Genomic DNA, 113,855 nt, shown 5'->3' with positions numbered 1-113,855 from the left:
GGCCCACGCGGGGTTTTTAGCCTTCCATTTCTTGTTCTAATATGTATTATAAATATCTCTCAATCTTCTTAAGAAGTGTGTCTCGCTAGTGAGGGATCATTACTTACTATTCTGTTAACCTCCGAGATTCCCTTCCTCGGTTGAAAACAATATCATGTCGAAGAATTTTTAACAGTTTGTTACTGTTTTAATTTCTTAACGAACTGTTTAGATTTCCTATACATAATTCATTCTGAATCAACTGTCCATGTTGATTTTCTTCTACTTACCAGGCGTGGAAAACCAATATTCAATATGCCTACGATTTGCCGTATAGTAGGACTGGAAACTCCTATAAAGAAGTCATAAATAAGTACCTACCGAAAATAAACATAAAATAAACTATCAAAAAGTATCAAAACAAAAAAAATAAGTATCAAAACCACTCAGTCCAACTTCCCGGTTAATTTACTATACCACGTGCTTTAAAATCAAAGATTGAATTTGATTTACACCTCATTCCTTTATTTTACGATAAACATTGAAAACAAAATATAGAATAATACTTAAATAAATAAAATAAAATATTTTATTTACTCGAGATCGAAGTGGTTTTTATCACAAAATCTCTGCAGCGGTGATGGATCTCGAACTTTGATTTGACGGATGACATTTGACATTGCCATATGAAAATCTCATATTTTTGAGATTATTAGGTTTATGCCATGAGATTCCGGTATAAGTTATAACTATAATATGCAAAAAATGATATAAAAATATATGCCAATTACTAAGCTTGCGAATGGACGGAAGGCATTATAATATTGATAGGCACATAAAATGGCTGACAGTCATTCCAATCACGTCCATCTAGTAGTAGATGTAGTAGGCAAATTGTAACCGATAGTGTGATGAACTCGTACAGCCTCGACTTGCCAATAATGTCTGGAGCCGGCATATCGAATCGACCCCGCAGATAATACTACAGAGTACAGACGATCAGATGTAAATAATAATATTATTTCATGTTATGTTATGTATGAGATATACACACAATCCACAGACATCACCATTTTTCCCTATAATACATAATGACTTCATTGTTATTAGTGACGTACAGCAGTGTTGGTAGTCTAAAATTCTTTAGAGTTTTAACTTTAAGCGTTATCATTATAGTTTACTGGATAACTGGCGAAAGATAATTACAAGAAATAAATGTCCCTACTTTAAAATTATTTTGGTATTTGGAATCCATTAATTAATACTTTAGAAAGTACCACTACTACTCTTTTAACACTCTAACGACTAACGTTGGTAACACTCGTAATTTTCTTGAGCGAGCGCGTTTTGTTCTGTCTGCTACCGGCCGCCATACTCAAACAAAAAGATTGAGATGAAAAGATAAATTTACTTATATCGCAACTGGTTAAAAGTGTTGTAACTTGCTAAATGAGTTCTAAATCAGATGTAAATAGGAGGGTTCTCGCCATTCAGGCGAAAAAGAAACGTCATAAATTAGGCAAAAAGAAAAACCGAGAGGAGGAGCACGGCGCTGGTGTACAAGGAAACGGGCTGCGCAATCAAACTCAGAATCGTCTCGAACCGACACATAGTTCTTCCAATGAAACTATCGAAGAAGATGACGACGAGCAGTACGCAAGTGATGATGAGGAACAGGAAGACAGTGCAGACTATTGCAAGGGTGGTTATCATCCTGTCAAAATCGGAGACTTATTCCTTAACCGATACCACGTCACTCGAAAGCTAGGATGGGGTCATTTTTCTACTGTGTGGCTGTGTTGGGATCTTGTGGATAAGCGGTTCGTTGCCTTAAAAGTGGTCAAATCCGCGCCGCATTTTACCGAGACTGCCCTAGATGAAATTAAAATACTTAAAGCTGTCCGAGACAGTGACCCTTCTGATCCCAAAAGGAATAAAACTGTTCAATTATTAAATGATTTTAAAATTACTGGTGTTAATGGCACACATGTGTGTATGGTGTTTGAAGTTCTAGGTCATCACCTTTTAAAGTTGATTTTAAAGTCTAATTATCGAGGTATACCTCGAGAAAATGTAAAAACCATAATACATCAAGTTTTAGAAGGCTTAGATTATCTTCATACTAAATGTAAGATAATTCACACTGATATAAAGCCTGAAAATGTTTTAGTGTGTGTTGACGAAACATACATACGAAAGTTAGCAGCAGAAGCTACTGAGTTACATTCCTTGGGTCTCAGATTACCTCATTCTCTGATTAGCACGGCACCAAAGGAATTTCAAGAGCAGGTAGTTACAGGTAAAATGAGTAGGAATAAAAAGAAAAAGTTAAAGAAAAAAGCAAAACGGCAATCAATGCTATTAAAGAAGCAAATGGAACAAATAGAAGAGATCGAGGAGCAAAAGAAAGGTTCCAATAATAGTGAGTCAGCTCCAATGTCTCAGGACAATGATGATTCACCTCAAACATTCGAGGATGTTAGTGTTCTTGAGACTAGATCTGAAAATGAGTCTACTGTTAATGGTTGTAATGACCTACAAAGAGCAGATGAAGAAGCTTTTGACACTGATGCTGAAGCTGTTCAGGTTAGAAGCAAACAGTATGGTTGTGGTGATGATGCAGGAACACCAATGTCAGAAGGTGAACTGACTGATACCCCTCCGTCTTTTAATATCACAAACAAGACGTCTGATGAAAAAAGACCAGACCCAGCCTTTGAAATTTGTGATGTTGAAGTAAAAATTGCTGATCTAGGTAATGCCTGTTGGGTTCACCGACATTTTACAGAAGACATTCAAACTAGACAGTATCGTTCTTTAGAAGTCCTGTTAAGTGCTGGTTATGGAACATCTGCTGACATTTGGAGTACAGCTTGCATGGCATTTGAATTAGCAACGGGAGACTACTTATTTGAACCCCACTCTGGAGAGGGCTATAGTCGTGATGAAGATCATCTAGCTCACATAATAGAACTTTTAGGAGACATCCCTAAACGAATAGCAGCTTCTGGAAAATACTCAAAGATATTTTTCAACAAAAAAGGAGAGTTGAGAAATATAACAGGTTTGAAGCCATGGGGATTAGTCTCTGTCCTAACTGAAAAGTATGAATGGAGTCAGAATGATGCTGAGGAGTTTGCAGATTTCTTGAAACCTATGTTAGACTTTGATCCTAATCGCCGAGCTACTGCCTATGAATGTCTTCAACACCCATGGTTAAAGCCAACCCCACAGGAACAAAATGAATCTGAGGATAACTGAGCTGCTCTCTCTTGGATGTATGAATAATTTTAGTATTCATGAAATCAGTAGTGATGACACACTTAGTATTTAAATGTTTTCTGTTCTAATCAAAAGTTTATTTATAAATCTGTCTGTGAATGGTTTTGTTTGTACTTGTATTGTTAGCTGTCCTTGATTCCATACAATGATGTACAATATAAATGCTGATAAAGAGATTAATATTAGTGGCACTGTATATAATACCTGCTGCTCAAATATAGTGCATTATACAAGATGAGCATTATTGGCATTCAGATAACACCAATAAATAATTGTACAGATAGCTGTAGTAAAAATTGTGATGTATGATGATAGACAATATAGGTATTATCACATTAACCTTTAGTAAATTATTAGTTGATTTAGTAATGCACTAAAGCCACCTGTAATGTGAGAATGTCTAATGTCATGCATGTATACTGTAGCCATTTGGATAGATATTTCACATAGTTTAAGTTTGTCTTAATCACTATCACAAAAATCTCATGTATTAGAGAGTAAAGCGTTATTTGTAATACCACAATTCCGAGACTGCCTTTTTATATTTGAATGACACAAGTCGCTTAAAGAAATTTACAATGTTTGGAGATGAGAGGCAACGTGATACAGTGACCTTAACCAGTTGATATATTATTTAACATAGAACCCAGTTTACATGACCATAATTTGTATTAATTATATCTGCAAATTTACATGAATAAAATTGTAAAACGAGCTTGTTATTATGTCTTTAATTTATTTTTATCCTGACTATAGCAGACTTCTTTTATGAAATTATCATTTGTTTACTAACTTAGATAAAATATTATTCTTATTTATTTTCTATATGTGGAACAGGAAATCGTTGGCGTTATTGTGCCCTTGCCAAAGCAGTCCACACATGATATTGTATAATGCAAACAATAATGTTATATGAGCTGCCATGTTACGGTAACCTGAGCACATTCAATTAAAGGTTCAATGCAAAAAGAAAAAGTGCTTAACATGTTTGAGTGTGTAAAATACTAAATCTAGATATAGATCATACATTCTACATAAAAAACAAACAAGTAAAGGAATGTAATATTTTGCAAGAGTTACTTGGAGAACCTACCAAAAATAAAATATGTCAAAGAGACTGATGTCGATGTTTACAAGTTTTGAAATATGGGAATACTTGAAACTACTACTAATTAGTCATTTTCTAATAGGATAAAATTTTAAATGTGTTTATTTCAGCGACATCTCGTTAATGAACGTCGCATTTAATATATAAGGTTAACGACTTATTTTTGTTACAATTATATTAATTTAAAAACCTTTGAAATAACAGTCAAGTGATAATTATATTTCAAATTTCACGTAATAAAATAAAATAAATATTATTTCCGTGCTTTAAAACTTTCGTTAATACATTTTGAATAAAAAAGACATCTCGCATAGATGGCGTTAGCTATATCATCGGGAACACTTGGTACCAGGGCACAATTTTTACAATAAGAATTTATTTTAAGAAGAAAGTGTTGAAACATATGCCTATTGCAGTAGTTTGTTATATCGTCGACATTTGTTTTATAGTGAACGTTGGCCATATTTTTCTTTGGTTGGCCATTATATGTATTATTAATTTAACCATATTTTTATGTGATTAATTCTACAATTAAGCTACTTATCACAAATAGATTCCAACTAAAGTAGGAAACGTTACATTCTAATTTATATAGTAGGTACCTTCTTTTATTTAAAATATGTATGTAGTCTGTACTCCACAAGTAAGTGATAAATTTAGTTCCATATAAGAGTTTTTATTTTATCTATTTAAAAAAAAATAACACAGTTATATAGAGGACTTTTTTTATTATTATCAGGCCCAAACATGCAAAAAAACGGTAAGGAGCTATAGTATCTACGAATCATTGTCATGAAATGGGTAGGTAATAAGTTCTGTTTCATGATTTGGGTCTCGTATAGCCCCAATTAAAATACTATTATTATCACCTTGCAAACAGGGAAATAGTAAGTAATTATTTCAGTTTATTCTCGTCATGACAAACAATGATAGTCCTATTCGAACCTAGTCAAGGTCCGTCGCTAGTGTATGAAATATTTTGATGATTTTGGCAACAAGAATACTTTGTGAGCATCATGACGCATGCGCGACACTGCAAGCGACCTTCTTGCGTCCTTACTGCCAGTCGCCGCGAAAATCTTTGACGTCTCACATGTAGGTACGTAAATAACACTTTCTCTTTCGTTACGCACTAAACTCTGTGGGTGATTTGTGATGTAAACTGATTTTTTTAAGTGGCGGGAATGAAAAAGGTAAGTGAAAGATTTTAAACAGTTTTTCTGGTTTCGTTGGAAAAGACATACATATTTTATTTTTAATGTATTAATTAATAAAATAATCCATCTCAATTTCACCAATCATTCTATTACTAAAATTATTTTTTGATATTGTAGTAATTTATAAGTCTGAGCGTATTTAACGTCCGTTTTTGACCTTGGCCTTTGGCATAGGTCACTGTCCTATTACGTGAACTGTAGATAGTATTCATTCATAAATTCCCATGCGTTGTGCTTCGATTTCCATACCTATGTTACGTTACATGCTATTAATTATGAGCGTCACAAAAAATATTGTTACAATCAAGGACTAAAAGAAAACGTCAAATTTAATAATATTTACTTTAAAATTTATTCACCTATTATACTGAGGAGAGATATTTCATACTCATAAAACCTGTTTTTGCGTTGTTTCATTTGTGTATAAATTGGCTTTGGGCTAATAACAATATCCTCGATGAAACTTATACAGGTTCAATTCATTTAGGAAAGAGAGAATTTAATAAGATATTTAGAAGATATGAAGGCAGAAATGTTTGCTGGTTTGTTTATACTAATCTCAGGAACTATTTGATTCTATTAAAAAAATCAAATATCAAATATTTATTCCAATAAACCACCTAAAATGGCACTTTTGAACGTTAAATAAAATATAAAGATGATTCTAGTTGCCTCTTCCAAAAGGTAGTTTCGTCTGGAGTAGAATGAATTGTATATTTGTATACAATATAATAATGTAATGTAGTCTTTTTGTGTTCGATAGTTCAGTTATTCTGAGGAAGTCTATATAACTAAAATATAGTCTATAGGAGCGACGTATTGCTGAAAAATATTATAAAATGTTCATATTTTCTTAAGAGTTTCCCCTGCGGTGACAGTAACGCAGAAACAACGGAAATGTTCGTCTTTGAAAGTTTTTTAATAATCCATGAAAGTATCTTTGCATTTCTCACCACAAATATTTGATTTTGAACGTTGAAAAGTATATTTGAAATCATTTTTATGAATATTTTAAGTATACGTTTCAAAGCATGTCTCAAATGAATGCTTTACTTCTTAAATCCCTTGGCTTTACAACGGTCACTTTCGTAGACCCTAACGCTTCTGTTCCGAGGATGTGTAAGTACATAATATAATAAAATTTCCACTGAAATTTATGAAATGTCATCCAGGTACTTAAGTATAAAGCATGCTGTGTTTAAATAAATACACGTTACATTACACGGTACATTTAGATCGATTAATTATAAAAATCCTCACAATAATTTAGGCATGTCATATAAATTTTCTTAAAATTATATAATAAGAAAATTATCATAATGTTAGTTAAGTTGTTAATATGTAAAGTTAGTTTTGTTTACATTTTAATGTTTTTTTGGTTCCAGAACTTTTATTGAAAAGTCCCAGTGGCAAACCTTTTTTTAAAACAAACGTTATTAAGTACATACTCGTTCCTAGTTTAATATTAAAAATAATTATTTTAAACTTCGCGTATTGCGTGTCAAAGAATATTTACGTGATCTGGCACTTTTCTTAGTATTCGCGGAAAATTATAATAACTAGGTGAAACAAGTACCTACTCACAGGGTTTCCTTAACCATTGGTTATTAATAAACCAATGGGGAGATCTGTGCTCCGGTTCGCTTAGATAAAAAGTGAACGCATAATTACGCTTATGATTTGTCTAAAACCTTATGCTTTTAATGCCGAATTATTGGTTGGTTAAAAAGTATGTTACAATAAACTTACTTTTTAACTAACCAAACCAAAAAACCCCGTGGGGCTGCAACCTCTTAGGTATGGCTCTGAGATTTGTGTATCTGTCTCGTTGTTTCTTTTTCTAATAGGCAAGTAGTTACCCTTCTGGGACACAACTCACGTTTTCGATGTGTTCTTTCAATGTACGAGCGAGTGTACAATGCATGTGCATTGTACATTTTATATACTCATATATAAGCCTCAAATAAATACCTATATTTTTGTTCAGTAGTCCTACAGCTAAATGTATAACATGATATGTACGAAAACAAACAATGAATTCTTCTTATATATATTTAGAAGATAATGGAAATTAAAGATATATAATAAAAATCCCTTATAATAATGATGTCTGTATCACTCGATGGCTGAAGAACACAGGCGTACATTACAGTTTTATTGGAGAATAGTTTCAAGTGTGATTTATGCCGCCATAAACTATATCATTTTACTTTCAATTGTCTGTTCAGTTCACGATTATTCTTCGGATAGCAAAGTGTTCTTTCTAATGGGACTGAATACTTTTTACATTGGTTTTAAATTAATAATGAACAATTTATTATGTTATACGAATCAATTAGTGTTTGTTACATACTACGCTGGTCATCAATAATAATGCTTTAAAAATACGAGGATCAGTGTTGCATGACTACCAGCTGTACACCTATTGACTTTCTTTCTTTCTCTGTGCGCATTTAACTGACAATGATCATGAAACTGATACAGAAATCTAAAGCCCAGACGGCAAACCTAAAAAGGTTTTAGCGCAAGTGACTTTTTTTTTCTCTATGTCTATTGGTGAAATGATTGAGTTTATTCGTTACAAGTATACCAAAAACAAACCTACGTCTTTATAATATTACTATACGTATACGTACGTATATTACGGTACGTAGTATACGATACCAAAGATGATATCGAGAGTCTCCGTCTTTTTCTCCTCAGCAAGCGTACCATGTCACTTCACGTCGTCAGTAAATAGTTTACCATGATATATCTTCACATATTCCTTACGAACATTAATATTCGATGCTTTAATAATGATACTACTATCAAATTTGAAATATATCGAAATTTTCCTTTCATCATATAAATAATAATAGATAATCGTAGACACTGCTTTAAAGCTAATTGAAACATAAATGAATCATCGCGTGCTTGTCAGATAATGCATCTTACAGTACGTTCCATAGGAAGTGTTCTGTCTGGCACGGAGTTCGTTAAATATAGGGACCATGCCAAAAATGTCGCCTGATCTGGTCATGCATTTCAGCTATGCTTCGACGAGCCAAGAACACGATATTTACAAACGTATAGGTGTGTCTTCACGTAAAATTTCTAAAACGTAATAAACTAACCCCACTGATGGAAGTACCAACGCGTTTTTTACCGTCTTAACTCAGTATGAAGTTACCAACTAAAATAGAATAATTACAAGACGATAGAACTTCTTTTCCGGTGTATATAATATAATAATCTTGTTATTTATAGGTGTAATACATTGTACTTGCCAACGCTGTACATTTTGCTCACTGTCTTTCTTAGTTTTATAAGTGTTGGGACTACTTTAATCCGCAACTCAGACATTATGCCCCGAGAGTATAGCCAGACGCAAGCACTCTTCGGCATTATAAGCATTTCATTTCATAGTATTAATTACATTTCGTAAATTTATTCTTTTGTTATAAGTGAGTGGATATGGGTGAAGCATCCCGCTGACACAATAACCGTAAACATACATCATAATTAAACAACCATCAAACGAACTTAAAGCTGTGTACACACCGAAGCCGCTTGGCGCTGGCTTGATCCTGCTGACCCAAGAACCTTGAAGAAACAAGAGTAGCTTCGACACGAGCGTTTTCCCATTTGCGACAACATACTTCATAAGGGGGAATTAAGCTACTTCTGTAAAATGACTTCAGAAGTTAGTATCTACTTTAAAAAAAAAATCTGTCAAAATCAAACACATCAAATATTTTTCCGATTTCTTTTTTTATAAATTTCAGGAAAAAAACCTACTTGAATTGGCCCTGTCGTCTTCGAGTTTTGCAATTAGCAACAGTATTAAAAAAAAACAAGTAACAAAAGTTATAAGGCGGCCTTATCGCTTACAAGCGAGTTCTTTCAGGCAAGAGATATTTAGACTTTCTTTAGAATATGTGATTCGCTACGGTCTGTGCCAAGACTAATAAAAAAGAGAATCGAATTCCTATCAGTTTAATGTGAAATCCTTTTTTATTTATAATATGAAAATGAATGAAAAAGACCTTAATTCTGTGTTTTTTTATTCGAATAATTTTAATTCCTAATTTAAGTACTTTCCAATATTAAACCAATTACTAACCAAACTATTTTTCTTCAATATCCCCTCTCTGTTTAGATTAAGCTCATCGATCGAGCCTTAGCCAAATCGACAATTTGTTTAAAGCTCTGTGCAAAGATCAGCAAAAACATTAGTACTTAATTAAAAATAAAAGAAAATGCCATAACTTATCAACAAAGTATACGCAACACATTACTGAGTTATTGACATAAATTCTATTGATAATTCGTTGTCAATGTAAATAAACTCTTGAGGGTTTAATATAGTGAACGGAATTTTCCTTTACTCTTTATTTTGTTATGAAAATAGATATTGACGCTACAATTGTGCTGTGTAGATATAAAATTTTGTAATAAAGCAACTACCAAATGCTATTGACAACAGAAAAAACAATAATTATTTAAAAAGTCTTTCAACAAAATGCCCTAAAAGACGGGTTAGAAATGCAATCAGGGTATATATAAGTATCGACTTAGCCAACGAAGAATCGATGGTTGTCAAAATGTAAGTCTTCGGTTAGAATAAAATTTTGACATTTGACTATCGTTTGACGTTCGACTTCACCGAGCAAGCGAATTTGCTTTCGAAAAGCACTATTCCTATGTTTTATTTTTGATATAATATTTTTTTATATAAGAATAAATCTTTCGATCAAGATATCGTTTTTAGCTATAATACAAGATAATACAAGAAATTGGAAAGTAGTCTTGCGAAAAGTTTCGAAACTTTATTTAAAGTTTTAAGTCGCGAGAATTGTTTACGCGGAGTAAATTACATAATAATTAAGACATGCATTCAACGTTATTCTTTAATACATTTTAAGACTTATTTAGGTTAATAGCTTTAATAAAATCCACATTAAGCTTGTTAGAAGATGCGCCAAAAACCACAGAGCAGTAGTCGTTTTAAGTGTCTTCCTAAGTTATCATTAATTAACCTATATTAAAAGAATTTATTTAATTAAATTTAACTTTGTATTTATAATTAATAAAAATTAGCAGGAGACAGTTCACTATTAAATTGGTATAAACGACATTTCATCATAACAGATTATTATTTAAATGAAAATAATAAAAACAAGTTTGTGTGAGCAATATATATTTCGTGAAAATGATTTGGATATGGCGCCTTTAGTTTTTCCAAATTATGCTTTTTTCCTCTTCATGTTTGTTAGGTGCTTGTCGCAAAAAATCGTGGATTTTATATTATATAGCAATGTATGTGCTAAGTGTTGGCAAGCCTTTGTATATTTAATTATAGATTATCTGTTATGATTTTAAAATAAAACATCATTTCACGAATCATGTAAATAATGAAATAAGTAAGTGTTAAATAATTTTTATTTAAATAAAAGTGACTTTCTGTTGACGCACCGTTCACCGTTGCAATATGACATCTATTTTAATTATTATGTGTTCCTCTCATTTCTTCTCATTTGACGTATTTTTGGAACAGGAGCGATCGAGGGGGCCTCTTCACCTGATGTTAAGTACCTAATACCGCCGCCCATAGACACTTACATCTCCAGAGAGCACGCAAATGCGTTACCGGCCTTATAAAGTTACTTTACAATAATAATAAAACCCGTTTAATCTCCAACCGTGACAAAAAAGAATACAGCTTATATTTTTGACATTGTATACATTATTTTATTTATCTTGTTATATATCCTATATCTGAGCTAAATATGAGTACCGTCGATCGAAACCCCTTCGCGGGTGAAGGCCTCCTTCAGCTTTTCCCAACTGACTTTGTCCATGGCTTTCTTTCTCCATTCGCTTCCTGTTAACGCTTAAATTTACTTACTGCATATCTCTAGTTGACTTTAACTAGATGACTTTCCAAATTCCCCGTAGACGACGCCATAGTTCTTACTAGTCGTAAATCATTTAATTGTTTACGCATATTGAAATGAGATACATCATTATCTATGTGTGCAAGGTGTGGTTGACCACAGAGCTTGAATTGCACTCTGTCATACTGCCTTTAAGAACACAAGTATCTTTCTTAATCAAACCAAAAATTACGCCAATATTGTCGCTATTGGTTACAAGTTTTATAAGCCGCTTCATAAGGACGGGAACCTCAGACTTGATTTATACGTAACCGTGGAGTTATGAAAGTAGCCAAACATTAGTTAAGTTACACATATATTTTAGTTAATAACTAGCGACCCGCCCCGGCTTCGCACGGGTGCAATGCTGATACTAAATAGACAGAAAATCTGTGAACGTTGTATATAAAAATGTGGGTAATCCATAAGAGATAGACATATACCATCATGGACTTTTCTGTAGACCTTTTCAATGTGTACAATACTTAGTACATTATTTTGATAAAACTCGTAGGGTTCAGCCTGCGTTTGCAATGTAAGCGGAAAAAATTATTTACGACATCACATTAGAAACCTCAAAAATAACAGTACTTCTCTACTATTTAATGGATACATATAAACTTTCCTCTTGAATCACTCTATCTATTAAAAAAACCGCATCAAAATCCGTTGCGTAGTTTCAAAGATTCTGGCATACAAAGGGACATAGAGACAGAGAAAGCGACTTTGTTTTATAATATGTAGTGATTAGGAGCGCAAATTAAATGTAAGCAATCATCGAAAAATTTTTTTTATATGATAGGGAGGCAAACGAGTTTGCGGGACGCCCAGAAGGGCAGTCATCGCAGCCCACACCCATTTTAGTGGCTGCGTTGCCGTTGTTGAAGGAGTACGTTCTAATTTTGAATTTAAATTCAAGCCAAAATGAGACCCATAGTTTTTCTCTCACTCATAAATTGTAACATAAGTTTCTATTTCCGATTATGTCGTATTATCTTTATATTTTTTATAAGAAACAAAAGTGTCTCTGAGATTAAAGAACCCTTAAAGCCAAGTTAGTTTTTTGTTAGCGTCGCAACCCCACTAGGTTAACATCTAGCTTCAAACAAGGAGTTTAATTAATTTATTTGAACATCATAACAACTGCCTTCGAATTTACCACGAATCATGATAAATAAAAACTTTCCAGAAGATAATGCCCGCATAAAGTTCACGGCAAAAATATTTATGAGACAGGAGGCTAATGGGCAGGAGTGTCACTATACGTGGACGCGACACCACGGGGTTGCAAGTGCATTCTCGGCCTTTAAGGCCCCCTAAGTCGTAACGGAAATACTTGGAATGGCACCTTCCATAAGGTGGTATGTGGCAAGAAGTTCCTTATAAAGTGATCTGTCGTGGAACGCCAGATGCGAAGGTATAACGGGTTAGATTTTTCGACCTCGGCGACCGTAGTTTTAGATATATCATGTTTTAAAGTCACTTACAACACTTGCAAAACACAATGTAGCCTACCCATTGTGTTTTGCAATATTCAATATTTTGCATTATTAATATGCTATATTTGCTTTAAAATTGCTTTTTTATTTTGTCTAACATGCTAATCGGAACTGCACAAAAATATTCTTGGGTAAAATAAGAAATATACATATTTGATTTACAATTAAGAATAAAGTTGTTTGTGTCGTCTGTGCCAACAGTAAAACCGAGCGTAAACTTTCAAAGTCAATTTTGTCATTTACACAGCATAGCGCTGCAAATTCAGAGCGCAATACGCAGTAAATATAGAGAATTCGCAATAAAGTCAAAATCAATAGTCATGTGTTTCATAGTTATGAGGATTTGACTTTTCTGAAAATATATATGTTTTATTTTTAACAGATTTCCATGTGTGGAAAGAATGTAAATAAATTTGTTGTCCTATTTTTTATATAGAACTCTCAATGCCAGAGGGCTCGAGAGTGCGTTGCCGGGCTTTTAAAAATTAGTACGCTCTTTTCTTGAAGAACCCTAAGTTGAATTAGTTCGGAAATAATCGCTGAAATGGTATAAAAAAATAGACGCAAATATATACTTCTTATTTTTTGAGGTCGTTCAAAAAGATTAACGCCAACAGGAGGTCGGCATAATAAAGGTAAATAAACTATGGTAACCTGTAGAATAATAAATTCAATTACTTGACACATCGCTTTTTATTTATTCTAAAAGCGCTTTCCGCTTTAATACGCATAGATTGTGATATGGTGAGAAAGGTACACAATGATCGAAGCATTTGCACGTACATTCAACATTTAATTTAGACAAAAAATGCAAAGTAAGCAAGTAATATGTCAACTACAAGATTATTAGGTACTTATTTTGTACTGACTCAAGTTATCTACTTGGTTCTTAGATATGGGAATGATATAACTTCACCTTTTGTCACGTGACCATTTTCATACAAAATCGTTTGCGGGTAGTGGGTCACGCTTGTCATAGAGTGATTTTGTCTAACCCGAGTCTTTGTTTTATACCATAAATATTGTCGAACGGAAATGGACAGTAAGCTATGTGACAGTATGAAAAATAAATCGTTGTTGAGAGTAATTTATAGAAAAACGATATGGAGTAAAGTAACTTATAAAAAATGATTATTTTATCAAAAAAGTCAGACAATTGACACAAAACGTGTAGCATGTTTATAAGGGACTTCGCCTTCGACTTCTGATCCTAATACTTACTTGGAGTTTAATATGGAATTAGTCGGAGACTGCTTAATGACTGCGAATGCGTTGCCGACCTTTTAAGAATTGGTACGCCCTTTTCTAAAGGAACATAAGTCAAAATTTATATATAGCTTATTACAGTAGATAGTATATCATTAAGTAAATGTATTTATATAAGTAGACGACCATTATGGTTATTTTTACACTATAAGTTAGATATGTTTCTTTTGTGTAGTTTTTATTATTACTCAGCTACCGTCCACCTACATTTAAACCTAACTAACGCCATCTACATTCCAATAAATGCAGTTTCTTTAATACTCATGCACGCAACAAAATATCGTGTGCCAATTTTTCTCACAACGCCCCTTCTATATATAGATAAAGGACATTGTTTTATAGACTACATCGTGGTACATTTCCACGCGAATACTGTTAACCCTTGTGCGATAAGAGAAAGCTCGGCCAGGCATAAATTGAACAAGATAATTGCTAAATAGGTCTAGATTGTTTTCTTAGTGTATTTTGAGTACTGAAACTTCAAGTCGTATCTTTTGATTTAATTGGTATTTCTGAGTGTTTCAGACAATTATGGACCTTAAAGTTATTGTTTTCAGGTCGAAATTAGAAGCGTAGTACAATTAGTCGTCATTCGTTTGGTATAGAATTGTATAGAATTGTAAGACATAGAAGTCTGAGCTCTTGATTAAATAAACATTATAGTGAACTCTGGCTCGCAGTTTCTTGAAATTTGATACCCCAATGCATTAGGGAGATTACGGAAATTCCGTATGCTAAATTTGAAAGTTTCACACACACACACATATTTCATTTTGTTAACAACAAAGAACGTAAATGTGTGTGTGTTTGTTCCACTGATTCTACAAATGAAATCTTATTTCCCGGTTTGAAAACTACTAGACTTTGAGTGAAATAATAAGAGCGCAGTTGCAACCTTGGTTTGGGTCTCAAATTTCTGTATACGTTTCGTGATCATTTATTTATCTTTAAATATGTAGTTCTTCTGTGCCTGACACACACCGTTTTTGGGTCTATAGCTAGGGTCTAGCTTGCCTTTTTTCTCACAATGTTTAGGCAAGTGTTGAATACGCACATATACTGAAGAAAAAGTGGCGAATCGAACGTGCAACTCAGGGATGGGAGTTCCACGCTGTAGACCAACACTTATCTCAAAGACGAGTAAACCAACCCTTAACCCTAATTCAATAATAACGAGATATTTTTATTATTGACATAGACATAGGCAAAACATTTTTTACCAACAAAACACACACTCAGAAACATACAAAACAACAATAATAATAAAAAATATAATAATAATAAAAAATGCTAAAAGGTTTTATTTTGACAACTTATAGTCTTCTTACGTTATAATAAATAATAATAATGCATTTTTAAAACAGAGATATTAACATTTTCTGAACAAGGAATTCTATTATATTTCCATAGTTCGTTGATAAAGTTCATACGACAGACAAGATTGCGTCCCTTCCTCCCTCATTCCAGTCGGGAACGTCCTCCCGCGCATTCAACTCCTGCGCATTGCGTTTGGCGGCTACTGTCATTTGTTTTGTTTTAAACAGTATCAAGTGTCGTGTAGTGTTTGGTATGATATGGACTTGCGGGTAAGTTTATTTTAATATAAAAAAAACTGTACGTCGCAATGTAGAACTTAGAGATGTTATCTAATTGTCACACTCTAAATTTAATTTTCTCCATTAGATATGAAAAACGAAACGTAAAAATGGACTATTAAAAATAAATAAAGGCGTGACGTCACAATCATTCCAATCATGCACTGTCAACGTAAGACCATCAAAACAAGACAATTATATCAAAGTGTATTGAGAAAAATCAGAGAAAAATATGGAGGACCTTATAATACTAGACCTTTAAAAAAACTAACTTAAATTTTTACTACTAATACTACTACAACTAATACTCATATTGAAACAAATCCAAATTCGGGAGTTATACTGCGTTAGTAAGTAAGTCTCGACTCTTACCATCCAAAACTAGTGTCAAGTAAATGTCCGATAATTTTAGGGTTTTTTTTTATTTAGCGACCTTTGCGAACACTAAAACATTAGTTATAATTTACATAAAGAAGGATATTGTCTTCTCTTAACATAAAATTATTTATTTATTAGAGGTGGAAAATACATCTTGCTAAGCTAATTTTAGTAAGTATGTGATCACTTTAAATAGCAATTTAAATAAGTAAATGAATATGGGACGAAAATGATCGGTGGCTCTAACAATAAGTATATAATAATATTGTAATAGAAATTTATTCCATAGAAATATGAGTGTGTGCGCAGAGCATTCATAAAACATGCTTCGCACACTTGTGCACTGCAAAAGTACATGACCAGTTTCTACTCGTCTAGATTCACTGTGGTCGAGTAGGCCTAGCTATTTATATAATATATGATATAATATATATATATATAAATAAATATATATATATATATAACTTAGATTAGTGAGCGCTTACCAAAACTTATAAATGTTGGTCTTAAACTTACAAGTAGCTTCAGTAAGCGACTCTCAACTCTCTCTATACTTTCTTTCTATGTGAGCATTTACGTTTGCTCGCACGGTTAAAGAAAACATTGTGAGGAAACCGGCTTGCCTTAGACTTAAAAAATCGCCGGTGTGTCAGGAATCGGAGGCTATTACCTACTTAACTATTAGGTTGACAAATTATTATGAAACAGATTCAGACATCTGAGGCATAGACCCAACACGGTTTTAGCGCCACATTATTAAAATATATGTTACTAGTGACCCGCCCCAGCTTCGCACGGGTGCAATGCTGATGAAAAGCAGGTTTTTATTATGTATTGTTATTTCCGTCGCTGGAAAGCTCCGATAATATACAGGTTCGATCGCTGCAAAATAAGCTGTAATGGGCTGTATAGATCTATATTAAATGAACAATGTATTCAAGGTATTTAATTGGTTAAGGATTAATGCTGTATTGGTTAAAATCGCTTCGAAAATTAGCCATTATTTGTCGTAAAAAGTAAATGACAAAAAAAAGTTATTGTGGGTTATCCATAAGAGATAGACATAATATACCATCACGGACTTTTCTGTAGACCTCTTCAATGTGTACAATACTTAGTACATTATTTTGACTTAACAGAAATAATTAAATATCAATAGTTGAATGTCATAAATAAATCCGCACTATCAGAGTCACGTGTATTGGAAATGTATACAAGAACATATCAAGGAATATAGACGTTACACCCATTTACGAAAAGCAATAACAAACTATCATGTTATTTCACTTTGATTACAAACAAAAATAAACTTTAGATATGCGTTAATTACATTATTATTTAACTTTTATTTGTTATGAAAAATACTATTATTAACTTGGAATGTGGGTGTGAAAGTATGATTGAAAGCCAGGCCAAATCTGCAGAAACATAGATGAATTAGCGTCTTATAAGCTGAAAGGAAACTTTGAAATAATAAATTCTCACATACTAACATAAATACGCATCTTTCGAAAATCTATATCCATATAAAATAATATCGGATTACGCCAAACTGTCTTGACTTTGCATACCCCAAAGGCACGTTTTAGAAGAGAGTCGAAGTATTATCTACTGGGTGGGCTTTGCTACTCTGCTTAATCAGAGGATTATGAGTATATATATATGTAGTAGTATTGCAGAACTGCTTGAACTGGAACTATCTCTAAAGTTCCAGTTCACGCAGTTCTGAAATTCTCGCCGCGACTGTCTGTCGACTTTCGTCGCAACGCATTCTTTCTTCGTCGGTACTACGAAACAAATTAAAATAATGATTTTACAAAACGTATAGTACCATAACTATTTATTATGTAACATTATCATCTCTGGAGATTAATAATTCTTGGTACTAAAGATGTAAAACCAGATAATGATAGGATTTGTAAACTGGTCGAGTTGTAACTTACACTGTATTGAAGATAATTGTAGCTTCTAGGGACATTGTGAATAGGATCAAAATATGAAGAAAATATGGTTATATTATTATCAGAGAAGAGGAGAGGGGTAATCTCTCAGGTGCAAGTGTGACACAGAAAATGTGTTGATAGTTCTTGAAACTAGATTTAGGTTTTATTCTAGGATACGGGCCTGTGTGCCCATGAGTGGAAGTATCACTTAATATCAGGTGAGGCTTTAGCCATTTGCACTCTTTTTTATAAAATAATTAAAACTCTTAATGGACTGTGACAAATGTCAGAAATTAGTATTACACAAATCTGTGAAGAAAATCTTTAATTGTTTTAAGTAAATGGAGCGTATAGGTCTATAATTATATTTTTATAACACAAAATATTAATCAATCTTATTTCTATAAATATATTTGAAACCTAATTACGTCTAGTGAGTAATATACTGACATTACCGTGTTTGCTTTATGTTTTGAACTTATCGTTATCAAAGAGTTAGGTATTTGACCTGTCTTGTGATCTCATTTATTTTTATTAATATAATAATTATTAATTTAATTTACAATAGTTTTAATTATAAACACATTAGTAGGGCTAGTTTTATAATCTGCTATAAGCTGTGGTAAAAGTTTGACAGATATACAGCTTTTTATCATTTAATCCATTTTTGACAATTGACTTCAAAGGTTTGACAGCTTATGGATCTTTTCATATGACTACAACGAGTAAGTAAAAACTTTCATATAAAATAACAAAGATATATTATATCCGCTTTACTCAGTAATTAGGTCAATTAAAGTTAGGTACTTCCATCGACCTTTATATGTTTACTTCAAGAATAACTAATTAGTATCTGGTACACACGGTAATATTGAAACTGAGGTTATCATGCTAATAAAATACATGATTATACTATGTGACACGTTCAAAATTAAAAACAACATCTTAAACCTTTATTTAGTATTTTCTTGGAGACATGAGCAATACCCGAGGCCAGATAGTGGCAGAGGAACTGTCAACGAAGAAAGTATTTTTCTGTTTATTTAAAAAAATGATGTTTATCTGTAAAGAAAAAAATGTGCACAGAGTGTTGCACGATTCTGTATTGGATACGTTGACAGACTTTTAAGAATTTCTCAAGTCCATTTCATGGCAATGTAGGGAGTCTCCACTTACGAAACCATAAATAATTTATTCATTATTATAATAAATGTTCTGTTTATTTCGGAAACAAATAGACGATGCAGTACTGTTATATGTATATAAAAGCATTCAACATCCCAGTTCCTATTTAGTCTCGTCTAAGACGGAAGAGATAAGATGTAAGTAATAATAATTAACTAATAAGTATCACGCAATAGTAGATCAATACAAATAAATAAATTAATAAACGTGTTATTCGTTGTTATTCTCATAAATCCAATTCTGTGTTAGCGAGTACGAATTAAATTATTTAACATCTATCACTGTTATCATTTTAACTTGTATAATATTAAAATCTATGTTAGAAATGCATTAGAATTCAATATTGGAATCTCGATTTTTGTTGTATAATAACAATAAAACCAAATCACGAAGGCGGCCAAAAGATTTAGTACCTCCTACCAGGTAATAATTACTCATTACGAATAATCATCTATATCATGTGAAAGCCAACAGAATAATAAATTAAAAAATTATTTAGTTCAAAGAAATGCCCGTTATAAGTCTTAACTATAAATTGTATATTTTCACCCCGTGGCGACAACCTAGGACCATAAACTACGGATGAGTTCTATGTTTGAAAGTCATGGGCAGTTTGAATGCCTAGCTTTTAGTCTGTCATATAAATTATAGTACCTGGATTACCTGGAGTACCATTTTTTTATAAATTGTGTTTTTTGGAAATTATATTTAAGTACGAATAACATATACTAATAATGATGATGAAACAAATGTTAAATTTTTATTTGACTGACATCTTTAAACGAGCAATTCTATGTTTAATTTGATAAAACACGAATCACATGACATTTTCTAGTAATGATTCCTAGCTAGATCGATATATCGCCGAACCTGAACCACCCGTATACTAAATTTCATGAAAATCGTTGGAGCCGATTCCGAGATTCTAATTATATCAATATTGTTTAAATATATATTTTTTTTAATTTTGCAATTTTTAATTTTTTTTGTTCTTCTTTTAAATGTAACTTTGTCTTTTAATGCTTGTTTTCTGTTTTTTATTTAATCTGTGTAATCTGTTTTGGCTTTGTGTATTGTATTTGTAAGTAATAAATAAATAAATATATATATATATATATATATATACAAGAATTACTCGTTTAAAGATATAAGATAACGTGAAATGATTAGGAATTCGTTATTAACTGCTTGTATTTGAGTTACAAAACAACCCACTCGCTCCCTAAGCTGTCAATCTAAATCAATAGACAAATAACTTACGGCAATTTGTAGAGATTTAGTAACCGTCCTTCGTATTAGTGCTCATGCGCACGGACTATTTGTTAGTTACAACAGCAATAACCGCATTGTACGTAATTTCCTCTGCGAATCTGCGGTTTTGAGGAAACAGAAATCAAATTTGTTCATTCATGTTTGTTATGTATTTCCTCAAACCAACTTTCAATCAACTAATTGAAAAAAAAATTTTTTTTAATAAATTTAATTACTAATCCATAGAATAATTTTTTTATCGTATAGTCTTAAAATTTAAGTCCATATTTTTACGCCATAATCAAACCACACTTCAATTAAGTAATTATGATATCATGAGATTTATAAAGATAAAACCATGCGCATGGACATGAATGCGATTTAGAATATTATTATTTTTTTTAGTTTAGGTTTTTGTCGTCATATTCAGTTATTACGATTCTCCAGTCGTTATCTCACAGAACTCATTAATAATAATATGACTTACTTATAATGCCATAAAATAAATTAAATGGCGCCGCAAACTTTTCACTCATTTATGATATACTTCATACTCATTTCTCAATTTAATACTGACACATGCTGTCGACTGTTTAAGGCGAGCCGTTTTCCTCATGTTTCCATTCATTAAAAGCAGATAGACATAAAGTCCATTGATGCACAGCCAGTGATCGAACCTTCGACACTGCTGTATAAAATGGTATATAGTTAATCGTATTCATGCACACATAGACACACGAGATATAATGGAGGCACCCTAGCAAAGTGTATCGAAAAGTAAGTCAGCCGACTTCATATCATTATATTAACGTGAACCTGTCTTAAAATTTCCTAAGACAATTCGTAGCTCCAAATACCAAAGTAATCTCTTGATATATATGCTAGACTTGGTTGTTATATGTCGTCCTCTGACGTTGGTTTTGTGGTCACGCTGACCGCGTCCTAATGCTATAGTGTTTCGCATCACATGCCTTTGTAGGCGAGCCCTCCATTTATAAAACAATACTTTTATAAATACATTGCATGTGGGTGTAAGTAATGTGCCAAAGACGCAATTCTTTAATGGACACGCCTTCATTAATCAACGTAAAGAAAGGTTATGCAATTGCAGTTTGTGATATAAATATGTTTTTGCGAAAGTTATCGATTTGTAAACAAGTGACAACTGAATGTCGAATTCAAAACAATTGACGAATCAACAAATGTCTTAATTAACATCAACAAATATTTGCCTGTGAAATTATTATTTTTTTCGATTGAAATAATGACTGAATTCTAGTATGTAATAGTTATTTAAAAGGCTTTTTAATTTAAAGTGCGAAATTGAATTGATTGGATTGTAAGCGTAGGTAAAACTTTCTCTATGTCGTTAGTATTCATTTACTCAATTCAAATTTTCTAATATTTATATTCCACTCGTGTCATTGAAGGTCAGAACGATGCGCGAGCGCCGCCCGCCCTCGGTAAACAAGACCGTTACCAGGTCATTGAACCCTGCCAATTATTATTGAGTCAAACTATATATGGCACTGAAAATTAAATAACATATTCAGACTGTTGTCAGAAATGTTATGAAATCTCGTGAGTATTTCTTATCTGAAATATTCGAATATTAATATAAAAATACGAATATTTTAATTGTGAATACACATCGCAGAATATCCTTAAAATGATGGAAAGGCAAGGAAACATACCGTCACACAATACAGCCGAATAAGGAATGTATTACTTAGTTAAATATATTAAATAATTTTTAATTGATTTTTCCTTTCTAAGTTTCGTAGACGTTTGACCTTTTTGTACATATTATACATACCATCTATATCTTTAGTATTTTATTTGTTATAGATCATTTAAAATATTAATTGTATTGAATAAATATTGTTTTTTAAATTGTTTACATTTCTGCGTGTAATTAACTGATATTAGCTAGAGAAAACATTACGAAGCATCCACTGTAAGGAATTCTATATTGTGTAGGCAATTCTTAAAACGATGAAATAATTTGGAACCTCTATTTAAATCAAATGTATTTTAATAGACGTGGCAGTCTGCCAAACACCAAATGCATCTCAGCTTGTGTGACGTCTTCAGATGTTTACATTAATTTATAAGAAATGTTGAAATAAATTTTATTTAACCTAAATATACGTTCAAAAGTTATTGGACATATTGATTCTAATTACTTGCCAGCTGTTTTCTAAAAAAGAACTGTCATATATGGGTTGTAGGGCAGTTTGATTATTCCGATTAAAACATTTGAGTAATCTATGCATATCAAATATATAGAAAGACTGTGTGTAGGTTCGTTTTATTAACCGACTACAGAAAAGCCCAAGACGGTATACCACCAATTTGGCGTGTAATTTCTTTTTATGTTCCACCACCATACTATAGCTCATCTGGGGCCGTTCAAGTTTGACCGTTCAACTTTTGATTTTCTTATTTGGTGATTACGTCAATTTATTTTAATTATTATTTTTGATAGAAATTCATACGAAATATGCATTTACACCTAAGCAGCAAAGGCGGTCTCGGAGATAAGCACACATAATAAAGCAGTACTTAACTGTGTACCAACGCTTTAGGAGATTATTAACATCCATAATTTCCATACAATACAGCCCTTGAATTGCCAGACAACGCAATCTCTCTCGGTGTCGCTTACCGTTGCCCAACGTTGTATCCAGTAACAATTTGACTGGTTCTACATATAATGCAACGTCTAGTTTTCAAGTGACAGCTTCACGGGGGGGCTTATGACTACTGAATAAATTGGAATCGTGTTGCTTGAGAAACGAAACAACTTTTCTTTTTTACTAGAACATAATTGCAATTCGTGCAGAATTATTTTGCTCACAGCAGCAGGTGAAGCTGTCCGTCACTGAGCTTTAGGCTTATGACATGACATTTGGCAGCCTTTGACAATATTGTACTCTTACCTGTAGAAACCTACACATTAGGAATGATGTCTCAGATAATAAAGATAAATAAAAATATCACGAAGCCAAGCCCTTCATTGTGACATGAGTATGTTTGATTCATTACTATTTTTGTTCTTGTAAGTTTACATGCCTACTCGGAACTTGTCTATATATCACAGCCAACTAGCTTAGTTAGCCATTTAATTAACAGCCTAGCCGTTTAACTAGCGGTCTGTAAGATGTTCAGCCAGTTGATCAAACAGCTAGGCAAATTACTTGGATTGATGACGTTTCATTACTTACCTACCTTGTTGACTGTTAATTTAAATTTAATTCCACGTTCTGCTACTCTCAAACTCGCAACGAAACTATTCAATAATGTGAATTGACAAGGATTTTAATTTGAAAAGAATAATTTTTGTTATTTTTTAAAGAATATTTTAAGATGAAATATATATATATGTATATCTTTTTTATTTCAGCCAAATAATGACTCTATCGTACTAATGGCCTAAGCATTAGCCATCCAGTTTATTAAATGTTGTAACAAACACTACGGTTGGATGTTGCAGACCGTTAGTTAAACGGCGCTGTTTAGTTAAAAGGCTAGGCTATTAATTCAACGGCTGATTGAACTAGTTGGCTGTGACATATATAACCAAATACTTATAGGCTACCGAACAAGCGACTAACGCCCGATTAATTTATTATTAATTTTACAATCACTTATTAAATCGATGCCTCGTACCATATTCGATAAGTATATAATATACCCGATAAACCGCCAGTATTTAGAAGGATTATTGTGCAATAATGGTTCGTTATCAGCACTTGTTCTACGGTGTCTGGTTCAATTTATTTTTGGTTCATTGAAAGGTTCGGTATTTCAATATGATATTACTTGTCTGTTGCCAGACACAGGTCTATTTTCAGTTATCGTGAGTCATTACAAAATTATACATATTATAGTCCTGATTTATAGTTATTATTTAAATCTGAACTATAAACCTCTACTACACTAATACATAAAGGGTACTCACACAGCGTTGAGTTAGTGGCTTCAGCCTGCAAATCTCATCAATGAGGTCGTAGGATCCATCTCCCGGCCAATGATCTGTCTTTCTTTCTCTTTTTCGAAAAATGATATAAAATTTTACAGAAATTGGTTAAATAAAAGATGAAATTTGTCTTTTATTAACATAGCTTTTACACATTTAAAGAAAACACTTTTTTACCGGATTGAAGCTACGTATTATTGTAAACTTGTCACCGTGACCACGCACGCTGTAAAGCACGCGAAACGTCAGATTAATTTAAAATAATGTTAAATAATTATAAGTTTACAATAATACATAGCATCAATCCGGTAAAAAAGTGTTACCTTTAGATGAAGTTTAACAAAAGGCTTTTATTATAATAGACATGAATACAAATAATACAATTATTTCACTTAACCTCATTACTACTATGATTATTATAGAATTTCATTAATTGTATTAGAGTTATTACTATCATCGTTATTATATATTATGGTTATTAATGGCTTCGAATCTCTTCGATTCAACCGTGGTAGGGACAAGAAAAAGATGGCGCGTAGACGAAAAATGTGACGGTAATTTTTTTCCAACGCCAATATAGAAGTTTCACTACAAAAAGAATACATTCCTTGGATTATTTAGAATGGTCACTCTATTTCTTACTCTGTATAGCCTACAATTGTATTTTGTAACAGGAACTGGTATTTAACAAGCTGTACTGGCGACTGCACATTCCGTAGATTAAGTCTCGCTATTCAAATGTTTTCTGTATTCCAACTGTATCAGGATCATTATAATAATAACTATTTATACTATAGTTATAAGTGTATAGTAGTATAGTTTTTTGTATATATTTCTTTATAGTTATAGTGCAATTTATTATTTTTTCATCTATACTAATATTTTTGAGGTAAAATGTGTGAGGATGTAGTGGGTAATCTTTGGATCTATTGAGGCAATTTTGAATTATTTTACCATTAGAAGGGTACTTGGGAATGTCATTTAAAAACTCAAAATAGCTTTTGTGGTAGCGTAGCCGCGAGCTGAGCTGTAAAGGCCCTTAAGCGAGAAAAAATAAAAATAAAAGTGCGTGCGTACAAAGTATGTGGACTTACTTTGAAACAGAAGAAGTGTGTGAAGTGAAACTTCTTTATAAATTAATTATACAAATACATCAACCAAAAGCGTGTATTTTTTCGATCTCCCTTCCTGACTCTCTCTCACTCTCTCTCAATCAGTCTCAATTGCTCTCTTCCTTTTCATCGAAAAAACGCTGCACATCTTCGTGACGTTCTGTAAAAAAATATGTTCGTGGTAGAGTGCTGTAGACTATGTTGGTGAAAAGACGGTCAAACGCTGACTTAACAACAAGAGATACATATATGTTCGTTATATTCTAAAGAAGTTCAGCCTATAAAAAGGACAGCGTTTGTCTTAGTTTTATAATTTATACAAGTACACCATTGAGTGAGACCATGAGTTTGAGAAATATGAATCTGTTTCTCAAACTCAAAAAGTATTGCAAGGAACGAATCATGGTTTTCACCAGATCTAGAATGATCCTTGAAAAACATTTAGGTATATAATTTCAAGGTTTACGGGTCACGGTTGCCCTTGCAAAGCCCGGGCTAGCTATTTATAAAGAGGAATGTAAATATACTTGTCCACCCGTGACCATGCTTACTTTTACAGTATGACGCTATGAGACGATTTATATTTTTTAATTATTAATTTTATTTAATTATTAATTTTGGAAGGATATTTTTTTTATAACCGTTTTAATATTATTAAACTGAAATATCAGATCCCGATTCTGTAGCGTTTGTACAAACATCAACAATTTATATTTATACGAATACTATAGGTTAAAAAAAATACTATAGGTATACTATACGATGTATACTAGGCGAGTACTTTACGAATACTATACGATTACGATGTTCATTCGAGCGTTTAGTTTCAAAAATGTTGTTTTTACCCAATTAAATCTATTAAATTGTACCTACTACGAGTATTCGTGTTAAGAATGCTGTTCTAGTGTAAAGAAGTCGTCGGCTTATCGACTTTCTACAGCCAAGATTTTGAATCTTATGATTTATTTGACAGAACATATAATTTTATAGGCAGTTTTAACCTTCAATTTTACCTTCAATTTATTTTTATAGCTTCTACTATTTTAATCGGGTGAAACGACTATTAACATTACATATTACTATATGTGGCTCATATAATTAAAACGATTTTCATTGCATCTGTCAGTAATACATGAATTGACTACTTTTTGTGAGATTGTGTCACTACTACTTTTTTTCTTCGTTAATTGTTATAAAGCTATGTATTGGATGGATGTTATAGATTGATGTTAAGACGTATTATTGTATATTTTAACCCACAAATTTATCTGAGATATATATTAATGGGCAAAAAGTGTTCAAATTTACGTAATAGATTTTATTCTATGTATAATTTCAAGATTCACAAGTGATACCGCCCTTGAACACTTGCAAGTGCGTTACCGGCTTTTAAATAATTGGTATGCTCTTCTCTTGATGGACCCTGAGTCGAATTTGCTCTGAAATAGGTAACTGGGTTATTAGCTCTTTCCACATAATGGTGGTTCGGACACCAACAGCGGACGTCAAAGTGATACGGGTGAAATTATTCCTGTATGTACCGAAAATTGCGAACCATCCGTACTAAGCTTCTGTCTACTTTATCCTATTATTATATAAAGTGAGTCACAGAGTGAGTAACAGAGTGACACTTATATCATAATTTATTATTTATGACCACATTCTGTATAGTAACCTATATCTTTATCCCGAAATAGAACGTTTATATATATATAATATATATTTATTTACTTTTAAATTAAATACTTACATATACAGTCAGACATATACATTAATTTTAAGCTATGGTATTACCATCAAACATAATCCTTAACTAATATTAACCTATCAAAGCCGAATACAACGGTTATATATCCGTAAAACAAGTTTGGTCCTAGAGGAATTCTATGGATACTTGTCTTAATCCCACGTAGAAATGCGCGGGCGCACCCGACGCATTTATCACTGTGAATGCATGTCGAACTTCGTCTAGCTTAATCTAATTTAAGATCTTGGACGTAACAAATTGAAATTTATGACTCGCTTTCGGATGTCTTTGATTTTTGGTCGGTATTATTCTACCGTTTACATTATACATATAATGAAAAGTTAAAAGAAGCTAATATATTGTAAAAACTTATTTTTTTATAAGAAAACACTGATCTGTAACACAAAAAAAAGTATTTAGTGTTCTAGCCTCCCCCTGAGCGATGTTGCATGACATGGCAACCCGAATTAGGGAAAACAATATTTATACATATTCTGAAGTTGTGAGTAATGAGGTACTGCCAGATTTGCGAATCGTATTACTTAAAAATTAACAAATATAGTTAGTACCTACCTCACCAATACAATCTTTATAAATATACTTTAAAGGAATTACTTCAATCACGCTTGATTAGGAATACGATAAGCACAGCGTTTACATAAACACACGGGAACAATGGTTAAATCTTCGACCAATTTTGGCTTGTCGTGTACAATAGGTTTAATCATTTACACACCCAAACCCCTGAGTGTGCCTTCTTGGGATATGTGTTTTGTTCTCATTTGACACAACTTTTGCACCTGTGCTTTTTTACCGACTCCAAAAACGTCAAAGGCGCATAGATGCGTTTGTGAGTAACTTCTTTCCGCTTCGCCATAAATACTTTGTCCCAGACTTGAGGAAGATAATGTCATGATACAATTAAATTTTACAGTTTAGGCCCTTTCAACCCAGAATATATAAAATATTATATAAATATCTGCAGTGAAATAGCGAACCATTTATCATATTATTATTATAATTACGACATCAAACTACGGGCAATATTTTAAAAGATTTTTTTATTTGATAAATCAGACAATTTATTCTTCCGCACTGACACTGCACTGCAATGAATAATTTTTAATTTAATAATTAAATAAGTTCATATTAATTTTAAACTGTACGTTTTGTACATTTAATTATTATTTTTAAACTGCCATTTCTACGGACATTTAGGACATTGTTGTTAACCATTTTCAAACGAATGGAAATAATGTGTACCCGGGGTTTAAATATAGAATCTATAAGATAGACAGAATGTTAATTGTGTTAATTATTATAATAGATTTATTTCTACATTAAATTAAATGCAAAGATAATAATTATACAGTCTGCAGAAGAAAGTCTATCTTAATATTCTTATCTATGAAGTGTAAACAAATATTATCTGACATATGACATTATTATTGAAACATTAAATATTTGAAAAATGTTTTTAGAATAATAAAAATGAAAAAAAGCTTTCATAGATTTAAATTTAATTTTATACGTTAAATTATTTTAAATGTATAACGGTAATATTCAATAATGGTGATTAAATCAAAACAATTTTTTTTTTAACACCACTTAATTTACAAGAAACTTATGATAAATTACTATTTACTATTTGAAAATTAGAATTAGTTATTGAACACCTCAATTAAAAGAGACATTATTTAATAAACATGTTTTAGGTTTTATTGACATAACAACTAATTAAGTATTTCGTTGCCAGCTTCTCAATGGTGTACCGAAGCGCCTTCGATCACGCATCTGCGCGTGCGCATCACGCTATATTCGCGTGATATTTATTTTAAAGGTCTATATCGACAGGATCGGCTTTATCTGCTATTGACCATGCAAAAGTAATTAAGGGTATAAAAGTGACGATTAGATGTCAAAATGTAGCCTGCACATTACATAGATATTTTATAGAATAGACGACTTGGACTCTGGCAACTTTCCGCGCCCCGGCCGCTCATTCGATAGATGCGCGTGCGACGGGTGGCCGCGCTTACAACCCGCAATAGACAATTACGGCCGGACTGTGTTTAAATTTAATAAAATTTAAAGGGGGTCTCGTGTTTGTGAATGGGACAGTGCTTGTGACTGAATTGTGCTAGTGAAAAAATCACCAATATTTAATATGTCATTGGAGCATCAAATACCTCTGATGAAAAAGGTAAAATTAAAATATTAAATGTTGGCTACCGTTAATTAATGTTCGCTATATTTTCACTGTAGAACAAAAATGTAGTTCTATTGTTGTCATCTTCAAGGTGACATTTAATATTCTTACATTCACAAAGTATGTCTAGGACGTAATGTTAATATCTTTTGACTTTCTTCGAAGGTTTCAATTCAAGTGTTTATTCACCGGTAAAGATGAGTTTTATGAAGCATTCTGCATATTTCTTGTATTTTAACAATTGTACATTAAAAGTATTATGAAAGGAATAACGTAATTAACTTTTTTATTTTATCGAAGTCAAAAAGTGATGGTATTTGTAAATCTTATTTACGAAAATGTTAAATTCATTGAATGTTCTGTACAAATAAGGTAAAAATCTCGGCACAATATACTTTTTTGATAGCAATTATTTTGGTGGAACTATACTTTTCGGATTGTTGGTTTGCAGTAAAAACCGTAATATATATGTTTTTTTTAAATATTACTGGCTGATATAAACGTTGGCCACGATATAGCCTTGTATGCTTGCAACGTGTCTCACAATTATTATTAGTTTACAGGTTTTTGTATGCAAAAATGCAGTCACAGGTTCACTCGTCTCGTCACAAATAGGTTTTGAGAAACACGCTATGAAGGATAAATTGTTTTCTTAATCAATTAGGAAACTGTTTTTTTAATCGTAAATAAGGCGTATGAGCTTTAATAATAATTATTTTTCAATATTAGACAAATAAGGTAGTCAGTACTTCAGTATTCAGTCCTTTTACACTGTTATTAAAAATGTATAATACCGCAGAATTCGGGAAATGAAACAAAATGAGTTGGTTGTCCAACGATAAATATGATTTACGGGAAAAGTGTAGTACTTTATCCTTATACTGTACTAAATCTAACCAATGGCTTTTCCATACAAGTTCAAAAACACGATTTTAATAATTATAAATTTTGATTGCCTATATGCAGTCAAGACTCCGTTGAAGTTTTCATTCGCTTATTGTATACAATTCATGCATTGTACCTAGCTACTTCTAGCTTTCTGTAATATTATTTATTCTTATTCTTATTTTTTTCGCTAAACGTAACCGATAATATAGATTCAACGAAGCACTAAAATACATAAAACAACCGTTGCATACATTCTTAAATAATATTAAAATATTCAAATTTATGTATAGTCTATGAAGTATGTAATCATCTTGATAAATAACTCAACAACTGGGATAGAACGGGTGCAATCATGTTTTATGTTCAACGAACCTTTCATTATAGGTACCTGCGTTAGTAAATAAGATTATGGAAGCTAAATTTATGTACACATTTGAATATAGATTAAAAATTATTTCTCTCTATTTATGAGACATCTACAAGAAAATAAATAGATATTATTAATGGTGTTCTATGTTATCTGTATAGCAGAAAATTCTAAATGTGTCTGAAATAATTTAGAAATGCGATATATGTTAATTAACGAAATGTTATAACTATAAACATAGCGGCAATTAGCAGACTGCTATCACAGTTCAAACATCATAATTTAATCAAGTGATGAACTAAAAATACACGATTGTCATTGACCTCACATTGAATTCTTGATATATATTCTATGAAGGTCGATTTGGCTTAAAAATAAAACGTAAAATTTATAAAGAAATATCTTTGAATTACCAACACTTTTGTCACACTTGCCAAGAGGAAAATCTGATACTATAAATAAAATAACATAAGCATTAAGTACCTATATTATTTTTTCGTATTTCGTATTGAAAGTTTGGGCCAATAGGAGCAAATTTTCTTAAGGAAGTCAGGTCCTTGCTGCTTTAAGCTTGGAGGTAAAAACAGGGGGGTAAAAATCTGTAAAAAACGCTGTCTACCCTTGGTTAATACCATTTAGACAACAAAGAGAATCAATAAGGCTAAAATCCAGGTTTGCATTATCTCTCTGCATTATCACAGAGGGTAGATTTAAAAATGTAAAAAAAATCTCATCTATGTCATAAATTATAAAAAAAACCTTTAACTAAATAATGTTAATAGTTGCAATGGGCCCAATCACATGATTATAACAAAATTGGTACAGTTCGTTGAAGTCCGCGAATCTGAGGAAAAGTATTATCGTTAATTAATGTGAATATTTGTAGTATGTAAATTAATAACATTAAAAAAACGGACTGCTTTCGGAATATCAGTGGTCTGGGTCTCTGACTCATTTACATTAATGTTAAAATAAATATAAACAACTTAATTATATAGCACACTTTTGCCGATATTCTTGTAGCTAAGAAAACGTAGCGATGGTGGCGAAATATTTTTCTGCGGTCGTTCGCAGGGTTTTTAAACGAATACTGCAGGTTTGCCAAGCGTACATTTCATATATATATTTTTACATTATAAAGATATCTTTTCTCCTACATGTCCGTCGTTTTCATTTTGACACGTTTTCAAAATATCAGTCGTAACAGACAAAGAAAATTATATAGTATATATAGCTTTTTATTTTTAAGGGGGGTGTCGCAGCAACTGATAACGCAGCACCACCATGGTTGCAAACGTGGGCTTTAATATTCTTTATCGTATATTAAAAAGGCTGCCTCGGCTCCCTAACAGACTAGAGTCGTGCGGAAACAGGTACTCTTAATAAGTATGTACCTAAAATAAAAAACAGAAAAAAATAACCTTTATTCGAGTACATAAAGTTACACTAAGTCCAAGTCATTTATGTTATCACTAATACTCGACCTCGAATTCATTGCAAAAAATTTGCAATTTTTTGCCGCTATCCTTTTTATATCTTCCCAAGTTTTTGGTGGGCATCCTCTCTTTTTTCTTCCCACTGGGCCCTCTAATTTGTGATATGGTGTGTCTTTTTGACCCAAGTACTATCTCAAATGCGGCTAATGTGGCCATCCCATTTCCATTTTAACTTTTTTGTATTTATTACAATGACTTTTATTTTTGTATCTGTACTTTTAATAAGTGTTTGTTTCCGACTATACAAGCCAAGGATTTCGTGTAGTATTTTTCCCATGAAAAATAATATTAATGATGCACGCTGGCAAATGTTATTTTGCCATATAATTTTTTTACAGTACTTATGTGTAAAAAAGGGTTGGTAGGTTAGGATTATATATTAATATTTGAGTTCATATGTATTTTTAGAATCAATTTTTATTCATTCGATTTTTTTTTCTATCGATTGTCCCATATACGGTCAATTTGTTTCACAGGAGTACGATTAAAAACACTGACACAAGATTTTTTTTATTTAAATGAAATTGAATTACATTTTAAGTAAAGTAACAGAACCACTAGTATTTTCAAAAATATCTGGATTTATGTAGGCAATTATCAAAGGGTGACACTGGTTGATTAAAATGTTCCAATTTAATTTGTTATCTAAAGGCGACGACAAACGAAATGCCAGATTGTGTTCAACCTTAAAATTTGTGTCCTCAAAACTGTAATAATATTAACATTACAATAACAAGCAATCATTTTCACCCGATTGAAATGCAACAAAATGGCTTTTTGAGTTTGTAGACTAACAAATGTGGCTTGGTAGAAGTTAACATAAAGTCTTATTGATGTTTTTAAGTATTGTCTATGACAACCTAGTTATATGTTACATCTTAGCAATATGTTACATCAACGTCTGGTATAGACAAGTAGACATTTGACGTAATAGACAACGGATATCAGACGTAAAATGGAACGTTAAAAATCAAACTAGCAAACACAATTTTATTACATAATTTCGCGGCTAATTGCAGACATCTGCCATTTTCCTGTACATAATTTTGAAATGGTCTATATTTCCTTTTATAATATTCATAAATTATATGTATGTATTATTAATTTAAAAAAAATCTTTTTTTTAACAGGTTTAAACACCAACATAACAAAAACCCGAAAAATTATTTTTACTGAATAAATAATAGAATGAAATAATTCGTCTATTTAAGAGTCAGATTTTATTTGCTTTAGTTGTGCAAATATAGATTATACTTCCCTTAAATCAGAGATTTTTTCCATGATTTTGTTATCTATAGAAAAAATACTTTTAGCTTCATTCAAATCGGCCTAGTAACAGAAATTCTTGGCGGGAAATCAGTGCACCAAATGTCACCTTATAGAAAGCATCCATAGTTTTCTTGTACCGGTTTGCAAGAGCCTACAAAACCAACCTATATAGTACTAATTGGCCTTATAATGTGTAAAGTGATTTCTTCGATCATGAAGATTAATTATCGACTAGTTTATCGGGAAATCTATGAGTTGAAAGTACGCATAATTTCCTGATACTTGAAGAATGTCGTTATATTAGCATTATTTATTTTCACTACTTCTTGTTTATTAAGAAATAATAGTCAAATTTTGTTGACTTTATAATTGTAATGTTATATAACAATTAGAGTTCTTGGTTCTATGAAGGAGTGGATGAATGAAGCATTTATTTCAAGCAACCAACTTCTTACACCCAATAGTAACTAATCTTATAAATTTAGATATTTTGATAATAATTTAATATAATTATTTTGCTAATAATCATTTCAATCTTGCTCAATGTTTGCTTATCTTCCGACATAGGCCACCTTCAAATGTTTCCACTGTAATCTCCTATGCCGGTTTACCTTGGTTTCTTTTGTTATGTTTTGTATTCCATTCTACAGTATCTGTTCATTTACCTATAGTATCTCCTAACGTTTGGCCTGTCCTTGGTTTATTTAGCCACTAATACATTCGTAAGATTTTTTATAGCAGAGCACACAAATATATAATAGGGAAAAATGATAAGAGTAAATTTTACGATGCGCACGCATACCGTCACAATAAACCGACACTCTGAAGTTAGATATAGTCAACATTTTAGTTTTTTGTGATATTTAAATAACTTTTATTAAACTAGATAATACGTTATAATAAAGCTTTCAATAAAGTGTAGTTTTTTCTACAAACGTACAATAAACTTTTTACTAAGATTTTTATCTTGTTACGCCAAAGAAGTACAACTTCTAACGCTTGTATATAATAACATACATTTTTTTTTACTACTCTTATTATATTGTCTTATTTTTCATTTGTATTCCTATTTACCTTTCAACAAACAATGTCCTTTCGTGACTTACAACTACTGTTTTAAAAGCGGCGAGTTTTATTTTGAATATATTAAAAATAGTATGTCTCGAGTTTTCGATGTCAACAACCGTAAGGAATTTAAATAACAAATGACTTCCAAATATTCCAGGCATAATTATAAACGCCTCAAAATCGCGTACTTTACCAAATTTTACTTAATATCGAATACTTGCTATATGCTATATTTAAAGAAATAATTATTTTAATATAACTGATCTATGAGTGAAAAATTAGTAATAAGTATAATATTTATGGCGTATAGTTTATATAAAAAAAAATCAGTAGCGCAAAAACGTGTTTAGGTATGGGCCTAAGACTTTCTATATCTGTTCCAAGATGATTTGCCAATATCAAAGTAAGTAGGTGATCAATCACCTGTGCTTGACACACGCCGTCGCCTTTTTGGGTCTAAGGCAAGCTTCCTTCACCGTTAGAGTGAATGTTAAATTCGCACATAGGTAGACAGTTTGCGCATTTGCCGAGGATCGAACCTTCGACCTTAGTGATAAGCGTCGCACTCCGAAGTTACTAGGAAAAAACTGCGTAACTTAAAAATAACTTAAAGGAAAAAATTCAGTAGCACCTGTCAAACGATATATCGTTTTAGAACAATAGCTTCAAATGTAATATTTGCACACCTGCACAGCTGTAGGTAAATGTATGACTTTACTTTAGAACAGAATGGCTTGTGTCAGATTCGACCGGCTGAACATTTATTTTATTAGATTAAAAAAGATGTCATAATATTATGGCATGCCGTAGTATTCTTATTGTAAAAATATGTCGAGAAGTTTTGGAGTTTATTTGTTTAAAATATATCATCTTAATAGTATCGAGGGTTCTCACATTTTTAAAGTAAAAGAGGCAGCAACAAGGTCACGTTTTTATATTTTGAGTAAGATAAGATTAATGAATTTAGGTGTCAAAGTCAATGTCAAGGATTTTAAGATATTGAAAAGTGCTAATCCGAAATTAAGTTTTTAGTATTAAGATTTCAATTAGACAGTTCGCTTATCTGTCACGTACCGGCATCGTGCCATACCAAAGACAATTCATTTGTATTTGGAACTAGCAGAACTTAGATAACGGTCTAATTCATACGTATAAAGCCTATATAGTTGTATTATACGTTTAATTGCTCATATTTAACAAAACGTTTATGAGAAGAAAGGTTAAAGAAAATTTAAAGACGATTACGATGACTATTGACTTAAAAGCACTGTTTGTACTTACACTTTCTAGACTCTTTCACTTTTAATATTTTTTTATCATGAAAGTTGTATTAATTCCCATTGGTGTTCGTTATTCAGATGGAATGAAGGACGCACTAACAATGACAATATTAAAATTTTAACAGCAAATCATAACAAAAGCCGTTCACAGTTTTTTCATATAAATCTATTTTTTAGAAGTACGCGTTTTCAACTGCTGTGAGTTTATGTCAACGCCTGGTCATACATAAGTAATTCGTCTTACGATATTTCTTAAAAATAGATCAACGACGCATATAACAGCTCATGGGGAAACGTAATGAATTCCCACGTGTTTGGCAAAGTTGTTCTTAGCAAATTTGGTTTTACGGATATTTATCGTTCAACGACTTTTAATTGCGAAATATTTTTGCGAGCTACTTCTACTCATTTAATGCAAAGTGGCAGGTAGAAGTATACATGTCCGCAGACGCACGTCTTGGTACTCAAACTTAGAAACGCGGCATTCAAAATTAAAGCCAAAATGATCGTTACCTTTCGAAAAGAGATGGCACTATTATGGCTCTGACTACTACTGTTTTCCTTTTGAATTACCTACCAAAAACTTCTTACGTCTTTTTCATACCATAACTTACATAATGTTTTCTTACAAGAGCAATAATATGGCATACATCTGAGTCCGCAACCGCTACCGACCGGCTTCCCTCGGGGACCATTTGAGCCAATATTTCTTGTATACTGCTCACTAACAAAGGGTGTTAATTAAAGATGATCTTCAGTTGAGGAAGTAAAACAAAATTTCGTGAATAAATTGTATTTACAAAGCGGTTTGTTCAAACAAGAGCTATTTGTTTAAAGTCGTCGAAAATGTTGTTTAAAACAGGGGCAAACTTGCAGGAGTCTCATCTGATGTTAAGTGATACCATCGCCCATGGACACTTAATACCAGACGACTTGCGAGTGCGTTGCCGGCCACATGATATTACAATTCTTTTTTTCTTAATAACGCAAGCAATCGCGTCTGTCTCTATTAAAGTTTTAGTATAGTAACTTAAAAATATAGTAAAATATATGAGCGCGGCAGTTCTAGGGTTCCCATGTAAGAACCCTAGAACTGCCTAATGTGCTTCTAGATTTAGACTAATTTAGAAAGGCTGGTTTCGGTCCAATAAATATGTTAAGCAATTATAACTCTTAAACTATGTAATTGGATATTATGATCTGAGATATTGGCAAATGTAATGCAATAAGGGTCACATTAGCAGAATCGCCGGGTGTGTCGGTCATTATACTATTGAATGAATTTAAAACATCAATTGTTTCAGAATTGAATAATTCATTGATAAGATATTTTCGTGTTTCAGTTTTTTAAATTCATTCGATGTGTTTGTAGTAATCAATCGTCAATAACTGTAATAGGTAATAACTATTTAAACAGTGCAATTTCAGTGGAAGATCAAATTACTAGAAATATATAAAAATATCCAGTGAAATAAATTTCATAAAAAAAGATACTTATTTTTTAGTTACGTTGGATAGGTAGGATGAAACTAAAAGAGTAATTTATTTTTCTGTTATAACATTCCAATAAGATTATCTATATTTTATATCGGCACTTATTGGATATCTATCAAAACATAAAGATTATATACTAGTACAACACGATTACAACATTAATGAAAGTGCAAACATTGAAACAACGGAAATGTCAATTGTCAATGATTCGTGTCAATATTTTTAACCTTCCAACGAAAGATTAATTAGCTAAGGGTCTTAGTCTGTGTTCAATTGTTTTTAATTTATGTATTGACAAAGAAATTGAAAATGAAAACTCAATGTGAATGAAATAATCATAATATTATTACGTATCTCAATTTGCCATAGAGAACGAACATGCTGAGCAAAAGTTGCCATTTTGTCTTGAGAACGGACATATTGTTTCACGTTTACAATAAATTAAACAACATAACATTATAATGTTATTACAATTTAATGTTATGTTGCAGAATTTTGTTTATAAAATGACGAATACAAAATAATTATTCAAATGAACTTCAAAACGTAATTTGAACTTAGTTATCTGATTTAATTTGAATAAAACATATTCCTAAATCTTAATAAACGACTCTGAGTGTGGCTGATATCTGGCTATAAGAAGTATTATTTTGTAGTTATAAAATAATTCCATTAATAAAATTTTGTCACGTCACACTATTGTGGATGACGACAGTGGAAAATAAGTTTACAAAACATTCTTCTAATTACTTAATAGAAATTTCGCAAAATGTGTTATCTTACTTTCTTATCTAAGTTCAAAGAACTCTTATCAAAATTGTGTTATGTGACATTCTACATTCTAAATACTTAGACTTAACAATGGATTTGTTATCATTAATTATTATTAGTAATCATAATATTAAAGCTACCTAGTTTATAAAAAAACAATCAAATAAATCTCTTTGATAGTAATGAACATCTTTTGCTTTTTAAAATGAATCTTGTTAACCTAAATTACCGCTACAAAACGACTCACGCCTCGGTGCGAATGAACATAATATGGATATAGTCTGTAGTTGAGGATTGACAACGCATACATTGTCACATAGACTTGACATGTTAAATCTGATTAGCACTTTCCCGCGCTTTGGGCTAGAAAGCTATTTTCCACAGACAAACGTTAAAGAGACGAAAAAAAGACGACGTTAACACAAATAAATATATTGTTGATTTTTTCAAATTTATTATTCATTCAAAATAATGTTTTTTTTTCTTTAATTTTATATCATAGAAATTTAGTAGGAATATCCCGGAATTATCTTACGAATTTTCAGACTTCCCACGTCAGTGCAAAGGTATGGGATTATTGAATCATGCCATTGACGCCATTGGGTATCCATAATTTATGTTTATTTTGCTTTTAAACGTGAGTGAAAAACAAGTTTATGTTATCACGAGAAAATGAGAGTATAAACACACTTATCAGAGTATTTATGCATTTTGACCTTATCTTGTATAATATGAGTGCCCTAGAAAAATTCATATTTACTTTCATAATTATATATTTTACCAGAAACGTCCATTGATACGTCATTTGATTAACTCCTTTAGCTTGCACATGATTATGAGAGATTTACTCGTAAGATGGCATTACTTAATTGAAAATGGAATGGTGTAATTGCTTTCATTTGCCTTAATCTGTAAATTAGAAATGTTTAATAAGTGGTTAGCTTACGTTTATAGAATGTTAGTGTAGCAATAAATAAATAGATCTTAGTCTGTAATCTTTTAATATGTACAAAATTTTACGCGTATAGTTATTTCGTAAGATATAAGTAGTACCTTCATTGCAGCTTTTCTCTTTTCTTTCTTTTCTCTCAAACATTACACATGAGCACAATGAGATGCTTATTTATGAGATGTTATGAGATGTTTATTTGGTACCCGTAGACCGAGTCTCTTCATTTTATCCAGATTATGAACTCGACCCGTAAGTATTTTACGTATTTAAATACATAAATGGCGCTTAGGTAGAAATATAAGAAACCGAAAGAAAATCTCACCATAAACTACTGAAAATTTCCATCCAGCCATTGTATGAACAATGACAACAAGACAGGACAATGGTTTTCCGTGTGCCATTCATCGTTTCATTAAACATAATATATTAATTAGGTAACACAAGTATATTATGTATGTATTAGGGTAAATATTAAAAAAAGACAAGACTACACAAAAAGTGTACTTAGGTACTTTTCACACACAATTAAGTTTTATATGAAAAGATTAAATGGTGTCTTGAAAATTTTGCCACATAAAATGCATAACGAGTGCTCAACTCGTGTTACATTTAAATTTCGAATGGCCTTATTGTGTTCTAGAAGTTCAATGAACTCAATATGAGTATTCCCCTTAAAGATATAAAATAATATCGGTGACAGTAATCCTGTGATAGTAATCCTGTTAGGATAAGATAAATGATTAGTGTTTGAAAACATAGATGTTATACAACACTAGAACAGAATGTGTTTTTAATTATGTTTTTCATAGTTACAAAAGTACGTAGTTTTATATATTCTTATATTATTTTATTTCTTCTGGAAAAATTCAGGAGTTCAGACACATTTTTTTTTAATTCTTCGCGATTTTAACGGATTTAATAGTGCTTATCCGAAGCTGGATATATTCGGTAGTGGGCTAAACGGTTTTAGAAAAAGCATTGTTAAGTGCCTATCTCGAATCTAATTTGCTGTTGTGCTGATAAATTTTTTTCTGCTTTATCAAATTGGTAATTTTATTGGTATGTTTATTGTGTGCTTATTTTATCTTGTTATATATATTTTAATTGTATTATTAATTTTTTTTGTAACAATTATGTTTACATAAATTGTCATCCATTTTAGATGGAAGATATGTTATAGACGGTTTGTAAATATGCCGGTGATTTAGTACTATGTAATATGTGGTTAACTATGATAAATAAATAAAACATAAAATTGGTACGGTCCTGATGCCAAAAGAAGTTAAAAAGGTTAAGAACCAATAAACTAATAAATATTATAGCAGTTATAATTCCAATAGTTTTCGCATTTTTTAATTGTTTCAAGTAAATATAACATTATTTTCTTTGTAAACCCGTCAATATTATGGCGTCGGAGAAGGAAATTCCAATTTTAAATTAAAATATGTTCTATTGTTTTTATCGGTATCTTGACTTCGGTAACAGGCGAGTGCGATACAGTTCTAATTTTATACTTCTTATTCACACACACAAAACACTCATTTACTAATTCCTAGTAACTTTACCATTGCATAGATAATAAATAATGACACTTTGAAGCAAAGGTATTTCAGACAATTTTTGTTGAGTGGATGAAACGAATCTATGTCATCTTTTCAATTAAAGCTTATTGGTGATCACGGCCACGTTCTCAATGACATCATATGTGCAATATTTTATAAGTTGGGTGCATTGAGGCCTAACAATCAGGGATGCTATATTTTTTTTTATTGCGTTACAATAATGGCAATTCAAAATGACTTTTCTAAATTTCATTAACTAAGTTTTATATTAATATAAAAGTCCGTCCGTTATATTTGTTACTATTATACATTTTAAGGTAACTTGTTACTACCCGCACAGTTGACAGCCCTAACTGTCAATCACAGTCTATCAATCAATCATAATTTCCAGCAAAAAATATTATTAATTTAAAACTGCATAACTAACGCCTGTTTTACAAAGAGTAGGTATGTAGCTCCCAAAAAGACTACAAATTTATGTAGTATATCACCAGTATATAAAGTCTTATTATAAAAATTAAAACATCTAATAAATACTTCGTATAATAAAAAAAATAGTAACTAAAACTAAATAGAAAGTGAGTTCTAAAATATTTATTTGAGGATAACCTTACTACCCATATAAATATTTCAAACGTTCAATTCATATAAGTACTTTGTAAATAATTATATTGTTCAATAATATCAGTAGTGGAACTGAAATAGATTGAGGTAGGTCAGTATCCGAATGAACCGGAAACCTACGTATAGATACCAAATTACATTCATAATTGTTTTATAACTCGAGCACAGTTCTTTAATCAACGGTCAATGACTCAACCTGTAAATTTGTAGATTTTGTGGCAATAAAAAAAATTCTCTCTAGTCTCTAACAATAATGTATTATGGATATAATGCATGGGTCTATGGGTTCCAAGCAATGATTTGAGGCGGAAGTTACAGCTTTTGAATATACCGCGTGCACACTTGGTTAGCGAGCATTACGTGTAATAAATAGGATTTCTGTCTAGGTAGGCCTGATTGTTGTACTCTAGTTACAGTGGCGTAACTACAACATCTGGGGCCCGTGGCAAATTCTTTTGATGGGGCCCTATGAGTAAAAATCGTCACTTTTTACTCAGTTTGACGATAACGTTTTTTAGACTTCAACAAAACGAACTTTTAAAGCATAAACGGCATATGTCCTGCACATCTAGAAGGGTTTAATGTTTTTAATGTTATTGAAGTAGAAGGCTCAATTTAATAGATATTGATTTATTAGAAAACTTAATAAAATATTATATCTTCTTACTTTACCCAAAAAAAAAAATTGTTAAACTGTTTCAAAAAAAATGGCTTTGCTTTTTTGACAGTATGTAAAATTACTGGTTACGTATACATCTCTAAAAATAAATCGACATCTTTTTGTTTAGTTTGGTTGAAATGCTTAACGATTAACATGAACTTTTATTATGTTCTTTAGTTGTCTCACTTTGGATTATAAAAATATGCCCTCTTGGGCAGGGGCCCTATTGGAGCCCGAGGAATTTTCCCAGCCCTGCCACCCTATTGATACGCCACTGGCTGGCTAAGTTCACAAGAGCTGCTTGTGCATAATTAGTTAAACTTCTAGGTTTATACATGTTTTAATGTAATAATAATTACAGATTGTTATGGGTTTTTGAACTATAAAATAAAACAAAATAAACACATTTTGAAATATTTATGACAAACCTTAAGCTAAGTAAATACTAACCTGCATTAACTAATTAACTAAACTTATAAACTAAAATTAACATTAACTAATAGGTTATGGGCGCCAGGAGGATTTTTATTCTTGGGTCATCCCACCAAAACCCGCTGTATTGTACAGGAGTGTTCACAACACAGTGACACTATCTTCATCCAAACATTTGTTTTATGAATATTAAATTTGAGGGCATTTCATAAAGCTAAAAAAACAAACCAAAAAAAAAAAACATTTCAAATACTAAAACAAAATTAAGCCACAAGATAATAATAATAAAAAAAACACATACCCCTCAACACAGTAATAACACTAGAACCAAAATTTTATATAACACCAAAATGTTAATATTAAGTGTGTCACCGACACGTCCAATTATCGGCAAACACCAACCGTGTCTTTCCTCTCGTTCCTACCCTCTTACTATCACAAGATATATCCCTGTTCGTATTGTTGTGTAGTTCTATCGTATAAGTAATAGGTTTAGGTTTAAAGACTGTATATCTCAAAAAAGACAAAAATGTTACACTTACATGACATCACATTACATCTAAATAAACGCAATAAAATAGCCTTCCATGCAATAAACTTAAAGTAAATGTAACCATAGAAATATGAATTAAAAGTAATTATAAGAGAATAATTTTGTCTTACTTAATTTTAACTTAGCTTCGATTTGATTGATATTTGTGGGTAGTTTATTATACAGCTGTGCACCTTCGTTCGTAAACATTTATTGCCGTAGTTCGTACGTATTTTAGCTAATGCAAAATAACTCGTTCGACGCATACTTCTGGTATTAATTGTGAAGATATAATTATTGTGAATCAACATAGAACATTAACTTAAGAGTAATAAGTAAATTAAGTCTAACCTTACATATCTGAGATATTTAACATAAGAAAGTCTCCAATAACACTATTAACATCTCAGCATAGAAAAAAAACAATATAATAAATTTCAAAATTCAACCGAATGCCAAAATTTACGAAACTAAAATTACCAAGCAACAATTTTTTTCACCACACAGACGGATCTGTTTCTGTTTTATCACAGTAGCTATCTATCAACAGATGAATGCACAGCTGATGGGGTTTGTACTACGATTATGAAAAACTACATTTTTTTTTATTTGCCACAGAACAGTATATAGTAGTAAACTAAAAACTGAAATACTTATATTAATATCGGACGGATATCATTGGACCTCGATGTTATTTCAGTACCGCTGCCTACTGTCAGTGACGTCCTACATTACGATTTTATTTTGGCACTACACATCATTCACGTGACTTCGATTTATTATCTGATGCATGCGTATGCGAGATTACAATTAGAATTTTAGAATTACTAAGGCTGGCGCTGATGGTCGACATATATGAACTTCTAGGAAGCGTTTTTGAATGACGCGTAGCTGTCAGCATTCAGCGCGCACGGTGGTCAGGGCTGATAGCTGCGCGTGCGGTCGGCGTGACACTAAAACCAACCCTAGTAATTCTAAAATTCTAATTGTAATCTGGCATACGGCCATAGTAATTCAAATATAAATTCCATTTTTAAATAGTCAAAATATTATTCAGAAATATGAGAGCACCTAAAATGATAAATGCCGGAAAATTATCTAAACTGGCGAATTTAATTATCTAATTATACGGGAGTTAAAAAAAATACATTACTGTTACTAACGTCAATAAACGTTAAATAAATTTAATACGTAAAAACTTATTATTTTAATATAACTACTTAGGGTGAACAAATTTTGGTACAATAAAGCGTCGATTTTTTCAACTTGGAATCTATCATAGTTATGAAGTTATATCAAACTTGTAACAAAAGTTGTATTGTTATGCAATAGAAGGCAGTTCGCTCTACTGATGTTACTAATGTTAGTATTGTGTTTGTTCCGTCGCCCATGGACTTTTAAGAAACACTCTTAACAATTCCTAATCATAACTTACCCATGGATGTTATTGGATTAATACATACTCTATTAACACGTGGCCGTAAATAGAAGTCAAACAAGAACAAATCAAAATATATTTACAGTAAATAAAGGGAGAAGAACAGCAAGAGGAAATGGAATAAATCTCTCCGCCATTCTTTTAAATTGCCATATTTTTGGATTACAAGGAAATTGTAAGAAACAGCATAACGCCATGATTCTCTAACATGACATGACGTATAGAACTTAGCACATGTACGTTTAATATTATTCTAAACTGTTAATATATTTATAGAGTATAAATAACTAATGAATAATTACCGTGATAGATGACTTGTTGGCACTTGCGTCGCCTTGTGAGGTACAAAACTTGATATCAATGAGTTTATAATGTCGCTTCTATAAGACTCCTTAGCATTAACTTTCCCTTCAACGAGAGGTCATTTTGGTGAATTTAATTATATGGAGCAGGTAAAATTATATTCTTGATACCATATTTGACCAACCATTGACAAGGTCAAGTTCATCTTAAGGCCATTAAACATCAATAAACTACGCGTTGCTTACAACAAATAGTATGAAACATTATCTAACGTCACACATCAAAACTTATTCAAGGTAATTAAATTAAATAAATTTACAAATACCTATCAATGACGTTTAACATTACCAGACAGGCTTACGCGTTTACTGATAATTTTTACAATTGTTATCACCTCCATATTTTTTATTTCTATCTCCGTGCTGATCATAGCGAACCATTTTATTTTATCTTATCGAGGCCGTTCACACTTGACATTCAACTTTTGTGTCATGATAGTCACGATCGAATAGTCACACGATTGTATAATATGCAGACGTGCAGTTTGCATTTTGCCCTGCATTTTATCTAATAAACAAGGAGTTTGTTTATTATTAGACATCTCGTCACTATATTTGCAATGTTATCTAATAAGAAATTTGTTTATTTCAGACGCAGATGAATGGTGATCACGCCAGCTCTCAGTGCGGTCTGACGTCGCTGCTGCCCATGTCTTGTCGTGGTCGGGCCGCAGCGTTCGCGCGAGACTTACAATCCAGACTCCGGAACCTCGGTACTCCTCAAGATGCGGAATGCGAGAATTCTTGGCTCAACAGAGAGAATGGCGTACACCGGCCGTCCACGTCGTCACAGCGAGACCTAGATACCTTCTACGATTTTGAGCTCGAATGTGAAAGCCCGTCCAGCCCCGTCGAAGAGTACTCAGCACCATTTACGGAACGATTCCCTGAAGACTCAGAGCTCCCTTTCTACGATATCGACTCCGACGAACTTAAAGAACAGAAAAAGTTTGTACTGAAGCACCCTGATAATGGGAAAAATGGATTTAAATTCACAACAGCTTTTTTCACAGAATCTCCTATTAAATCGCAACCAGTCCCAAAAGAAAACGGACACCTTGAAAAACCATTATTTTCGGCAATTACATTTGAAGGGTGTGCCAGGCAAAATAGTTTTGATGAAGTAGACTGTGTAGTGCCAACTTTGTGTAATTTGGAAAATGGCAGGATACTTCCACATATAAGTTCCACGATCGACAGTGATTCTGAGTTTGAGTCTGCAAAGAGCGAGCCTTCAGATGTAATCGAAGATTATACAGATTTAGATAAACGCTCAGATGATAACAGCGAAGCTCTAGAAAATATCTCTCTCGACGCTGAACTACCGGAAGAAGATGAAACAAAGGTTGAGCAGGAATCAGTCAATTGTGAATCGAAGGTGGAGAATGGTAATCACGAGGCCAACCAAATTTTAGAAACTGACTGTTTATCAGCAACTGAAAACGAACAAAAACACTCAAATGAAGAAAATAAACTCGAAGAGGAAGGAGAAGATGATAGGCCACAGCGAGTGAGACGATGCTCGTCTTTGAAAACGGGTAAAACTCCGCCGGGGACGCCAGGCAGGAAAAAAATTGTACGATTCGCAGACGTTCTAGGTCTCGATTTAGCTGATGTGAAAACATTTATGGATGAGATCCCTGTAATTCCTAAGTCTGCTTATGATGATCTGACCGGGTGTGATGTCCAAAACTCCCCTCCTGCTCGCCCCACTCCAAGACTTGGTGCTCTGACGCTAGTTCCTCTTTTCCGACTTCCCAACGATTTAACAGACAAGCTCGAAAAACAAAATATTTGTCTTGAAAGTGCAAGAGTCTCGGATGGCGTTCACATTACGATTTGTGGCTCTGTGCGTGTTAGGAATTTAGACTTTCACAAGACAGTTCACATACGATACACGATGAATCGATGGAAAACTTATACAGATTTACAAGCAATTTACGTGCAAGGCTCGTGTGATGGCTATTCTGATCGTTTTCAGTTTGTACTCTATGCTCCCTGTATATCGTCAGGACAAAGACTGGAAATTGCTGCTAGATTTCAGTGCAAAGGTCAACAGTTTTGGGATAACAACTGCGGAGCAAACTACTGTTTCGACTGCTTGGCTCTGGGTGCAATGTTGACTGCATCATCACCTCCTGGCGTCCTTCACCCTACCGTAGACTGGCATCCTTCTTTCTACTGACGCGCTGATAACGGAATTTGCGAATAAGAGCGTAAATGCGTCGACAGCGTCGTGAGAGAAGCGATGCCTGTCCTGGCTCGACTTAGAGTGCGCAGGCGGCTCGCAGGGACGCCCGTTGCTAGTCACATTCCTGTGCCTACTTCCACTAACAGTTCCTACGTGAGAGAACTTGGCGTCCTACGTTATCGAGGCTCCAGATGTAAAGCAATATTGTGATATTCTATAGACTAGGTGTAGATTATATTGAAACGAGTGTTCAACTCGTACGGAGTGCCATTTGCAATAATTACTGATTTTGAAGATTTTTCTCATTTTAATTTTGATAGATTTACGTCCGCGGGACAATAAAACGCAATTATAAGTAAACCCTATAGAAGAGTAGAGAAAGCTCGCGAGCTGCCCTCACGTATGTAATGATGTTTGTATATAGGCTGAGAGATGATGAATATATTGATTTTTTTATAATGTTTTAATGATACTATTAGCCCTACGAATAATTACTGTCAGCGAAGCCTCACACAGATAGACTTTCATGTTAATTCTTAGATATTTAAATATTTTAAAGTAAGCACGAAACTAGCGAATGTCTCGATGTGCAGACATTTTAGATTATTCTTGTAATAAAATATTATATATCAATACAGATCAATTAAATACTGTTTTCTATTTTTATATAAACAAATATATCAAAATCTCCATGACAATTTATGTATTAATTATATGGACTTATTAAGAATTGTATTTGTTTGTTAAAATTGAGATTCTATTTATCGAGAGACTATTAGGAATTATGAAATTAAATTATTATTATTTTTAAGAAATTATCGATATTTATATAACTGTTTTCTTTCTTGTACCTGAATTCTATGTGGCCATTAATTTTTACGGTTTGGAATAAAATTAATTTGCCGTTGTACTGATTAATAATTATAATGATTGTAATAAAATTATTGACAATTGTTTCATCGATAAACAATCCTAATAAACGAATGTGCATAATACTTGTTGTTTTAATTATATCCATGAATTATAAATGAGGTTTTTAAATTATTTATTCCAATAGCCGGCTCTCTGAACTTGGATTTCTGTTTTCGTATTTTTTTTATCGGCTGGAAGTTTATTTACCTTCCGTCCAAGGCACATAAATTTAAGGGTATTTAAGGGTTTTCTATATAAATTATTATTCATTTGGCACAAAGTAAACTACATTTGTATAATGCTGGGATTCAAATCCACGCTTGAGAGTCGCGCTAATCACTGCCAAAACTGCTTAAATTCGAAAATATGCTTATTTGTCTTTCACGTTTCACAACCAAATAGTTGTAATATATAATATAGTTCATATAACTTCATCACTGTTTGGTGAAATATCGATGTCAAATTATTGCAGAAATTTTATTTTGGGTTATATGACAGGACAGCTTCGGTATGAAGAGCGACCCCTATCGGCCGTTTAGGCTTGAGACCAGAGACTCATGGAGAGTTCTGACTGAGGATATTTATAGGGATGTTTCTCCTTATTTTTATTATTTATTTCAAATTCAACTGTCAATGTCTATGTACATTAGCGAGAGCGCTATGTAGAGCTGAGGGCGAGGCTTTTTTTCTTGCGGAGTGTGGACCGAAGTAACTTATTTCACTTTTAAGTGCTGAAAAAGACCTTTGCAGCTGCGGGTGGTCTCTATTTTGGTATCTTTTTTTTCGAGTTATTGACAGATTTTTTTGTACTGTCGATTCTTTATCTAATTTAAATACTAAAATCTCCTATCTGCTTGTAGATCCAATTCATTTAGTGTTTTGTCTCGATCTAGTTGAAATATGCAGGGGGTGATGAATAGGATCTAGCGACAACGCAATTTCAGCGCGCCCCCCCTAGATTATCGTGCCCTAGGCTGCAGCCTAGTTAGCCCTGCGAGACTATAATAGTTTTGTTTACGACAGGCCTCAAGGTATTTTAGCTTTAAAAGAAAACAATTTCTCCAAATATCTTTATTATTGCAACATTTTTGTAGTCTTAAGACTAATAAACGTTATCACAATCAATCGAAGGGCCAAGAAATAAATATAAAATAAAGTAAAATTAGTTAAAAATAGTTTACATTAATTAAAATATTACTATGTACAAGTTTTAATTAAGTATTCCGAAATAAATATTTACACATACATTTAAAGCGAAACGATGATTGTACAAAATTAAATCGAAACAGGTGCCAGTCTTCAACGAATATTTTACGTAAAGATAAAACCAATTAAAAAACGTTTGCTAATGGTACTCGAAAACACAAATGTATTTATGAATAAACTAAAGTTACATTTCTTACCATCAATCAATTAAAAAATATACGTATAAAAAGTTACATTAAAAAAATATTTAGCAATTAACTTGTTTGCTTCCAAAAGATCGCAGGCGCTAAAATTGTGTTCAAATTTGACTACATTAATTCTTTATCCCTCACAATTTTGGGTCTTAATATTATTTGTTAAACGAAAAGAACTGTAAATTAATATTATCTACGGGAAGTAGTGAACGGAAAAAGCGTGCCACACTTCTGTAAGATGCTGTTAGATGCCTTTTCTCTGTACTATACTGAAGGAATAACAAGTAATCAGAAAAAAGGGATATTATAATAAATTGGAATTGTTCACTATTGTATAGATTGGAAATAATTTAGTATTCTGGATTTACATACATACAACTAGATACATTGTGAATCTATTTCATTTTCTTTTATGTGAAAAGTAACACAACATCTGCACATAATACCAGTTATCTTCATTTGTTTTATGATTAATTACATTCCATTGTATCCAGCTTTATTGTGCTTAAAATTTCAGCATCAGATTTCTGTATCTGATTCATGATTTCTCAATCTGATTTGGCGGCTGTTAATTTGTCCTTAGTTATGGGATCATCAGGATTCGTTAGGACATTTCGAGGGCTCCTACGGGCCTCTTTTGTGGGGAAGGGGTAATAATTGATGTTTTTATGCACCGATGACTTGGGGTGCCTTACCAAAGTGGCGTGTGGACACCATCATTGTCAGGGTAGGCAGTCACGTCGTGGTGGTATTTTGTTATTACACTGTTTTATTATCTAACTTTGACTTACAACTGCACTCTTTAATTGTTCATGGATACCCGAATAGTGTTATATAGGTTCACTGTTTAATTTCGTAGTTTCACTGCATTACACAATTAATAATTCGTTTAGATAAGCTATACTTTACTAGCCTATTCCCTATATTTACAATAAATAAAAATACATGAACATCGGGTTACATATAGATATAAGTAAAAATAACAGTTTACAGATAAAAAATAACACGAAGTACTAAAATTAATAACGACTCCGAGTACTGATTCTATAACTAGGATATATTTATAATCTATCATACGTAAGTCTCCTCCTGTCACTTGGGGTTGAGGGCAAAGTAATGGCGGGATCTCGTAAAGCCTTCAGCTGCATGTGAAGCCTTTGCTTACAGAACTCATAGAATTCGATCTCTCGCGTGAAGTTCGCGCGTACGATGTTCTTCACTTCCTCGGAAACGGGCGGTTTAAATGCGTTTCGGTTGATCCGGTTGAATGTGTTTAGCTCCTCTGAAAAAAATGATTCGAAATTTGAAACTGTTTTTTTTGCTAGTTGACTATCTACAATAACCGCCATCGAATTTAAGTCGGGAATAGACAATTTTTTTTTAATATTGGAGTTTTTAAACATTGCCAGGCCTTTGTGCCTTAATACTGTTTGGTGATTAGTATAAGTTATAAAAGATTACCAACGTGGGAGTAAGTTCATTGTTAACCAAAATACTGATTTGAATATTTCGTTATTCTTATTTAGTCATTATTATTTAGAAAAAAATAAATATTTAACTGTCGCTTTACCACCATCATATATAACCTACATGGCGACTGAAATTTTTGCATTACGACATAACTTTTTTGGTTTAACTTACCCCAATACATTCTTAACGCTCCTCTGAAGAATCGAGGCACGTATCGTTCAAAGGCCAGCAGAGTTGAGTTCATATCTTCCAGAACTCCCACCACCGCGTACTGTTGTTCTACAACGCGTTTCGCACGTTGCAATGCTTCTGCTGTGTTGAAAGGCCTGAAAAAACATAGTAACCATCATCCAGTTACAACTTTCTTCTGATTTTATACATTTAAAAATAAACTTGTGTAAAAAAAATATCGTAACTTGTTTAGATATGTGCGAAGTTTCTTATCGACTCTTTTCGATAGAACAAAAAATAAAAAATAAACCAGTGAGCAGATTTCTGTATCTTTTTCATTTGATAGTCTAATATGAAAGTAGGTGATTAGTCTCCTGTGCCTGACACACGCCGTCGACTTTTTGGGTCTCAGGCGAAGTCCTCACGATTCCTTTACCGTTCGAGCGAAAGTTAAATGCGCACATAGACAGAAAGTCCATTGGTGCACAGCCGGGGATCATCGAACCTAGGACCTCAAGGATAAGCGTCGTACCGAGCTCCACAAGCCCAACAAGCTAAATACTTTGAATGAATTTCTCGATAGAACACCAAAGGTAATAAAAATGTTATAAAAAAATCCGATCTTGAGCGCTGTCATACTTTAACGGTTCAGACTTCAACAATAGTTTGACAGCTAATGAAACTTGATGTAACTTAATTAACGGGACTACGTTGTATATGTCATTTGATCCTTGCTATAATATAATATTCAACTATTATGACTGAACAAAAATTGACAAATTTTTCTAACTTTTTTTTATAGAACAGGGGGCAAACGGGCTGGCTCTTAGCAGTATGACTTACGTGCACTGAGGCTCATGGCCACAGAAGAACAGAGTCTGTCTTCGGTGATCTCCAATCCCTTCATGTGTCTCTCCTTCCATATATCTGCACTCCCGGTCACCACTCAGTACGCACGTTTCGAAATCCTGAAAATCAATTAAATTATTAATAAAAAAAATTCTTATTAATAAATATGACAGCTTCAACTCTTTCTTAGCTAATAAGAATATTTTATATTCTTGTGTAATTTTTTATTGCTTCCTTTATTGAAAAATTATATAAATTTTATGCAAAATCTTAGTCTTGCTTTTACGATTATTATATTTATTGATTTATTTATATGTAGTCTCACAGTTTACATATTATAAGAGTAAACACTTAGACAATATAGAAAGCCAAAACAGATAAAGGAAAAAAATAAGAAAAACACGTCTCAGAGTTTTGCTATTAATTTTTATATTTATATATCAGTCAAAAGTGTAATAATATAGCCTTCTTTTATTCCTTTCCGAGATTCAAATTCCGTTAAAGGCTGTATATTTGACATTTGACAAAACGGCGGGAAAACATCTCACGATAGTCTATTAAAATCATTTAAACATTATCTATGCAAAAAATCACACGCAACGCAGATTAATATTTTCGTTTCGGCATGATAATTAAAACATCACTTTTTGCCGCTCAAAACTAATTTATTTTTTATGTCGCGTGGACCGATGTCCTGTCTAAACACGTGTCAAATATCTCATTTAACAATGGACACATTATCTGGTATGTTGCTTTTGTCTTCCTCGACAATATTCCAAAAAAATTATTTAAGAAGATAGTCTGAAGATTAAAACAAAATTTTGTTTCTATAATTTCTGTACTCTCTTCAATATAAGTTTTGTATTGTGTAAACCATATCAAAAGGACGCATTACATACGAATGTTAGCCACGCGAATACACACATTAATACTAATTAATAACCGAATGAATTTATTTATTTCACTGCATAATTATAAAAGATAAATGTCGTTTCGTTCACTTATGACTTTCAGTTTTCCGATCTCGTAGAATTTTTAAAGTTATACACATACATTATAATACAAAGGTCAAGATTATATGGATTAAAGTATCTATTTCCTTAATAAAATCATAGACAAAACCATGGATAATAAATTTTTATTTTGTTGATAGTTCAGTGCTTAATAGTTTAGTCAAGATGACTTAAAATTCAAATATTTAAAATTTGTGACACAATGTACTGTCACTATCATGCAAATTAAGTTTTCGACTGCTGTTAAGTCATCTTGTCTAAGCCTTAGACACTGGTTTGGGGTACACACAGTATGACTTCCGTATGTCAAATCCAATACCTTTAACGAGTGAATGTTTTCCGTTGACCTTCTAATAATTAATCAGAGTACAGTTATCCTATTAACTATAGACTAGCGTACTTTTAGCAGGATAATAATTATAATTGAATTGAGATAGGAGATCAAACGATCAATACATCTATTCGATCTCCTAATTGACAAGATAACAAACTATTGTCACTGATACAGTAAAAACATAGATAAAAAATACGCTTTATCATTTTAGTAGTCTGTGGAAAATCCAAATTCAAATTTTATTCTTAGATCATATAAACAAAACATTTAAAAAGAATAATAATTGAATCGTAATTCAGATATAGACTATACTATATATAGACTATAGATATACTCTTCGAATGAGTGCGCGTTTGATTACCATTCAACATTTCGTAGACCTTCTTTTATGAACTATCAAAGTATTCATAGTTGAACACATTTTGAAATCAATTCGGAGTCGACATTCATTACAATAATTGTGTCTAATTTCGTACTAATAATGTTTAATTAATGTTTTATTCCTTAAACTAAATGTGCAAATTAAATAAGTGCATCGGGTAGACTCATCTGATGTTAACTGATAATCGCCGCCCATGTAAACTCTCAATTCCAGAAAAATCGAGAGTGCGCAGCCGGCCTTTTAAGAATTGGCTTGATCTTTTCTTAAATAACCCTAGGTCGTTTTGCTTTGAATTAACCTCGACTGACAGCTTAACTTAGAATAGCTAAATATGAACAAATTGAAAAAAAAAGGTCAATATTTTTAGACGAAGACTTTACTGGTATGTTGAATTATTTAGAAAAGTGAAAAACGTAATCAATCAATCATGATTATAATATCATAACAAAATTAATGATATCCAAACAAATCGTTTAAGTTATGATGGATCATATGAAAAACTGCGAATCGATCGATCTTGCCAACACACGGCCAATAAAACTTAATTTGTCTACAATCAAAATACACACTTTTTGTTAAGAGCAAAAACTGAAGCAGGTTTGTAATAAAAAAATGTAGTTAATTTCATATAAGAGTATGATAGTATGTATTGATTATGTAATATAAAAAATAAAAATATAATATAACTAGAACACTTACTACAAGACTATAAAATTCAAATGACAGTTTAACATATAAATAATGGCTAACAAATTCCTTTTTTATTTGCACAATTGCAGATTTATAATAGTGCCGGCGTCTGAGAACTATTCTTGCTATTATTAAAGTTAATATACTTGTATAATATTCTCAGCGGCAAAAGACCTCAACATTAAAATATTTTTTACTTTTACTTCGCACATTCCTTAATCATTAAACTTGAAGTAAGCTCTGACAGCCTTAATTTCCAAAGGAATGTCGAGTTTTTGCTATCTTCTATCTTTGATTACAATGTAGTGCGCAGAGTGTAGCTTATACTAACGCCTGTTTCAAAATCTTATAACCTGTGGTTAAAAGAATAGCCTGCGCTTCCTTCGACCTAAAGGTAGGATCGACCGACTATACTAACTACTGAGGCGCCTGATGGTACAAGGCTGAGAAGGTGTTTCCTTAGCGGTGGCAATAACTGTGTTAGAGCCTTTGTGGGTATGTCGTCTTTCTGATTTGTAGCTGAAGCTTGTAGGTGTTACACAAACCAAATCACAGATTGTACTATATGTCTTAAACGTATTTATATATGCTAGTAAGCCCTTTGCCAAAATAAAAATATATGGAATGCTTTTAATTTTACATTTACTGCCAGTTCTCAAATCAAGGGCGTAGAACGCAAGAGAAGAAATGGTAATAAATTCTGTGCTGCTCTTTTTAATATCCAAGTGTTTTGTTTTACACAATGTTTGTAAGGAGCTGTAACCAATACACCACACGACATCTTGAGTAATTAATAGTTAGTTAATAATAATAAATTAAATTGAAAACAAAGATTTGTTCTCTATCAGCAGGAGGCATGGTGCAAAGCACGTACTTGCATTCTCGTACAACACGCAAATACATAGTCGAAATAATAAACATCATACATGAATATAAGTCCGAGTAGCACCCGTTCAGGAGTATGACTCATGGCCAGGCATCAGCCCCCTTGCCATGTTTTAGGGAGACCGACGACGCATGGACGACGGTTTAGGGTCGAGACTTACCGCTAAATGTGATTCCCGTAAGTCAATTCTGATAGCAGGTCACACACACATGAACACTAACCAAACAAAAATACAAGTAATACTTTTATGTTATGCTTACCTTCTTAAGCCAAGCTGGATCGGGCAGGGGCAGGTCAGGGAAAGCTCGTTTCCTCTCGACATAGTACCACGGCGCTCTCACATAGTAGTACCAAGATATAACTCGTTCTATTGGATCACGGACCACATTCACATAAATTGGCGAAGGATAGCCAAACCTGGAAATAGAAATTATCTTATGTTAATGATTAGTTTTTCAATAGACAATACAATGATTCTTACTTAGTAATTAATTATTGTTAAAGTATACAGCGGATTCGATTTTAGGTGCAACAGAGTTTGTGAGAAGCAGAAGGCTGACCTTCTAGTGGGCATTCAAAATTGTATTGTTAAAAAGAAAAAAAATCTAAATTAAATATTGTACGAATATTATTCGTGTCTTTTGTGCTAGCACTATATTCTCTGAATGTATCAATGAGTGACGATATTTCTCCTACATATATATTATATATAAATATGTAATGTTAGTATTAGAACTTTATTTAACATACTCATAAAGTAAATATTGCGATATTCAAGTATATAATCAAAAAGCATTTCCGCAATTTTAAAATTAGATCAAAACAATTGAATTATTCAGAGCGAAATTACGCGAAACATCAATGAATGCAAATCGGTTTAAAATACATGCCGATGATTAATGATCCTAACAGATAGGTTCCTCTAACAAAACACAGACTACATGCCAAATTGTTTCATTGTAATCAATATATGACGTGAATGGCGATATGTTGTTATGAAGATTATTTAAATGTATTATGTATGTAGTATTACGATGATAACTTCATATAAAGCTAATATAATTATAAAATTGACTAAGATTTTATAATTATATAAAAAAGTCGAAGAAGAGCGATTGAGACCGATTGAGAGAGAGCGAGACATGGAGATAGATAATAAATTACTCTATTATATCAATTCGACTTAGTGTCCTTCAAGAAAAGAGCGTACAAATTCTTAAAAGGCCGGCAACGCACTCGCGAGCCCTCTAGCATCGAGAGTGTCCATGGGCGACGGTATCACTTAACATCAGGTGAGCCTCCTGCCTGTTTGCCCCCTGTTCTATAAAAAAAAATTTTCTCAGATTTTTTATTTATATATATGATCATTAGCACGTATTCTGCATGTAAACAATGAAACGTAATTATAGATATACAAATACATGGAATGGTCATATATTGGTACATGATCATCTATTATGGCTTTTACCTTAGTAATAATTTATATGCAAAGGAGATATCATTTCTGACATTTGTACTTTGTACGCACGCACTTTTTTCTCATGTATTTGACGTACCGTGTAAAGTTTGTGTAGCAAACATGTTTGATGTAGGAAGCTGGCGGCGTATGGGCAGATACTATGCTAGCCAGGATCTGCTGGTCAGCTGGGGCCAGACGAATGGTTTCTACACGTTGTACTGCATCTCGATGAAAGCCTTTAAATATGATAATAAAACTAAAACATTGAAGAGAAAATAGAAACAAATCACACGGTCTTTACTAAACAGTTTCCACCAGCCACACCTGGGATGGAAAATTATTATATATTTACATTATACACCACTGTTAGCCTAGTGGTTTCACTATGTGACTCACATCCCTTAGAGAGAAAGGTTCGATTCCCGGCTATGCACCAATAGACAATCTTATCAAACCGGAATATGTTAGACCTAAAAAATCGACGGCGAGTTGAGTATGAGAAAATCAAGTAACACACACAGAAATTTGAGGCCCAGACCTAAAAGACGGTATTGTTTTTATACAATTCTAGATTAAAGTACATATTAATTAAATTTTCTACAATTTTAACAGCACACTTCAGATATCACCATTTTTACAGCCTAATTCACATGCTTTTTTTTACATTTAAACACGTTTTTTTTCAAATCATCTTTCCCCTCTGCACTGTGCCACTCTTTGCCATGTATCACATGCTGTTTCTTTAATGCCATCTATCCACCTGCTAACTTGTCTTCCTTATTTTCGTTTGACTTTTCTGTTCCTCTTGCCCCGCCCATTTCCACTTATTTATTTATTTTTATTGTAAAATCTCAAACCTTAGTTGTTATTCTTCCCTATCAACTCACCGTTAAATAAGATGTTATAAATAGAGGAAATTAGTTTTTCGTATGAAGAATCCATAGAACGTAATTTTTTTTAAAGCTGTAAATGAGACATTGTGTTTAGTAGAAATCAAACGAAACTCTGTCTCGTATTGTATTTATTAGCTATTGTTGTACTTTAATGCCAATTTATGACCCGGAAAATTGTTTTAACTGCGTGAGAATTATATTAGAAAATCTTGTAACACGCGTCCATTTGCTTACCCAACCCAATTTATTTCTATGGATTATTAGCGATACGCTGTAACCCAATAAGGATTTGAAAGAAAGAAAGAAAGAAATAACTTTATTAGACACAAAATACAATAATTGTTACTATAAAGTAGAGTGCTCTGGCCCCCACACTAGGATTCCCTGTGTTGTGGGCAGCCAGTCTCTTCCTTTTACATCTAACTTAATTAATTATACTTAATTAATTAATTTTACTTAATAAATTTATGCCTATTCTATTTTTTTACGATAAGAATGTTTTCTGTGTTAGTATATGACAGCTTAATAAGATATTTTTTGAGTTTTTTAGTGAAAGTATGAAGTGTGATTTTTGAAAAGTTAGTAATAATTTTATTTTTAATAAGGTGGTTAAAGATGAATGGACCTCGGAAGGAGAAAAAGCGTTGAGCGAAGAAAGTGCGTTTTTTAGGATGCTTATATAATGGTTTGCGTTTGGTTAGATTTGGTGTAGGGGGTGATTGTTTCCAAAAAAGCCTGCATATTGCCATTAAATAAAGTTGTCTTACAGTTTGCATAAAAATCGTCGGAATCTAAGACGTTTTTTTACGAACAAGTAAGTAAAAATACGTAGTAAAAAACAACGTAGTTTCTTCATAACCATATAAGAATAATGTCATCAAATTGTCAGTTTTTTGACCTTAAGACAAAGTCATTAGTATTGTTCCGCTGAGAACATGTTATATAAGCATTACACACTTCTCGCATCGTTGCCTTTACAAAATATTGAACAATAGAAAAACCTTCAAGAAACAAACGATAATATATAAAATATCATTCATAATTTACGAGAGGGAACGTTATAACCTATAACTGACTTTGAAATAATTATCCAGTCTCGCTATAGCCCTATATAATTCTTGGCCTCAGATTACATCGATTTTTTTGGCCATATTTGCATTTGATGCAAAGATGTTCCACCACTGTACGATAGAGAATCCATTGACGCAAGCCGAGTATTGAAACTGCAACCTCAGGCATGAGGTCCCACACCAAAAAGAAACAAGGAAAATAATACTTTAAAATATTGTAATATACATTAATATTATGTAAGGAGTGAGTTACAGAAAAACAGGTAATCAATCCTAGGTAGAAATTCCTTAAATATATATCCTGTGAAAGCAATTCTTCGATAACAATAAAGTTTTATACAAATACTAAATGTAACTCACCGAATTGATTACGAATAGCCAATCTTCGCAGGAGTTCCATAAACGTCTGACTTCCGACCTTGGGCACACGGTTAAAGAACAAGAGCTCCACATCAGATCTTGCTGTGTTATTCAACTCCCATGGATCGGGAAGAATTTCTTCGGTCAACTCTTGAAGCACCTCCTCAGAACGTATGATCTCCGATTCGAGGGTTCTTTGCGGTTTTGAGCGTTCCTGTACCGAGAGAAAATTTCTCTATTACATCTTATAACTCGGTATATATAAAAAAAATCCTTTGTAAGGGCGATTTTACGTAAAATAATTATAAATTTATAATACAAAGCTTCAATCCCTTGAAAAACTGTTTTCTTTAAAAGCCTACAATTATTATTATTTATAATTATTTTTACTCTCAAACATCACACATACAATTGGATCAGTCAGATTCTGATAAAGGTATGTTAAAGAAATAAATATAATGAATAATACATGAGTGAAGCTTTTTAAAACAATAATCTTATATTAAAAAAACTTTCTTTTGTAAATTTCTTATTATATTCCAATTTTAGTGGTTTTATCATATCATATTTTTTTAACTTTTTTAATGTACTTTATGGAAATCTCAATAGGCAAAATATAGAAAGATATCTGAACGGTTTTAATAAGGTTTAATATCCATAAACCGTAAGCTCGTTAATATGTTATTTAGATCGCTATTATCATAAAATGACTCACAACGCCGGTGTTCCTGCGCAATGCCTCCAAAGCCTCTTTATATTCCTGCGCCGACGCATACGCTGAGCGGTCGGTCTCGATTTCTGTAAGCCAGACAATGTAAATTATAATAACTTACGATACATTTTATATAAGTAACTCGCGTGTACCAACAACTTTTGTATAGACTTTTCGTCCCAAAAAAACCAGTGGAAACTCTGCAACCGTTTCGTGATTTTTTTTTTAATAGGTAAGTAGGTGGTCAGCTTTCTGTGCCTGACACACGCTATTTTGGTATAAGGCATGCCGCTTTCCACCCGATGTGTTCCTTTACCGTATGAGCGAGTGTTAAGTTTACACCGAGACAGTAAGTAAATTGATGCACAGCCGGGATTCGAACCTAAGACCTCAGATATATAAGAGTCGTACGCTAAAGCCAACAGTTTAGCAAAAAACCATTTGATCTTCTTTCTTACCATAAATTACAATGGTTGTATGTGACAATACAAAATCTCAGCTACTAAACTATAATGGCCAGAACCACACATTAAATACGACTCTTAAACTGAAATTATTAAAATCTCGTATAAAATATTTCCATAATCACTAAACAATAAGTTATATAATAAGTTACTGTGTACTGCGGTATATTTAATGCGGAATGAAGTGTTTCTATTACTTCCTGAAAAATAATTATTACTGAAACAGATACAGATATATATGTGCCGATGTGTTACGAATTCTAAACGATATTTCTGAGTAAATAATAGCTCTTCGGATAAAGGTGAATACACTCATAGCCATTAAAGCTACTCATAATGCATTACTTAAGATTTGAAATTAGATGCGTAATTTATGGATTACAAACCAATAATTTGCTATACAAAGTCGAGGAAATTTTGAATTAAATCATTTAAAATTGCTCTTAGTTCAGAGATAATGGATGCTTTGTTGAGCGATTAAGGATTTTTTGTATCTTCATATGAGTAATTTTTAAATTTAGAATATTTTGCATTAAGCCTGGTTTTCTATGACTCCAAATGAGTGATTTTTATATTTAAAATATTTTACATCAAGAGTGGCTTTAACTTCAAATAAGTAACTTTTAAATTTGGCTCATTTTGCAGTCATCGTGTTTGAACAAGTATTGTGCGTTATGCCAATATTAAAATGTTTAAACGGCATAAGATTTTTTTATTAATTTTAATAATTTATTAACTTTTGGATTTTTTTAAATAACTTATTAACTTTTGGATTAGAATTTAGGTAGACTTGATACCTAAACCAATCGGTTACGGAGTAACTATGATAAAACACGTCATAGTTCGAGGAACTCCTTTTTTCATAATTTCCTCTGAAATGATCAAAAGCAAGGAAACTGCACGTACGATTCAAGCGAGACAGCCAATTAGAAACACTTTTTTATTAAGTCATTCAATTTCATTTTCTTGTCTCCTAACCAGCAAAAAAGTCGCACGACAACTATCCACGACTGTAGGCTGATGACTCTCGAACTAATCGGTTAGTCCGATTATGTGAATCCTAAATTATTTTCATTAATGATTTGGGGTCTGTTTCACAATGTATGGATAAAGTACAAAATAGCTATGCAACACATAAATTATTTGGAAGATAAAAGTTCCGAATAAGAAACTTCGCGTTTCACGACTGTCAGATAGCGCTATTCGTGAAACCCGAAGTTACAACAATAGTATTTATCCTACCAATAAGTAATAAATAGCTTATTTGGAACTTATCCGGACATTGTGAAAGACCCTTAGACTGATAATAACGCTTTTACATATAAAATGTGAATTTAAGCAATTTCAATTTATTGGTGACAATATTGTTAGATTTTGCAATATAAAAGATATTTAATGTTCAGAAAGAGACAGGCTTATGACAGAGATATGTTAAGCCAAAATTTTTAATAGTGCTGCGAGATGGAAACTTATCCGACTATATTCTTTAAGGCTTGAACAGTGCTCAAATCGGTCAACTAGCCCTAGTTTAAATTAAATTGTTGGAAGAACTGTCGCTCATATGCATTTGAAAAATATATATATTGTGGGTTGAAGCCTACTGTATCGATTGATAAAATCCAAAAAGATAAAAGCAATACCAATTTCCCAAAAAAAAAATTACCATCGAACCGTAAATTAGACATAAATTACAAATTCGCTCCAAAACGGTTTATGCGATTTATTTTAATCTTACACGTATTATTAGATATAGCATATATTATTATTTTCATAAAAAAAAATTTGTATTAATTCGTTTCCTGGGCATGGAAAGTAATAAAAGGTAAATAAACTCAAGCGCAATGGGCTTCCCTCCGCAATTTCACACCCGCGAGCCCTGCATGCGGCTTGTCTTCAGTCCACCTCAACGCTTTGCGACGGGAGGACTACGCTTGTGTGTCGAAGCCAATAATAATTAAATATTTGCGTATTTTAGTTTTTACCCGCGGATTTTTTTAGAAATGCCAAAATATAAAAAGAAATATCAAGTGAGGCGAGGACATGAACTTCGGAAATTATTGTATGTTATAAGTATATGTATATAAGTACCTACCCAAACAAAACTCAAATTTAGAGTTGTCAAGTTTCAAGTGCAACTTGTACAACCAAGTAAAATAAGTTGCTGAACCTGATACCTGATGGAATCTGAAAGTGGGTACTGGATCTCGAGGATGGTAAGCAGTAGACATACCGTCATTGAGCTCGTTGTAATCAGCTCAGCGAGACGATACTAGAAATGTGACTAAATGAACCTGATGATGGACTCCGAAGGTGGGTACTGGGTCTCGAGGATGGCAAGCAGTAAACATACCGTCATTGAGCTCGTTGTAATCAGCTCAGCGAGACGATACTAGAAATGTGACTAAATGAACCTGATGATGGACTCCGAAGGTGGGTACTGGGTCTCGAGGATGGCAAGCAGTAAACATACCGTCATTGAGCTCGTTGTAATCAGCTCAGCGAGACGATACTAGAAATGTGACTATATGAACCTGATGATGGACTCCGAAGGTGGGTACAGAGTCTCGAGGATGATAAGCATTAGACATACCATCATTGAGCTCGTTGTAATCAGCTTAGCGAAACGATACTAGAAATGTGACTATATGAACCTGATGATGGACTCCGAAGGTGGATACTGAGTCTCGAGGATGGTAAACAGTAGACATACCGTCATTGAGCTCGTTGTAATCAGCTCAGCGAGACGATACAAGAAATTTGACTATATGAACCTGATGATGAACTCCGAAGGTGGGTACTGGATCTCGAGGATGGTAAGCAGTAGATATACCGTCATTGAGCTCGTTGTAATCAGCTTAGCGAAACGATACTAGAAATGTGACTATATGAACCTGATGATGGACTCCGAAGGTGGATACTGAGTCTCGAGGATGGTAAACAGTAGACATACCGTCATTGAGCTCGTTGTAATCAGCTCAGCGAGACGATACAAGAAATTTTACTATATGAACCTGATAATGGTCTCCGAAGGTGGGGACCGGATCTCGAGGATCGTAAGCAGTAGACATGCCGTCATTGAGCTCGTTGTAATCAGCTCAGCGAGACGATACTAGAAATGTGTTATATGAACCTGATGGTGGACTCCGAAGGTGGGTACTAGGTCTGATTGACTCTGATTTCATTTTCGGGCTTAGATATTATAACATGCTGCACTCGTAGGTTTCAGAACCAAGAAAAATATTTAAAATTTCAACTGGAAGACGAATCGTTGAAATTGATTATTTTTTCAATAAACTCAAAGAAATATAGTGGTATTATAGTAAATATTACCTAATATTAATTTAATATTAAATATTAATAAGTTCATATAGTCACATTTCTAGTATCGTCTCGCTGAGCTGATTACAACGAGCTCAATGATGGTATGTCTACTGCTTACCATCCTCGAGATCCAGTACCCACCTTCGGAGTCCATTATCAGGTTCATATAACACATTTCTAGTATCGTCTCGCTAAGCTGATTACAACGAGCTCAATGACGGTATGTCTGCTGCTTACCATCCTCGAGATCCAGTACCCACCTTCGGAGTCCATTATCAGGTTCATATAACACATTTCTAGTATTGGCTCGCTAAGCTGATTACAACGAGCTCAATGACGGTATGTCTGCTGCTTACCATCCTCGAGACCCAGTACCCACCTTCGGAGTCTATCATCAGCTTCATATAGTCACATTTCTAGTATCGTCTCGCTGAGCTGATTACAACGAGCTCAATGACGGTATGTCTACTGCTAACCATCCTCGAGATCCAGTACCCACCTTCGGAGTCCATCATCAGGTTCATATACTCACATTTCTAGTATCGTTTCGCTGAGCTGATTACAACGAGCTCAATGACGGTATGTCTGCTGCTTACCATCCTCGAGATCCACTACTCACCTTCGGAGTCCATCATCAGGTTCATATAGTCACATTTCTTGTATCGTCTCGCTGAGCTGATTACAACGAGCTCAATGACGGCATGTCTACTGCTTACGATCCTCGAGATCCGGTCCCCACCTTCGGAGACCATTATCAGGTTCATATAGTCAAATTTCTTGTATCGTCTCGCTGAGCTGATTACAACGAGCTCAATGACGGTATGTCTGCTGCTTACCATCCTCGAGATCCACTACTCACCTTCGGAGTCCATCATCAGGTTCATATAGTCACATTTCTAGTATCGTTTCGCTGAGCTGATTACAACGAGCTGAATGACGGTATGTCTACTGCTTACCATCCTCGAGATCCAGTACCAACCATCAGAGTCCATCGTCAGCTGATGATGATGACTCGGTTTCGGTGTTTTAGCAATACTGACATTAAAAAGTTTTAACCTCAGAACGAATTAAACATGTAAAAAAATCATGTATGTACTAGTTAAATAATTGGCAGCCACCATTTTTTCTAGACCAATATTTATTTATAAATTTTTATATTTAGCTAATAATTGGTTTCGTATTCACGTAGTTTTGTTAGACTATTCACTATTTTGTTAGACTAGATGGCGTTAGTAAATTATTGTTTGTAGTAGAGGTCAAATCCTCAAAGTCATCGGCGTATGTTAGAGTCTTAAATATTTACAAGCAAGACATGCGTCATACATACATCTCGTATGCTATGGACGCAGTGGCTCACTGATTTTTTATTCGAATATTCTGCTTTATAGCAAAAGAATCAAGAAGCAATATAGAACGTTTTACAAAATCCTTATTTGACTCTTACGAATTTGGAATCATCATTCAAAACTAAATTCTATTGTAATCTTTATTAAAGTCAACATACTTTATAAGTAAGGTATAATATTACGCTGGGTCATCTAGTTGAGATGAGGTTATCAATCACAATTTTACGATCCATGACATCGCAAATCCATGTATCACGAGTTTCGAAGGTACTCAACGTTCGTATCATAACGGTGTTGCCATCAATAAATTTCTCCAATGCACGTTGTAAATCTCGATTTAGTTCCGTGTGTCGAGAACTCGTGGGGACGTGAAAATTATCTTTCTATAATCGATAATATTTCAAATAATATTAACGAACATAGTTCTTCAGTTACTAGCAAGTGAATATATGTGTTTTACTTTGTAAAGAAATAATTACTTTTATAGATTCTTAATTATTTGTCATGAGTCAAAACTGACGTCTTATTTAATTGTAATATTGGCTTATCTGTGGAAAACGTGAGTTTTGGCTTGTCGCTTGAATTTTTACAAAAATATTTTTTTTTGCTAGAATATTTTCGATATCGATTTGATTAATTATTAAGATTAAAATAATTACATGTTGTTTCTATAATTACTAGGTGATTGAGTAGTTATTCATTACTAAACCTGTCTTTATGTATATTTAGTTTTTCTTTAATTATTACTTTTTTAAAGTTCTGATTAAATGTATAATAATTTCATGAGAGTTTCATTCATCACAATATTTTTGTAATAATATAGGACCAGAGTTACTATGTAACTACCAATACTCTAATAATACCTAACTGCCAATACGGTCGGCGATGCCGATGCAGGTGAGTTTCTGTTCCTAGCGATACCATGCTTCGCGCTATGGATATTCAGAAATTATAGAATTCTTGAACAAAGACGTCAGGTACGGTGTCCTGGTCGCCATTGGAAGTTACAGGGTAGTAGGTGTTCGAAGACCACTTCAAACTTCTACCTAAATTCTACTGAAACATATTGTAAAATATTTGCCCCCCTATGTAACATTTATAATTTTTATTATTAAAAAATTACTTACTTAAATTGTAGGGCTTAGGAAGAAATCACTAGAAAGTTAAGCAACACAGTTAATTGTCAAACCATATAATGTACAGCTGGAATTCAAATTCAGAATAAGTTTAATAAATTTTGGAATAACCCCCTTAACAATGAAATTGCCCTTGGTGGGCGTGGGGGCGTTGGTAAATACTGGTATTCAGCAAGGTTCAGTGTCAAAATACAGCGCTAATTATGTCAAAAATGTATTTTGTCATTAGCCGTGTCTCGCAAGCTCTTAAGTACTTTCAAAGTCAAAAGGGTGTATTTGCGCAATTCATTGCTACACGAGATTATTTGCGTGTAGTAAAACCGTTACAAATGCCTTGTCTATAATTAGGACAACAAGTTACAACTGAAATTACGATTGATGACTTAGAATAAAGCGAGGCCAAATAAAAAACCCGAAACACATATTGAGTGCGAACATAATAAGGTATTCGGAAGTTCGCAAAAACTACATCTTCATTTCGTATTGCGGCTGAGAAAATAAATATAATTTATTTTAACAGTCATGGAAATAACGTGGTTTTGATATGGAATCATTTCTTGTTCATGGTAGATTACTACATTTATCCCACCACAAATCAATATCAAACTAATATAATTATAACGATATAGAGAAATAAAACACGTCTAGAGTAGTGCCTAAAGAGTCTTATGAAATAAACATATTATTGCATTATCGCAATAAAAGTGAACAAGTCGCTGTACCTATCACTTATCACTTAATAGTTACTAAGCAGTTAATTAACTGCTTAGTAATTACTAAGGGACACATAATACTTATCGTGAAATTTAAGAACGAGACTTAACGCTAAGTCTAACTCTTCTGACTGAATTTCACCTTTAGAGTCCCCCAAAATCAAAGAATCTCTTAAAACCCTAATTCCCGCTAACATTATACACAGAGTACATAGACAAACAATCTGTAGAAATGAAGAGAACAAGTTCTTTGTTTGAAATAAATATAGCATTAAGAAATCATAGAATGCTCTATTATTTATACTCCAGTCGCCAAGACACATCAGACTTCAGACATAGACCAAAGATACCCATATAACTCAACTAATCCGCCTTGAGACACAACTGTTTACTTACAATAGTAAACATCAATACAGACCATTTTTGCCCCGCATTTGCTATATGATTCATTATCTAATTACACTATGTATTATGAATAGAATTTGTTCTCTTACAGTATCCGGCATTCGAAACTGTGCCATGAACAATGGGCATGCTGTTACTTCAATAGAGTCTCATGTAAACTATGAAGTAAAGATAATTCTCAGAGTTCATTATCTGTGGTTTATTTGACATGTGTATTAATTTTTGTTTCTTTTTGTGTATTTAAATTGTAAGTAGTTAAATGTTATAAATATACATTTTTAAAATTATTTTTATACGTGTTCTTTACTAAAATCTAAAACGAAAACCAAATTTGGCACACATTAAACAGAATATAAGATTTTAGAGGATTAACAGATTTCTGACGCTATCTATTGGTTGTTAATCTCGGCTTCATGGAACCAATTTCCTATGTTGTAAAATCCAAACACTAACTAGATTCGGTATTATTAATAAGCGTGTGGCTAATATTATTTGAAAAAAAAAAATACTGCGTCTGCTACATAATTTTTATCCACAGACAATTTTGGCAAATAAATATTATTTTGGCGATTGATGGAAAGTTAACATACATAATTATGATATTAGTACTGTACATATATATATATTTACTTTTAAGGAATTTTGATTATTCAATACTAACATGAAACTGTGTGTATTTTATGAATAAATACCTGACGAAGGGTCAGACAAAATATAGCGGGTGTAATGATATTAATAAGCCTGTCACGCATATATAATTTACTTAAAATATTCTATTCATTATTTCGCTTGCGTGATACATCCTAATGATGAACATTCGTTAGTTAATGATAACAATTTGGGAACGCGAGCCGAAAAATATAACCGTTTAGAACCACGCCCCGAATGTCTTCATTATTTTTTTGGTGCAATAAAAACAGATTTTTCAAAAGTTTATTGTATTTATGTTTTCGCGTATGTTATTTAAAAATTCAAAATCGTTCTTCATGCTTTGTTTTTGATTATTTACCATTTAACTGTAATAAATGATTCACTGTATTAAAAAAAAGTTATGTTGCAACATAAGATCATCAAGGTATCACTTGTTCCACGTCATTAAATTTGAACCTTGAAAAATAGGAAACCATAGCAATCCTGCAAAGACTTACGAATAAATCTCAGGATTATAATAATTATATATATTTATTTATTTATTTAGTACTCCTACAGCTAACATAAATTATATATAATTACAAACAAATACACTGAGAATATAGCCAAAGATGGAATACATGATACATTTTACAACAAACAGATTTATAAAAGGGAATAAACAAACAAAAAGTATTTAATACATTTAACTAATTGTGATTTAATTTATTTAACTAAGCCTATATTTTTATTTTATAAGTGTTTATTTGTTTATATGAATCAAGATCCTTTATACATCATTATTATGAACTTAACAATGTGATAAGTGAGACTATAAAATATATTTTATGCAATATATTTAGAAATAGACACTTTTTACTTGAGAACACTCAATAACACTTGGAGTTTTAATAAAAGGATTATTTTTTGCTGTCAGCGTGTACGCATCAGTAGTTCGACCAGTATATTAACATAACATCGCAGGCCCGTATATGGGAACCGCGAGATACCTAGGGACAATGTAAAAACCATTTCAATTTGTACATTCTTAGTGTGCTTGCAGTTTTTGTAGCAGAACAACTTGCAACGGTTCCGGTACCGAACGTACGGACTGCGATTGGTTTTTTTGACAATTCATTTGTTTATGACGAGTTAACGAAATGCAAACATTTCCGCATACTTCCTCTATCAGTCAGAAAGAGATAGCAGATATTTAATAGATTTAGCTACACGTACAGTTGACTGTTCTAAGTTACTAAGTAAGGTTTGTCCCCGTGTATATAGGACATATAAATAGTAGGACGCTAAAATGTGCACCTATTATATATACATACGAGAAAAGCTTTATGGTTAGGGCGGCGGGTAAATTAAGCAATTTAACTGTTGATTTGACAATTTAACTGGATCGCCTCAAGTGTGGTGTCAGCAAGTAGAGCTCTGACATCTGAGTTCAGTCGAATAAATAGTGTTTCATAAGTTTTATACGTGTCAACGGTGTAGAGCGGACAGGAAGAACTGGCAAGAAACTTTCCGCCACACTTTTTAATCGCCGAGTTTTGTGTGATATATATTTAATTTTATTCACATCTCCGCTTACCATTTATGGGTATAATAATTGATTAATCATAATAATAGAATTTACAATAATAATCAATAAAAACTAGATCAGAGTATTATATACGTGAAAAATATTTCTGTCATATTTTAATAAAAGTAAAAATTAATTACCCTTATTTTCATGTAAGTGTGACATTACATAGAAAAATACAAAAGTGTTCATTAGTTAATAATTATAACGAAAATAAACGATAAAAGCATTAACTATACAGATGGTTGGTCTGAAATAGTTATCCTAGTCAAGCTATATACGCCTAGCATGGGAGGTGGAAAAGAGGGCGAGGGCGAGGACGCTACTCTCGATAACATTGTGAGAGTAGCAATTACAAGCTCGAACAGTAACGGCAGGTGGGAAATCCTCAAAAGATTCTGCGAAGGCTTCATGCGTCATAAAGAAGAGGCGGAGAAGGCCAGGGAAGTCGATTCCGCAACCCATCCGCGCCTCCGTAAGAGACCACAGCTTCGCCTTTGCACTGTGGAACTCCGTGTGTCCGCAGTCGCTTCAGCGGGGGAACAGAGATTCATGCGCTTCATGCTAAAAGAAGGGATGCTGACGTGTCCCTGCAAGCATTGCACCCGGCCTCCCCCAGCTTCATTAAACAGGGCGAATTGGCCGATGCGAATGGCCTTTGCTGAGTCAAGGTCGACATCATTCGTGGCCGCAGAGGACCGTGTGTTTTAACGGCTGATGCGGACAAGGCTAAGATGTTACCGTGTCCTGCCTCGGGCGATTGTTGGTGGCGCCGTGGGGTTTTAGTGGGTATGCACAGTGGCGAGTCCCACATCACCCTTCACGCCGCGATCAATGCCGCGGGAGGGTCATGTCCCCACAAAAAAAAAAGTTAGCTGTATACAATTCATATTAACACAATTAAAATAAAGCAGTGCGTGTTATATAACGTATCATATAATTTCTCAGAAGAGGGACCGACACAGCAAGTCAGGATGTTGACACAAGTTTTTTAAGCTTCAATTAAGTTGGATATAAGCTTCTAATGAGTTGGCATTTATAGCACGATGATTTATCTAGCTTAATAGACTTACTTCTGAAAAAAGTTTCTACAACATCAAAGTTGTTGTCATGTTTACCTATATAAGATTGTCTATGTTACAATAATAAATAATTTGTGATTTTCGGCAATCCTATTCAGTGAGGGACATAATGTCAGAGTAATTTTATTTATGGGATATTCAGATTTATGTTACTTAAAGTAGCATTGAAGAGACTATAGGAATTTAGCGATATTTGAAATCGACAATTTTTTTGGTAAGTGCAAACCCTAAATTTATCCTCTTTTTTTTTAAATATAGGGAGCAAATGTGCCTACGGGACTCGCAAAAGCGTAAACATCACAGCATGATAAGCATTTTGAGTGGGTGCGTTGCCGACCTGTGAGGGAGAAGTACACTAAACTAGATCCATTACTAGCCCCCATTGCATCCCATCCCATATTTACCAAGCTATGTTAGCTTTGAGCAAAAACTAAATTCTTTTATGTGAATATATTTTTTCTAGCTTGCAGCGTATTAGTTGAACGACTGTCTTCACATTAGAAAACAATATCAAATCAAATCATTTATTCCAGACCACCTAAAATGGCACTTGTAAACGTTAAATAAAATATTAAGATAATTCTAGTTGCCCCTTTAATAAGGTCGTATGGAGAAGGATGGGCAAGAAACTCCACACTTACTCTTTTAAAATAGAATTTACCTAATAAAATTTCAATTATAATTTATTCACAATTTTAAATACGTACAATACAGTGTTCAGTTAACAACCTCAAATAAAAAAAATATTAAACTATTTGTTGAATTGTACTGTAAAAATTATTAATTTCTGAGAACTTAATGTCTTTGTAATTTTGGGGTAAGATTTAATGGCAACATCCTGGCATCGCATGACTGTACTTAGAAATTCTAGGGCGCGGTAATGACATTTAAGACTCGTGACTTCAGAGTTCCTGACTCTATGGAACAGCCTTTCTCAAGAAAAAGATTACGTTTAATAAGACTCTATGCTAATAAGAGCTTGATAGGAAAATTAAAAAAAAATTGAATACAATTTTCACGACGAAAAACCCTGTACGTACTATACGTATATTCAGGGTCATAAATATATTTTTTATCAATATTAGCACCGTTGCACATTGTCGGCGGGTGTATTATGTTTATTATCTACTTATTGTACTTCTAGTAAAGTCTATTTTACATATTTGGTGATTTTAATTTATATTAAGAAATTAATTTCAGCAGTTCTCAATAAACGCGGGCGATATGTGGTTAAAGAAGTTGGATTAAAAAAATTATTGTAAATTTTAAATTAATCGGAAAATGATAGAATTAATTCCGAAAACGATTTATTTGCCGATTGTTAAATTATTTTCAACTGAGACGGTAAAACGTATACTCTAAGGGCCTGTTTCACAATGTATGGATAAAGTACCAAATAGCTTTGCAACTCATAAATTATTCGAAAGTTAAAAGTTCCGAATAATGAAACGTGAAACGCAAAAATACTGTTTATCCTACCAATACGTAATAAATAGCTTATTTTGAACTTATCCAGACATTGTGAAACAGGCCCTAAGTCTTAGTAAATGTCCTAAGGCCCATAAAGGAGTCACGACTGGACTACGACAGGTTCGGTCAATGACCCGTAGACAATGGGAACAAGGAAGAACAGATTTTGTTATAACAAGGTACTTAATTGGTGGTGGTTTATCTTAGACGGTAAGTTATTACTTGAAATTAAAACACTAATAAAAGTCTCTGGACTGCAATACCTACTGTGTGAATTAAAACTCTGTGGCAGTTTATTGCCAGTTCTTCTCTTCCGTTCTACACCCTTGATTTGAGAACTGGCAGTAAATGTAAAATTAGAAGCATTTAATGTTTATATCTTTTTTTGACGTTCATAAGTGTAATTATGTTCATAAGAATAAATTATTTTTGAATTTTGAATACAAAAATTTAATTCAACAAAATAAATATCATACACTACAAATAATCTAATATAATTATTAATAAATAGTTGTATGGAAAAGCTCTCTGCTTAGAAAGTTTCTATGCTTTCGAAGTATCGATAGGCAATCTCGTTTGCCGTGAAATCATTGCTCTATGGTTAGCTATTATCCCAAATCTTATACAGTTAGTAATCGAGACTTTCTAGAGAGTTAGGTTATGGTATACCATTTAGAATTTCGTTTGCATGGTTACTTTAATTTGTCAAAAAAATATATAATTGAAAGAATCAAATTTCAATTTTGTACCAAGGTATTTCTGGTTTCAAAGATGAAAAGCCAAGCCCGAGCTGGTTCGACAACTCCTATGCTAAAAGTGCGGAGAACCAACCATTACAGGAAACGAAAAAAATAATGCGTTAATGTTCGTTAAAATATTATTGTGCTTATGTCCATAGTTTGGATGGTAAAACTTATTTATTATAAACATAAGTCTTCATTGAATTATACCAGTTAAATGGCATAAGAGTCTAAGAATACGTATAAATAGATTTTTTGACATACGAGGCTATCATTCTACTGTGACGATACGTAACTATAACGCACGCAAAAACGCTCACATAAAAAGATGAAAGTACTTTTTCGCGCTATATTCATACCCACAAGGCATTTAGCATTTATACATTGGTAAGTGCGGAATCATCGAGTAAGGAAATGCGCAAAATGAGCGCGCACGTGCCCTCTAGCGGTAGTCACAGCACGGCACAAATGCGGTGTGTTTGAACAATGGAACTTTATTTACCAGATTGGATAAGATTCTGATTGAGTGAAGATATAGCGCCCTTCTTGAACTTCAATGTCATAATATAGGTCAGGAAAATGGTCACGTGACAAAGCGTGAGCTAATCTCATTCCTACATAAATTCGTTAGTGGGTCTCGCCTGTCAAAAAGTGATATTGTCTTGAGCCCGTGAATACAGATTATAAACGAAGTTTATTGTTGCTGTGTGAACACAGAACGTTATTTGTGTAGTATTTCACGCGTTCCTTTACTGTAGGTACACCGTATACGGAATTTGAGAAATTTTCTCATAAGCAAAATATAAAATGTGTCAAAAACAGCACCTGAATAGGAAATAAATATTGTTGTCAATTTAAAAAATTAAATATCTACACGTATATACTTGACGAAATATTTATGATGATGATGACAGAATTTTTAAACAGAATATTAAGATAATAATATAACAAGTTTAGCAACTTAGAAAACAGTTTATATAATCGCACATATCCTTTTCTTTATTGATCATGATTACATGGACCTAAGTTACATCAGACATATGCAAATTAGTTTTCCTAGGTTATGTATATTATCATAGATTAAGGCAGAACCTCTGGCATTATCCCAGTATTATCTTTCAATTTCAATCTGAAAATTCCTATTACAATAGCTGATTTACATTTTCGAGACTGTCTATTTCGATTTACTTTTACTTTTTTTCTTTTTTGGCGTGATAGTTCCCAATTAGTTTATTAAACATTTTTCAGTACTGCGACCATAACTTTGGGATTCGTGTATGGTCCTCTGAGACCAAAAACCTCAGGTCAATAACAGCACAGCACTACTGATGTAATTAAATGAACATTACTTGTAGTAGAAAATTCATTTATAATAAAAAAATATTTACTCTAGTCTGTGGCTGCTCGGTTCTCGGTTTTGGCGCCAATTTGTTTGGGATTTTTGTATGGGAAAAGTCCTCTTATACAAATCGTGGTACTTCCATAATAGTTTTTTTGAAAATGATGGAACATCACGAGGTTGTCGTCAAGAGAGGATAACTAAGTTGTTCGTAATAACGTGCTGAGAGGTTGAGTAATAAATGAACCATTATTTATTGATTACGTGGTATTAATTTTTTTCCTTGTCAATACTGGCCACTTACAAAAATATTAAAATAATTCTAATCCTTTTTTAAATTAAATTATTTTCATTTGAAAGTGAAAAATAATACATACAATCATAGTAAGGAAAAAGTTCATATTTGATACTATGTAAACGAATTTGGCACAGACAGTTTATATAAAATGCATGACTCAAGTCTATATCGAAGTTGCATATAAAAGCTAATTTAGATGCATCCAGAGCATGTTCACAAATAGTTTCTTGCTAAGTGGAGCGACGTTATTTCTGATAGCATTATACTTTACGACAATCATTAAACTCTAACTTTATCCGATACAATTACCGATCACATTTAACATATTTTTTACATTAGTGTTATAATTCTAGAATAAATTTACGTTTTTGTTTATTATACACATGTTTATGTATGTAATATTTTAAGCAGTGTTGGCCTAGTGGCGTTTGCAGCCTGCGATTGTCATCACTAAAGTCGAAGGTTCGATCTCCGGCTCCGCACCAATGGACTTTCTTTTTATGTGAGCATTTAACATTCGCTTGACCCAAAAAGTCGACGACGTGTGTCAGGCACAGGGGGCTGATCACGTACTTACGTACTAGACTGACAAATGACGACACAGATACAGAAGTTTAAGCGACAAACCGAAAAACGTTACAGTGATATACATATATATATATAAATAATTCATACGTAAGACCACTAAGTAGTATTTGATTATATATCTGGAGCTTTTTGGAGAACAGTTTCTAGTTAGGTCAGTATTATAATAGGGTGGCGTTACAACCAAGTATTGGCCCCAGCTCTGTTTCGTGATCATTTTCTTCACACAAAGCGCCGTCGGATTTGTAGGTCTAAGCCGGTATTTTTCTTTACCGTACACATATAGAAATAAAAGTCCATTGGTTAAGTCCATAGGTTTAAGAGGTACGCTCCAGCCTCCCAATACTGCTCTATGGTAAACGAATACTATACCTATTTTATTAATAGTCTATATATTTATATAGTCTGTATTAAAATAGAAACAATATGAAAATTCTAGGCCGATCCGCGTTCCAATTTTGTTTTAATACCGGAAACCAATAATTCAATATAATGATAAACTTCCTTTTTGCTTTTCCCACAGACTTATTGTAATAGAAAGTCCGGCCGCAATTGGTGCAAATGATCATAGAAAATTAAACTTCTAAGCCAAAACAAAACTGTTTAGTTTTCCAACTAAAATATTTTTTTCACAATTTCGTGTAATTGCTGAAACTGTACATAATATTATCAATTTCAGTATTAGGTAATTAAACGGTTCAAGTCTGTGTCTATAGGCGCCTCTCTTAATTAGTTAACATATAACCAGTAGTGTATGCTTACTGTCAGTGAGATGATTGAAAGCTGTGACGTCATCGTTGAGACGCTGCATACGCTGCAGTTTCGTGTTCAGTTCTCTGGTGTGTAGGAACAGGAATAAGGTGCATGATACAGCAATGAGCGCTATGAGTTCACTCGTTCTGGAACAAAAACATTCGCGGTTAAACCTTTGATTCAACTTGTATTAAATAAACATACCAGAATCTTTAATTAATAATTGGTTTCATAGTCATGTTTTTTCATTGAGACGAGACCTAAGCATTTTGGTAGCATTCAGAAATTGTATTGGTACAATAATATTTTTGGTCATAAAATTTGCGTGACTCTAAGGGAGTCTTCTAATCTAGTCTAGAAGAAATAACACTTAGCGTTGTTGAATCTGTAAAAAGCATAGCAGTAAGCTGGTGGTGAATAATTCTTAAGAAAAAAAAATTGTGCGTGTTCTTCAAAAAGATTTTTTTTCTTACGAATTATTCAATAACCTATGAGAGCGACATGAATAGCTGCTCCCTCGCATTTCGTTTCTTCTAAATGTGAACATACTTAGCCTACCTTTTTTGTTACATACCAACGTGGTTCATTTTCCTATGCTACCCCGGAGACTGTACACTTTTTAGGTTTTCTCTGTGAATTTTTATGTATGCGAATATAAAACTCAGAGTTCAAGTCATAAGTTTTTAATTAACAAATGAAAAATAGGGGTTGATCGTAGAGGATTTAGAAGATCGTAGATTCTGTACGATAAAAAAATAAAAAAATTGAAAATAAAATTTAGGGGTCAACCAACTATAGCATTTAGGGGGATGGAAAAAGATGACCAATTCGCAGACCTAACCTAATGCACACAAAATTTCACGAAAATCTGTCGAGTCTATAGACTTTCGCTTTACTCCAATTTGTCGTTTTATTACAAACACCGTGACACAAGAATTTTATATATTATTTTTGTATTTAGCCTGTGTCGTTCATCAGCGCACAATTTAACAAATTCCTAACAATCTAATACAAAACGGTTAAGAAACATTAACAGGTAGAAATTATTTATTACGAGCCCAATTACACCCAAGTTTGTTTATGTCAATCAATATCATTATCATCATGATTATTATTTTGTTTCAGTATAGTGTTTAAATCCTATACAATAGGTAGTATTAGCTGCAAGTCGTCTTAAAAGTCGACTTAATACTTGATCAGTAACCACAGCTGTTCTGGATTAATTTATAGAACAGGGGGCAAACTGGAAAGAGGCTCACTTGATGTTAAGTGATACCGCCGCCCATGGACACTCTCAATGCCAGAGGGCTCGCGAGTTAAAAAGATTAAAAAAGCAGTAAAAAAATTTAGTCTGTATTCAAATGTGTATTATTTAATAGACTAATTACAGTAATATTTAATACCTCTCTAAGAAAGTTAACGTCGACAATTAGATAACAATTGCTATTAATTAGTCCATGCCCTGCGTTTCATCGGTCCGCTCTTTACTTCTAAAATAATAATTCAAGCGTGATTTTTCAAGTTTGATTCTCCGTTCTTTGTCCTGCTCATTTGCCCATTCCGGTATATTTATTTTATAATGTTCGGGTACGGAACACGGCGTACCTAATAGCCTCACAGCCACAGGAGTCACTTTCAAATGTGAACAAAAGCTTTGCCACCACACTCGAGGCTCTACCAAATGTACACTGTTCCATACAGCGTCTATCTTTCCAAAAAAACCAGTTCTAGTCTTAAACTCCGCCACATTCTTCATTACAACACCTGAACTATCGGAATGTTTTGTAGCAAAGTCGGAAAGAAACGACATTGCATCGCCAATTTCTTTATCCGAAAGACTGCAACCAACGTAACGTGGGTCCAAGAGATTTGCAGCTAAATGTATTGGCTTGACGTAATTCTCTTTGCACTGTTTCAGCGATAATTTAATATAGTCATACTGTGTATCCTTTTCTAAATTCACCATTAATTGAGCAAAGATCGCTGGTACGTCGGATATGATAGTTTTCTCAGAACGCGCTTCTTCTAACGCATCGTGAACTGCTTCTAAAGTTTCTGTGATTCTTAGATGGTAATTCCATGATTGTTCGCTAATAGATAGTGATCTATAGTAATCTAATTGCTTGAACCTAACCGCGAGTGTAGTAATACTATCCTTGTTATCCAGAAACAATTTAAATGAATTATAATATTCTTTCCAGTTCCAGGCTTCATCTGGTATTTTAAGGGAATTGATTAGTTTTATAAACACGTCATCTTCTGGGCTATCTAGTACTGGTAGGATTGATTCCTTAAGGAATTTAATATGTATTTTGAGATCATGAGTTGAAATGATATGTGAGCTACCTCTGATTAGGTTTTCGAACCAACAATACAAAGTGTTGTATAAGCATTGTGTGAGAAGAATATTTGGAAAAAAATTCCAATTTTCCTTGTAATACGGTTTTTCATAAATGAAAGTAACGACTTTTTCAAAGCCAATTTTGTTAATAATGCTTGTCGTTTCTTCCAAATTCTGTAAGTCTTTTGGACCCTTGGCTGTTTTCATCAATTTTATTTCATAACACACTGGCTTCGGTGTCATTACGACGTAACATAATAAATACTCTGAAATATAAAATAAATCAAATTTAGAAACAATTTTACTAAAATCTCTGGTTTAGGTGTAGGTATTTATTGAGTGTTGGCCTAGAAGTGTCAACGTGTGACTCCAACCTCGAGATCGTAGGTTCGATCCTCGGCTGCGCACGAATGGACTATCTGTCTACGTACTCATTTAATATTCGTCCGAAAGGTGAAGGAAAACATCGTGTGGAATCTGGCTTGCCTTAGATGCATAAAGTTGACGGCGTGGCTCAGGAGGTTGATCACCTACACGCTTATTAGATTGGCTAGCTATTAAGCTCTGATGAGCATGATCTCTATTAAGAGATCATGAAACAGATACAGAATTCTGAGGCTTAGACCTAAAAAAGTTGTAGCACCACTGGTTTGTTTTTCATTTTTATTTATTACGTATTTACCGTAATATTCATGCCACTTAGTACAGTTTAGTGTTTGTGTGCAACAAAGTAATTCAAAAATTCAGTAGTATCCAATTCACTCAAACACGTAATTGGGCGATTAGGCTATTAAAACAATTTTACTAAAGACTTACCTTTAACATTAATTTCCTCAATAAAATACGTAATGGATACTGTACTAGCATTCGCAATCTCAATATCTATTTCGTTATTTAATCTTGTGCAATCATCATCAAAAAGCCTATTAATATCATTAACGGATGGTATGTTGTAATTAGGTCGCAGAAGATGAATAGCTTTCTTCCAGTACTTGCTTTCCAAAATATCATGAGGAACGTCGCTCGCAAAAATCGCTCTCGCCAGGGCTCTGTCTATTTTATCATTATCGGTATCAATCGTTTGAGGTTTTCTTACACTTTTTTCATATGTTGTCCCTATATTCTCAAGAGGATCTATGCCACTATTAGTAGCGCATGATGTTGCCATCACCTCATCTTCGTGTTCACTATGAACTTCAACTTTAACGGTAGTGACCAGCATATTTGGCTCCGGAGGCGGCGTATGGATATCCTCGTCTTCACTACTTTCTGAATCCGATACATCAGCCAAGTAATTCTTCTTAACATCTGCTGGACATTCGTCACATTCCACCACGATATGTTTTAACAGCCTCGTCGCATTACAATGCTTATATTCCTTGCTACAATAAATACAGGATCCATGCTTTTTGTATCCTACCTCGCTGATTATTGAAAAATATTGCCAGATATCGCTAGCAGGTTTCCCAGCTGTCGCTGCTCTGTTTTGGCGACTCAAGTGGGGGTTGACTGCTGGGCGATTGCACAATTTTTTAGAGGTTTCTGATTTAGGCGGATCAATATTCATATGATAACCGTACATGAACTTCTCTTTGACATTCTCAGGACAGTTCACACACCGGCACAGGTGTACAACTAATCTAGTAGCATTAGAAGATCTGTACTCTACTCCACAGTACTTGCACGAGGCATGCCTTCTGTAACCTGTCTGCTCTAATATATTATAATGTTCCCAAACCTTTGGTCGCGCGAAAGTTTTCTTTATAACGATTCGAGGGTCATACGAGTTGTTAGGCAAATATCGCTCCAGATCGAGTTCTATAAACTTTTTTTTTATTTCCTCTGGGATTTTTTCGCATCTCTTTATGTGATCGAGTAAACGTAAAATGCTAATTTCCAATACTTCGAAATTGCAATATATGCAAATTGCGTGTTTTTTCATACCTGGCTTCTTAATACTTTTAAAATGTTCCCATACCATATGGCGAGTTTTTATATTCTGTCGCACTTCCTTGCGATGCACGAACTGCTTATAGTTCGGGTGAAATATCTTTGCCCTGACTGACATCGGAAGTTGACCTTTGAGAGTCTCCCTAATATCTTCGGGACAGTTATCACATTGCACGAGATGTGTAGCGCACCTCGTTGGATTACTGTTTTTATATTCTCTATCACAATAACGGCATGCGGTATGTTTTTTCTTGCCTGTCAAATTCAACAGTTTATAATGTTTCCAAATGTCACTTTCGTACCGCGGCATTTCTACATACGTATAGGAATTGAATTATTACTATCACAATAACGCACCATTACTTATAAATTATCGGTTTTTACCGTAGTAAATACAATAAAAATCGCGATGTTTTCAACGAATATGACCGACGATTGTGACGCTTTCGATCGGTTTACTACGGGTAAGCGGTTACATACCGCGACGGAGTTGACTACGTACAGCTATCTTTGTCGCACTAATGCATTACACCGGTGTCGGCGCCGCGGGATGGCCATGACGGGTCAGAGAAAGAGAAAAATGGCAACGTCGCACGTTGCAAAATATTAAAGCGCGTGCCTGTAATTAATTTATATTTTAAACTGAAAGTACATTCTACGCATGTACTAATTATTGTACATTTCAAAACATTCAATACTGGTAAATCAATATTCACAAAGGCGTGTTACGACGTTAAGAGTTGTGTAATGAAGTTGCTTTCGGTGCATGGGTTCAGGAGTTTAAATAGTTATCATATCTATAGCAAACATAAATCGGATAAAGATGCTAATGATAAAAGTGTAATAATGAGATATTTTTGTTAAGTCTAGTGACTCGATCTCTGTACACGTACTATGCATAAAATATTTCATAAACATTTTGTGACGTTTTCACAAATCGCATCAATTGCCGTACAGCGGATATTCGTAGCAAAAACTACTTAATATTTTGTGACCTTGATGGCATTGTTGCTTTAATAGGTGTTTTGAATTCTTCACTTTTTTCATCGTACAAGCGTCAAATCGTTATTCTGTCACGTTCACATGTCAACTGTCAAAAATAAAGCATTCCTATGCAAACTTTGTATGCGAACTTATAATTTTTATTTTGGTAATTATTGTCTCCTTCGAAATCTAATAAAGCTTAGTTCATGTGACAAATATGAAGACAATGATTAATGAAGATGGCATGTCCTTTATAAAGGCGGTTTTCTTATCATTGATTAAAAAATCTTAAAAGCCTTTACCTTTATAGCTCGTCAAGTTTATTTGATTCTGTATCACCAATTTATACATTTTATTAATTAAGACGTGTATAGTAGAAAATTTTAGGGTCAATTAAAAAAATTGTTTACTCATGTGTCCCCATAAAATACATGCAATCCATACATTCACACTAGTTTAAACTCTAGTTTAAACAATATAAATTAACTTAATAAACAGAAACATCTAAAATCCCTTAATATGTGATAAAAACGATTTATTACTAATAATAGACATGATATCTCTTGTTACACTACTTAAACCAAGTATTTCTACTATAGTAAAAATATTGTGATTTAAGGCATAATCTTTATTATTTATATATAATTGTATAACACACAAAAAGTACTATTTTAGAATAAGAACGTTTTACAAATATTTTAAATTTATACAGACCTGATATTATTGTACCATATGAGAATTAAAAATCCGTGTCACAAGTACACTGGCAATCTGGCAATAAACAAAGTAAAAACTTGAATTTTTAGCGCAAAGATAATATTATTAGTTAAAAAAGGTTTTAAATACTCCTGTCAGTAGGTACCGTTATTATTCCAATTTATATTAATTCATTACGATTTTACAGTAATTTATCGTTAACAATTTTTAACCTGGTTACCCATAAATTTAGGTAAAAATATTATTTATAAAAATAAAATTGAGTAAAAAATCGGTGTCGCTACAATCTCCTGTATAAAGAGTATAAAATATATTATCTAAATCTTTTAAATGTCCGATTCTGTAAATGAAAAACGCAAATGGGCAAATTTGATTGAAACTCACACAGGTAAAAGGTACTTAATAAAAAGGCTTCCTCTTGAATGATTAATGTACTACTTTAAAAAAGGCTTTCATCTTTAAATTTATAAAACGTCAATCATTAAAATTTGATGCTCAGAAGCACTGAAGGCGTTTCCTTAATAAAATCTTATTTAGGAAATCATTGAGCTTTAAACCGTAAATTAAAAACCCTGTCTTTCTTTAATCTTTATGAAAAAAATCTTACTTGTTCTAGAATGGCGCAAAATCTGACGCTGTCATAGAGAAGTAAAGAATGCCATATTATTATTAGAGATGGCGCCCGTTTGTACGTAAGTGGAAGGTTCATTTCAATGCCATTATTTTCGTACTAAAGTTATACTTACTATGTATTTTAAATTAAATTTAAAAAGTTTCTTTTCACTGAAATAAGTAACTATAAAGAATTATAAAATTGACCAGGCCAAGAAAATTTTAAATACGTTAAGAGTAAAGTTTTATATTATGTATTTTAAATACAAAATGATTATTGTGCAATTACATTTTTTTTCAATTTTAGTACTACGTATTACGTATTTATAAAACTTGGTCAAGCCGAGGACACATAAAATATCTAAATTGTATATTAGTGGATAATATTTAAACTGAAAATATTAAGTTGACTTATAATATTATAAGCGTCATGCACCGAATAACAAATCTACGTGACTTAGAAATAGTCTTATTTTTATTTCGCGTGATTACCGCCAAAAGAAACAATGCTTTCAGCATGACAATTGACAAGCCATTGACAAGGATAATGATTTTCTACAGAACATCAATTAAAGGCAGACTGCGGTAGGGTAATTTATGTAACTGTTTTAAATGTAATTATTATCATCTTGGAAATAAAAATAATACAGCGGCATACATGCAACATCGGGTTCTGTTATAAAAATAATTTACTTTTATGCATATAATTGACGTCCAGAATAATTATTATATGCATAACAATAAGTTGTTCAGTAACTTTTATGTACTGGAGAGGTTACCAATTAAGTTTTGCATTTAACCGAGTGTGTGAAATAGACTGTAATGAGATTAGACATATATATAATATTATTATTTATCGTTTTTAAGCTCAGGAGTCTCCCTATGGGAAGCCAAACCGGGGTCTATTTTCCTCAATACTTAATTAACAGTCTAAAAACTACTAAAACATTACAAATTGTACAATAATTTACGATGACTGTAAAATAAATCATATAGGATGCCTATTATTTTAGTAGGAATAATATGTTCACGTTAGAGAAGCCGCAGCCACACGATTTTTGTAAAAATATTAACGAATCGTAGCAATAACAAATTTTATGATACCTGTCTCAAATCACAAAATTTCACGGAAATGGTGCAGCCGTTTGGTAGAAGTTTAATTACAAACACCGCTAAAAGTCTGCGAATCCTCAACTTATGATAAACAAATTACTTTTAATTCCCGCATATAACGTTCAATATTGAAAGTATGTTCGTAATTTGTATAGGAAAATGTATGGACATGAATCACCCAGCACGGTGCTTGCATTTTATCTAGTTCGACATTACTTATCAATTTATCACTGTTATTGTATGATAAGGAATTTCAGCTTCTAATTGATTTTTTATTCAGTTGCAAAAAATAGCGATCTAGATTCTGCATCTTAAATACTTAAAGTATTGAAGAACTTCAACAACTAGACGAACTAGTAGCTTCAGCGACTGCGACTCTCATCCTCAAGGTCATAGGTTTGATACCAAGCTATCCACCGATTGATTTTCTGTGTACATTCAATAATCGCTCGAACGGTGATGGAAAACATCGTAAGGCTTGCCTAAGTCCCAAAAATTTGCTGAACACTTACTTGCCTATTAGTTTGCCAAATGTTTATGGAACAACAGGAACATACAGAAATCTGATGACCAGATCTAGAAAACTCTTGTAGCGCCACTGGTTTTGTGTTATTCAAGAACTACTTCTACGCAACCAAGATTTTTTTATAGAAGAATGTATATATTAACTGGCGTTATATCGGGTTTAGCGTAATTAATACCCTAAAAAGTATACTTGCATATTACATAAAATATCAATGAATAAACGCAGAAATCTTACGTCACAAAACAATATTACAGATCATAGAGCACATACTTATGTGACATCATATTCACATAAAGAATGAGCAATATTGATCATAATATGTATTTTATAGTCCGAATGGGCTGTAAGCTTTTACCTTTTGCGAAATTCGCCTTTGTTATAATTTAATATGGCAATAAAAACGAACACTGGAATACCAGACTAACTTTCGTTTTATGGCAATCGAGCTATGAATACGAAATTGGATTAAATTAAACTATGCAAGGTGTTCGTATGTATTATTATTATATCTGCTTAAGTCAGGAGCAGTGTTGGCTCGGTTCCTAGAGCATCGGAGGTCGTAATTTCGAACCCTGGCTACGCACGTTCAAACGCTACTCAAAAGTTGTACGACTGAAAAGCATCGTAAGGAAAGCAGCATCCCTTAGACCCTAAAAGTCGACGGCGTATATCAGACCTTATCACTTAGTTGCCTATTAGAAAAACAAATAAATATATCATATATATGCTTAAAGGTTCTTAAAGCGCCACTGCTTTCATTGTAAAAATCAAGAAAAGTGATACTGGACTGACGGAAATATATTCTTTATCTCACAAAAACATTCAATGAAGCTATTCCACATGTAATATGAAATATATAAGTAAATTTGCGCAACACAAGCTTGTTGAACCATTTATTACGTGAAAGTGTTGTTAACAAAAAGTAGATCTATAAAATGTCCTTATTGAGACGCTATTAAATTATCCGGCTTTTTTTACCTGAGCAGGTTACTATCACTCGCATTTTTATAGACCATAGAGCAAGAAAAAGGTAACTTTGTGTTAATCTGTGCCGTTGTTACGCTTTTTTAATTGTTTATGAAATAAGATTTGAATTTTGAACAAGAACATTCTTAGATCTATAAATAGTGGATTCCATAGACACTAGCAGTTTTAAAGATTATCAAAAGAAAATTCCAAATAAGATTAACATATAGTAACAATTGATAGTTCATTAAGTGTCACTAGGGACATCGCTCTTGTACGGCAAGGCACTGCTCGTAGCTATCTCCGTGTTTTAACAAATAGAGCGTACACAAAGTTGGATTCCATATCGGATAGTAAATTCGAAACATTAAATGGATGATAATATTTGTTGAAATCTCCTGTAAAACGGAGGTGTAACTTGTGCAGAGAGTAGAAAGTGCTCAAACTTGGAGAGGTATAGACATGATTCGAAAGTTAGGTGCAATCTGCACAAACTGGTTGCACTTTCCAAGCATGGGCTTTCTGATATCAAGTTAATAAACAAATTCAGCCTCATTGGTCAAATATAACGAACGCGTTAACTAGTTGAGAGTACAAAACATTAATGGCTTGTCAACGGTGTATTTGATTAGCACAGAACATACTTAAGAAAATTGTGTCACTTGTTGATTATTGAGGCAAAGTTAATACTGTATATTCAGTTCTGTATATATAATGTATAATATTATTATATTTAAAAATGAAATTTATATCAGAGTTATCAATTACAGAATAATACGTTTACAAAGATTTCGCAATGTACTAGTCAAAAACGGCTATTTAAATATAGTTTTTAGGTAGTTAAAATTCAGCTTTTTACTTATATAGCGTTTGTTTTACTCCTGATAAGCAATCTCCAAATTTTTTACAGTTGTTTTTTTTAAAGATACAACATTAAATATTACATTTACAAAATAAAGGTTTTAACCTAATTGCCTTTAATAAATTGAGTTATTATAGGCAATTAATTTGTTATGATAATTCATAGATTGCGCTCGAAACTATCTCCCATCTCACCCACATAAATAAACCAAGACGCATAACTTTGCATAATAAAACAAAACGTATCGTGATAAATGGAGTGGGATGTAATGCCATAGACAATCTTTAAGCGCCATTTTGAATTTGTCAATTCATTAGCGGTATATTTTTACCTAGGACCGTTTAATAAATATTTGTTCACATTTAACCCGTATTTCATTTTTCCTACTGTATAATCTACATAAAATATATATTTGGAATTACAAAAATAAGTAAAAGGTACTCTTGACCCCATCTATTAGATATAGATGTATTGATAGCCGTTAAAGACATATGTAACTGAAATTTTTTCGACCTAATTTATACAAATCAATTACTTTATTTTTATGAATAGTAGATTTAGTTTTATTGTCTTGGTATATATTGAAATGTAAACGATGCCTAGTCACGATATCTGATATTGAGCAGCACCTGCCTCGGGTCATGCACCATAATTGCTGGCTATTTAAGTTTTATTGTAAGAAAAAAACGATTTATTCATCCTTCCTAAGCCTTTGTACACTATTTACGTTTAACGATCAGTATGTAATACAGATTTAGATCTGAAGTATAGATTTATTTGATAAGTTTATTTATTTACAAAACAACGCACAGATAAAGATTCAGTATGTATTCCCTGGTATGCTTATGAAAGGAAAAATATTTTTTATTCATTGCCACTTGATTAAACTATTTAATTTAAAAAACATCGTAGAACAGATAAGGTAACATTATCTGAAATATTGACAGATGACTTATTCTGAAGAGAATGACATCAAACTATGTCTGTCTGCTGACATAAGTGATCTACTTGTATAAAAGCGGTAAAAGGTATATTAAAATTCAAATCTGCTAATATATTGAAATTCTAATCCAATTACATAACATGATATTGTTTCGATAAACCCAAAAACTTAATACATTGCATAACTACTTTCACAAAAGTATTTATAAAGTGACTGTCCATCCTCTCACTTTCTGAAGAGGTTAAGCGTGGGATTATCTATTTTGTACGTTTATTATGTCCAAATAAACCACTTTTACTTTCGTATAAGATCAATGATTAACACTGCAGGTTTTGCTTCCTTACGATGACTTGTTTTTATGAACGACTTTAGCGAGATTAATGCTATGATTATTAACTGACTTCCTAACCCCGAAAACATCGTTGCGTTTATTTTCATAATTTTAATGGAATGCGGACATGCGATTCAGTTTTCAATTGGAATGAAAAAAAAAGACATTTTTAAGCATTAACCTGTTATTTGATAAAACTTTAGGGAAATCTTATTTATTGACACATAATAATTATTATTATGTTGATCACATAAGCGTCTTTCACGTTCCAGTTAACGTAACTAAAACTAAACCTGATTAACATTCGAAATTTAAATATTAAAACAATTTGACAAAGAAAACGTTTGATTGTGTAATATTCCAAATAATCTCAAATCTCTCAGACCGAGTAATGAATACACTGTACAGACAACTTAATTGACATTGACATATTAAATGCTCATTTGATTATCAATGTCAGCACTCCAATATATCTAATCTAGTCGTAGTAACTGCGATCGAAATAAATCGCATATTACAAAGTGTTCGGTATGCCGAGTTTGCAACTGTTTAATTTTGACTCTGATTCATATATCATTCATTAGCAGGGACACTCGTATTTTATAAACGGAATATCTCTGTTGGCCTTGACGGCCCAGTTCGGGCTGTTTTGGCGAGCTTAACTTGGCCGGATTGGGCTCTTTCCAGTGACTAGTGCAAGAGCGTCTCCTGCGAGACTCGAACCTCGGATTGGGCCGTCACGTGGTGGTCAATCGTCAAAAGTCCTGAAATGTCCTGCCCGGACGGAAGCTAACTGGAGCTATACGAAAGAGCGAAGTACGAACTTAAGGTCCACGCCTTTCCCGGTGGGATTTTACCCAAATGACAGCCGGTCTTTGACCCTAATTTCATTTTGATTTTAGTTAGCTGCGCGGGCACCTTTTAATTTGTCATTATCTTTTGTTTTTGCATCATCCGGATCAGTTAAGACGATGGGGCCTATACCTTTTGTCGGATAAGGACACACGAACGGGTCATTTCAAGCCTTTAAATTGTAGCAATAAGACAGAGATAGAAAGGGTTATTGTCGGGGCTAACGAAACGATAAAGACAAAGATATTTTGATTTGAAAAAAAAACAAAAAAACAAAAAACGCTAGACAAATACTAGAAAAGGTCTAACTTGTGATTGTCCTTATAGAAGCTTTGATAGCTTAAAGTATTTGATACGATATGTATATGTTTATTCCACGAAAAATATTCGAAAGATCTCCGTTCTTATGATTTTATTATAATATAGCTATCAAATGTAGCTATTTTTACACTCGTTGACAATTAGAAAATGTCATTGTTAGAGGCAAATTACGGAAAGAGTTAGGCACCAAATCACAATTAATTTTCTTAAATTAATTATAGTACAGTAACGAGTTATGCTGATTTATTAGCTGAATGATATATTAATTGCGAATAGTGAATGGTAAAAAGCGTGAACATGTGTCGTGTACACTTTCAAGTAATTATCGATATTTACATGTACGTTACATCACTTATTATAGAGGAAAAGATTACAGTCATTAGCAAAATACATCGCTACCATGTTTGGTGCATAATTATTTAACAATTATGTAAGATTTTATAATTGTTGCATATATGCGGAAAATTGTCATGGAAAATTTCATTTTAAAGTCCAAATTAAGGAAGGTTGTTTAAAATACTTTCGGTGCTTCCGGGCTGCATTATTTATTAAATACTTTGTGTGATATTCTTTTATTTTTACTCGAATACTGAATAAGAGTTAGTTTTATTAAACATTATACAATAGGATCACCAAATTATAATCACGTTAGGGACAATTACAGGTCTCCTTATTTTTTTTATATACATGTGTCTTCACTGAGACATCATGGAACATTACGATTTAGCCTAACCTTTTTGTAATAGGCGCGACAGATGTTTCAGATGTTGTTTCAGTGCAGGAGTCAGTCACGTTGTCTTGGAACGAGAGGCGTTCCGGATACTTCACACACAAATATGTGTTAAGGATTGGTTATTGCTGGAAAATGCGACAAAACCAAATTACACTAAACAAAAATTATTTGAAATAATTCTTGTCTTGAAGGATATTATGATGGATGATTTGAACAACGAACAATCAGTCAATGTCAAATCATAATTAAATGCAATTACATTATTTATTTTGTCATATTCTATGTATAGATCGGCCTAGTGGCTTTAGTGTGCGACTATCATCCCTGCGATCGTTCGATCCCCGTGCACCAATGGATTCTCTTTCTATGTGCCCATTTAATATTCGAACGGTGCAGGAAAACATCGAGAAGCGATATTTTTTTGACGTAAGGAAACCATAGACCCAAAAAGTTGACAGCGTGTGTCAGGCACAGGAGGCTGATCAAATAATGGCCTATTAGATTGACGAATAATGAAGAAACATATACAGAAATATCAGGATCCATATCTAAAGAGGTGTTACCGCAACTGATTTATTTTTTCTATGTATGTAAAGTTATCTTAGAACTCCTATTTTAGAACTACGTTGCTTCACGCTCCCCTTATACAGTAGTGTTCTGTAACCTGTGAGTAATTAAATACTATGGCGTATCTATTTTTTTAATATCGCGGTATTCTGATGTCAACAGCCATGTCTGTTTGTTTTGAAATTTTAATCACCCAATTGAAAGCATTAACGTCCAATTGTCATAATTAAATGTCAAATCATTAAAATCGTACTCCTTCAAAGTGTATATCTATAGATAAGAATTAGGAGAAATGCGGAAATAGATTATACAAGATAAAAGCACTAAAATGCTAATAATAAGTTATCTAAGACTTAATTGAATGTAGATAAACTTGCTCGGTTTGTTCCTTAAATATGTTAATTTTATTCCTGAAATAGAATCGTGAGTTATACTAGTGCAATAGAATTTATATTTGTTTACCTAACTCGGTTTTATATTATTAGTTATATACCTATAGGAAAACACCAATTATGGTACTTAGAGGACCGGCGCTGGTTTTAACTTCCAATGGCGATAGCGATCACGACTTGTTTGTATTCTCCAAGTCTCAATCGTCACTAAATCCTGATCGCAATCGCTATTGCTACAACTGCACTTTAGCTCTAATCACTAAAACCACCACGGGTTCTCTAGTAATATAAAGAAATGTGCATTCAAAATGTAAAGGTGATATTTAATACATTTATTATTATTGTATTTATATAAAACCTTTTTACCGAAAGTAGCTTTCTAGCAGACTTGATCCTGACATACACCTTTCACTTCATTTCCTTTCATTGAATTCCTCATACGCAGTTAAGGGTTTTGGTAACATAAGAAATTGCGATAAAAATACCAATGTAGGATGAACGGAGAGAAAGGTCGGAAACGCACTCGCGAGCCCACTAGCATCGGGAGTGTCCATGGGCGGTGGTATCACTTAACATCAGGTGAGCATCCTGCTCGTTTACCTGTTCTATAAAAAAAAATCGAAGAACGTCGGAGAAGAGTAAGAATAAATGCCATCACTGTTATCCGATGATATCTCATCCGGCACCACCACCAAGACAGCACAAGGAAATGTTCTTCCATAGAATTATCTATTTATTCAATCTTAGTACTGAGAGCTTGTCCAGTCCGAAAATCTGAAGTTAATTGAGAAAACAACTGAGTGTATTGGAGAATCTTAGCTCCGAGTATAGTCATAGTCTGTAAACTGAAGCGAAAATTACATATTAACAAACAACATACACAATCTCCGTCCATTACACATTCTATTTTTTTATGTTTATACGATATATTTTTTAAGTGGATTTCTTATGGGTAAGTAGGTGATCAGCCTCATGTGCCTGACACGCCATCGATTATTTGGGTCTAAGACAAACCTTCCTCACGATATTTTCCTTCATCGTTCGAGCGAATATTAAATGCGCACATATAAAGTCCATTGCACAGCCCGAGATCGAACCTAGGACGTCATTGATGAGAGTCGCACGTGAAGCCCAACACTGCTCAACGTGGATCAGGAAGTTTTTTTTTATTGATTAGCCCACTTAGTATATATACGTTTAATCTATTTCCTATTTTCTAGGTCATATGAGTTAGAAACCAGATATAACAAGATATTGTCTTTCTTCACGGATTCTTTCACTACTGATATGCTCCAAGAGACATGAAGATTGAATGATTATATGTGATGAAACGTTGAAGATGTGACCCGATTTCTCTTAAACCCATTCATTGTTATAAATAAATAAAAATTTGTAAGAAACCTACCGATATAGAACAATGAATGTCTAGCATTATGATTTTATTGTATTAAAAAGTGTAATACAGTAAACCATCTTATAACATGGTACTTTTACGTATTTTCATATTACGTGATTTAAGTCTCTCGGGTATTCCTCTAAATAACACGCACGTTATATCTCTGTACTGCGACATTTATAATTGTTGTCAATTGTATAATGCGTTATATGAAACCATACAGCGCGTTATGGCAGAATACTCCTATAACGCGGACCCATATAACCTATTATAAGATTTTACTGTACATATAATCACTACAGGAGGGGTTTTATTCGAATAAAATATATTAGAATAAAATCCAAACAATTATTAATTATATAAATATATGTGCAATATTTAGAGACCGTTTTAAATATCAACGACGCGTTGCCTTGCCGTAACTTGGTAGTCAATGTAAATTTACAATTAATTTATTTGACATTCATAAGTGTACTTGTTTACACACACACCTATATGAATGAAATGAAAAAAAAAATGAAAGATATTTTGAGTTTGAGTTAAAAAAGTCTAATAAGTGGCCTAGAGGCTTCAGCGTAGCGCTCTCATCCCTGAGATCGTAGGTTCGATCCCCGTCTGTGCACCAATTGGATTTTCTGTCTATGCGCATTTAACATTTTCGGCATAGGAAGCTACCTACCAGGCCTAGAAAGGTTGTAGCGCCACTGGTTTATATATATAATAAAAAGTATTTTAGACCTTTTAATTAATTGGGATTTTTAACTAATAGTTAAAAAAATATGAATGTCACATGTGTTTATATTGCTTGGCATGCAAATGTTATATTCTAGAAATGTGTGGCTTACACCGTGTACAAATTCCATCAACAAAACTAGAACATGGAAAATTATTTAAATTATCGAATAAAATGGTTTCCGGCCTCCTTAAATATATCATTAAGACATGACAGCTCAATAAATTACTGTTTTAAAATTATTGGCGCCAATGCAAACAGTTACTCGACCAAAACGTCATTCATCACAACAATTCTAATTAATACAGTAAAAATCAATGATTGTCTAATCTGTAGAAAGCGAATTTTTCTGACATTATGTAGCAAACACATTGCTTGAATTTAGCATTCCGAGTGCGAGAAAGTTGTTATTTGGGACAATTAAATTATGTGCATTTTGACCCCCGAGACATTTAAATTTTTAAATTTCAACAATAATAAATTATGCTTTTAATACTCCTATTATAAATTCACTATTATAAAGAGCAGTGTTGGCCTAGTGGCTTCAGCGTCTGACTCTCATACCTGAGGTCGTAGGTTCGATCCCTGGCTGTGCACCAATGCAGTTTCTTTCTATGTGCGCATTTAACATTTGTTCGAACGGTGAAGGTAAACATCGTGAGGAAACCGACATGTCTTAGACCCAAAATTTGCCTATTAGATTTAAAAATAATCATGACACATATTCAGAAATCTGAGGCCAAGACCTAAAGAGGTTGTAGTGCCACTGATTTATTTATTTTATTATAAGTTCGCAATAAATTGAAGACATTATATATCTTTATCATATTACTATTATTAATAATCACGTATTAATAATGACAACAAAGAATGCTATTAGGAGCAAACACAAATACAATAGTAGTCTAAAGTTAGAAAAATCTGACGACATCGGCTCAATTATCAACTTCAAGGTCAAACTCTAAGTTCAAAGCCACGATCGAGCTGTGTCTGTTCTGTAGCGAAGCAGACAAGACGTCATAATATGCAATGTGCTTGCCGATACTTGACACGCCGTTTAATTGGGTTTGTTAGCAAGAATAATAAATTAATTTTCTTTAGCAGTATAATGTGAAATGTACATATATATAGAAATAAATTTATCGGACTTGACAGCTTTTTACATTCTTTATTTTTTTCGTAAATTTTTCCTTTTTTCCATTTTTGCCTGTCCGTTTGCCAGGTGGCAAAGGCCTCCACCAACCTTCTCCATTCTAGCCTTTCTAAGGCCACTCTACCCCTTGTTGTTCCCGGGATTAGTCTAATGTCGTCGTCCCATATTTTATGTGGTCTACCTCTCTTTCTCTTTCCACCTCTTGGGTACCATTGTGTGATACATTATTACAAATACATTTCACCATTTCATCACACAATGGTGAAATGTATACTTTACGCAAATAAATTTAATTAATTAAATTAAAGATTAGTTGATTTTATAGGCTCATAATAAAAATCCTTTAATACAATTTGAATATCGAAAATCATTCACTGTCAGCTCAATCAATGCATAGAGTCAAAAAAGCAGCCTATAAACAGTCCAATTTCACTGACTCATGTATTTATGAATATGAAGGTATATCATTATTACATTATACGTATAGAAACTAATATAATTCTTCAGAGCATTATGAATTATACAGAGTAACATTGCGTGATATAAGCAATAAATACATAAGCAGTGTGTCATATAAGAGCATGTGGTGACATAAAGAGCAATGAGAAGCAAGTAGAGTATACAAAGCAAACATAGATAGTAAAGGATGATGCGAGGTGGATGGATGATGAAGTTGGGTCGTCTTGTAATACAAACCTGGACTAAATACAGGACGTACTAGAGTAGAAAGAGAATGAAGTCGATAGAGGTATGTCAGAACCGTGACAAGTTGAGCACCGTCGTCTCTGGCTAATATACTAGGTATAAAATATGATTTCTAAGTTAAAATTAGATGTGTTAAATGTTAAATTAATATCATGATTGTCGTCAAACATCATATTAAATGCTTAATCATTTTCTCGCGATGCTAATTATAAAAAGCATTCGGGTTTAGACAAATTAATAGGCAATCACAATCCAATCATAATTAGATGATCGTGTTGATATCTTCATATATTGCTACGCCCAATTATATAATGGAGATCAAATTAGTTTTTTGTTCACATTCAAAGGCAGCTAGCTGTTGTAGATTTCTTCCTCAAATGCCTGCAACAAAACTATTTATATCTGGTATCGTATATTTGAATTACGAATATCAAAAGGATATGACAAAAAATTTAGGTAAAGTCGTAATTTTTTAATTAATAAAATCCACAATCATAGTCGAATCGCGCGTGACTCTTTTAAGAAGTTTTTATAACAATCAAAATATAAATTTTGTTGCTAAGATCTATCCGCTCGATTCTGAATAGTTTTTAAGCATCGCCTAATAGGTCTTTTATTTTTTGCTCCTTGTCAAGGTTATATTATTTTATATAACAGTAGTCCCGTTTATATATTAGGACACTTGACTTACGACTCTTTGAATTCAATTCTTATAATATCTACGAATTCGAACAATATTCAAGTCAGAACACCATTTTTCAATCTATAAATCATGATTTAATTCCGAGGCACGCATGGAGCGTTTTGAGCGCGATTACTAGTTCATGCTTATATATTTATTTCGTGATTTTGTATTAAAATCTGTCCAAAGCAAGCATATATACACAGTCGCGGTTTTTAAAGTCGTTTAAAAATTAAATCGCTTTCTAAAAAGCGAAAATTTTGCCTCAACTGGTTTACTTTAATTACACAAATAAAAATCCCAATTAAGTAAATAAATGTAAAAATACATCGACAATGAATTATTTATTTTGAAATCTATTCGTCCCATAACAAAACGTATGTTTTAGATTCGACAGTGCTTGAAGGATTTAAATAGTAAATTAAGCCGATACATAATTAATCATGAAAATCAAACTCCATTAATTTTTTGCTAAGAACTCTGACAGTAACATGACAAGAGCGAATAGAACTAATGTGTGAATTTAAATACCAGTGTAAGGCTGTCAAAACATTACATATATCGCTCTATAACCGTTATCTTGTTTCAAATTATGTGTTATAGAACTACCTACATTAATTATACAGCAAATTAGTTAATTTAAATATTAATCTTGTAACAAAAACACATTGGGCTCTGATGTTACCATAGTATGTAACTAAGAAAATTCGACGTATAAACTGGTAACCATGGCAACATGTCTTATCAACATTTTTACAAGAATATATGATTGACATTGTATATATATGAATACAATCAGGATTGTGATGTCTTTTGTTTTTTCAGTCGATGGAGTTACAGAGAATGTTGCCAGATTACATGAAATGATCAGTTCTGCGATCGGGCATGACATATAATAAGAACTTTCACTTGTACCGACTTTGTAATCAATTTAACTGTAACAAGTGTGTAAAAAATTATCAATGGCCTCATCTATATGCGAAAATGCTAATAGAATGGGGATTACATTTTTGTATGGAAAACTTATATACAAAATAAAATATCTGTATTCTTTGGAAAGTTGATGCATTCGAGTCAACAGAACAGAAATTATCGTAGTCACCGAATGGAATACTTAACAAAACTATCGCAAGATATTATTTGTGACAATTTTTCCGTGGAAACGTGTACTTAATAAAACACCTAAATAGTTTACTCTTGCGCATCGACTTACCATCTACGTGCCGTTACTGTAAATATTTTTTTAAATCTCCAGCGAACGGAACATTTGAGATACAAATCGTAAGTTTTACTATAGATAACAAGTGAAGCGCGCTTTTGCTCCTTTTTTTTTGAAGAAGGTTCACTTCGACATCATCTTTTAAATTTATTATGGTTTTTTAAATCCTTTTTTAATTATTATTATGTAGGTTCAGATAACTGGGTTTTCAGGGTCAGGTCTCAGATTTCTGTATCTATTTCATGATCATTTGTCAATCCAATAGTCACGTGATCAGCCACCTGTGTGTGACACACATCGACATTTAGGGTCAATTATCCGTTTACTTCACGTTTTCCTTTACCGTCGGAGCGAATATTAAATGCGCACAGAGCAAGAAGTCCATTAGTGCAAAGCCGGGGACCGAACCTACGACCTATGTGACGAGAGGTTCACGCTAAAGCCAACACTGCTTAGGCTTCGTATTAATTTGACTGCTTTTTATAAAAAAAGATTCACTAGATTACTTTTGCGTCTAAATGTTTTTAATTTTAGAAGTGGAATGAAATATTCATATGTACAATGAAGTTACTGAGACGGTAAGAAGTAATTATGATTTTTTTAGAAATCGGGCCCCAAATCTCCTAATTGCTCTGTTTCGATTTTTTTTTAATTTATGCACTCTAATAATGCTCTCGAAATCTCAGTTGTTTGACTTTCACTACATACCTACTATTGATGTGCACAATGTTTGTTTTATTGTACTCGAACATTCTAACATGATTTTCTGAAAGAGATCACGCGCGTGTTCGATCATTGCCATCAAGAGAAAGCATTAAAAATAAACTATTTAATACCGAGATTGTTTTACTTTTATATACTTTCGTAATGTAGGCCATTTGTGAAGTAGGTTTTAAGTTATGCAGATAAGTAACCACGAACTGCTCCCGTACTCTGTAACTTCCATTAGCGATATTAAATCTATTAAGTAAGTTTGATATCTCACAATGTCAGTAGCACGAAAATCTTAAAAGGCCGGTAACACGCGCGAACCCTCCTACCCTCCTACTCCTCCTCCAACCCTCGAACGACCTCGAACTACCATTTCTTCCACGTATCATTGTTTATTATATTAAAAGTTTCATCCAAAAGTAATCGTAATCTCTGATGGGAAATTCAAATGCCTTCAAAAATACAAATACGAATATGTATATACTTAATATTATAAAAAAGTAGAGATTTGTATGTATCTTAACGAATTGTACTGAACTCAAAAAGTACTGAACCGATTTTAAAAAGTCTTTTACCATTCAAATGCAAATATGACCTGCATCTGGTAAATAGTACCGGTGACCCCAGAGCTGGCTTTTTGGCTTTTTGGGTCAACGAATAAGTATCACAATACAGCGAGGAGATGCTGCTATAGGTACACTGCTACAGGGACCATACTTTGTAGGTTAAGAAAAGTGAAAATACTAGTTTGAAGAGATCACAACACTATCTACAAAAAATGTTTAACAGGTCCACCCGTAAGAAGCCGGGACGGGCCGCTAGTTACAAATAAAAATATACCTACCAACAGTGTCTGACGTGATAGGCTTTTCTCCCAGCAATAAAAAAACACACAAAGGCGGTTCGACATCAAAATTGTTGATAACAATGTGGTAATGAGATCGCACTGCGTAGAGACAGATATTTGCACACAATGTTCTGCGTTGTCGGAAAGTTGTTTGGTTTAAACGTAATTGTGGGAAGGATTATTTTAAGGATTTAACTTGTACATTTTAGGTCGAAATCATCAGGTGAGCCTCCTGCCCGTTTGCCCCCTGTTCTATAAAAAAAAAAACCGAATAATCGGAAACTTATCAGAACTTGCAATCATTTAATTTTAAACGCTAGTGCTCATAGATGTATATTATGTATAAGGTTGACCACACTGAATGTTGTAATATGTGGAATGTGGTATTTAAAGAAAATTTTTATTTTAATTCAAGAAGTCCTTTCCTTTACGCGATCTAATATGTTATAAATATTATTGATTTTTCTGAAACATGTCCTAATAAATAAAAATACATATCTTAAAAAAATTGCGTTTTGTGTAAATTTTATAGCATCCCCTATACCAGTGATTCTCAACCACTGTTCCGCGGCACTTTTGTGTGCCGCCAAATTCCAAAAGTGTGCCGCTAAATTATGCAAATATATAATGATGTTAATATTATTCAATTATATCAATTTTTTTTTCATTATTAGTTTGTAATTAATCCCTTATTAAATGTTCAAATATTATTAAAGCATATATTAGTTTAAAGAAAAACACTTTTTTAACGGATTATAGATATGTATTATTATATTTAAACTTATAATTATTTTTACATAATTTTAAATTTAAACCGACGTTTCGCGTGCTTTACAGCGTGCGTGGTCACGGTGACTGAAGACAAAGGTGTTAAATGTCAAAAAGTATTACAGCTGCAGAAAATGTTGTGTTATCTGTATTTATTTCCCCGGAGTTGGTATCGACTATCCGGGGAAATAAATACAGATAACACAACATTTTCTGCAGCTGTAATACTTTTTGACATTTAACACCTTTGTCTTCAGTCACCGTGACCACGCACGCTGTAAAGCACGCGAAACGTCGGTTTAAATTTAAAATTATGTAAAAATAATTATAAGTTTAAATATAATAATACATATCTATAATCCGTTAAAAAAGTGTTTTTCTTTAAATGTGTAAAAGTTATGTAAATAAAAGACAATACTACATATATTAGTTCATTTCGTATATTAAAACTTAAATTTCTGTAGTGTGTTGTAGTAAATAAATAATTTTTAGCTTAATCTTTGCATGATGCCAAATTTAAAAATCGTTAATTGTGTGCCGTCAAACTTTAAAATCATTAAATATGTGCCGTGACAAAAAAAAAAGTTAAGAATCACTGTCCTATACAAACGATACTACGGACTGCCCAAAAAGTCATCGTAGCCCATGGACACCCACTTTATTGGATTCATTGCAGGCCGTTGAGTAAAATTTAATATGCTTTTTTGTACCCGTATTGGCTATTAATCATAAAATCAATCAAGCCTGTATCTTCACTGGTGAAATTAGTACTGGCGATGTGTATTGCAATGTATGTATTTAGACCTGACATAGTAATGGTTTCTACATTGCACGAACAACTCCAGAGAAATAAAGATGCGTCTTGTTTTTTTATAACACCCCGAGAATTGCTTGAAATTATATTATTATATTTATTAATTTCTATATTATATGTATAGAAATTAATTTAATTATCAATACGACTTAGAAACGACTTCAAGAAAAGAGCGTACAAATTCTTAAAAGGCCAGCAACGCACTCGCGAGCCCTCTAGCATCGAGAGTTTCCATGGGCGGCGGTATCACTTTACATCAGGTGAGCCTCCTGCCCGTTTGCCCCCTGTTCTAAAAAAAATGTTTTTTCGCTTACCGCCTTCTGTTGGTAACATGTTACATAAACTGTCTAGTATAAAGCAGACACACCCACTCACAATAAGGGCACTTCAAAAGAGAAAAAGAATTCTGAGTACGTTCAACTGTCTGCATGTTTAAGCTGCTTACGAAAACAGCCAGTTGGTTAAGTTTTCCCGGGAATCAATTTTTTTCGGTAATCTATACCTTGCCTAAAATAAGGAGCGAAGAATGCAATATAGCAACAAAAATCTTGATTGCTTAAATTCAAATGTGTTGAAGGAGATTGATTATCAAAACAAAAATTAAATATCTAACTTTTAAAAATTAAATTGGAGACTACGCCAGACAAAACTTTAGGTTTGATATAATTGGTCAAATGGACATGACGTATGATGTCGCGTTAAACGAATAGACCAGACGTGTTAATAACCAATCACAATCGAACGAAGCCCACAATCCCTTCGTCTATAGTTTTATACTCTTTCCCTTGAACTATTTATTTGCCGCGATTTATCTTAAGCTACAAAAAGAGCGTACCAATTCTTAAAAGGCCGGCAAAGCACTCGCGAGCCCTCTGGCATTGAGAGTCCATGGGCGGCGGTATCACTTAAAATCAGGTTAGCCTCCTGCCCGTTTGCCCCCTGTTCTTTAAAAAAATAAACACAAATCTAGATAATTAAAGGTCGGAGGAAAACCTTCCTTACTCCACATATTATTAAAAAAACAACAAAACCGTCTTAAGGAACCCTTTGCTTCACGAATGTATATTAAATTAATTACACATTTACAGCGCGCCTATTTGTCATGCAAGCAATATAATCAGTCGTTCGGAACTTACATGATAAATTTTACGCCGTTCAAACTAATGAACGTGTATATTTTATCTGAGATACATCATTAATTGAGATCAAATCTAAATATACTTCTATAAAAATGCCGACGCTATTTTTAGAATACTAGTACAACTCGAGATTTGTTGATATGGCTGAAAGGAATTTGCCATTAAACGCATTAATAAAATCTTTATTTAATTATAGCATTTAGGGCCTGTTTCACAATGTATGAAGTACCAAATAGCTATGCAACACGTAAATTATTCGAAAGATAAAAGTTCCAAATAAGATACTTCGCGTTTCATGACGAATAGCGCTATCCCACAGTCGTGAAACGACAAAAATACTGTTTATCCTACCAATAAGTAATAAATAGCTTATTTGGAATCCGGACATTGTGAAACAGACCCTTAATATGTTTTGTGGTGGTTACGTTATTACACGATTATATTAGATCGAGTCGTCAATATATGATTTTTCTATACAGAATAATAAACGACCATATCGACACTACTAAGGTGCTTAACCTATAAAAATTATTTGTCACTGTGTGTGTTTGATGTTATTTGTCACGGAAACTGCGCGTGTTTTTAAAAGGACTTTATTTGTGCGAGGTTGGGAATCATTACACCCTTACCAAGGCTCTGTAGGTCTTATCATTATCCACGACTTCGAGTTACCGCCGCAAATTAAGGCATACATCGGAAATTCTTATGCCCTCTAGCATTGAGAGTGTCAATGGGCGGCGGTATCACATAACATCAGGTGAGCCTCCTGCGCGTTTGCCCCTTGTTTTATAAAAAAAAATGTTTTAATTTTGTTTTACTTTAATTTATTGCTGATTGTAAATTACTGAGGGCGCTTTTATGACAATTTTTTTGTACAAGTTTCTGAACCTGCATTGTACCTGTTGTAGATTTTTTTACTTAAAATAATAAAAGAGTACACGGGTTTTTTTATTATAGTATAATGCTATTTTGAGTATTATAATATAAAAAATATAATCGACTTTGTAGACTAACCGTTATATAATATATAAACAATATACTATATAACTGATTAAAATATGTCAGTAAATAGAAAGGTAAATAGAACTATGCAACTAACGGCTACTAGTGCTAATGAAATTACCTACATAAAATAGATTTTAATTTTCATACAACCGTTGGAATGAAAACAATGAACAACAAATGTTGTTCTATTTACTGGGTAGGAAAGGAAGCTTTCTATACGGACTTAATTATAAAAATGTTTTATTCAAAATGGAATACAAAGCGCACAAGGGTAGGATTTAGAGGAACTTTTACGAACTACGACTCGTATCTTCCAGGGAATATCCCACAGGAAGTCAAACTCACAGTTCGCTAGTTCAAAAAGAAAACGCCATATGAAACGTGAAAGACACTCAAGGTGATACATCATTCGCGGTTTAAAACGGCTCCTCATCCATTAGATGATGATGGAGCAATAACCGAACCCCTCTCCCTCTTCAACAGTCAGCTAGAGTATTTACTTTAATTTATGTAACGAGACTTCTGTCTCTGTCCCTTTGCCATAAATAAAAACTTTAAACAAAAGGGCTGTATCAAAATTCATATACCACACTAGGGAGGCCCTGTTGTGGGTAACCAGGAATCAATTAATCCGATGTACATGGTACATGTTTACAACAGTTTAAAAAAATTAAGTAAAAACAATAATAATTTTAATGTTAATAAGTGAACAAGTGAGTGTGTGAAATGAGTTTGTATGCGCATGTATTTGAAATGAGAGTCATTCCAAGATACGTAGGCCTCTGTAGATTCTAAATCCAATTTAGCTAGTGTAATTTATGTGTTTGTCGTTTTTCATTCTACCTTTATGTGTAATTAAATGAATGCCCAACATATCTCCGTCTAACTATATCTATTAAAAAATCTACTAAACTATCCGCTGACTGACGTAAAACGCTAGTACGTAATTACCTACATTCTACACGAAGGAAGTGGCTCTTAAAGTGCATTAGTATGTAGAACAAGTACAGCAAAATACACTAGAGAAGACAATGATCCGTCGTGAGAGCCCACGCGCCGCTGGTCACTTTCCACGGCCGACTTGCGCACGCGCATCCGTTTCAACCGATAATCGATACGTCAATTTCGATTTTCACAGGATTATCTGTGAGATTCGAATATATATATATTGTATATTTTAATACCAGCAACGCACTCGCGAGACCTCTGGCATTGAGAGTGTCCATGGGCGGCGGTATCACATAACATCAGCTGAGCCTCCTGCCTATTTGCCCCCTGTTCTATAAAATAAAAAAAAATACATTCAAGTGATGGAAAGTTTTGATATTGTTTGGAAATAGACCAGTGTTGGCCAAGTTCAACGTGATACCCTGATCCTTGGGGTCGTAGTTTCGATCCGGCTGTACACCAATGGACTTTCTATGTACGCATTTAACACTCGCTCGTAAGGAAAACATCGTGATGATACCGGCGTGCATTAGTGTGGCGGTGTTTCAGGGACATAAAGTCACCTACTTGCAACAAAAATATGAGACGCAGACTTTAATAGTTGTAGTGCCATATCTACACTATATTTATACTACAGTACTATCAATTGATACTGCAAATACATATATCAAATAAAATAAAAAAAATAAAAAAGCCTTTTATTTCCAGTATTTAAAGTTTACACATCTTTCAATTCATTTTAGTGTTGGTTCATGTAGTTTAACCTATGTTAGTATAATGTCTCTTTCATGTCATTGTATGTGTACCTAAATTTCTATGTATTTTCTACTGGAACCCCAAGTTGGGTGTAGGCCTCCTCCAGTGACGCCCATTTATCTCTGTCTTCAGCTACTTTACTCCAATTTTGACCAGCTATCGCTTTAGTTTGTTTTTATGTATGTTTCCTTGCTCTATTGGCGTGTTCATTGGAGGGTTTATAATGCAAATACATCTATAAGATTTCTTAATACTTGTGAATTAACTGTTATAATCCGTAACTGAACTAATCGCAAAACAATAGGCACAAAATGTGTGCAGAGGCTCTTTCAGCACAGAGGAATCACCCACGTAGTCCTGGAATGTGAGGCTGTGGTTAAACAACGTACAAAAATACTCGGAACAGAAACAGCCTGGGAAGTGCCTGGGATACTTCTGTTCTTCTAGAAGCTAGCCTGGCTTAGGTAGTCAGGACTTTACGCACAACAAACCTAGAGAGTCTAAATGCGGCAGAGTCTACCAACCATACCATACACTTTACTTTTATGTAACGTTGTTGTACATACAACATTATTATTGTATAATATACATAATCATTTAACGTTAGTATATATAAACCCTACCATATAGCATACGGCCGTTCTTGTCGCTAGTTACATTCCAGCAGTGGGAAGATAAAACGATTGTTGCTTTTCGCATTTGTATTATAAATATCAAATCTAAAAGTATTGTATAAGTATATACTTGTACATTATATAAAAGGTACAATAAAATCAATTTCCGTTGTATTGTATAGAAAATTTCCTTTGTTTAAATGGAAAAGCCTTTGCCGGCAAATGTTATGAAACTTTCTTTGAAATCGAGTTATGATTGAAATTGTAATGAAAATGTGCACCATCATATAAAACAGGACAAAGGAACTAAAACCTAATGTTAAGTTAAATTACCGCTCATAGACTCTCACAGTATGCAGAGAGCAGAGTATCAGGGAGAATTGTTTGGTCCTACAGATATACTAAAACTTTCTAGGAATATAGATAAATTTTAGTAGCAGAGGGCTGACTGGCAGGAGGTTCATCTGATAAGAGATGATACCGCCGCCTATTGACACACATTGCCAAGGAAGTGCCCATAAGTGATGGTTCAAAGAGACCCGACATCGCTTCGCAACGACAAGGGATCAGCCGCTCGGAAAGTAAATGGACGTCGACTCTCCATGTGATGTATTTGATTTTTACTTTCAGTAGTCATAGTCGCACTTAGTATTTATGAATAAAAAAAAAAGAATCTCACCCATTAGTCACCGATAATGAAAGGAAAATAAATATCTAACCTCATATCTCATAGTTGTCTTATAATAGGATAGGTACTTCTTTTTTATAGAACAGGGCGCAAACGGACAGGAGGCTCATCTGATGTTAAGTGATACCACCGCCCATGGACACTCTACCAATGATGTTAATGCCGCGAGAGCGTTGCCGGCCTTTTAAGTATTGGCACGCTCTTTTCTTGAAGGACCCTAAGTCGAATTGGTTCGGAAATACTTCAGTAAAATCATTTGAGAGAAGTAAGTGCGGCAGCTAAGAGCACAAAAAACACCGCATAGTTATTAAATAACTTTTTAATGGATGAATAGATTTTCATTCGAAGGGAAAGGTACGCGCAAGAATGCAATGTGATGCATCATTATTTGTTACACTTTGTTTAAATTACTTAACGGTTATTCAATTTCAACATTTGTAAGGCACTCGTGTTCGGAGTCTATGTTCAACAACAAATATTTTTTCCCACTTTGACAAGTTTAGATAATCTCCGTTTTTTAAAAGTTCCCGAACCCATTTCAGTTCCATATTAACCAGCGTATATGCTTCTTAAGTTTTCTATACAAAAGCCATAGTGAGTAATCTGTCACGCACACTATTTGAACGCATTCGTACTAAAAAGTAAAGCTGACAGATTGGCATATCAATCCTTGCATAATGCATTATTTAATTATTAAAAGTAAAAAAATAAACCATTTCTTTTTCATTTAACTTACTCAGTCAAATCGTTTTAATAAATACATAGCGGCATAGTATACATAATGCGTACCTAATGACTGCATGTAAAAGAGTAAAAAAATCATGAATTTTGTAGTCTTGAAAACGACTGAGGTATACCATATGACACTTACGAGTAATAAGTATATTAAGTTAAAATGACTGAGGTTATACTAAATGACACTTACCAGTAATAAGTATATTAAGTGCTAATAGAGGCGTTTACATACTAACAAATAAAACAAAATAATATATCATTAGAAGAAAACCGCAATTTGCATTTGTAAGTTAAAACTGTTGAATGCGGTTAAAAAGAATCTTCATGGGATAATGACTCTTATTATTAACGTTGGAAAAACTTCGTTTCTTAAAAGGTTTAATCAAGTACAATCTGTGCTTCAGAAGACTATTGTATTTCACAGTTAGATATGTAGGACAGTTATGGCTAATATGTAGCCGGAAGGCAACGAGAAAAATGCAACAATGGAGAAAACTATTACATTTTAAAAATAATACAGATAAAGTGTACATCTAGATAAGAGTACGTTTCGAGATTAGAATTGATACAAAAGTAAAGACAGTTCTATACAGCTTTGTTATTTCTTGACATACTTTTAAAACCTTAGTCGATGTTATCAGAAGCTATTTCCAAGCCGCAAAGCAAAGAGTTTTATGTTTTTTATTTACAGCGTAAATCTGACAATGTAAGTCTTTTTTTTTGAGTTTATGGCCTGGTATCTAGACCTTTAGGCCAACAATGTTAGTGTTGCCGCATTCAAAATTCGTCTGTCAGTTTGACATAACGTTGCAATATAAACATAAACACATAGATATTGGCTCATTTTAAAAGGCAAAGACAAAAGCAAGTGGCGTTTACGTAAATAAAAATATTAGACTGATTTAATTTAATCTTCTTTTTTAGTATTGTAGGAAACAAAAAACGTGCTAAATTTCGTTGCATTGTTGACTTCAATTCCCACGATTGACGAAAGTTAAAGAAATTAAACTTTCTTTCACGGACAATTATAGCAAACCCAGCTGGTTAATGATATCGGTAGATCACAAATTATCTTTAGTTCCACAAAACGTTCAAATTTCAATTAAAGTAACCGCTATCAACCTTCGTGTTAAATCAATTCTAACCCCGATTCAAGATCGCGCTACTTTCTTTAAATTGTACTTTTATTATTCCGTTGACATAGTGTCATTGTTTAGAATTTAAGAATACGTTTTGTGACTTAATAATGCTCGTATATAAGCGATATTTAGTAAGGTTATATACATATTATAAAGTCACTTACTACTTACTATTTTATAATTACTTTTAATATAAGAGGAGACAGAATTTTTTGAGGTTTTCGAGGTTAACCTCTGGATCTACTGAACCGTTTCTAAAATTTCTTCAAATTCTGTTTTTACCAATAGAAATCGACGTTATGAGTTAGTATATTAATCCAAAAATTAAAAGATTTTTTGTGGTAGTCCGATATGCAGTCGGAAAAAACGGTCCGACAAAAATGTTTCTTGCGAACGTTGCTTTATTTTTTTATTTATTTATTAAAAATTCGTTGCAGTAACAAAATTAAATTAAGTGAAGAGGAGTACATCTGGCAGCCTTGTTGCTTTCAAGCAATCTCTTCTAAGCAACGACATAAAAAAAATAGATAAGATAAAAAGAAAAAAAACAGGAAGAGAAAAACTAAACTAAACATGGACACATGAAAAATAAAAAGTGCACATGAATCACGGCAATTTTAGATCAGCCGCGATGACGATTTAACGAGATATACAATTGAGTTCAAGAGAAAAGTTTATGGTATAGCTTGATAATGCCTACTAACAAGTTAACGACTGCATCTGTCTAACTTTTATACATATTAAACATGTAGTCCGTCGCGCCTGTCTGTTTGCGATAAACTCCAAAACTGTTCTTCGGAATTATTTGTGGTTTTCACCAATATCTAGACTAATTTATGAGGAATATTATTTCAAGTTTCTGAGTCACGGTTGCCCGTGCGAATTCGCGTTATAAGTTGACCACATTACCTAAATATACACTTAGTTAGGTTGTATAGGATATAGGTTTTGTAAGACATTTTATCACGATATTTCCCGTTTCCAATTATGTTCTTAAATATCCTTTTTTCTGTAATGTACATTATTTCTAAGCAACATTAATAATTAAAATATAATGACCGTTTCCAAAGAAGATCCTAAATATGTACGTAATGGATTTATAAAATTTTATTATATATTACACGATTCGAATATTCAATATTTTTTTGTTAGTAGAGATAGTAGTAAGTTATCAAATCGAGAATAATAATAATTTATTCGCTTTAAATAACAAAGATCCATTCTGGTTTAAATTGTTATTATATCCTAAATATAAAAATAACTCAGTGGCGCTACAGCCTCTTAAGGTCCTGGCCTCAGATTTTTGAATCTGTTTCATGATCAGCCTCAGTGCCTGACACACGTCGTCGACTTTTTGGGTCTAAGACATGTCGGTTTCCTCACGATGTTATCCTTCACCGTTCGAGCAAATGCGCACATAGAAAGACAGTCCATTGGTGCACCGGGATCGAACCTACGACCTTAGGTATGAGAGTCGCACGCTGAAGCCACTAGGCCAACACTGCTCCCAATTATTATATTCCAAATTGACCAAAATCTTGTTATAACGGACAATATCTAAAATAAATCTAAATTCATACTAAACCCTTTCCAATCACAATACTTAAAGCAAAGATTTCAATAGATAATAGACTTTGTTTTAAGACGTTCGTGTTACTGGACATTATAGTAGAAAGTGAAGACGTCAGTAAAAGAATTAAAATCAACAAGATATATCGTGAGTGCTGTAATGTAAATGGAAACATTTGTTAACCTGGTCACGTGTTGTAGAAAGCTCGGATTAACTTAATTTATGCTTGAATTTAGGGCATATATTTAATTTTAGTATCACTGTTCTCATTAACCTCATTTTCATTACAACCTTCGTAAACAGTATTTGTAAAACATACAGCATTTTTTTTATAGGAGGCTCATCTGATGTTAAGTGACAGACACTTACATTGCGAGATGGCTCGCCAGTGCGTTGACGGCCTTTTAGAATTGTAAAAAACGCAGCGTACGTATTCTGCTTCGACCCATACGAAATTACACCCGTATTACCTCGTCGTCCGTCCACAACCGGGCATTTTTTAAAGGAGTTTTTTTCCGCGCACCACCAATATGTGGAACAATCTGCCCACTGAAACATTACGTAATCAATTCGATTTTGTGTCCTTTAAGAAATGGGCATCTTAACAGGCCGGCAACGCACTTGCGAGCCATCTCGCAATGTAAGTGTATGTCACTTAACGTTGTCTCTATAAAATTTAAATTTACAGACAAATATTTTATTATTTAATATTATAATATAATATTTAAATTAAGTCACGGTTAAAATTAACGACATTGTAAAAGTTAAGTAATAATGTTTGTTATTCAATTTCATCTGAGCGTATTTCATAGACCATTAGATGATCTTCTATCTGACATATTATGTAGATTTTTGGATTTGAGACATTCTCATTTCTCATTACGAATTCCGTACCGGCGAGTGTTATATCGAACCTTCAACCTCAAAGATGAGACTGCGCTGAATTTTCTGAATCAATATTATATTCGAAATATGGAGCATGTTTCGAATATAATATTGATTCTATTAATAAGTTTTCATCTTAATAATACTCATAGCAGTAATATTTGTACGTACGACTATACACATCTACTCGCAAACGTCCGTCTATTAAATTCAATTCTAAACTGACATTAGTGCAGTAATCAAAATTTTATAACATCTACATGTAAGTCAGTAGAACTTCTATAGTAACTAAAACTGTGTAACGAGCACTGTACAAATTCATACGAAAACTAGTTCAAGAATGACAAAGCATGTCTATAGACTCATGACTACTGACCTCAAGTACGTGTTAAAAGCAATTTTCGGCCCCAATACACAGAGCGAACTAAGGCATACATTATAATCGATTATAATGGGATCGTATTGGGAGCTTTCTACGTGTGTCTGGTATCTATGGATGTATCTATGGTTTAAATAAACTATTTGACCTTTCGAACTCCGTTCCGCCTAACAGTCTCATTATATCTTAACTTTAGTTAAATTTAATTTAGGATTTCATTAATACAACTTTTAACACAAATATAGAAATGTTTTATTGCTTGCCATTGCGTAAGAAGAAAAAATGCAAAAATTTTTGATGAGGTAGCACATGTCTTTGATCAAGATCAAAGCCTGGTTATACATCTCCTCATTGACCTCAAGATCGGAATCGGAGCAAAATCGTACCCTAAAAACTTGCCTTCCTCACATCAGTTTTACCGTCTGTTACTGTCAGAGCAATTAACCTACACTGTCTCAGTTACTAACACAACTAGTGCAGTTGTTTCTAAATTATGACTCAGCAGTGTATTGTCTGGCCTACCATTTTTAAATAACATTTTCCATTTATCGTATATTTCTAAAATTTTGCTTTCTCGTAATCACGCGTCATCTCCCATCAAAGGAACGCATTCATACGGAACTCCCTCAGTAATTTAATAAACGCAATAGCGTGTAACGTTATTCTTGTAATAGCATGCTCCTCGTGCAATTATTGAATAATCTCACTCAGAAAGGGTGCATGGACGTTGGCAACAGTTAGACGTACAGAGTAATTTCACAATCCATTTAAAGTTGTCATGTCTCTGTAATCTGTGGCAACGGCTATCTCTGTATTTACATTATCACTCAACAGATGCTACTGCTGTCGCTGCTACTGAGAGGCACATATAACAACATTTAGGACATTTCTGCCAGCGGCAGGAGCAGTAGCAAGGGCTGGGTATCAATGTGGAATTAAACTATACTATTTATTTTATACCATTCCCCAACCCGGCTGGTCCCCGTGGGGAATTAGACCGAAACCCTCCAAAAATAAATAAAAAACAACATAATAAAGAAAAAATTAAACAAACTCTAACCAAGATGTTCCCTCTTGGGGGTACATGGGGTAGAATGGCCTTAGAAAGGCCAGAATGGAGTAATTGGAGGCCTTTGCCACCTGGCAAACGGACAAGCAAAAATGGAAAAAAGGAACAATTTACGAAAAATAAAAATAAAGAATACGCTGTCATGTCCGATAAAAAAAGGCTATTATATTATATATATATTTATTTTATACAACATTTATGTTTTTATATCACCTTTTTCAGCTATGTTGGTTGTATGTTATACATATAATTAGTTAGACTGCAAACTACGATACAAATGAATGCTACGAACAAAAAAGTTTTTAAAACGCGCAATTTCTTTTGGCCTACTTATTTTAAATAAACGACGAAATTGTGAAAAAAAGATTTCTTTATCGGCAAAGAAGTTTACGTTCTTTCGCCTCCATTAAAACTCTCGTAATCCGATAATCTTCACTTTCATGGAAAGTTTGTTTTGACAAGTTGAAAATTTTAAGTATTTTTGTCGGTTAAAAACATTTCAGTCACATTAGATGTAGTCCATGGCGTTACAAGTTTTTAGGTCATACTTTATCATATAGTGTGTAATTTTTCTAATTAAATATTACGAATGAAAACATTAATTACTGATGCTATCTAATCCCAAAGCGTATAATTACAACTTGTGTTAGTTAATTGACGAAGATAACGTGGTATCTCAATCAAGAGCTTTGAGCTTTAATTCGCTACCCTTGATAGCTTTACAAATATGTTACCGTACTAGGATTAACTTAGTGACGTGTTCAATACCAAAAAATTGCCTGTATCTAAGCGCGCTATAGATTACTAATATTTAAATTAGTAATTATGAAATGGAATTTTTTTATTATATTTAGTACCTACTTCCAAAACTGTGTGCAGTGTTGGCCTAGTGGCATTAGCATGCGACTTGCATCCCTAAGGACATAGGTTCAAACCCCGGGTATGTACCAATGAATTTTCTGTATCGTCAGGAAACCGGCTTGTCTTAGACCCAAAACTCGACGGCGCAGCGTGTGTCAGGTACAGGACACCTACTTGCCCAATGATAATAATCATCAAACATATACAAAAATCTAAGGTCCAGACTTAAAGAGATTACTCGATACACAGAGATTAGATCCACTGATGATTACTTCTTAAAGTACCTATATAAAATAAATTAAATATATTACATAATCAAATGCCGAAAATTGCGTTTCAAATTTTCTGTAACTCCTCCGTAATTTATAGAAAGACGATTATTAATACAGAATGATTCACAAGTTTTGTTTACAGCTTTTAAGACTAAGTATTATTAAATCCACGGATTTGTAAATAATACAAATATCTCTGGGAAATGCAATGCCGAGATGATAATATAAACGCATTTTCAAATGTCTTTTTAATATCAAGAATTTTCTTCCTTGTAATTTTAAAACCATTAAAACTGTTTACGTGTATACGTTTAAAAAACATGCTTGGATAGTTAAGGAATGTGAACGAGAAAGTTTCAAGATTCTTAAAGTATGTTAAATGCAATTATTTTGCTAAGTAATGAGTGCGCTAATGGGATAATATCTGTAGTCTGTTCACACAGTCTTCGACGTATTATGCATTGTATCGAATTTGGCTATGTAATAAAAATATTTTGTAGTCACTACACTGAACCAATTTTGATTTGATTATAAAACTAGTTAATGCGTGTTTAATACGTCAAAGCACTTGAGTAAGTAATTATGTGCTTATATGTGAAAGCCCATTAAATTCAAAATTGCTTAGCAAAGATTTAAAATAAATAAATCAGTGGTGATACCGTCTTAGGTCTGGGACTCAGATTTCTGTAACTGTTTCATGACCATTTGTTAATAATAGGCAAGTAGATGATCAGCCTTCTGTGCCTGACGCCTTCGACTTTTAAGGTCTTGTGCAAGCCAATTTCATATCGATGTTTTAAGAAAACATTGGTGCACACGGGGATCGAACCTACGACCTCAGAGTCGCACGCTAAAGCTACTTGGCTAACACTGCTCAAAAATCTTCAAAGATTTCGCTTGTAACAGAAAAATCCTTTGTGCAATCTAGATCAATACTTATTGATAAAGATTACCCAAGTGAACGACCCTATACCCTTGGGTCCATCCAAAGCTTCGTTTACTAACCTATGGAAATATTCAATTAAATGGATTTCACTCATTCCCGATTCTAGAAAATCGCAATTTAGCCGAGTCGTGCACGTCCGGGTGGAAATTAGTGCCGTGCCTGAGAAATCTCAATCCGATTCGAAGAGACTAATTACCGCTTTGTTTGTAACTGTTTATCAGGAAAACGAAGAAATCACTATTAATCCTGACACTATTCTGACAGTTTAATAGTAAATAATAGGTGTATAAGAATCCTTTGCACGTTCTGACTCAAACGTTTGTGTAATACGACAATTTGCCGTAATTATTTTTGTTCGAAAAATGAAATATCTGATCTCTGCCTGACACGAAGTAATATTACAAACAAATATGGAATACATTATAAGCTAAGTTATTATTTCTGTAAATAATATTCCAGTTTCAAGGTAACAACTTAGAATCGACAGCTAAGAAAACCCGTCAACGGCTAATTGACAGCAGCATGTCCCAAAAGCAGGGAGAAAACTCCTATTGGAATTTAGTTTATGACTAGAATTATATATTCTTTGATATCCACAGAAGATTAATGCAACTATAGCTGTGGTTATACGACTATATGGTTGTGCTTGACTATAGTTGACATGTCCGGGTCCACACTTTTAAGGGCCAAATAATGGTATTGTAATGGGGCAGAAGAATTTATTATAAAATCGGAATCACCTTTTTTTTCTTATTTACTAATTGTAGCGTAATAATTTGGTGTAGATATGATTTATGTATGTATATATAAAGTGGTGATATAATATAATTAATTAGTATTTAGGCGTGAATAAACTAAGAACAGTAGTTCCTACTCATCTCGTATTTCAACTCTATATCAATGACAACATGGATAAAAGCATAGAGAAGGTTGTAGGATTTTTTAATGGTGAAAAGAAAACGCCTACCTGCGTCGATGAAAATATGAAGAGACATTTGGCTTGATTTTTGTTAGATATATATACCTATTAGTGTGGTATTTGTTGTTATTTTAAGTTATAAAATCAAAAGAAATTTTTCTTTGTATACCTTAGTTTTGTTAATAACTGTTTCTGTGAAATAAATTTATGATAAAATTTATGTATGAATTTTTTCCTGACATCTCGACAAGGACGAACTGCTGTATCTTTTACCTTTTGGGTATACTAAGCCTCCGTTGCCGGAACAGGTGGTCCATTGTCTCCAACTCTTTTGTCTTTGGACTATCTCACGGGCGAATTAAAAACTTTCACTGCTTGCTACTGCGTCCGCGCACAATCAGTCCATTGAATAGTCACTTCACTGTTTCACAGTTTTTATAATAAAGTAATTTGATCTACACACAAATAATTAATGGATATATTACTGAAATCGAATTATTAATTAAAAATTATTCATAAAAAATCACTAGATAACTATGTCAAAATTAAGATATTTTAGTCTAATAGATTGAGGCAGTTAGTATATAAAATACAATAAAATTGTTTTATTGAGTATACTATGTAAATTAAATTAATTTGTGTATATTATACCAAACTGATAATCAGCATTGCATTATGAGATTATTTTTTAGCAAGTATGTTTTTTATGTACTTACTTATAATTATTAGTCTTACTATACGTGTAAAGGATATACTCTCATTGAGTTAATAGTAATTATTACTATAGTTAATTAAACTACTATAGCGCTCTTAGTTAAATAAATTTATAAATCTTTAATATTTTTTATTATTTAATAAAATTACTTATTAAATAAAAATCTACAATTTAAATATAATTAATCTTCACGTACAACTTTAACTTAATATAAATCACTTTTTTATTAAAAATAATGTCTATATATTTTTGAAACCGCACTCGCGAACGCGTCTGCGTATAATTTTGCGTGAATGTGCGAACGTGCGATCAACAAGCGAATCAAATAGATACTGGCTCTGGCAAGCGACAAGCTTTCGTGAAAAGTTCTTTGTAGAGAGTCTGAGAGGCTCCGTACTCATAGCTGCAGGTTGCCAATTGAATGATAAAATTATTTTTTTTAATATTT

At 33.0% G+C, this 113,855-nt stretch overlaps 4 protein-coding genes and 1 long non-coding RNA gene across 8 annotated transcripts; 2 read left to right on the top strand and 3 right to left on the bottom strand.

Moving 5' to 3' along the window:
• Positions 1-1,139: 1,139 nt before the first annotated feature.
• Positions 1,140-3,983, top strand: LOC110991771 (SRSF protein kinase 3). Its single transcript, XM_022257259.2, has one exon. The coding sequence runs from the start codon at positions 1,429-1,431 to the stop codon at positions 3,238-3,240; it is 1,812 nt and encodes a 603-aa protein (XP_022112951.1). The 5' UTR covers positions 1,140-1,428; the 3' UTR covers positions 3,241-3,983.
• Positions 3,984-5,353: 1,370 nt separating this feature from the next.
• Positions 5,354-48,053, top strand: LOC111003741 (glycogen-binding subunit 76A). Of its 4 annotated transcripts, none has more exons than XM_045630804.1 (2): positions 5,354-5,468; positions 45,460-48,053. In XM_045630804.1, exon 2 carries the CDS (start codon positions 45,466-45,468, stop codon positions 47,050-47,052), a length of 1,587 nt encoding a protein of 528 aa, XP_045486760.1. In that variant the 5' UTR covers positions 5,354-5,468; positions 45,460-45,465; the 3' UTR covers positions 47,053-48,053. The 4 variants fall into 4 exon arrangements, with proteins under 4 accessions (XP_045486760.1, XP_045486759.1, XP_045486758.1 ...); XM_045630803.1 differs by having other exon boundaries at positions 5,416-5,562; XM_045630802.1 differs by lacking the exon at positions 5,354-5,468 and adding an exon at positions 15,749-15,855.
• On the bottom strand, positions 42,506-42,951 carry LOC123689640. The gene is made up of 2 exons (XR_006750567.1): positions 42,837-42,951; positions 42,506-42,749 (listed from the first exon to the last, which is right to left on the bottom strand). It is a non-coding gene; the product is annotated as an uncharacterized LOC123689640 (long non-coding RNA).
• A 1,857-nt stretch (positions 48,054-49,910) lies between the features above and the next one.
• Positions 49,911-113,170, bottom strand: LOC111003757 (heparan sulfate 2-O-sulfotransferase pipe). Its single transcript, XM_022274433.2, has 9 exons — positions 112,966-113,170; positions 75,539-75,675; positions 59,663-59,745; positions 58,948-59,161; positions 56,722-56,860; positions 55,426-55,582; positions 51,855-51,979; positions 51,012-51,166; positions 49,911-50,652 (listed from the first exon to the last, which is right to left on the bottom strand). Exons 1-9 carry the CDS (start codon positions 113,007-113,009, stop codon positions 50,432-50,434), a joined length of 1,275 nt encoding a protein of 424 aa, XP_022130125.2. The 5' UTR covers positions 113,010-113,170; the 3' UTR covers positions 49,911-50,431.
• LOC111003756 lies at positions 76,892-80,259 on the bottom strand. The gene is made up of 2 exons (XM_022274432.2): positions 78,687-80,259; positions 76,892-78,136 (listed from the first exon to the last, which is right to left on the bottom strand). Exons 1-2 carry the CDS (start codon positions 80,128-80,130, stop codon positions 76,980-76,982), a joined length of 2,601 nt encoding a protein of 866 aa, XP_022130124.2. The 5' UTR covers positions 80,131-80,259; the 3' UTR covers positions 76,892-76,979.
• Positions 113,171-113,855: the final 685 nt, after the last annotated feature.

The sequence above is a fragment of the Pieris rapae genome, chromosome 13 (assembly GCF_905147795.1).
Source record: "Pieris rapae chromosome 13, ilPieRapa1.1, whole genome shotgun sequence".
Lineage (NCBI taxonomy): Eukaryota > Metazoa > Arthropoda > Insecta > Lepidoptera > Pieridae > Pieris > Pieris rapae.
The sequence above is the reverse complement of the archived record's forward strand: the minus strand, read 5'-3'. Positions and strand labels throughout refer to the sequence as shown.

Coding starts and splice junctions, on each gene's coding strand:
- LOC111003741 (XM_022274407.2), top strand. CDS start 29,630: ATGTCATTGGAGCATCAAATACCTCTGATGAAAAAG. Junction 29,666..45,459: donor AAATACCTCTGATGAAAAAG/GTAAAATTAAAA, acceptor TGTTTATTTCAG/ACGCAGATGAATGGTGATCA.
- LOC110991771 (XM_022257259.2), top strand. CDS start 1,429: ATGAGTTCTAAATCAGATGTAAATAGGAGGGTTCTCGCCATTCAGGCG.
- LOC111003756 (XM_022274432.2), bottom strand. CDS start 80,130: ATGCCGCGGTACGAAAGTGACATTTGGAAACATTATAAACTGTTGAAT. Junction 78,137..78,686: donor TGAGGAAATTAATGTTAAAG/GTAAGTCTTTAG, acceptor TTTATATTTCAG/AGTATTTATTATGTTACGTC.
- LOC111003757 (XM_022274433.2), bottom strand. CDS start 113,009: ATGGACCACCTGTTCCGGCAACGGAGGCTTAGTATACCCAAAAG. Junction 56,861..58,947: donor GGCTATTCGTAATCAATTCG/GTGAGTTACATT, acceptor TCATATTTAAAG/GCTTTCATCGAGATGCAGTA. Junction 55,583..56,721: donor TGCTACACAAACTTTACACG/GTACGTCAAATA, acceptor TTCTATTTCCAG/GTTTGGCTATCCTTCGCCAA.